We start from the raw sequence: 141,994 nt of genomic DNA, 5'->3' as shown, positions 1-141,994 counted from the left end.
ATTCCCGGCAGCGCTCAGTGCAAGCCGCTGCTTCCCCCAGCTAAGCAGGGCCCTAACCCGGTGCCAGGAGCCTGCCCTCCGCGGACCACCAGTCTCCACAGTGCAATCATCCCAGCCCCCAGGGCAGGCCCTGACACAAAGAAGCGGCTCTCTACAGTGTTTGGCGGTGTCCCGTGGGGAAGGATGGAGAATGCTGGGCAGGAAAGGCCAGGGACAGGCAGCTGGGGTGGCCGCCGACACTTCCAGCCTTGGTGGAGAGCGTGTGGGACCCGCCCACCTGGCCTCCCACTCCTCCCTCCACCTTGGGCCTTTCTTCCTCGGCTGCAGGGGTGCTTGAAGCTGCCCTGGGTCCCTGCTCTGAGACAGCCACACCCATGGTGGGAGGGGGTGGGGATACTTCCATGTGGATCAGACACTTTTCTATGTGGCAACTTTCCCATCTTAGGGACACCACTTCACAGGGATACATTGGCCACCGCCATGTCTTGAAAGGGGCTCCTGGGCTAGGAATGCTTATGTTACAAAACCCTAGGCCATAAATCACATCACTGATACAAGAGCCAGATATTTCTGCCTGGCAGAAAACATGTGATAAAGTAGGAAGGCAACTTTCAACTAAGAATAAAATAATGGGTCATCCCTAAAATGGAATTATCATGCAGTCATTAAATGAACAAAATATATTTATGTCTGAATATGAAAGCAGTATCATCTGCATAATAATATATGCAATTTATGTCACAAGTGTGGGACTGCTATAAATCAATACCAAAAAAAAAAACCCCAGGGACTGAATTGAAAAATGGATAGAAATCCCTCACAGAAAGGGAAAAGGCTTTTAAACCTTTGAAAAGAGGTTTAATCTCATGGTAAAAGAGATGCAGACTGAAACACCTGGAAACCTTACTCTAGACCTAAATCAGATTGGCCAAGCTCCAGAAACTTTGATAACCGCAATGCCAGAGGGACAGGACCTGGAAGGTTTGGGCCCTTATGTCAGAACCACTGGCCCAGCAAGTTCGCTCTCAAACTTTTTTCTGTGTGTGTTCTCAAGTGCCTCTGCAAGGATGTTGATCACAGGCTCATGGAGGCATTGCTTATGATTGTAAAAGGGTGGAAACACCTTGTTATGGTTCAGCCGCTAAGTCGTGTCCGACTCTTTATATCCCCATGGACTGCAGCACAGCAGGCTTCCCTGTCCTTCACTATCTCCCGGAATTTGTTCAAACTCATATCCATTGAGTTGGTGATGCTATCTAACTGTCTCATCCTCCTCATTTAGAAAATAACCTAAATACTAGCAATAGTAATATTAATGAAATTATGGCACATCCATAGTATGGAATTATCAGGATTTTTTTTTTTTTAAGGTGTGTATATAGACAGCATGCTGCTGTCTGTGGGGTCACAAAGTTAGACATGACTTAGTGACTAAATAACAGCAAATATATAGATCTGTGATATGGACCAGTCTTCAAAGCATATAAAAGTATACTCATGAAAAAGAGGAAGCTAGAGAGAGTGTGTGTAGAAGCATAGAAATTAATTCCTGGAAGGATACATAAAACATGGACACTGGCATCATGGGTTTCTCTGATGTCTTGGGCTAATCGTTTTTGCCCCACTCTCCCATTCATATACTGAAATCCTAACTCACCAGTGTGAAAGTGAAAGTGTTAGTCACTCAGTAGTGTCCAGCTCTTTGTGACCCCATGGACTGGAGCCCTCCAGGCTCCTCTGTCCGTGGGGATTATCCAGGCAAGAATACTGGAGTGGGTTGCCATGCTTTCCTCTAGGGAATCTTCCTGACCCAGGGATCAAACCCAAGTCTCCTGCATTGGCAGGCAGGTTCTTTACCACTGAGCCACCAGGGAACCTCCTGCCTTAGGAGGAGGGCATCACAACTAACAAATGCTTTTCTTCTACCAGCTGATGTAGGTTGAGTTTGTCTTTTCCTAAATTAGCCTCTGACAATGTCCAGGTCATCAAATGAATGACCTCAAAGCCTAATGACTTCCCTGAAATACACATGTGCACTGTGACCACATACTAAGGAACAAGACAAGCTTGTCCATGTGTCTGGCCAGGCCTCCGGATATCAAAGGTTCCAGGCAAGGCTTCCTGCCTCAACAGTCCTGGTAAGGGATGGGAGGCGGGCCAACCTGGGTCACAGGAGCAGACCCAACCTGAAACACCCTGTGTCACCACCCCCTAGTGCCTGTGCTCTGCCAGGAGCCTGCTGCAGCAGACAGGTTAGACCCCCACGGAACAGAACTAGAACTGCTCTGCGAGCTTGCCTCGCCCTGCAGGGGTGGGACACATATATTTCCCACTCTGGCAATCACTCTTCCTAAAGTCAGACACCATTTCGAAGGTGGGTGAAGGTAATTTGAGGAGTAGGTGGGTAGATGGCACAGAGCCGGCTCATCCTCTTTCAGACCGTCATTAGCCGTGCAGGTCTCAGCTGCCAGCTCATGTTCTTGTCATGGTGACTTTGCACTTGTGCACATTTCTGTCTGTGGGTGTGGAGGGAGGGGGCTGAAAGGAGGCTTTGGAAAGGCCGTGAAACAGCCAACACGGCGTCACTGGGTGGCACACTTGGCTGGGGGCCGGTCCTGCATGGATGGGTGGGGGTGGGGGCGCATGGAGGGGGCAGTTTCCCTGGCTCTGTGCTTCCCATGGTCCCTACATGTGATTCCTCTTCCTGGGCCTGTGTGGGAGAAACAGAGTGTGCACCAGGGACAGAGCTCACCCGAGGGGCTGCCATCATGGTCATGGTGTTTGTAGGAAGGGGAACCCCTTCCAGGGTCTGAGAGGGGGCTCTTGGCTTTCACTCAGAAATGAATTGTCCAAGGAGACACATGTGCTGACTAAGCAAGAGACTTTATTGGAAAGGGTGGAAAGCAGCAGGGTAAGAGAACCCAGGAGGACTGCTCTGCCATGTGGCCCACAGTTTCATTTTATGGTGATGGGGTGAGTTTCCAGGTTGTCTCTGGCCAGTCATCTGACTCATGGTCCTTGCTGGTGCTGCATGCGTCACTCAGCCAAGATGGATGCCAGCGAGGAGGATTCTGGGAGGTGGTAGGACATGTGGCATCTCCTTTTGACCTTCCTCAAATTCTTCCAGTTGGTGGTGGCCTGTTAGTTCCTCATTCTTTACCAGGACCTCCTGTTGTAAAATAACTCACGCAAACGGTTACTATGGTGCCTGGCCAGGGTGGGCTATTTCAGTCAGTGTGCTTCCCCTAACAATGGCACCATGGTGACCTCATTTCTGCCTTGCAACAGCATGGGAGAGGGAGCCACAGCTACCTCCTCTTTCCCCATGAGTAGGCTGAAATGTGAGCGGGTAGGATGGAGAGGAGGTAGGCTAAGATGTGAGAGGGTAGGATGGAGAAGAGGAAGCCAGGACCTAAGGCTCTGTAGGGGTGGGGTGGAATCCACTGCCAAGGATCAGGTCTGTCCACTCTGGAACCCAGGAGCCTGGAAAGTGGGTAGCAGCTGGCATCACAAGAGGCAGATGATGTAAGGGTGGTCAAGGCAAGAATAAAATGGAGGGGTTGATTCAGACTCTGTCCAGGAAGTGGGTGGGACCCCAGGTTTCCTCCTCTGCAGTCTCCAGACAAGCCTGAAGTTTTGCTCTTTGGAGAAAGTGGAGAAGGGGTGGCTCTGGTCTCAGGGACTCCAGGGACAGAAGGAGGTGGGGGTGGGATTCTGGACTGAGAAGGGCGAGGGTAGAAGAAGAAAGACTTCACACTAAGAGAACCCACAAAGCGCCTTCCCAACTCTGCACCCAGGAAGATGGCAGCAGGACCTCCATGCTTTAGGGAGAGCACATGTCCCTAGAGAAGAGACCTGGAAACACTCACCTATGAGGTTACCCCACAAGAAATCTGCTCTTCCCACCAGTGTAAAGCCCCCTCCCCCCAAGAAATCTTCAGAGAGCACTTTAGTGCTACTCTCTTGACTCTGAACAGATTACCCAGAATCCCTGACCATGTGAATGAATGTACCAGTGTGGAACCAAACAGAAAACAGGCATCAGAGGACTCAGAGAGAAAGGAGCAGAAGAGAAGCTCTTAATGAAACTGTCATTAATATTATCAGGGATGTGAGAGAGGATATTGGATCTAAGAGACAAGGAAGAGGTCATCCAAGCACTTGGATTCCTAATAGATGAGATAGAAGGCAGGGTGGAGGGAGTATCTAGAAAAAGAGATTGACAGAGAGAAAAGACAACTAGAAGTCTGGTCCAGACGATCCAGTATCCTACTCTTTGGAGCTGCAAAAGGAGAGAACAGAGAAAGGAGAGCTATTTGCTAAGAAATAAGACAAGAAAATTGCCGGCAGAAGAGTGGAAGCCTCCAACTGGAGAGGACTCATCAAGTGCCCACCAAGGAGCTCTGAAAATTCCACTCCAAGCTGTGTGCCCAGGGGCAGCCGTCCTGGCCTGGGCAGTCAGTGGGAGGTCTTCCCTTCTGTTTTCTGCAGGGACTCTCAGCAAATGATGGCAGTTGATGGTGGAATATAGCTTCCCAAGGAATACTGGTCTCTGGTGCTGGGACACAGGGAAGAGATCAGGACTGAACCAGGAAAGTGATGGTCCTCAGGCAGTTTGGAAAAGGAAGTGGCTGCTTGGCTCCTCTGCAGTGGGATAAGCAGGATGGAGGGAAAGAGATTTCAGTGTCGGGAAGAGTTAAGTAAGCCATGTGGGCAGACGGGAGAAGGTCAAGTTTTCTTCTCAGGCCAGGGGTCAGGACTTTGAGGTTCCCTGGTTTCCCTGAGCCTTGCCCTTCCTTCTGTTATGGTCAGTGCTGGCCCTTATTGGTGACTCTTGCTGAGCCAGGGCCAGGGGGCTGGAGGGAGGTGGAGGCTGATGAGGAGAAGAAAGTGGGAGTACCCTGCTGGGAGCGGACACAGCTCCCAGCTGACAGAACAGAGTCAGGAGTTAGAGGTGCAGTTAGCTGGTGTATGAATCACCATTGCTGTGTCACAAATGACCACATACCTGAACAGCATAAAGCAGCAAACATGCATCACGGCCCACCAGTTCTGGGGGTGAGGAATCTGGGAGCAACTTGCTGGGTGTTGCAGTTCAAGGACCTTTGTGAGGTTGCAGTTGAGCTGTTACCCTGGGCATCGGTCTCTGGAGGCTTGAGTGGGGCTGGAAGATCCACTTTCCAGGTTGCTCAGTCACGGGACTGTTGGCAGGAGACCTCAGCTCCTCACCTCGTGGGCATCTCCAGAGGCCTGTTCACAACCTGGCTTCTCCCAGAGTGAGTGATCTCAGAGAAAGACAGACAGAGACACAGAGACACAGAGGGACAGAGCTCAACCATGGAGGGAGCTGCAGTGGCTCTTGAAAATTTTTTTTATTGGAGTTTAGTTGCTTTACAATGTTAGTTTCTGCTGTACAGAAAAGTGAATCAGCTACACATATACATATTTTCCCTTTCTTTTGGATTTCTTTCTCATTTAGGTCACCACAGAGCATTGAGTAGAGTTCCCTGAGCTGTACAGTGGGTTCTCATTAGTTATCTGTTTTATTCATAGTAGTGTGTATATGTCAAACCCTATCTTCCAATTAGTCCCACCTCTCTACCCACCTTGGTATCCATACATTTGTTCTCTACATTTGGGTCTCTATTTCTGCTTTGAAAATAGGCTCATATCTACACCACTTTTCATATCTATACCAACAAAGGTCCGTCCAGTCAAGGCTATGGTTTTTCAAGTAAGTCATGTATGGATGTGAGAGTTGGACTATAAAGAAAGCTGAGTGCTGAAGAATTGATGCTTTTGAACTATGGTGTTGGAGAAGACTCTTGAGAGTCCCTTGGACTGCAAGGAGATCCAACCAGTCCATCCTAAAGGAAATCAGTCCTGAATATTCATTGGAAGGACTGATGTTGAAGCTGAAACTCCAATACTTTGGCTACCTGATGTGAAGAACTGATTCATTCGAAAAGACCCTGATACAGGGAAAGATTGAAGGCACGAGGAGGAGGGGATGACAGAGGATGAGATGGTTGGATAGCATCACTGACTCAGTGGACATGAGTCTGAGTAAACTCCGGGAGTTGGTGTTGGACAGGGAGGCCAGGTGTGCTGCAGTCCATGGGGTCGCAAACAGCTGGACACGGCTGAGTGACTGAACTGAACTGATACCACTTTTCTATATTCAACACATATGCACTAATATACAATATTTGTTTTTCTCTTTCTGACTTACTTTATTCTATGTGACAGACTCAAGGTCCATCCATATCTCTGCAAATGGTACAATTTCATCTTTTTCTTGATCGAGTAATATTCCATTGTATTCCATATGTGCCACATCTTTTTTATCCATTCCTCTGTCAATGGATATTTAGCACAGCGCCTTTTATTACCTTTTCTTGGAAATGTCATACCCTCACTTCTGCTGTGTTCTGTTGGTCCTGGCACAGTGCAAGTGGATCCCACACGAGGGTATGGCCACCAGGGAAAGGATCCTGAGGGCCATCTCAGAGGCTGCTCCCATGGGCAGTCATGGGCACCTACTGTACAGGAGACCCTGAGCTTCGGGCTGTGGTTATGACCAGGTCTTGAAGGGGACACCAGCTCCCAGGAAACTGACACTCTTAGTTTCTGATTCCCTCTCTCCTGTGCCCCAACCCTAGTTTCAATAGCAGGATCACTAGCTCATATCACCTTCTCCCTTTTCAGGCTTACCTCATTCACATCCCATGCTAAAGTCGCACGATGCTTCTGCCACAAGCTGGTTGGATTTGTAAATTGCTTGTCACTTCACAGAGAGGACTTCCCAGGTGGTGCTAGTGGTAAAGAACCCAACTTCCAATGCAGGAGACATAAGAGATGCAGGTTCAATCCCTAGGTCAGGAAGATCCCCTGGAGGAGATCATGGCAACCCACTCCAGTATTTGTGCCTGGTGGGTTACAGTCCTGGTGGGTTACAGTCCATAGGGTTGCAAAGTCAGACACGACTGAAGTGGCTTAGCACACACATATGCACTCACAGAGAAGTCCATGCAGTGAGCCTGTAGATGGGGGACAGCAGAGCTGGGGGCTGTGGGTTCCCCACATGCCTGACTCTGATGGTGGCATTTCACTGATGTCACCATCGTAGGCTCCGGGGACAGGACAGAGAGCTACAGTCCCTTCCAAGTGGAGCTTATGGTCCAGCAGAGGGACAGATGTTAGTCCAAGTGCTTCAGAGATAAATTTGAGGTCACAAATGACAAACACTGATACAAGAGAGACTTCAGGGTGGAAGGAGGTAAGGAGCCGGGCTTGGCTGGGGGCCCAGGAAGTACCTCTGAGGAGGAGGGCGGGCTGCAAGGGATAATTCCCGGTTGTCAGCAGGATCGCAGAACAAAAGAGGGCCCAACCCCTCTCATTTATGCTCCAGCTAATATTAGCTTGAGAAACAGGCAAATAATTTATTTTTTCTCAGAAATGCTGTGAATCCTTAAGGGTAAAGAGTAAAGGATGGAGCCCCCAGTTGAACAATAAAGACACCCCTCAGGGCTGCGTTTCTGCAGCAGGCGAGGTGTCTTCTCATGGGAAGAGCAGAATCACCCAGAAACAAGCGTCTAATTATAGCGGTGCCTTCTGCAGCACCAAAATAGGGGCGATCATCAACACTATCTTTCAGGGTTTTCACTAAGTCAGAACAATTTGCTAAAAATAATCCGTACTGTATCCGCAACGCCCCCAAACAGTGTGTGTTTTCCCATCACTGCAGCCGGCCCACTGCTCCCCAAGGGCCTGGGCCCAGGGAAGGGAGATGCTGCCGGCAGCCATGTACTTTGATTGGCTGGCTTTCACCCCAGGCGTGGCCACTGGGGCAGTGGATGATTGGGTGGATGGGGTGGACGGAAGTTAAGACTGGGTGGAAACCCAGTCTCCAGCAAGGGAGAGTCACTCAGACACTAGGATATCAGGAGGACTTGGCAGGAGGGAGCCGGTGCATCTCCCAAGGGCCTGCGGGGGCCTAGGGTCAGTCCTCAGTTCCTGGAATCTTACTGGGTTCAGGGAGGCCAACCCCCTCCCCCAACACACACACTTAAGGGTTACAAGTATAGTGAGTACTTGTCGTGTCCGACTCTTTGCCACCCCATAGACTGTAGCCTGCCAAGCTCCTCTGTCCATGGGATTCTCCAGGCAAGAATACTGCAGTGGGCTGCCATGTACTGCTCCAGGGGATCTTCCCAACCCAGGGATTGAATTCAGGTCTCCTGCACTGCAGGCAAACTCTTCACCATCTGAGCCACCAGGTAAGAACCCAAGGGATATAAGTCAGACAGCAATTCACTTTGTCCATGGGGAGGTTCCCTTCTAGGTCTCCATGCCTCTTCCCCAGATCTCCTTGCTCCTGGTCCTTCCAATCACACCTCCTACCACCAGCCCTGCCCACCCTTCTGATGACAGCCACCACCCAGCTTCTCAACTAGGCCAGTGCCTCCTCTCTTGCCATGAATTCCTTACCATCTTGGCAAGTATCCTCCAGACCTTCCGAGGAGCACTCAGATGCTGGGTTTTCCAGTCTTGTCGAGCAGAAATTCTTTTTTCTTTTTGCTTTTTATTAAAGCATAATTGATTTACAATGCTGTATTAGTTTCAGGCATACAGCAAAGTGATTCAGTCACACACATGCAAATATATATATATTCTTTTTCAGATTCTTTTTCATTATAGGTTATTAGAAGATATTGAATATAGTTCCCTGTGCTATAGAGTAGATCCTTGTTGTTTATCTGTTTTATATATAGTAGCATATATCTGTTAATCCAAAACTACCCCCCTCCCCACCCCCCTCCACCTCTGGTGACCGCAAGATTGTTTTCTGTGTCTATGAGTCCTACAGGCTGCTTCTCTGAGGCACTGATCTTTTCCTCCATAGTCTGCTTTGCAAGTTCCGGCATTCCTTTCCCATTGCCGTTCTCTTAAAAAACTAGGCCATTCACTGCTTTTTATCAAGCTTCCAAGAGCCACCTAAGAGGGAATCCTCCTAGGACATGTTCCAGGATGCTGCGTTCTGTGTGAGGAGAGAATACCCACATATCAACAGGTCTCTCTTACCTGCCTAAATGTCTGTCCCCATTGACTGGAGCCCCAGGTCTGTACTAGGCGGGTCCAACAGCAACTTGGGTGTGAAATTTCTCTCCTTCCCGCGCAGGCCGGCAAACTTCAAGGCCCAGATCAGGAAGGACAGTCTAGGATGGGGAGATTGGGACTTGAGAGCTTTGAGCCCCAGGACCCCTGAGCCCTTCCAGGGCTCCCTCAGGTTTCACTCCCTCTCATTGAAGACAGAGCCCCCATCCACTGCTTGAAGACTGCATGCACCTCGCAAATGCCTTCTAAGATTAGGGCGGCCTCCTGGAGACCAGCCCTGTCTCCCCTCCTGGGCATCAGACAAATAGAGAGCCTGGCAGCAGGCAACACAGAGCAGCTAGGATGACTCAGCAGAAAGGGCCTTAACTTGAAGGACACCAGGCAGCAGAGCCAAGCTTGGAAACCACCCAGGAGCCAAGAGAGTGCAGGGCAGGCACACGTGTGTGGCTGAACCTCCAGCACCTGCCAGTCAGGGAGCTGCCGCTGCTCTCAGTTCAGGGCACTCACTGCCCTCTTAGGTGGGAAATCTAGCCATCCCTTCTCACTGCCTCCTCACAGGAGCCCAGGAGCATCCGTCAGGTCACAGACCCATGCTGGGTGGGTGGACTGCTGAGGAAGGACAGTCTTGGTACTTTAGCTTCAAAAGCCATCTCCCACCAAACTCCCACCATGGGGGTTCCCTGCCAGTGCAGGAGATTTGGGTCATGGTTAGGTAAAGACAGATGTACCTTACCAAAGTTTAGGTATGCATCTTCCCGTACATAGAAAATCGATAAATTCCTTACTTGAACTATCTGGTTTTCTTTAATTAGTAGTAATCTTTTAATAAAGAAAATGAAAATCTGAGCTCTGAAGAATTGATGTTTTTGAACTGTGGTGTTGGAGAAGACTCTTGAGAGTCCCTTGGACTGCAAGGAGATCCAACCAGTCAATCCTAAAGGAAATCAGTCCTGAGTGTTCATTGGAAGGACTGATGTTGAAGCTGAAACTCCAATACTTTGGCCACCTGATGTGAAGAACTGACTCATTTGAAAAGACCCTGATGCTGGGAAAGATTGAAGGCGGGAGAAGGGGACGACAGAGGATGAGATGGTTAGATGGCATCACCAACTCTATGGTCATGAGTTTGAGTAAGCTCTGGGAGTTGGTAATGAACAGGAAGCCTGTCATGCTGCAGTCCATGGGGTTGCAAAAAGTCAGACATGACTGAGCAACTGGACTGAATTGACTGAATCTTTTGATGTTCTGACTACCTGATCTTTAAAATTTTTTTAAATTATTTTATTTTTGGCTACATTGGGTCTTCATTGCTATGTGAGAGCTCTCTCTAGTTGAAGAGAGCAGGGGCTACTCTTTGTGTCAGTGTGCGGGCTTTTCATTGCACTGGCTTCTCTTTTGTGGTGGGGCACAGGCTCTCTTCTAGGGAGCACAGGCTTCAGTAGTTTAGGCACACAGGCTCAGTAGTTGTAGCACATAGGAATGTGGAATCTTCCCAGACCAGGGATTAAACCTGTGTCCCCTGCATTGGCAGGCAGATTCTTATCCACTGTGCTACCAGGGAAGTCCCTGACTATGTTTGTTGCAAAAACTCTGCTATATCCTGGCTCCGCCCCCACCCCACCCTTGCATCTCTGAAGCGATCCCCTCAGAGCTGTCTGAGATGCTGTGTCCTAGGCTTAAATCCTCAGTTTTGTCTGCTGAATGACACTTTACTTTTAAGTCATGAATACAATTTTAGTCGACAACACTAAAGTCTTCTCAGCACCTGAAATCACCCCACAGTTGGTGGGAGGGGACTCCTTAGCCTCTTTGAGCTTGAGACTGGTCCCTTTGGACACCTTGCTATTGGGTTAGATGTAAGCAGACACACACCGCCCTTGGGGGCTCCTGCCGCTGGGGATTCAAGAACACTTCTATGTGGGGTGTCCAGATGCATCCCCTTTGCTTTTGGTGTCAGATGAAATCAGCCAGGTGTCAGTGACATGTGACACAGCCTCCTCTGCAGAGCCCATGGATGGGCTCCTGCATAACCTTGCCTTTAGGTCAGGTTTCCCCTCCAACCCTTTCCCTAATAAAGTGACTGAACGTGGCACCACTAGGCTGGCAGAAGGTAGACTGGTCCCAGAAGGCTGCCTGATGCCTGCTTTGTGGGAGCCAGGGGTGTGCTTGTTCAGTGAGTGTCTGGGGCACCCACTAAGGCTGCAGCTGGGAGGCAGGGGGTGTGCTTTGCTGGGGAAGTTGGCAAAGAGAGGTCTTCAGAGGAGAAATGAAAAGAGTGGAATGCAGGAGGCCGCTGTGCCCTGGGGGCACCCCCAGCTGTCCCCTCCTCATCTGCTGCTTAGTTGCTCTGCCAGATTTCTAAGGGAGGCCATTCTCCCCACTCCTTCATCACTACCTCTCCTTACCCTTGCCTGGTCCTACCCCAAGCACCCCAGCATGCATACTCAGACACTTCCAGTCGTGTCCAACTCTGTGTGACCCGGTGGACTGCGGCTCGCCAGGCTCCTCTGTCCATGGGATTCTCCAGGCAAGAATACTGGAGCAGGTTGCCATGCCCTCCTCCAGGGGCTCTTACCGACTCAGGGATCAAACTCTCATCTTTTGTGTCTCCTGCATTGGCAGGCAGCCTCTTTACCACTAGTGCCACCTGGGAAGTCCCTCCTCCCCTGAGCACTCCAAGCAAAGCACCAAACAGTGTGCTGAGTAGAGAAGCTTCTGGAATGCCTCACCTGCCCTTGACCATTCCAAACTGACCTTGCATGGCCAGGCAGAGGCACAGGCTGGCTGCACCTGGGCTGCTCTTGTGTAGCCCCTATAGTCTGTAAATTAGCTAAAAATCAGACATTTCCATATTTAAGAAAATTGACTTTCTAGGCTGTCTAGAAAAACTGGAAAATTTGGCGTTCCCTTGGGCAGCCACTGGCAGAAGCCCCAGAACAGAAGTCCCAGATTCATCAGCAGAGTAACTGGTATTTTGAATTTTATGTAGCTGTTTTGAGGTGGTTTATTATGTGGTGATAAATAAATGTTACAACCACCAAAGCTGTCTAGAACTATCTTCCCCCAATTTCTTGGCAGGTCAGGGGTGATCCCTCAAATTGCCCCATACGTGTTGGGGTCTGCCCAACTCCCCATGCAGCAAAGAAGCAAGGACAGCGTCTACGCTGTGATCTACCGGCTGAGACAGAAGGAGATTAGGGCATGAGGTCCCCAAGCAGAGTCCCGGCTACTGCTGGGCTTCTAACTGGTCATGGGTCCCTGCCCTCCCATGTGCGGGCTCTGGTGGTCAGTAACCCAGGACCACCCACACCCTTTCTCTCCCCCTCCCCCCAAGCCTGCTTTGCCAGTTCCAAACGGGGCTCCTGTGTTTGATCCAGTTCAGGGGCCAGCAGGCACTCTCCTGTCTCTCCTTCCCATCTGTAATCACTTCTCTAGCAGTACCATCAAGCCCTGCAACCCAAGCCGCTGGCAGTTTCCTGGCCCTAAATTGATCTTAGGAGGATTTGGTCCAAAGACTGGTCCACCTTTCGGCTTTGCTGTACTGCCCCCTGCTGGAGGGTCTTGCATGGCCAGCCCACCAACTGAAGGGACGTGGTGGTAAAAATCAGCAGAGCCCAGTGTGTGGGTCCTGAGGTCCAGATGCTGGACCCATTGGGCCTTATTTGGTCCGGTGCTTCTTTCCCTCTGATTCTAGCAAGCGCTGCACCTGCGGGACTCATGGGTCTGGTGTGCATCCAGTGAGACAGAGATTGTGCTTAGTCGCTCAGTCATGTCTGACTCTCTGCAACCCCACAGACTGTAGCCCACCAGGCTCCTCTGTCCATGGGATTTTCCCAGGCAAGAATACTGGAGTGGGTTGCCATTTCCTTCTCCAGAGACAGAGCTTAGAGGACACCAAGAAGTGAGCAGCAGTCGATGACCTTCACTTCCCTCTTTTCCGGCAATAACTGGAAGCAAATATTCTCCCCCAGCCCCAACTTCTCCCCCAGCCTCAGTTTCTCCTCCAGCCCATTGAGTTGAGTGAAGCCAGCTCCTACCTTAGAGTATAGCCTGCATACTATAGACTATAGCCTGAATATGAGGCCATACTCATATTCAAAATCAGTGAAGTTCTTTAGTAATGGTAGTTACTTTGGGGGGAGTGGGCCTCAGCAAAGTGTTTGGGTTGCTGGCCATGTTCTGTGTCTTTTCAAAAAATTAATTTTTATTGAAGTATAGTTGATTTAGAGTGTTGTTAGTTTCAGGTGTATGGCAAAATAATTCAATCATACATACAAATACATTCAAAATAGATCTATTTTCTCAGATTCTTTTCCTTTTGACAAGTTTTTATGAAATACTGAGTGTAGTTCCCTATGCTATACCATAGGTACTTGTTTATTTTATATATAGTAGTGTGTATCTGTTAGTCCTGAGCTCCAAATTCATCCTTTCCTACCATATTCTGTATCTTGATCTGGGTGTGGATGCACAGATGTCTTCACCTGTGTGCCTCTGGCTGTACACTTTGCATTTGTGTCCTTTTTGTGTTTCTGTTATAATTCAATAACAAGTTTATCAACATTTTTGAAATAGGGAAGGCAAGGGGGGAAATAGCCTATACATAGCAAATATTAATGAGAAAGAGTATGTGAGTAGATTTTCATTTCTATAACTAGTCCTGAGATCTGTGGCCAATTAGGACCACCCCCCAGGGCTCCAAAGCCACCCAGATCCACATGGCAGCTGATGGGGCCCTTCACCCAGGAAGGCTTATCTCCTGCTATGGTTGTTGTTGTACTTTCTCCCTGGCTCTGTGGTTGGACAGGAGGCCCTTAGAGGTGCCCCTCTCCCAGACCAGCCCTGCCCACCTCTGTGTGTAGAGCTCCCAGCCTCCCCTTGGTGATGGGAGTGGATGACCCCAGAGAGTAGCAAGTCCCCCTTCCTCCCATTGTCTCAGGAGCCTGAGGAATCCAACACAGTAGTTACTGTCAGTCTCCATTTCCACTCAAGAGGACTCTGGTCCTCCACCTTGGAGGGGGAGTCCCCTCACCCCCAGGGACCAAGACTATCAAACCAATGATGATTCAAGTTGCAGGGGTAGGCAGCAGACACTTGGGGTGGGTGTTTCTGGCATTACACTTTGAGGAGCCCCCCCCCACCCCATGCCCATTCCCACTCTGAGTCCTGGACTCAGAGGAGAAACAGGAGTATATTAATACACCAGTTGCAGGGCAACCTTAGGACAGACACGTGCTCCTGCTGGTGCCAAAACTATGTCTTTGGAAGGCTGTCACCATTCTTCCTGGCCAGCAGCTTCTAGAGTTTTCTCTGCATTTGCCTGGCACTTTCTTTCAGAAGTCATGACCCCTAGGAACCCCCTCAGTCCCAGCAGACCAGATGGACAGTCACCCCAGACACCTTCCAAGCCAGAGTCCCCCTGGGGTAGGACCAGATCTTGGCGGTCTCTATGTGCCCCTCAGCTGGCCCAGTGAAGGTGCCCAGGCTCCAGGCTGCAGCAGAGCAGCTCAGCTGCAGGCTCTGAAGAGTTTGGTGGACCCCCACTGATGTGACCCCAAGAAGTGGCAGCCATAACACATATCTTTGCAGGACTCACAAAGCTGGGCACCATCCATCTCTCAGGTTTCATTGTCATATTCTGTGCATTTTGTTAACTTGATTGGCTGCTCTAACAGGGCAGGCATGGGAGTGGGATGAATATTTGAAAGGTGATCTGCAGACTCGGCTCAGCGGTAGAGAATCTGCCTGCAATTCAGGAGACCTGGGTTCGATCCCTGGGTTGGGAAGATCCCCTGGAGGAGGGCATGACAACCCACTCTGGTATTCTTGCCTGGGATATCTCATGGACAGAGGAACCTGGCGGACTACAGTCCATGGGGTCACAAAGAGTCGGACATGACTGAAAGACAAACATTTCTTTTATAGACTTTTTAGGGCTTTCCTTGGCATTGTCTGGTTGGCTGTCACCCAGCTCTGTGAGACAAGCAGTGTTGAGGCCAAGAGGGGTGACTTAGTCTTCCCAAGGACCCTGAAGCCCCTGGTGTTGGAACATGCTCCACCCTCTTCTCCCAGCCTTGGCCCAGAGCTGTTCCCCACCTTTTGTGCCCCAGGGTCCTGCGCACAGACCTTCTAAATACCTTTCTGTGTACAAGTCCACCAGGGCTGCCATAACAAAGTGCCACAGGCTGGGTGGATTCACCAACAGAAATTTATTTTCTCACAATTTTGGAGGCCAGAATTTAAGGTTAAAGTGTCAGCAGGGCTGGTTTCCTTGGCTTCTCAGAGATGGCCCGTCATCTCCCTGCATCTTCACATGGTCATCCCGCTGCATGTGTCTGTGTCTTAATCTCTCCTCCTCATAAGGACACTAGTCAGAGTGGATAAGGCCCACTGCGTGACCTCATTTAACCTTAATTTCTGCTGATGGCTCAGTGGTAAAGAATCTGCCTGCCAATGCAGGAGATGCAGGAGACTCAAGTTCAATCCCTTGGGTCAGAAAGATCCCCTGGAGGAGGAAATGACAATTGACTCCAGTATTCTTGCCTAGGAAATCCCATGGACAGAGCTGGGCTACAGACCATAGGATTGCAGAGTCAGACACATCTGAATTACTGAGCAAACAAGTCCTGTTAAAAGTCCCCGTTCTCAAACACAATCATGTCCTGAGGTCCTGGGGGTTGGGACTTCAACTTAAACAGATGAATTGGGAGGGCACATAGTTCAGCCTAGCACAACTCGTTTGGCCTGTAACAGGCCTGGGTACCAGGCAAGCTCAGAGGAAGTAGGCACAGCTGGAGTGGCAGAGGGGCAAGGGCCTTCTGGGAAGAGGAGAGACCAGGCACTAGGGTCTTAAGGGGAGTTCATCTTGGGGTGGTGGGGAGGAATGAGCTCAGTTTAAGCGCGTATCCCGCGCAGAACTGACTCAGCTGTGAAGATAGTAGGTAGGCCCTTGACAAGCAGCACAGACATGGCATCCGGGACCCAGCCTCCCTGCCTAGGCATGTGGTGTTTTCGCACAGCACAAGGGCTCTTGTAGGATTCCCAAGATGGAGAGACATGGTTAGAATTGGCTAACCTGGAGGACTTGCTCAACTGTGAGAGCCTGGAAACCATGGATGAGACCCAGGGCTTGGATCTTCCACTGGCCACCCACAATTCATTCCGCTCTGGATGCAGTGCTGCAGAAACTGAGGGCATTAGAGTCTGTTTTGTTAAGTCACTAAGTTGTGTCCGACTCATTTGAGACCCCATGGACTATATGTAGCCCTGTCCATGGGATTTCCCAGGCAAGTATACTAGAGTGGGTTGCCATGCCCTCCTCCAGGGTATCTTCCCAACCCAGAGATCAAGCCCACATCTCCTGCATTGGCAGGTGGATTCCTTACCACTGAGCCACCAGGGAAACCTGTTAGAGTCTTGGGCATCTGGTTTAAATGTCCTGCCTAGCAGTCTACAGCTGTGTGACCTTGGGGACTTGACCAGCTCCAGGCTCTGGCCTCTTAGTTCATAAAGATGCTAATTATTATAGGGATTCTTTGGTTAATGTAAGTGAGCTGACACATACCAGAAGCACTGGTCCCATTTGCTTTCTTTTCCTTTTGCTTCTCTGTAAGTTGTTTCCTCAGTCAAACTGCTGGGACGTAAGAAGACCTGCATGGGCCAGAGGTGGTGCGAAACCAGGAGGACTGTGGTCTGTGCAGCTGCTCCAGGGAGGGGAGAGCTCTGGGCCCCCAACCTGCGTGGGTCCAGGCAGAAGGAGGCTTCTGGCAGGGGCAGGACTGGAGGTGCTGTGAGCTATCATGGTGAGCATGCCCTTGACCCCAGTCATCACCAGCCCCTCCATGTGCCTCCCAGAGCTGCCATTTCCAAGCTCCTGCTCCTGGTACTTAAGATCCTTGCAGACCCCAGGGAGGCTGGGGTGTCTCCTGGGACCCAGGAGACATGTGTTGTTGAGAAGAGGTGGTGGCAGCTGGGGCAGGAGGGAGGAAAAGCTCTCATGGGAACAGGAAGACCTGTTTATTTCTCAAACGGGCTCTGAAGGTTTATTCAGAATTCATGGAGGGAAGGAGGTGAGCATGGAGGACCCTGGACTCCCAGAGGCCATCTACCTGCTGTTTCCAAGGCTGCCCCTGGCATATTTAGAGTTTCAGGTTAGGATTTTGTTTCAGGGATGAAAATAGCTCTGCTGTGAAGACAGTAACATGCCCTACTATAAAGCACAGGGAACTATGCTCAATGTTATGCAGCAGCCTGGATGGGAAGGGAGTTCGGAGGAGAATGGATACATGTATATGTATGGCTGAGTCCCTTTGCTGTCCACCTGAAACTATCACAGCATTGTTAATTGGCTATACCCCAATACAAAATAAAAAGTTAGAACAAATATATATATATATAGTAATGTCTCCAGGGTGCCTTTGTCCCCACACCAGCCATACTGATTGGCCTGGGGACAGGTGCCGGACCCAAGCCAGGACCACCAAAGCCCCCTCCTTGGGAGGACAGAGCTGGCCTCAGGGGACCACAGCACAATTTGCAGAAATGTAGACTTGAAGGTGGTCATTTTCCATGGTGGGATGTGGGCAGACCACAACAATGCAAAGAGATCCCAGAAGGGGTGAGGGGACCCTGTACCATATAATGCTCCAGACCCCAGTCCAGAGCCCACCACACCCTGCCCTTGGGCTCTTAAAAACTCCAGTGCAGGTTTCCTGCTCTGAATTCCTCTTTTTTGTGTGTAAAGCCAGATAGAATTGGTTGTTTGCAAAAGACCTGCATCGAGCACAGACTTTTTTGCAGAATTTCTTTCTCTGGAAAACTTGGCCTAAGCACAAAGACCCCAGGGCTGCAGAAATGTTTACCCTGCAGCACGTTCTAGAGTGTCAGCTATATTTTTCACCCAGCAAGCGTGAAAGCCTGGGACTGCATCCTTACCTCTCTGTAAGCTGACTGTCCTTCCTGGATCTCTTCATGCAACTCCACAATGACTCCACTACTCAGAAGGGCCATGTGAATCCCCCTAAAAGGCAATCCCACCTTCAGCTCCTTGCTTCCATGTGCTGGCTATTGTAAACACTGCTGCAGTGAACATAGGGGTGCATGTTTCTGAGAGGGTCCCTTTGTACATAATGCTCTGACTCCTGCCCTGCACCCTCTGAGCTGCAGCCCTGCCTGCCCCACCCTCTGTGCTCTCCCCCATTCCCTCCCAAGGCCGTGGAAGCCTCGGCCCCCAGAACCTCCCTGTGCCCTCAGCCCCCAGCTGATGGGTGGCACACTGGGGATCCAGGGAACCATCACATCCCAGCAGCATCGGGCTTCTGTTCCTCTTGGCACCTCCCCAGGGTGAGCGCTGTCCTGGCACGGAGCCGGGGTTCCCTAAATGCTGGCTGAACTGAAACCCCACTGTGGTTGCTGGTTCCAACTCCCTGTCATGGGTAGGGGCGGAGGGTGTCCAGGCTCCCTTGATGGTGGCCCAGACAGAGTCCTCCCAGAGGGGTCCATCTGGGCAGCCCTCTCTTGGCCCACTCCTATGGCTGCCTTAGGAACTATGCATGCAGCCTGAAGCTGAAATTCTGTTGTGGGTTTAGGATCACAGGAAGAACCCTGAGAGGGAGGACCCAGAACACTTGGCTTTGAAAAGGAAGGTGGGCGTGGCTGTGAGGTCCTGAGCTTGGGGCCACCTAGGGAGGGGGTGGCGTGACTTCAGGAAGCCCCTTTCGGTGTCCCCAGCCTCCAGCAGGGGTGCCCCACCCTGTACGGAGCCTGAGAGATGCAATGCAGCGGGGAGAAGCCTCTGGGTGAGCCTGTGTGGCCCTGGGGGAGGGGAACCGTTCAGGAAGTGCCCTGCACCGTGCTGTGCTGTGCCTAGTCTCTCAGCCATGTCTGACTCTTCGCGACCCCATGCTCTGTAGCCCGCCAGGCTCCTCTGTCCATGGGATTCTCCAGGCAGAAATACTAGAGTGGATTGCCACGCCCTTCTCCAGGGCATCTTCCCTACCCAGAGACAAAACCCAGGTCTCCCGCATTGCAGGTGGATTCTTTACCAGCTGAGTTCCCAGGGAAGCCCACCCCATGCTGTGGCTGGTTACCAGTAACCAGTCCTGAAAACTCCAGCCCTGCTGACTGCTGCAGACCACCAGAAGCCCAGATCCTGCCTATTCTCTCCCTTACTTTGTAGACTCTGGGCCAGAGGGGTTGACAGGGTGTGGGTGGCAAAGGGGCTGTCAGAGGCCCGCACAGTCTCAGAGAAGACCCCACTCAGATCACAGCCGGTGGGCTGTTCACACCCTCAAAGGGAAGTGCATTCTTGAGGCCTTGGGTGCAGGGGAGCAGAGTCAGGGGACCTGGGCCCCCTAATTTGCTCCCTGGGCTCTGAGTAGTCAGCATAGCATCACCTGCAGGGACAGATGACCTGGCCAAGGCTGAGGGAAGCTGTTTACCTCGTAAAAGGAGGCAAAGGCAGGCACCATGGCGGTGGTCCAGGCTTCCAGTTTCTGAGCATCCCCGGGCCTTCCTCGCCCACCAGTGAGGGCTCCAGAACAGGCCCCCAGTTGAGGAGTAATGGAGGGGTCAGGGCTGGTCAGCTGCAGGGCTCTGGTTCTATCAGAAGAGCAAAAGACTGCAGAGTCTGGGCTTACGGTTCCAGGGCCACCCGCTTTGCGGAGGCTGGGAAACTGGAACCACTCTGAGCCTGGTTACCCCCAAACAATGCCTGGCCAAGGGCCAGGATGCTGGGGGTACAGCCAGGCAGGGAGGGGTCTGGTTGTGGAGCTGGAGGACCTAGAGAGCCCTAGGGACCTGCAGTGGGGGATTGAGGGGACTAGGGCAGCCTCAGGGAGCCTGTTTGAAGGCTGGGTCAAGGTCAGGAGAAGCCTCTCGGGCTAAGGGGCACACTCTCCTGGTGTTGGGGCCCCGAGGGCCAGCAGGGGTGCAGGAGTCCAGGGCCATCCTCAGACGATGCCAGGACGCTCATCAGTCCTGGGCAACGGTCCCTCTTCACAGCTTCCCATCGCCCTGCAGTGACCTCCTCAGTCTCAGAAATGAGTCCACAGGTTGGGGGAGCATTTGGCACCTGGAGGGCCTCCCTGAAGACCCTCAAGGAGGGGGTGGGGTAAAGGATGGGAAGAGGAATGGGGCGGGCCTGACTTCCAGGAAACCAGGATGGGGCCCCAGGCAACCCAGTCAGGCTTGAGGAGAGGGGCTGCCCGCTCTGAGCTGGGGGACCTGCTTTCATCAAGGTGCTGGTCTCTCCCAGGAGCGCTGGCACTGTGTTTGGTGTTTACTTTGTCCTAATCTTTCTAGAACACGCCCTCGGCAGCCTCTCCCTCTGCTCAGAGGCTTTGAAGGACACTGGGGTCTCTCGTTACCATCATCGTGAACAGGCTCAGAGAAGCCCAGAGACGCAAGGGCTGGTGCGGAGCCCCTCCCCCTTCCCCATCAGGCTGTGTTGATACTGCAGAGAGGCCCCAGTCGGTTGTTGTGCCGAGAAATGAAACATTGCTTAACCCCGAGGAGAAACCACAAGAAGAGAAAAACACAGCTCAGCTGCAGCTGGGCCTGAGGCTTCAGCCTTCATCTCACTTACTGCCTGCACAGCGGGTTTGTTTACATTACAGGCCAGGAGGGAAGGTTTGCCAGAGTGGGACTGCCTTGCAAGTCCCCAAAGACCCCTCTGACAGAGAGGAATGTGGTTTAGGGACCGTGGCTAGGCCGACACCTGCGCTGAAGCCAGAGGTGGGTGGGGGGCAGAGCAGCCCCCGGGGCGGGCTGCTGTCGCTTCACCACAGGGCTTATGGGTGCACTGGGAACCCGAGGCTGCTGTTCTGGAGGGTAGACCAGAGCTCCCAAGAGACAGGAGAGACCCCACTGGTAGGGAGGTGGGTGAGGTGACTGCAGAGGGAGCTCCAGAATTCAAGGGGTCTCAGTAGGAGCTGCTGGTACTTCCGCAGATGTACCTGTTTTGTGTTTGTCATTTGTTGTGGGGAGCCCCCATGACAAGTGCTCGTCACATTGTCTGAAACACTATCTACCATCAGTGATTAGTTCCTCTTATAAAATACTGTTCTCTTTCTCAAGGCATAGTGGTGGAGGCACATTCTGGGGCTGCTTGACACAGCAGGTCAAGGCAGCAAACACAGTACGGTGGACAAGCACTGACATGGGTAGGACCCTGCAGAATGCCAGTTTCTGAAATGGTCCCCAACATTCCTGACTCTTTCCTGCCTTTTACCCTGGAGGTCCATAGGTTTCCACTGTTGGGGTCAGTGGGCCAGGCCACCTATCACAGGCTCAGGTCTGGTTCACCTTCCTCTAGGAGGAGACCTTCTGGTCCACCCCCCTGCCCACTACCACCCTTCACCCCAGGTGTGGAACCACTCTTGTTCTCCGCAGGAGGCAACATTTCAGGAAGCAGGGCCACTGGTGGGGTGGGTGCTGCAGGTGTGCTGAGAGCCTGCCTCTGCCAGAACCAGGAGGTCAGCCCCAGCCTCCCAGGGAGGAGCAAGACCTCTAGAAGGCCCCTGCCCCCAGGGCTCCTAACATCCCCCTCCAATCTCTCAGGGATGCAGAGCAGCTGTCCCCATTCCCACGGCCCTGTCCGTGGGTACCTCTCCTCTCTCAGCCTCACCCAGATCCCTGAGACCAGCAGCCACCTGCCAGACAGAAGCTACCCAGCCCCCTACGTGAATGTCCGTGTAACTGCACACACAGGCGCCCACACACGCCAACATGTGTACACCCAATATGCACACACATGTCTCCATATACCCACACACCAGGGCTTTCCCTCCCCAGAGCTGTCTGTGCCCACCCCACAGGAGATGGGGTTGCATCCTTGCTTCCATAATGAGCATCTCATGTCCACAGTCACTTAAGCTCACAGTCCCTGAGAGTGGTGGCCACCAGGTTCCCACCCAAGTTTGATCGGATTGACCCACTGATCTCACCCCAGGTCCCATCTCCACTCGGCATCTTCAGGCTGAAGCCCAGGAAGTAGGGTTGGGGGCAGTGAGGACCTGTCTATTCAGGTCTTGGACATCCTGGCCCCAAGTCCAGCTGCCTTGCGTATATGAAGTTGGCCCTGGCCTAAACCCATGCCTTGAGCGACAGGCCTGGGAAAACCACACCAGTTCAGGAGAATCTGGTCAAAGGTCTGCTCCATGACCGTTTTGTGCCTAGAGGGGTAGAGTCCAGTCCTAAATAAGGTTTCCTTAGGCAAAAAAAAATGTCAAAGGAAAAGTATTTTAATTTCAGAAACATTTTGCAAGAGCACAAGGGTCCCATGGTCTGAGTTTCACTGCACTTCCTTGGGCTGTGCCGGGGAAGCTTTCAGTTCTGTGATCCACACCGATGACAAAGCAGAGTTCTATGTGTCACCAATGCATGTGCAGAGGTTCCTTAAAGATGAGCCCAAGGGATACCCTTAGGACAAGTGCAAGAAACAGTGTGAGCAAGACCCCAGGCCCACCATCCAGCAAAGATAAATGAAGCCAGAGACCAGTCAAAGTCTAGGCATGGATAGACTGTATTCAGGAGTAACTATTGCTAGAATTTCCCTGGTGGTCCAGTGGTTAAGGATTTGCACTTCCAATGCGGGGAGTGTAGGTTCAACCTCTGATTGGAGAACTAAGATCCCACTTGCCACACTGCAAGGCCCCCCCCCCAAAAAAAGGAACAACCGTTGCAGAAGACAAGAGGACTCAGTGCAAATTCAACTCAACTTTGAAGAGATACAGGCAGGAGACTGTGTAAAGGCCGGAGGGTGCTGGGGGGAGGGCTCAGGCCACTGGGTTTGTCAGTTGGTGCTTCTGTGAGCAGGAAAGGATCTCTTGTGTCTTCAGGAGGAAGAGGCAGTTAGAGCAAGGTGACCACCCACCGCCTTTACCCTCCCGGGGTGGGAGGCCTGGCTGGGCTAGGAGAGACTCCCAGAATGCTTGCATTTCCAAGAGACAGCTCGCAAGTCCTGGAGGGTACAGTCCTTGGTGGTGGGCGATGGACATCTCAAAGGGCAGAGGATGTTCTGAAGTAACTGGTCTCACAGAATTCAGGGCCTTTCTGCCTGTTGCCAGGGTTTGACCCAGAGAGACAGATTCTCCCAGGGATGCTGAGTGAGAAAGCTGGAACTTGAGACCTCATCTTAGGGTTGCAGCCTTGAGCTGTTAGGAACTAGCTGGGGTTTAGTCAAGACTCCTCTCTCTCTCTTTTAAAAACATATTTATTTATTTATTTATTTGGCTCTGCCAGGCCTTAGTTCCAGCACACGGGATATTAAATATTCAGTGCACCATGTGGGATCTTTAGCTGAGGCGTACAGAGTCTTGTGTTGGGACATGAACTTGGTGTGGACTGAAAGCTGGTTTAGCCCTCCCAGAAGACACTAAAACCGTTTAAGTCTTGGGAGTTGATCTTCAGAAATACAGCATATTTAAGAACTTAAAACTAAAGCTGAAGCTCCAATATTTTGGCCACCTGATGCCAACAGCCAACTCATTGGAAAAGACATTGGTGCTGGGAAAGATTGAAGGCAGAAGAGGGTGACAGAGGATGAGATGGTTGGATGGCATCACCAACTCAAAGGACATGAACTTGGGCAAACTCCAGGAGATTGTGAGGGAAGCCTGGCATGCTACAGTTCATGGGGTTGCAGATTTGGACATGACTGAGTGACTAAACGACAACAAAGAACTCTAAGGTTCTTAATTCTTGGTTGAGTAGGCTGCTGAGAAAATGAACAAGTGATCTGGGCAAGGCTGAGGCATGGCTCAGGTGGACAGTTCAGCACCACACAAGGCTGTCCCCAGATCAAAGGCAGCAGGCAGCTGTCCAGGGTGTCCTACTGGGCAGGGCTGGTGCTGACGCTGGCCTTAGGGTCCTGGGAAAGAAGCAGGCAAGCCAGTTCTAGATGGGACCAGATGCTTCATCCATGGGGGCTGTCCAGGGCTGAGGCTTGGATGCATTCCTCCTGTTGATGGTCTGATTCATGGGTATTAAAGCACTGCCGCTTGCCTGGCCCTGGCATCTGCCCTAAGGCAGGGGTGGGGGTGAAGGTACCCTCTCCAGAACACCTGGCTCTGGTCTGAAGGTCCAGATGTGACTGGGCTGGCCCAAGAACAAGGGGACAGTGGGCTGCTCACCTGCTCCACCCGCTCAGATTTCAACCCAGCTCTGGTGTTCCTGGTTTTTTGCTTCCGCTTTAGAAACCCCAATGGCAAAATGGAGCTACCAACAATGCCAAGGCCAGTTTGGAGGACAAAATGGCCTATGGGCCTTGATGGGGACTCCACAAAGGTGGCCAGGGCTTGAGGGGTTTGGGCCGCATCAGTGACCCCTATTCTCAGCAGAGGGTGGGAACAGGAGGGCCTCCCAGGGCAGAGACAGGCCAGCTCCAAGGCTGGGAAGGGAGCAGGAAGAAGGGAGCTCTGTCTGCCAGTTGCTGCAGCCCATTTAGTTTGGCAGAGCCAGGGAGGCCCAGTTTCTAGAAGGGACCTGGCTGCCAGGCCAAGGACTTTGTACGTGCAGCTATAAAGTACAGTCTTCAGGAGTATTCCACAGAGGGCTGCACTGTGACTAGCAATCGAAAGAAAAAATTAAACCCCAGTGCTGGAGAGGGTGTGGCTTTTGATAGAAGTCCAGGCAGGATCCAGACGGTGGGGCCGCCCACCAGGTGTGTCCAGGCAACAAGAGTCTGGTGCATCCGGCCCCAGGGCCTCCTCCCTCCCTCCCAGACCCTGGACTCCAACTCAGAGGTTTCCAGCGATGCCCCACGGCCCCCGAGGGAGCCCTGCCTGCCCTGGTAGAGGAGCTCAGAGCCCCATGTGGCTCTGTCTAGGAACCGGTGGGCACATGGAGGGGCCTCAATGCTGCTCTCCTCCAAGGGAATGACACCCTCTGGGGTTCAGAACCAGTCTGGGGGAGCCTCTGCAGCCACCCTGGAGCTCCGTCTGCTCCAGGAGGCCCTGCAGGCCCCGCCCTGCCTCCTATTGCCCAGTCAGATGGTCCCTAGAGCCCAAGCATTGGCTGGGGAGGCCTCCTGGGCAGCCCTCGGGCTCCCAGGCCAGTGCTCTACCCAGACGGAGCTCTCCTCCTGGGCTAGGAGCCTTGGTTTTGTTATCCTGCCTCCTCCTTACAAAGACTTCTCTGGTATCTCAGATGGTAAAGAATCTGCCTGCAACTCAGGAGACCCGAATCTGATCCCTGGGTCAGGGAGATCCCCTGGAGAAGGAAATGGCAATCCACTCTGCTATTCTTATCTGGGAAATCCCATAGACAGAGGAGACTGGTGTGCTACAGTCCATGGGGTCGCAAAGAGTCGGACCCAACTGAGAGACTTTCACTTCACTTTCCTCCTTACAAAACCCTGGGGTGTACATACGGGTTTTTATCCCATTTCCTAAATCAGGAAGCTTCAGTGTGCAGAGCTTACCCCACTGCCCCAGCTCATGGAGCTAGTTAGGCAACATATGAGGATCTGGAGCCCGGCCTCTCTACCCAGACCCTCCCATCCTCAGCTTCCAGCATAAGAACTGCCTCCCAGGCCTGATGGAATCCAGGACACCTAAGGAGAAATGAGCAGGCAGACCCAAAGCCCCAAGCAGGTGCTCACAGAGCAGGTAGAGAACCCTCCTCCAACGCCCTGACCACTGGGCCCAGGACCCATGCTGGTCACCCTCCTCTGCTGTGGGTCCTGCCTGCCTCGACATCTGTGAGCTGTGAATCTGTCCTTAGTGCATGTGCAAAGGCTCTGTGATGCCCCCAGAGACCCTAATTCTGTCCTCAGGGCCACTCCAGCCAGGGCGCCCTCCCTCAAAAACCTGGGGTGTGTGAGGCTCCCTCCTGCCCGGGGCTCTTCCTCCATCCCTCCATCCCTCCAGCTGCTCAGGCCACGTGGGCTTGTTCACCCCATGACCTGGGATATTCTTTCCAGGATGTGGCTACTCTGAGCCTTAAGTGGCCAGAACACTGTGAAGAAAATGCTCAGTAGAGCCTCCTGAAGCTTTTGGACAAAATGTACTTAACACTGATGTGTAAAAGAGTAAGAGCTGGAAGTTCCCTGGTGGCCTATTGGTTAGGATTCAGTGCTTTCACTGCCACAGTCCGGATTCAGTTCCTGGTTGAGGAACTGAGATCTCCCAAGCAGCTAAAATACAATTAAATAAAGTAATTTTTTTTTTTTAAAGAGTAAAAGCTGACATTAAGGGAACATGCATCAATTCATTCTCTTAATGTATACTCTTAATTTCAGAAGATCACCTTCTAAAACATACAACAGAAAGGTATCCTGGGTTGGGCCTGCTCCAGGGGTCCTGGGGCCTGGAACCTCCCCTTGCTTCTCCCCTTGCTGAGCCACTGAAGGTTCCAGAACCACCCTGGGTTGACCCCTGACTCCCTGGTGTCTCCTGGTCCCTGGCGGCCAGAGGCTCCGCAGACTGCAGTAGAGCACTGAGACAGGAGGTCAGTGCCCTCTGGGGCCAAGGTTGAGAGGACTAGATGCTTTCCACACCTCACTCTCATGGCACCATATGAGGTGAGTGACAGTCAGAGACCTGGCAGGAAGCTGGGGGCTTGGGGGGCACACTGGAGACTGGAGAGGGGGTCCAGAGAACATCCGCAGGTGGGGTGAGGGGACCAACGTCCATGCAGCTGCCAGTCAGAGATGATGTGATTGCATGAGACCCCTCCTCCCTTGGCACCTCCTATGGGGGGGGGGGCATTGAGGGGGGAGGAGGTTCCAGAGCAAGTAGAGGAGGAACTCCTCTGCCGTGAGCCTCATTACCTCTCCCCTCCCACTTTTCAGAGCCACCATGAGGCCTGGAGGCTGGTACAGGGCCATGGGTTCCCCAAAGGACCGGCTACTTCACTGTCTCTTGCTCTGTTCCCAAAAGAAAGAGGTAGAAACACATTTATTATCCTAATACCTGGCTCTGGAATTCCCCACTGGAAGATGCAAAGGCTGGATGAGCCCCAGGCTGCAAGGTGGGGGCTGGGCCAGCCTCCTGGCTGCTCTGAGCCACCTGCAGAGTGCTTGTGTTGGAAAGGGTGGGTGAAGGAGAGGCTGTCCCCCGACCCTGTCCCAAAGGCCCATGACACAGACAGGTGGGGCTAGGAGGCTGGGAGCCTGGGCAGGGGTGGGGCAGAAGTGCTGGGCAGGTCTATTACACCCACCCCACCTGGGGCTGGTCACATGAGCACTTGCAGAACAGAGGGGCTGCAGTGACAAGACAGCAGAGACAAGGCTGGGCTGTAGGCAGAGGCCCCTCAGAACAGGGCCCAAGAACCTCAGGAATACCTCAGAGTCAGCAGCGAGCTCTAGGCTGCTCTAGCCCCCCCCCCTTGTTGGGGGGCTCCTGGCATGGATCCTGGGAGCCACTGTACTAGTTGCATCCTACAGGGACTCTGCCTATGGGGTCTGTGCTCTGAGATCAGGCTCTGGGCACAGGGCTCCGTCCAGGTGTCATGTTCAAGGCTTCCCCACCCAGACCTGTCTGCAGATCCCCCAGACTCTGCCCGGCGGGTGTCCAAAGTGATCCCACCTGTGCCTAGGCCTGGACCAGCGCCTGCCTGCTCCCTAGCCCTGCCCACCATGGGTGCCTGTCTTCAGACCTTTGCCTAGGGATCCTCTCCAGTCCCGCCATCAACCCACCCCCCCAACCCATGTCCTTTCTCCCAACCTAGGGCTGCTTTCTGGTCGCTGCCTCCAGCAAGCAGGTCACTTGGACCCCCTCCCCCTTTCTGCAGTCCCAGCATGCCTTCCCCTTCTGCCAGCTCCCACCCACCTCGGAGCATGAGAGATTCTTATCCGTTTTTTAGATTAGCCAAGAACGACCAAGTCTGTAACCAACCTGGAGGACAAGTCGTTTGCAGGAAGAACTTAATGTCTATGGATTGTCTGTTTATGACCAGACAGTCCAGGCCTCTTTGAATAAATGTTTGATGCTATGGTGGAGCTAATGGTAAAGAACCTGCCAAAGCAGGAGACATAAGAGACTCGGGTTCAATCCCTGGGTTGGAAAGATCCCCTGGATGAGGGCATGGAGATCCACTCTAGTATTCTTGCCTGGAGAATCTGATGGACAGAGGAGCCTGGCACGCTACAGTCCATGTGATCGCAAAGAGTCAGACACATCTGAAGTGACTGAGCACACATACACACACACTGTCCACCCGACACGAATGCAAACTGCTTCTAAGCCCCCTCATGCAGGGATGAAAAGGACCACCTTCCAGGTACTTGAACCATGTCAGTCTGCTCTGTATGAGACGGGGCGTCTGACCTTCCACTGCGTAAAGAAGTTGGTGTGGTACACTACTCCAGTTGCCCTAACAGAATGGCACAGACTCTTGGCTTAAACAAGAGCAATGTGTGGTCTCACATTCCGGAGGCTGGAAGTCCAAGATCAGGGTGCTGCCGGGTTGGTTTCCCCCGAGGCTCTTGGGCTTGCAGGTGGCTTATGGCATCATTGACTCAATGCAGGAGTCTGAGCAAACTCCGGTAGATAGTGGAGGACAGGGAAGTGTGGCCGTACTGTAGTCCATAGGGTCGCAAAGAGTCGGACCCAATAGAGCCACTGAACAACAGCAACATCCCTTGTCACTGGGCCTTCCCAAGTGGTGAAGTGATAAAGAACCCGCCTACCAGTGCAGGTTCCATCCCTGGGTCGGGAAGATACCCTGGAAGAGGGCATGTAAACCCACTCCGGTAGTCTTGCCTGGAGAATCCCATGGACAGAGGAGCCTGGAAGGCTACAGTCCATGGGGTCACAAGAGTCAGACACGAATGAGCGACTGAACATACACAGATGTGCACCTTCTCACTCAGTCCCACAAGGTCCTGCTCTGAGCACAGGCAGAGACAGAGAAACCATTGTTGTTTCCTATAAAAATACCAGCCCTCGTTCACCCTCAACACCCTTCTTAAAGGGCCCTCTCCAAGCAGTCACATGGGTGGTTAGGGCTTCTATGTATGAAGCTGGATGGGGGGACACAATTAAGTCCTTAATATGGCAATAATCTGCCATCAGATCTAGTTTTCCTAGGCTCAAGATCTATGAGCTAATGGGGATATGACGGGACCCCCACCCCTGGGTTACTGGATGACTCATCTCTGCCATCCCCTCAGGATGGGGTGTTGTTTTTGATCTCGTATCCTGACCAGGGAAGGGCAAGGGCCAGATGCTTCCCCTTGGCCCTCTCCTCTCCCGTAGCTCTTTCCCGAGAGGTTAAACAGTCCCTGTGGAGGTTCTGCTGATGGCCAAGAGGCTCCATCCCAATGACCCTGCTGGAAAGTGGGACACGGGTCACTGACACAAGAGCCGGACCTGAGCCCTGATCCCACCTGCTCCTCCCCATTAGGGGGCTATGGTGACCCCTGGATTCCACGTATTAGTATCAATTCAGAGACTGTGTCCAGTAGTCCCGAAAAGTCTCCGTGTTCCCCTCCCCTGTATGGAGTCCCCCAGTGAAAGGCCGAGCTTCCTTCCAGGAGACCTACACCCACCATGGGGTGGCCAGGCCTCCCACTCAGAGCTGGTTTCTGAGTCTGACCGCTGGCTCAGTTATCATGATGTGGCTACTCCCAGCCTCTTGATCTTCAGCCCCCAGTGTTATTTACTCTAGAAATGATCAGGACCCTTGCTGACTGTCCTTCTTGCTGGCCTCAGTGGATCCAGGTCCCAGGAGCCATCTACTTGACAGACAGGCCCCCAGCTGCCACTCTGATCTTGGAATCACTGAGATCACTGCCTTCCCCCTGCTCTGACCCCACCATCTGTCCTCAGTTACACAGAGACCCTGCTGTTCCCATCACTATAGGGTCCCATAGCAGCTCCACCGCCAACCCTGACCTGCCGGGAACACGCACAGAAATGCACTGTGCCCCTTACCAGTGTCATGTGGGTAAGCAGGGCTCCGTCAGCCCTTCCTGGGTTTTCCAGCCTCTATCTGAGCCTTTGATCCCTCGGTCGTCTTCCCTCCCTCCCCGCCTTCTAAAAGCCAGACCGAGGCCACAATGTAGCTCTAGTCTTCTGGATGGTCCCCCCAGGGCGTGAAATGTGAATCACAGACAGTATGCCCGCGTGGACGGCTCTCCTTATCCGAGTTCCGCCCTCCTCACTCCCACATCCTCAGGGCCCAGTCCTGCCAGGTCCCACCTGAGCCCAACTTTGGCAGAAAGCCCCTTCCGCCTGTTCTGACACCTGCTCCAAAACAGGTGAATCTGGAAGACCTCATGCTTAGCAGAGATAAGTCAGGCACGAAAGGACAAACAGCGGCTGCTTCCACTTTATGCGAGGTCCCTAGAGCAGTCGAATTTATAGCAAAGAGTAGGGTGGTTTCCAGGGGCAGAGGGCGGGGGCGGGGAACTGGTGTTTGATGGGGGCAGGGTTTTTGGTTTTGCAAGATGAAAAGTGTTCTGGAGAGGGCGGTGGTGACGGTTTCACAACAATGTGAACCTACATCACACGGCTGAATTACACGCTTAAGGATTGTTCAGATGGTAACTTTGTGCTGTGTGTGTTTTACCACAATAAAAAACAACAATTTAAAAGCTCTCCCCTCCCTCAGTGGGTCCACGCCTCCCCAGCCGGCTGTGCTGGGATTTAACGCCAGTCAGGCTGCCAGAGGGAGGGAGGGAGGGTGGAGGTGGGTCCCCAGGGAGCCACTGTCTGGTTAGACACCTGCCACAGTGTGAGCCTCAAGCAGGATGCAGGTGGGGGACCACTAGAGCCTGTAAGGGGAGCAGTCATCCACGCAGTCCTTCAAGTTCACGGGATCTGAAGTTCCAAGTTCTCATCTGCATCTACCCAGACCTCCCCCACGCCCCTCACCAGCGTCTCACCCTTTCAGGGCCCTGACCTTATGGAAGTCTCCCTCCAAGGTCGAGAGCGCCACCGCTCCTAGGAAAAAAAACCCAGCCTCATTTACCCCTCCTTTATCCTCCAAACCTCACCACCCTCCAGACATCAGGGTTCCTGAGATGCTCCAGGGAGGCCTGCTGGCCTTCACGTCTTGGGCTGAATTTGTTTGTCGTGTCTCTCTTCTACAACCAGCAATCTCAAAGCAGCCAGCCCCGACCCCAATCCTAGGTCCCTGACACCTCCCCCAGGCAGTCGCCAGATCCCTGTCTATCTGCTGTGTCTGGGCTCAACCTTGGTGAAAAGGCTGAGTCCCCCTTGGCTATGTCACATTCCACCCACTGCCTGTGCTCAGACCCTCTGTGCCAGCCAGTGGCAAGCGATTCCATGCAGGGGATGCACCCCAAAAGTGTCAGGAAGCGAAGAGGGCAGAACAGGGCAGAGGAGGGAGGGACCCAGGATGTCACTGCCTCTGAGGCCTCGGCTGGCCCTATAGGCGTCCCAGGGCCTCTGGAGCCACCCTAGAACAGAAGGGTGCCAGCTTCTGTACCCATGTGACAGCGGGTCTTTGGTGGGGGCGGGGGGCGCACATGGTCTTGGGTGGTCTTTTTCACAGGGGGTGGGTGGAGTTGGGGGCTCTCCAGAAGGGATCTGAATAGAACTCTCTGCTGTCCGTTTCCAGGTCAGCACAGCTTTCCCTCTGCCTTGAACTTGACTCTCCCTGCTGGTGTGGCTGCCTCGGACTGCCTGGAGTGAAGGCCTGACCCAGACCCCCCCAGTTCTGCAATGGTTCCCCAGGCAGGGCGCCCAGCACTCTTAGTCTTAGAAAGGCCCCAGTAGACATAGCCAGTTGGGTGTGTGCCACCCCTGCATGGGCCCAGAGCTCAGAAGGGACCACGCTTGGGGTGCAAGTTTCTGCAGTCATCTTCTTGAAATTCTTAACAGTTTTATTCTTGAATTTGTGTTTTGTGAGTGAAGTCAGTGGAGGATGTCAGGTGCTCACGCCCTGTGGGGCCCAGGCGGGGTGTGCGGAGGGTGAGGCACACACCCACCACACACAGATGTACAGAGTCGGGGCGCCTATGAGGGTCTGCACTCCCCTGCCAAGTGCAAGGTCCGAGGGAGACAAATATTAAAGAGAAAATGCTTAACCATGACAGGTTGACAGAGAGACCGTGGAAGAAAGGAAAACACATTTCCACCACTTTTTGAACAAAGGGCCTGCACTTGGTGGTGGTGGTGGTGATTTTCTGTGTATTTTGTTCTTTTTTTTAACGTCTCCACCTAGGTACCAATTACTTATTAGGTCGATACATTTTTGTTTTTAATTGGAGTAGAGTTGCTTTACAATGTCGTGTTGGTTTCTGTTGTACAAGGAAGTGAGTCAGTTGTACATATACGTATCTCCCCTCCCTCGCTCCCATCCGCCCAGCCCACCCTCTAGGTCATCACAGAGCACCGAGCTGAGCTACCTGTTACACAGCAGCTTCCCCCAGCCATCTGTTTTATACACAGTAGTGCAGGCATATCAGTCCTAATCTCCCGATTCATCCCGCTCTCACCTACCCGCACCATATCCACACGTCCATTCTCAGGGCCTGCACTTTGATTTCTCGCTGGCCCCTGCTCTGAGCTCTGCACCCACATCTGGAAGCCCACACAGCCTTCCTCACCACCCAGGCTCGGTCTGCAAGCTACCAGAGGCAGCCAGCACAGCCCCTATACGTGGCCGGAGAACCTCACCTTCTTTCCAGGATGTTCTCTTCTTCATGCAGAAAACATATGGAGCATGTTTATCCTCTGAGCCCCAAACTTACAAAAATGATTCCAGGACCCCATGCTCTTCACCTGGGGAGAGTGGGGCTTAACTTGGGCTCACCAAGGATTTCTGCGCTTTTCTGATATTAATAGTACAGATGACTGATCTGGGAAAAGTTGCAGGGAAACCAGCCACATCCCACCCCACCAGTCCTGTTCCTGCAGCTTCAACAGTGACCAGATCATCGATGATGCACACGGGTACATCAACACCCACGTGCAAACCCCACCCCCACCCCAGCCCAGACTTTTGCGAGTGCCAGCTCAGAAAAGGTCTATCACTGGCTCCCTGTTCTTGGAATGGTGTGTTTGGAGTTCACTGACTGTAGGTTTTCCTCCGGGGTATGACAAATGAGATGTAGCCCCCAGTACCAGAAGTCCAAACAGGGTTGGATTGGGGGCTCAGGGGGTCCTGAGGATGCCCGACCCTCTTCCCCATGTACTCAGAGCCCCTAGGGCCCCGTGTTTGTTTGGGTGAGAGTTCTGTGTTTGTCGGGCGGTGCAACAGCTCTGAGCAGAGAAGGCGGTGCCAAGAGGGTAGCCAGCAACAGCTGGGCACACGCTCCAGATGACACATGCCAGGCGGGGGTGGGGGCGGGAAGCCCTCCCCCGCTGCCGTCCTGTCCTGGGGGAGCCGCCTCCCTGATAATCCCTCCCGCGGCTCCCCTGGGAGGTGGGAGAACACAGGACGATTGTCACAGATCATGTGCTGGGGAGAGAGCCACGCAGACCTGAGGCGGGGGAAAGGGGGTGATGAAAACAGTCTTTGTCCTGCGCCCGTTCCCTGCACACTGGGCTTGTGTTTCTTGCTTTATGACAATTGGGTGAAACATTAGACCCAGGCATCAATTATTCAGATTTCACCGCGAGGTCAGAACAGCAGCCCTGTCCTGCCCCCTACTCAGCGCGATGGGATGGGAAAGCACAGGCGATTGGTTTCAGGAGGGAGGCTGTGGGGCTTCAGATAGACTGAGGGCCTGAGCCCCTGCACCCCCAGGCCTATCCTCTCTAACCCTCTTCTGCCGACTCCAGTGAAACCGCCGGTCAGGCTTTTCTAGGCATTTGGGGGGCAGTGAACTCCAGAAAGCATGACTCCATTCTCATATGCCAAGGGCTCAGGCCCCACCCCCTCCCCCACCCCTGCCCACCACCAGGCACCAGCTCACCTCTCTGGCTCCTCTATTTGCTCAGGACCCTCCGTGTTGAACCCCTCACTCTGCCCAACCTGTGTCATTCTTACCCTCTCCCAAAGTTTCAGGAATACAGGTGTCACCCACCCATCTCCCTTCTTTTTTTTTTTTATTTTTTAATTTAATTTTTTTTGGCTGTGCCATTTGGCAAGTGGGATCTTAGTTACCCAACCAGAGACTGAACCCTTTCCCCCTGCAGTGGAGGCGTGGAGTCTTAACCACTGGACCACCAGGGAAGTCCCCACCTGTCTCCTCTCTAATACAAGTCTTTAAAGCCCTCAGTTTCCCTCAAAACACTATTTATCTGTCTCTTAAGATTTTTGATAGGTTGTGTTTTCACTATCATGCTATCCAAATGACTTTTTAATCCTCTTATTTCTTCTTTTTCCGGTGGAAATTTTAGGAGTGTCCTGTGAAACTTTCAAATTTGGGAACTATCCAGACACTTTCAAGTCATTGATTTCTAGTTAAATTCCACTGTGGTCAGAGTACTGTAGTACTGCCTTACTATTTCCAGCTTTTTTAAATGTACTGAGATCTGGTTCATGACCCAAAACACCATCTCTTATGGTGAGTGTCCCATGCACACACGAAAATAATGTGCCTTCTCCAGTTGAATGATTAAATGTCAATTAGGTCAAAAGTGTTGTTCAGGTGTTCTGTATCTTTAATGCTTTTCTGTGCAGGTGGTGATGAAATCTCCCATGAATAAGAGATTTGTCTGTCTCTCTTTTCAGTTCTATTTGTGTTTGCCTAGTATAGTTTGAGTCACTCAGTGTGTGCATATGCATTGAAGTCTGCCTTAGTCTGCTGGGGCTGCATCACAAAAAGCACAAACTTGGTGCCTTAAACAACAGACATTAAATCTGGAGGCTGGAAAGGCCAAGATCAAACTTCATCAGGGTTTGGTTTCTGGCAAAGACTCTCTCTGCTCAGTCGTGTCCAACTCCTTGTGACCCCATGGTCTGTAGCCCTCCAGGCTCCTCTGTCCATGGGATTTCCCAGGCAGGAATCTGGAGTGGGTTGTCATTCCCCTTCTCCAGGCTATCTTCCTGACCCAGGAATCGAACCCATGTCTCCTGCAAGTCTCTTGCATTGCAGGAGGATTCTTTACTGCTGAACTACTGGGGAAGCCCAAAGACTCTATCCTAGCTAGTCTTCCCTCTGGGCACATGAAGATAGAGAAAGAGAGACAGTCCTGATCTCCTCCCCTTCTTACAAGGTCCTAGGGGATTAGGGCCCCATGATTATGACCTCACTGAAACTTTTTTTAAAGGATTTTTTTGATGTCAACAATTTTTAAGATCTTTATTAAATTTATATTATTGCTTTTGCTTTATATTTTGATTTTTTGGCCACAAGGCATATGAAATCTTAACTCCCCAATCAGGGATTGAACCCTCAGTCCCTGCATTGGAAGGAGAAGTTTTAACCACTGGACTGCCAGAGAAGTCCCATGACCTCACTGAAATTTAATTGCCTCCTAAAGATCATCTCCAGATACAGTCATACTGGGGGTTAAGGCTTCGATTTATCCATAGTAGATGATTACATCTTTTTTGGTGAATGGATATTTTTATTAACATGAAATGCTCTTCCTTACTTCTAGTACTAATTTTTTGTATTCCACTTTATCTCATATTAAGGAAGCAATTCAAATTATCTATGATCAGTGTTTGCATAATATATATCTTCCCATGCTTTAACTCTTTGCCTTTCTGGGATTTATATTAAAAGTCTATCTCTTATAGATAACACATTACTTGGGTGTTTTAAAAAATTCGATACAATGTTCTCTGCCTTTTAACTTAGTTCATTTATTTTTTTTAATTACTGAAATGGCTGGCTTTAAATTTTTCATCTTGCTATTTGCTTCCCTTTTGTCTACCTGTTCAGGGTTTTTTTTCTCCTTTTTTAGATTTGTATTTCTAAATATTCTATTTAATCTCCTGTGTTGGCTCATTGTTGTGGTGGTTTTATTGTTGTTTAATTGTATGACTCTTTTACAACCCCATGGACTGTAGCTCACCAGGCTCCTCTGTCCACAGGATTTCCCAGGCAACAATATTGGAGTGGGTTGCCATTTTCTTCTCCAGGGGATCTCCCCAACTCAGGGATGGAACCTGTGTCTCCTGCATTGCAGGCAGATTCTTTACCACTGAGCCACCAGGAAGCCCTTGTTGGCTCATTAGCTATGCCTATTATCTTTATCCTTTTACAAGTTGCTCTAGATTTACAGTGTCCATTGCTAACTTTCAAGTAACATTCTACTTGCTCAAATAAGATGTAAACCTTAAGGACTTTCCTGGTGGTCCAGTAGTTAAGACTCCATCCTTCCAATGCAGGAGAAGCAGGTTTGATCTCTGGTCAGGAAACTAAGATCCCATGTGCCATGAGGCTCAGCAAAAAGTAAAAAGAGAGAGAGAGAAAACTAAAAATCACAGACTTTCATCTCCCTCTTCCACCCTTTGTTATCAGATATATTACATTTCCATCAGTAACAAACCCCATAATACATTGATATTATTGTTGAAATTGTCAACTTCTTCTGAAGAAACGTTTTCTATGTTCCCTGGCCCCCAGCACTTTAAAGACCTTCATTTGACTGTCCTCTGTGCCTTTATTCTGATGAGCATTGTTAACTTTGTTCTCCATACATAGTGTGTCTTTTATTCCTTGTTGATTTTAAGATTTTCTCATTACAGGTTTTTAGTGATTTGAATAAAATGACCTTTGCTGTGACTTTCTTTGCACTGACTCTTCTCAGTTTTCATTGCACTCTTTAGATTTGTGTGTTTATATTTTCCCTTCAGCGTCCTCCTGTTGTCTTGGTCCTGCCCATCCTCCTTCATACAGGTAACGCCCATCCACAGATGAACAGAGACCATGTGCAGGTTTCCAAGTTTCTTTTCTGCCTGGATCCCTCCTACTCAGATCTCTACCCAACAAATTCCAGCTTCCTCAGCCTCCCCAAACTCCAACCTTTGTCTCCTCAGTTCAATGGGACTGCTGTTCTCTGCTAGGGTCCCCTTTCTGCCCTAGTGTCCAGTAAATGCCTATAGGCAAGAAGCCAGGTAGATTATGTGACTCGTTTTATTTGTTTAGCTTCTCGGAGGGATCATATTTCCTCTCTGCTTGTTGTCCAATGTCTGCAAACACTGGTTTTATATGTTTTTTTCCTCCAGTTTTCACCTTGTTTATAGCAGGAGGGCTAGCCTGCTACCACATGCTCTGTCATATCTAGAAGTGAAAGTCTATTTATTTCTAGTGGAATGATGGAATTATCTCACTGCTTTGATGCCACGTAGACAAAGCTCTCAACAGTTGTTTTTTTTTAATATTTTATTTATTTTTGGCTGTGCTGGGTCTTTATCGCTGTGCATAGACTTTCTCTAGCTGCAGAGATCTGGGCCTACTCTTCACTAACTACACCAAAACCTTTGACTGTGTGGATCACAACAAACTGTAGAGAATTCTTAAAGAGATGGGAGTACCAGACCACCTTTTCTGCCTCCTGAGAAATCTATATGCAGGTCAAGAAGCAACAGTTAGAACCGGTCATGGAACAACAAACGGACTGGTTCTAAATTGGGAAAGGAGTACGACAAGGTTGTATATTTAACTTGCTTATTTAACTTATATGGAGAGTACATCACATGAAATGCCAGACTGGATGAAGCACAAACAGGAATCAAGATTGCTGAGAAATATCAATAACCTCAGATATGCAGATAATACCACCCTTATGGCAGAAAGTGAAGAGGAACGAAAGAGCCTCTTGATGAAAGTGGAAGAGGAGAGTGAAAAAGCTGGCTTAAAACTCAACAGTCAAAAAACTAAGATCATGGCATCCAGTCCCATCACTTCACTGCTCCAAAATCACTGCAGATGGTGACTGCAGCCATGAAATTAAAAGACACTTGCTCCTTGGAAGGAAAGCTATGACAAACCTAGACAGTCTATTAAAAAGCAGAGACATTACTTTGCCAACAAAGGTCCGTCTAGTCAAAGTTATGGTTTTTCCAGTAGTCATGTATGGATGTGAGAGTTGGACTATAAAGAAAGCTGAGTGCCGAAGAATTGATGCTTTTGAACTGTGGTACTGGAGAAGACTCTTGAGAGTCCCTTGGACTGCAAGGAGATCAAACCAATCAATCCAAAAGGAAATCAATCCTGAATATTTATTGGAAGAACTGATTCTGAAGCTGAAACTCCAATACTTTGGCCACCTGATGCAAAGAGCTGACTCATTAGAAAAGACCCTGATGCTGGGCAAGATTGAAGGCAGGAGGAGAAGGAGATGACAGAGGATGAGATGGTTGGATGGCATTACCAACTCGATGAACATGAGTTTGAGCAAGTTCTGGGAGTGGGACAGGGAAGCCTGGTGTGCTGCAGTCCGTGGGGTCGCAAAGAGTTTGACATGACTGAGTGACTGAATTAGAACTGAACTGAGGGTTACTCTCTAGTTGTGGTGCATGGGCTTCTCATTGTGGTGACTTCTCTTGTTGAGGAGCAGTGGCTCTAGGCACAGGGGCTCAGTAGTTGTGACATGCGGGCTTACTTCCCCCGTGGCATGAGGGATATTCCTGGATCAGGAATCAAACCCATGTCTCTTGCATTGCAAGGTGGATTCTCAACTACTGGGATACCAGGGGAGCCCCCTCAACAGCTCTCTTAAATGTTACCCAATGAAGGAGACAGTATTGGAAATTTAACTGAAGTAATTTTTGTGCAGTTGGGTTCCACATAAGAGAAATTTCTGGCTTATCCACATGGAAGTGCCTTATGAAGACCCAGTGAAGCTCTTGGTTAGAAAAAGTTTGCCATGCCCTAAGCAACTGCTCTGTAATAATATTTGCAAAGGGGATGAAGAAAAAACTTGTATTCCTTATTGTTATTACAAAAGTAATACTTATTCATCTCAGAAAATTTAATGGTAATCAAAAAATGAAAGAATCAGGACTTCTCTGACGGTGGGATAAGAATCAACCTGCCCATGCAGGGGACGTGGGTTCGATCCCTGGTCTGGGAAGATTCCATATGCCTAGGAACAACAAAGCCTGTGTGCCACAACTACTGAGTCCACACTCTAGAGCCGAGGGCTGAAGCCCACTGCTGAAGCCATGTGCCCTAGAGCCCATGATCCCCAACAAGAGAAGCCACCACAATGAGACGCTCAAAACTGGAGAGTAGTCCCTGCTCTCTGCAACTAGAGAAAAGCCCATGTGCAGCAAGAAAGACCCCACACAGGCAAAAATAAATACAATTTTAAAAATAACAAAAGAATCAGTCATAGTCCTCATCATTTAGCAACTGTCACCTTATTGTAACAAACAAGCATGTGTACTCTATCATCTATATACCCATACAAATAGGTTTGGTGTGTTTTTTTTTTTTTTGGCCACACTGTACATCATGTGGGATCTAGTCCCTGAGCAGAGATCAAACCTGCTCCCGCTTGCACTGGAAGGCAGAGTCTTAACTGGACCACCAGGGAAATCCCATCCACACAAATAGTTTTATATTAAAGCTGACTTCCTTTGTATGAATTGTACAGATATTTTTGAGGTTTTCTAGCAAGATGGATCTGATGGAAGAACTGGGGAGAAGTTTGTCAGCAATGCCAATTTGCCAGCAAGGTATCAACAATGCAAATTTGCCAGCAAGTTATCGCACTGACTTGAAGCAGGCTGTGCCTGCATCTGGGTGGTGGCTGGATGCTTGTCAAGAGTGGATGAATTGACTGAAAAGCCACTAGGACTGAGGTCACCGGGGTGGCAGGGGAGTGTCTCTCCTGGGCGTGCAGCAAGGCACAGAGACACAATCCTTAATCATGTCAGCCCCACCCCCGTCCCCACCCGCCAGGAAGCAGGAGGGCAGGCGGGGACACTTAGGGACCATCTGTCCCAGCAGTCTCTAGAACCCTCTGGATTCACTCATTTGTGATAAGTTTATACTCATTTTGCCTAAATAACAATGATGTTAAGCAGGTGAAATTCAAATCATAGACACAAATTCAAGAAAGCTGTAGGGCACAGATAATTTTTTAAAGGCAAGTTGTAAGAAGACATAGGAAATACCAACTCACTCGTGTCCTTGCCTGGGAAATCCCATGGACAGAGGAGCCTGGCGGGCTACAGTCCATGAGGTTACAAAAGAATCACACACTGACTGAGCAATTGAGCATATGCACGTAAGAAGACAGGATAATTCTACTTGGAAGCTTTACACAAAGACTAGCTGCTGTGAATAAGTATAATCACTTAAACCTGACCTTTTTGGCAACCAGGGCAAACAAGAAGGAAAATAAAGCATATTACAAAGTTCCTGCTGTTTATCACAGTTCCACTGCTGCTTATCAGAAGGCTTGGGGCAGAAGACTTTTCTGAATTCAGAACATGTGAATTTTAGACCGGGAATAACATGCATATGCTCTATGTTAAGTTATACCCTTACAAGATTTAAGACAGCAACCCTTTATGAAGTGCATTTCTATATCTGTGGTGAAATGGGTAAACTCTCACTCTAAGACATTAACAGACCTTACACCTGACCAGGGCAGGTTTTCCCACCAAATGAGTTGGCCACTAATTTATGAGGAAAGTCTTGATTTTTCAGAAGTATTTAGACTTTGGAACAGTGCATGAGAGACTATGGGCCTGTGATAGAAGCTGTTAATTAATCTCTAGAGAGAGAGAGGAATGTTTTCCTAGGTCAGAATTCTAATTACGCATGGATCTCAAGGATGTTACCTAACAAAACAGGCAGGTTTGCCCATGGGTGTTTTACAAGAAATGCATCCTTCCAGCAAACTCTACTGAACACCTTGGAGGTGTTTGGCCTGCAGCCTGCACTTGGAGGGCAGGGGTGGGGGAAAGCAGGGCATGGAATAGATAAGAGATGACCTTCGCCCTAAGGGATGCATTGGGGAGGGGCTTGGGGCTGATCCTGGGAGGGGGCAGAGCTACCTGCTGAGTGTGCCCGGGTTGCAAGTGAACAAGACCCAGGCTCAAGCTGGACAAAGCGGCCGGAGGCGGACCATTTCATGGCAGGAAGTACAGGGAGAGGGAGGGGTAGCAATGAACACCTTATGCCAAGCCCGGTCCTCCTCCGGGTGTGACTTCAGCCTCAGCTGGTAAGAGATGTGACATCCTGACATGCAAGTTCTGTGAGGCTATTTTAGCAGAGAAGAAGCCTTCCCTGAGGACTCCCAGGAGACCAGCACTCCTATCTTGCTGGCAGGACAGAAAGGGGCTGAGGGTAGGACGGCTGCCATGAACCTCAGGGCTGACCCCCAGGTCACCAGGGAGAGGAGGGGGACCCAGGTCAAAACTGGCCTCAACTGGATGGTAGGCAATCCCTGTGCACTCAAGGGTTGGGGAGGACCAAGAAGGAGGTCACTTCTAAAACTTGAGGACAGTGTGCAAAGGCCTGGGGTTAATGTGCCTGGAGGGCATGAGGCAGGTGCAGGGGCTGGCACCAGGCCCTGGGACTCCAGGCTGGAGCTGCTCCTTCCAAGTGCAGAAGGAGCCTGGTCTGGCCTCAGCGTCAGCACCAGAGAAGGAGGGCTGGGGAGTGCAGCCCACAGCTCAGGCAGCAATGCCCAGGGAGAGGATGGGCTTGCCAGGCAGAGATCCTAGCTAAGCCTGCCTGCTCTGCATCCTAACGTGGAGCATGACCAGTCAAGCTGGATACACTTTTTTTTGGTGCAGGTGGGGATTATTTTTTAATTATTTGGCCGCTGGAATCTTAGTTGCATGACCAGGGATAGAACCTGTGCCCCCTGCCATGGAAGCTCAGTTTTAACCACTGGACCACCAGGGAAGTCCCCAGACACACTGTTGATGAAACACCTTCTAACCACTCACCTTGACATAAAACTGCCTGGATGGTCAGGCCCCAAGGGAGCACCCTGGACACCCCGCTCAGCCCAGGGAAGCAGCCTGGCCTGACCACACCTGCTTCTGATGGCCTGGGACGCAGGCGGGGATGTCTGGCAGGGAATTTGAAGGTCCCTGGTGCTGATTTCAAGGGGTGCAGGCTCTGGGTGGGTGTGTCCACCACAGAGAGGGGCTCAGCTGGAGAAGAACTCAGGAACAGTGTCCTCCTGGGGTTTGGGGGGTGTGGGGCACTGACCTCCATAGAGTGTGTGACAGAGCAAAGAACAAGAAGAGGAAGGGTGGGGGGCAGAGGAGGATGCACCAGGCCAGAAGGAAGGCAGTAGCCTCTTCACCAAGACGGGGTCTTCAGAGACATAGCTGGGGGTGTATGCTTTTCACATTGGTTTGTATTTGTTTGTAAGTGCTTTTTCAACAGTGTAGTACTCCATGGTGAGAAGAGGTTTCAATACACCAACTGTCCCCTCGTCATTCCAGAGTCTGGAAAGGGAAGGGCTGCTATGGCGGGTGTATACACCCTGGGCTCTGGAGGAGCCTCTGCCTTTTGGTTGGGGTATTTGGGGTCGGCTTGCTTTGCAGATGGTGACCACCCCAAGCAGATCTGGGGGCTCCCTGCAGGGGTTAGCAGACACAAGTAGAACTGTCTTGCTCTTTTCTGTTGTGTGGAAATTGCATTCCTGGGGGGTGTCACCTCTGAGGGGGCCCCAAGTTCAGGGGCTCTGTTTCCTTCCTGTCTGCTGAACATGGTGCAGGCTGGAGGCCCCGGGTCAGAACCCCTGTGCCCTGGGAATGGGCAGGCTTGTGCCCACAATAGACCCTTGGTGATCCCCAGCCCCGCTCTGTGCCTCAGGTCAAGGCTCTGAGGGTGCTAGATTCAGAGTCCCTCTCATGGAGAAGGCGTCAGGGTCAGAGGTCAAAGGACAAGGCCCAGATGAAGTCCAGGTCTTGGTGCTGGCACCGCAGGAAGAACCCCCGTTCAAAGACTCTGGACAGAAGCCCTCCCATGGACACAACCCTGGGTTTTCTCCTGTCCTCATGGCCCGCGGCCAGGGCTCCTGCCTCGTGGGGTCAGATGCAAGGAATCAGGGCCCGGACCTGGAGGAAGGCCATGGGGCACAGCCGCCCACCCTCCACCGTCACGTGCTCGCCCACCAGGCAGAGGCCCACAATGCGGCTTTGTGTGTCAGCTGGCTCAGTGCACAGGCCGCGTGTCTAGGGCAGCCCTGGCCAGCAGGCGGTGCCAGCCTGAAGGCCAGAAATGCCAGGCTGGGGAGGGAGGGTGTCTCCTGCTCAGTCCTCCAGGGTCCCAGGCCAGGTGCCGCCCAGAAAACACCTGGGCTGGCCTTGCTGCTTCCCCGGACCCTTGGGATCCTGGGACCCCAGGGCGGTGGGGCAGGGGTTGAGGCTGCATCCAGGGAGTGGGCAACCGCAGCAGAAGCCTGGTCATCAGTCCCACTACTGGCAGGGCCTGCAGGGCGCCCTGGCACCACTAGGCCAGCTCAGCCTGCCTTGTGGGCTTCCGACAGAGCTTCCTGGTCTTAGGGGAAGAGAAAACCAGGGCAGCCTGGTCAATTTTTATAAAGCTAAATGTATCTATTAAAAAAAAATTTTTTTGTTGTTGTTAGATGTAAGAACATTCTTTAAAAAAAAAAAATCATCATGGTAGGTAGAGGCTGTTTTTGTCACAATAACTTTAATTGACAACATAAGAATTTGGCAAGGACTTCCCTAGCGGTCCAGTGGTTAAGACTGCACTTCACTGCTGAGGCATGTTCGAACCCTGGTCAGGGAACTAAGATCCCACATGCTGTGCAACGCAGCCTAAAAGAAGAAGAAGAAACTGGTGACTATTTTCATGCCTTAAAAAAATAATTTGGTTCACAGAGGCCCCAAATACTGACCCCACAGCACTGGCCAGACCTGGGTCTCCAGAACTGGTACTGGGGCAGGGGAGGGGGGTCTCCTGGGGCCCCCACTTTTCTCCCCTCTTTACCAGGGAGAGGGTTGACTGTTGGGGTTCCTCAGTGACGACTGAATCTCTGAGCAGGGCCGGGTGTAGATAAAATGTGTGCCCAGGGGAGACGGTGCCAACTCTGCTCCCGTCCCTGCCCTCACCGGCCTCCATCCTGTGTGGGGCAAGTCTGGGAGCCGGTCAGAGCCAGGGCTCAGATGTCCAGCCAGCCCAGCTCTCAGGAACACCCTGGCCAGTGGGACCCCTTCTCAGTTCTCCCCTTAGAGGACAAAGGCAGTGCTGGTGGGCTGCTCACATTGTTCCCCCTCCCTGACTTGCCTGGCTTCCTCTTTAAGTGGAGCAGGGTTGGGGGGGTTGCGGGGCAATAGGGAGATGCCTTGAGGCTGAGGAACAGCCTGGCTCTGAGAAAAACAGCTGTCCCCCTGCCTGCTGGGTCTGAATCTGCAGGGACTTAGTAGGATCAAACCTACCTTATCAGAGCCAGAGAGGGTCCCACCGGAGCAGGCCCTCAGGAGGGATAGTCAAGAGTGCAGGGTTCTCAGTAGAAGGTCTGGCAGAAAAATGGCTTTTCATTCACTGAAATGTTCAGGAAAGAAATGCAGGGGCACGTCTGTTCTGGTTAACACCTCTCATATGACATACTCATACGTCAAACTTCATCTAAGAATGAATACCCTCAGATGTTATTGGATTGGATTTGCAGCAAGCTTTTTAAAAAATGCAAAAAAGGCCTTTCCACCTGGGCCTGAGTCTCCCAAAGATCTGAACTTATTTCAGTTCTGTGGATGCTTAGGATGGGACTGGCTACTGAGATAGACTTCCCCAGCCCTGAGGGCCCCTCTCCCTAACATACACACACAGCACAGCATAGCAACCCCCCTAGTCAGGGTGAGGTAAGTGGAGAGGTGCCTCTGAGTTTGAGGCACCCCCACCCATTCCAGACTGTTCTGTGTGCCTGGCGAGGGGGTGGGGGCACTGTGGGGCTGAGGGAGCTGCCATGAGCCCTGAACTGGGACCCCATGCCCAGCCCAGATCCCAGGAAGTCACAGCCTGGGAGGAAACCAGGGGAGCAAATGAACAGAAGACATCCCAGCTTGAAAGTTGCGGTGAGAGGAGTGTGCATAGTAGGCCCCAGAGCAAAAAAATAAGCCCAGGTGTGCCTTCCAGGCCTGGAGGAGGGTCCCTCATCCCTCACTGACCCAGTCAGGCTCCAACCCCCAGAGACTAGTCTCTGCAGAACGAGGTTCGCTGGCTCCTCCCCGAGTGTGGAGAACCTGGGGGCCAAGAGAAGGGGGTGTAGCCAGCAGGTCAGAAGTAGCCAGGGACCCCCTCTCTGAGCCAGTGTTCTCCTCTGTGCCATGGAGACCCCTGGAAGCAGTCATTGGGGTCTCCATTGGGAGGGAGGGGAGAGGTGTCATGCCCTCAGGACCTGGGTGGGAGGTGGGGGGCAGTGGAGAAGAGAAGGAAGAAATGGAGATTCCCCTAGCCGTGGGTGGAGGAGATGGACCTCCAGTGCCTAGCTGAGCTGGGGTCTAAGCCCACTCTCTGGAATCTCAGATAGGGACTGGTGTGGCCCAGAGAGACGGAACACTCTTCCCAAAGCTGTGTAGGGTCACACTGCCCGGTGGCATTTAGAATGAAAGGAATATAATCTTTAAACAGGTTCAACTTAAAATAGAATCTTATCTCTAAATGACAGATGCTTCAGTACATAGTGTCTCTGTCATTCGCTTGCAGCAGATAGTCTCCATTTGTTCAAGACCACAGGGATGTTTTATGATTGTACAGTGTAAAGGAAATCAATCCTGAATATTCACTGGAGGGACTGATGCTGAGGCTGAAACTCCAATGCTTTGGCCATCTCATGCAAAGAGCCAACTCATTGGAAAAGACTCTGATGCTGAGAAAGATTGAAGGCAGAAGAAGGAGGTGACAGAGGATGAGATGGTTGGATGGCATCACTGATTCAACGGACATGAGTTTGAGCAAACTCCAGGAGATGGTGAAGGAGACAAGGAAGCCTGGCATGCTGCAGTCCTTGGGGGTCACAAAGAGTCAAACACAATTGACAGACTGAACAACAGTATAAAGGGACCACACCTGAAATGTGACTGTGGGCAGCCCTGGCCCAAAGCCAAGCCCATGGGAATCACCCTCACTCCAGGAGTGTGTTATGCCAACATCCCAGAGCCCTGTGCCTCACCAGGGCCCACCTGGCTGAGAGAGGGGCTTTGGGGTCTGACTCCACCTGGAGGAGGGTGCAGATTGGGGGACCTCAGGCTGCCCCAAAGCCTGGTCATTCAAACCACTCTCCAGGCCAGAAACCCCCTTGAGAAGATAAAACTTTTCCTGCACTGATTGGGGATCATGCACTAGTACAGGTGTCTGTGAAAGACAGATAAGCATCATATCCCACTTTGGAGGCGGGGGTGGGGAGGGGCAGCAGGGAGACTGTTATTCAAACCCATCCGCCGCCAAGGGCATCCTGCGAAGCCACCCACACAAGGTGACACTTGACCTAGAACGTAGTGTGAATTTTCCCCATTTCTCATAATCACTGTAGGAGCTGTTGCACACCAGCTGTGACCCACTGTCCCACTACCCTGAAATAGAGCTGGAGATCTAAGCCCCCACCTAATTCCAGCCCTGGTGCCTGTGTGAGTGAAGCACGGTGGGGAGGAGGGTGGGCACAGGGTGTGGTGGGGGAGATGAAGGCAGACAGTCTTGATAGGCTGTAGGGTGAGACAGCCATGAAGAAAAGGGACTGGGAGGCGATGTCTGCAGCCAGCCTGCTCCAACCAGGCAGGGGTGGAGGGGATAAGGCACCCCTGCCCCCAGAGACAGAAAAGCTGCATTAGGAGGGAAGTAGACAGGATATCCCCTAAATTCTTGCCTGCTCCTGCCTGCTGTGTCGACCTACAGGGCTTCTCCATGGGGAAAGAACCCTGTGTGTCCTGGAGACAAAGGAAAGGCTACCCACTGGACTGGGGTCACCATGCCCAGGGGTCAGAGATCCCCTGCAGCTCTTCCCAGCAGGGTCAGGCCTGGGAGATGTTGAAAACCAGAATCAGACCCCCATCCTCACCCCCCATATGGCTCGTGATGTACCAGGGGAGGTTAACTTCAGGCCATGAAGCTAGACAAGAGTGGGGGTGGGGGAAGGGTCACCTCCTGGGGAGCCAGGGTCGGGGAGGGGGGTGAGGTGGTAGGATGGCTTTGCAAATAGGTTCAAAACTGAAAGGACTAGGGTGGGGGTGGAGGCAAGGGGCTTGGGTTCAGGCAGCAGCCCCTGTGGGCGGCAGGGCCAGGAAGCCCCTGTCCAAAGCCGTTTGCCTTCTTCCTCTCTAGTCCTTATTTATCTGGAAGAGGCTCTGGGGACAGGAACTCAGGGCTGCACGCAGTCCTCTTTCACGAGGGCAGTGGGGGACAGAGCATGGCTGAGCCTTCCCTCTGGGCCTGCAGTGGGAGGCTGACAGCCCTTGCATCCATGGAGCCCGCATCTGCTCTCATGCCCACTCCCAGCATTTCCTGAGGTGGCAGAGGCCACACGGGTCAGATCCTCATTTTACAGATGGGGAGTCACACCGCTGTGGCCACATGCACATCCAGGGTAACCCAGAGGCAGCCCTGCTGGGGCCTGCAGCCTCTTCCTGAGCTCAGGGCCTGCCCGCCTTCTGAAAATTACAACTGCCCACTGTTGCCATGGTGACTGGCTGCATCAGCCTAGCACTGCAGAGCTGGGTGCGCCACCTTGCCCCCAAAACAGTCTGTTTCTGCAGGAGAGACTCTCAACCTCTGGGTGGGTGTGTGTGTGTGTATGTGTGTGCACGCGCGCCTGTGTGTTCACTGTCCTAGCCCTACACGCCACCCTTTCCCGGCTCAGCCGCCCAGCTCCCTGGGCCGGTGGACCCTGGACCCCTGTGATGCTGGGCCCCCTCTATTCCTAGGGCACTGACTTTGCTGTGCAGGGCGAGTGCTCCTACCAGCACACAAACGCATCCTGGTTCTTATTTCAACTGAAATAAAGTGAAAGTGAAAGTCACCTAGTCGCGTCCAACTCTTTGCGACCCCATGGAATATAGTCCATGGAACTCTTCAGGCCAGAATACTGGAGTGGATAGCCTTTTCCTTCTCCAGGGGGTCTTCCCAACCCAGGGATTGAACCCAGGTCTCCCACATTGCAGGTGGATTCTTTACCAGCTGAGCTACAAGGGAAGCCCAAGAATACTGGAACTGAAGGGAACTCTTACAGGACTTCCCTGGTGACCCACTGGTTAGGACTCGCCACTTTCACTGCCCAAGCCTAGGTTCAATCCATGATGGGAAACTAAGATCCGATAGCCATACCCTGGCCCATCCCCACCAAAAGAGGACGGTTACGTGAGTGGACAGATCATAATCCATGTGACCGACCCCTGGAGGTGGACACTTGCGTAGTTTCTGTTCTCTGACTGCTGCAGACAAATCTGCAAAGAACACTCTTGAATGTGGGTCATTTTGTACACATGAGGACAATTGCAGGATAAATTCCTAGAAGTAGTATTACAGGAAAATGGGTGTTTGCACCTCTAAGTTTGATAAATATTGCCACATGTCTGTCCATCATTATCAGCCACTGCATGCCTGTTGTGTGCTGGGCAATGAACTCAATATTTTATCTGGATTGTCCAATTTCATTTCACCAGGATCCTGTGATAGAAGCTATTCCTATCCTCATACGACAGGCTCAGAGAGATTTGGAAATTTGTGAACTCACCTTCCAGGCAAGTGTGCAATGGGGCCAGAGGGTCCCCTGACTGTGTCGACCTGGGATTCAGGCCCCTCCCTACGGGCATGCAACTCCAGGGGTAGGGAACCAGCCCTCCTACCACCAGCTGTCTCCTCCTAGGACTGGCCGTCCCACATCAGGACCTTGTCACATGCGGTACCTCTGCCCACAAGGCCATCCACTCCAGATGCTGTCCGAAGGCTGGCCAGTGTGGCCTGAGCCCTGCCCGCACAGAGGAGCCTGGCTTAGTATTTTTGGCCAGTTGTGCAGTTCCCCTGCCTCTACTTCTTTTCTCTGGTCCTGGCACCTCCTGACTGAACCCAGAGTCCCTGAGAGTCAGGGCCCGGGTGGCTCAGGGCTGCGCTGGACAGTGGTCACTAAGCCTGGCCAGCGGGGGTGGGGGGGTGGGAAGGGCAGGAACAACCTGCCTAGCACGGGAGGCCTTGTTCCATCTGCATCACAAAGGGGCAAGTGTGGGGGAGGAGAGGGACTGTGTGCTTCCCCCCCACCACCACCACATCTGCATCACAAAAGTGGGGCCCAAAGTGCCCAGCGGCTTTGTTGAGAGCCCACGGCCGAGCCTGGGAGATTGTTCCCCAGCCCAGGTTGTCCTGAGCCTCGCAGCCACCCTGGCTGACAAAAGCCACATTGTGGGGTGAGCGGCAGCTGCCAGCATCTGCTCCCCGCGCCACCACCCAGGGGCCTCCCAGCTTCTCCGTGGGGCGAACACGGCCCGTGCGAGGGACACAGCCAGGGTCAGACCTCAGGCCCAGGGTCGGGGGAGGGGCTGACCTTGCCTGATGAAGTGAGGTCCGGGTCGTCTGGTGACTCACAGTAACCTTAGACTCAAAGGAGGGAGGAACACTGCTCTGAGACATGCACCTGCCACACCCAGGCTGGAGCACAGAAGTATCTGGAGCCCCACTCAAAGCAGCCTTTTCAGATGGGGAAGCAGGTTCAGAGAGGTTCGCTAGCCAGCCTAGCGTCACACAGCAGAGCCGGGGACCCAGTCCCTCAGTGGATGGTCCTCTCAGCTGCCCCCAAGTCTCCATGCCCCACCTCCTCCTTTCCTGTCCTGACCTCTCAACCTTTTCTCTCCCTCGCTCACCCCTCCCTCCCGAGGGAGTCAGCTGCCTGGGCCAGCCTGTGGACTCCCCTCGGAGCCCCCTCCTGCCCCGACCCCTGCCTGTGTGGACCCCCTAGCACATGCCTCTCTGCCCTTGCCAAGCTCTCTAGTGCCCTGCCGCCGTCAGCAGGCATCCCCTGCCTCCTGGAGTGCTGTTCTCCAGCCAGGCTGAACTTCCTGGCCCCTCAAGTTCCTCTCTCTGGTCCTCAGCTGCCTCTGCCGTCACCCGCCAACCTTCTTTCCTTGGTGGACCCACCCGGCCCCTGGACACATCTCTACTTCCCTGGGGGTCCTCTGGAGCCCTGGAGCTCGGCTGCCTTCTCCCACTCAGGGCCTCCTCGCCTGGCTGTGAGCCTCTGTGCTTTGGCGCCCTTGGTGCTGAGTCCGGAAGCCACACCTCAGTGCCTACCCTCAGCCAACATTCGTGGAACTACATCCGCTTTGCAACTGTATCCAAAGGAGAACATTGCAGCTACTCTGTGGGCGGCTCCAGCTAATCCGGAGGGTCGAGGGGTGGGCTGACCACTGAGGCAAATGCACCCACATGCCCGGAAGAGTGCACGTGGCCTTGACAAGGACATGGGGCAGGGCATCCCCTCGGGGAAGTAAGAGCAGGCAAGGTCCTCCTGGGGCGTGGACAGTGCCTGGAACCAGGAAACAGCAGAGTGGAAGAAAGGGCCTCCCTCAAAGCCCTGTTGGGGTCTGGCCAGTCTGCATAGACTCCAGGGGAGGGCTCCTCCTCTTCTCTCCCTCTCATTTCCTTCTGGGGATCATCCCCATAGTCCCAAACTGACCAGAAGCACAAGGAAGGTGGAGGGGGCCTGGGATCCTGGGGCGGGGGGGGGGGGGGGAAGTGGGGGACCCACTGGAGGAGTCCCAGAACAGGGCCCCCTGTGGAGGCCTGAGCCCAGCACAGCCGACTGAATGACAAAAAGACACGGCCACAAGGGAGATAATACCCATTGGTTGGGGAAATCAGGGCTGAGCCTGGGTCTCAGGAGGAGAAATGGGGGCCAGAGAGGAGCAGAGGCAAGAAAGGAGGTGGGGGCGGGGAGGCTGCACGCAGAGGCTGCAGGTGGGTTGGGCATGGGAGAGGGCTAGTGGGCTGGGGAGCAGTGGGAGGGACCTGGTCACCCCAAACCTCAGTGTCACAGTGGAAAGGCAGAGTTTTGAGCAGCCTAGTCCCTGGGCCAAGAACTGAACTCTCACCAGGGTGATCCCGTGTAACATCATTCAACTTAGCAGGAGAAGGCAGACCGTGATGCATAACTGAAGGAAGAAAGACCAGAGAGTCCCCCATCCCACCCACGAGGAGGCCCTGAGGGGTTCCAGCCACCTTGGCCAAGTCCATTGAGAGCTTGAAAAACCCTCCAACAAGCCAGCAGCTCTCACCATGAAAACCCTGGAACATCTAGAGGCAGGTCAGAGGTATGGAATGAAAAACCCTCATCCTCTGTTCCCTTCCCACTAGGAAAACAAGCATCACACATCAAAGCAGGCTCATTTGTTAGAGATCCAATTAAACCTTACAGGCACTGTGAATTTCAGTGACTTCCTGGACTGTCCCACCTGGTAAACACCCTAAGTCAGAAAGCAAGGTCTAAACAGGTGCTGGGAAGGCGGTGATAGCGACACAGGTGCCCCAGAGAATTGCTTCCTCAGTCTACCTAGAACTGGCATGGCTGGCTAAGGTGAAGCAGAAATCCTACAGATCCTGAGGTTCTGCCTTCTTCTCCAGCCCCTTGCCCAACTTCTAGCTCCAACTGTAGACCTAGAGCTGTGGCCAGTGCCTCTACAACAGAAGGCCAGCATTTAAGGATGGCGAAGGGGTGGGGAGAAGGCACAGGGTACCCATGGGCACCCTGAGCCACTTCTCCAGCCCTGTCATCTTTTCATGGGATACCCCTGTTTATTTAAGTGACAATTGCCTGGGTTCTGTTGCTTATAACTCAAAGCATCTCTAACTGATCAGTTGGGCTTGGAATCCCGACAGGGCCCTGGGTGTTCCTGAGCCTCTGTGCCTCTCTGGGTGGGCTTCCCTGTGCAGCAGAAAGTTACCCTGCCTCCAGGTGTCTGCAGCCATGAAATTAAAAGACTGTTGCTCCTTGGAAGAAAAGGAATTGATGTGTTCAAATTGTAGTGCTAGAAAAGACTCTTGAGAGTCCTTTGGACGGTAATGAGATCAAACCAGTCAATCTTAAAGGAAATCAGACCTGAATATTCACTGGAAGAACTGATGCTGAAGCTGAAGCTCCAATACTTTGGCCACCTTATGTGAAGAGCCTACTCATTGGAAAAGACCATGATGCAGGGAAAGATTGAAAACAAGAGGAGAAGGGGACAATAGAGGATAAAATGGTTGGATGGCATGATCAACTCAATGGAAATGAGTTTGAGCAAGCTCCGGGAGATGGTGACAGACAGGAAAGCCTGGGATACTGCAGTCCATGGGGTTGCAGAGTTGGACACCACTCAGCAACTGAACAACAACAGGCTGTTTCAGTCAACTCCAACTGCTATAACAAAATACTGTAGGTTAGGTGATTCAGACAACAAATATGAATTTCTCAAAGTTCTGGAGGCTGGATTTCCTAGGTGGCACAGATTCAAGATCTGGTGGGAATTCTCTTTTTGGTTTGCTGTGTCTTTATGTGGTTGGGGAGAAAGAGATCTCTTATGTCTCCTCCTCTTCTTTTAAGGGCAGTAATCCCATCTTGGGAGCCCCACCCATGATCTCCTCTAAACCCAATTACCTCCTACCTCTTAATACATTGAGGTTGGAGCTCCAACAGATGAATGTGGAGGAGACAGAAATACTCAGGCCATACAATGGAGCCATTTCAGGGACTAGATACAAGTGCATGGTGTTATCCATGAGTGGACAAATACGGACCATTTGCTAGTGATCACTGCTCTCTTCCATGCATGATCCCCTTTCTTCTGAAGGGGATGCGTATTCTCTTCTGTCTTTATGCATGCCTGTGTGTTTAGTCTCTTCGTCATGTCTGACTCTTTTGTGACCCCATGGACTGTAGCCTGCCAGGCTCCTTAGTCCATGAGATTTCCCAGACAAGAATACTAGAGTGGGTTGCCATTTCCTTCCCCAAGTGATCTTCCTGACCCAGCAATCAAACCCATATCTCTTGTGTCTCCTGCATTGGCAGACAAATTCTTTACCACTGTGCCATCTGGGGAGCTCATGTCTTTATGAGAAGAAATGAGATAGTGACCAGCTGGGGACAGGGGTACAGATGACTAGGGGCTGAGGGCAGCCCTGTAGCTTGAGATAGATGAGGGCAAAGTCCCAGGGCTTGAGATCAAGCCAATTAAAGGCAGAAAACCCCACACCTTTATCCAGACTCAACTCCATCCCTTTAGGGCCGGATGAGGATGGCAGGGGGACAATGAGATATCCTGGTCCCTGGTGACTCCCTCACAGCGCCCCCCACCCAATGGGCAGGTTCCATAGAAACACCTGCAGTAGGGTGTGTTTGGGAGGGAGTGCAGCTTTCTCAGTTTGGTAGATAAAGAAGAGTTATGTGGCCAGAAAAGAGATTAAAATCCACTATAAACAATTTAAATATGGTTTGTATATTATGTAATCATCATTAAAGGATGATGAACATTTTGTGTGCAACTATGGCTTCTTGGCTTCTCAAAGCCAAGAAATATTTGGGAGTAAAGTGTCAACACTGTACTTTCAAATGATTCAGGGAAAAATAGATACAGAAAGATATACAGAGAGAGAAAGAGAGGAAAGGATGGCAAAAACTCAACCACTGGTGAGCTTGCATAAAAAATGCTCATTTCACTTCTCTTTCAGGAAGAAAACTTTCAAAGTTAAGTGTTAGAGAGGAAAGCAAAAGGCATTTGGTCTTCTGCAGTGCCCCCTGAGTTAGAGGAAGCCTGGGACACCTTGCCCTTTTGCCCTTCCTGCTACCACCAGGGACGTCTCTCATAGGCCAAGCATCACCCAGAGCCCTTCCTAATACTGAGGTGTTTATAGTGTGATGGAGAAGGATGCTTAGGATTTTAGGATGAGGATGCCAGGTGGTAGAGGTGTTCCAGCTGGGACTCCAACCCAGACAGACCCCACTCCCCTCTGCTGGCTGCATGTTCCCGCTAAGACATGATGGGGCTAAGACTCCCTGGCTCCAGCTGCACGCTTCTCCCCATCCTCCCCCTGCAGCAGGCAGGTCTCAGATACTCACCTAGGGCAGCTGCTCTGCTGGCCAGGGCCCTGGGGACACCTGCTGTGTGAACCACCCACCAGCAGGGCTGTCCCTCTGTCCATTGGGCCTCCTCCTGTTGGATCTGTCCCTGGAGCCTCAGAGGGGCAGCAGAGGGTGCTGAAGCCAAGTCGCCTGGAGACAGCTGAGAGAGGAAGCCAAGGTGCAGGAGCTGATGTGCACAGCACGTGGAGAGAGGCGGCCACAGTGCCTTCAGAAGGAAGAACCCAAAGGATGGACAGATGGCAGCTCTCTTGTCCAAAGATCCTGCTGCCGTGCTTCTCTGGGCCTGGTCCCCTCCAGGCCAATCCTACAGAGAGCACCCAGGGCCCAGTGGGCTCTGCTTAGGCATCCTCTCCTGGCTGAGGGACCATGCCCGCTCCAAGCTTTGCGGGAGAGAGGCCATGAGCGGAGAGGCAGGCTGACTACACAGGAGAAAGCCCAGCCTGGCCTGATTCCTCCCCAGGGAAGCAGCCCAGAGGTTGGGGCAGGACCGGCATGGCTGTCCCAGAGCACTAGATTCCAGGCAGTGGTACACTGGGAGTGGAAGGCAACAAGTGTCCACATCTCCCCATCCTGGAGTTTCCAGGACACCGTATCTCTGTGGTCCCCTTAGATCCCGTTGGTCCAGATGGAGTCAGAGGCGTGCCCAGGTCCAAGGGAGGCCGGGAAGACCAGAGACTTCATTTTCCCCTCTAATGCAGAGGCCCTGAGGAGACCCATCCGGGGCACAGTGGGTCTCTGCCAGAGTCACTCTCAGCACCGACCCTCTGGGAAGTGGCCTTGGAACCATCTCTCGAACTGCTGGAATCTCTCTCCCTCTCCCGCTGAACTCAGATTCCACAGGGACCACAGGTTGTCGTGGAGACCTACCTCTCCTTGACAGTGATAAAATGAGAGTTTATCTTTAAAGGGAAATAACACCTCTTTTTCTTGAAAAAAACTTTGGTTTCCTGGAAGGAAGGAAGGGAAATTGGACTGCTTTTCAGGCCTCTGCCATGTCCTTCCCAGAGAAGGCAATGGCAACCCACTCCAGTACTCTTGCCTGGAGAATCCCATGGATGGAGGAGCCTGGTAGGCTGCAGTCCATGGGGTCTGAAGAGTTGGATACAACTGAGTGACTTCACTTTCACTTTTCACTTTCATGCATTGGAGAAGGAAATGGCAACCCACTCCAGTGTTCTTGCCTGGAGAATCCCAGGGACAGCGGAGCCTTGATGGGCTACCGTCTGTGGGTCGCACAGAGTCAGACACAACTGAAACAACTTAGCAGCAGCCATGTCCTTATGAGCTGCAGAAGAATGAGACACCATCCCACTTCAGAGTGGAAATGCCCCCACTCTTGTTCCCAGTGGCAGGTTTCATTTCCGGAAGAATGCCAGAGCAATACCTTTCACCCCGTATGCTCTTGGAGAACCTTGCCATTCACCCACCAAGAGCTGTCCTCCCCTTGAAGCAGGGAGGCCTTGTGACTGGCCTGGTGCAGAGAGTCCTGTGGAAACACTGCTGTGTGACTTCTGGGTGCCAAGTTTGTTGTTGTTGTTGTTGTTTTGAGTGGGAGTTGCTCTGCCAGGTATTAGTTGTGGCATATGGGAACTATTTCCCTGACCCAGGATTGAACTCAGGTCCCCTGCATTGGGGCTTCCCTGGTGGCTCAGCAGTAAAGAATCTGCCTGCAATGCAGGAGCCACAGGAGATGCAAGTTCGATCCCTGGGTCTGGAAGATCCCTTGGAGGAGGGCATGGCAACACACTCCAGTGTTCTTGCCTGGAGAATCCCATGGACAGAGGAGCCTGGGCAGGCTACAGTCCACAGGATCCCAAAGAGTTGGACACGACTGAAGCGACTTAGCATGCATGCATGCACATATCCCTGCTTTGGGAGCGTGGAGTCTTAACCACTGGACCACCAAGAAAGTCCCAACAATAAATGTTTATTACTATCTCGAACAACTGAGTTGTGAGGCATTTTGTTATGCAGCAGTCGATAAGACAGTAAACAATTATCAATGACTGTCACAATGAGTATGTAGAGAAAACTGGTCTGTCATTGGAAAAGATGGCAGAAAGGAGCGAAGAAGTGATTCTTTTCATGGAGAGAATGGAGATTATTGGCAATGTTTACTTTTTAAGCTTTTGAATATTTTTCAAATTTAATAGTGTTACAATAAGGATGCTACTGAAGCCTGGAATTTTAGAGTGTGTGTCAGAGGAGCCAGGCTTGGGACAGTCATAGCTCTGGTCACCTTCCGGAGGAGGAGGTTGGGCTGCAAAGACCCCCAGATGGGTCAGGTGCCAGACAGAGGTGTGGCATGGATGGGGGTTCACACAATCACCTCCACCTGGCTTGTCAGAGGAGGGTCTGAGGAGGCTGGGAGCTCGCCACTGGGGTCTCTACCTGACCTATGAGGGGAGTTTCAAGTCAGTCACTAAGTCAAACACAGAAGAGGTCAAGTCCCTTGAAAATCCCATAGCTCACACATAGAATTCAGACCTCAGACCCAAGCCCACTATCTTGGCTTTTCCCTCACCAAGATGGAAAGAAAACCTTTTCCTTCCTTCTTTCCTCCCTCCCTTCCTTTCTCTTTACTGTACAACACAGGGAATACAACCAACATTTTATAATACTATAAATGGAGTATCTTCAAAAATTGTCAATCACTATGGTGTGCACTTGTAACTTACATAATATTATACATCAACTCTACCTCAGTTAAAAAAAAAGAATGCAATTTACCTTGAGAATAAAAAAGTAACCAGATCAGCAAACATAGAGAAATACTTAAATGAATTTGATTTTTCTCATTATGGAATATTATGTTGCTTAAAGGATCAAATTTTTATAAAATTTACAACAATAAGAACAACAAAAACCTTTTCTTTGAATGAGCACTAGGTCAGACATTTCTTGATTTATAGGGACCGTGTTTATTTCAGCTAACTTATTTTAGTTTCCCTGGTGGCTCAGATGGTAAAGAATCAGCCTGCAATGCAGGAGAATCGGGTTTGATCCCTGGGTTGGGGAGATCCTCTGGAGAAGGGAATGGCAACCCACTCTAGTATTTTTGCCTGGAGAATTCATGGACAGGCCATGGGGTTGAAAAGAGTCCGACACAACTGAGCGACTAACACACTTTGCTCCATAACAAATAACCTGAATGTAATAGCTTACAGTAACAACCCTTGATTCCATGGATCAGGAATTTCAAAAGGGCTCAGAAGAGATGGTTTGTTTCTGCACCACTGATACTTGGGCCTCATGGCTGCTAAGACCCTTCTACACTCACACGCTGGCTTCCAGGTCAGGGAGGTAGGACATCTTACATGGAAGCTCAGGGAAGTCACACCACCTCCCTTTCATCGGGCTTCCTGGACTGAAGCAGTCACCAGTGTCAAAATGTTCATGGCCTTTTTTTAAAACTGTGACAACACTGCAACAATATTTTAAAGGGCCTTGCTATCTTGCAACAATTTCTCCCTTGAAGAGAGCTCCCGCAGGCAGCCGGGGTAAAGCTACTGTAAGTAGAACTGTGTCTATCACTGGGATGGTTCAGATGATGAGCCTGGCTCCCTCCCCTTCAACCCACCCACGAGTCTGGGCTGCAGTCTCTGAATCGGGCCCTCCCACCCCAGGAGTTACTGCTTCATAATGATGCGTGGGCTGATAAAGGTCTCTAAGGTGAGACTTCATGGACACAGCAGAACCCGTCCCCATTCACTGAGGACTCGTCTGGGAGGGGCTGCACACCCTGAGGCACTGCATATGGCATAGCACTGTCCAGTGGCTGGCCGCTGGTGGAGAGGTGGGCATCCGTGTCCCCTTGTAAAGGAATCTTTGGAGGGCCTGCCTCCCAGTGACCTGCCAGAGCCAACACAGACCACTCAAAGGGCCTCCGTCAGTCGTTCCTAGTGGGAACTATTTCTGCTCTTTGAGGAACCGACTTCTGGTTGGAGATGGCAAACTCTTGGATTTACCTGAAATGTAATTAAAACGAATTTATGGGACTTTCCTGGTGGTCCAATGGTTAAGACTCTACACTCCCAAGGCAGAGGGCCCAGGTTCAATCTCTGGTAGGGGAATTAGATCCTGCATGCTGCAACTAAGATCCAGTATGGCCAAATAGATAAAAATCAATACATTAAAAAAAAAAAAAGAAAAACAAATTCATTTTCAACTTCTCCTTTCCTTTTCGTTGGGGGAAAATATTTCTTTTTTTGTCACCCTGAAACATCAATATCCCTGGTTGTGCAGTTCTCTGCTTTACGCACAAAAGAAGTTTCTTACTAAAGACCAAATCCAAATCCCAAACCAGAAAACTCTGGTTCAAAGACCCTCGAATATAAACAACCAGCCCATACTACATTTGGAATATTTTAAATCAATCAGTTTAACTATAAAATCAGGTCTGATTGCTACTGACTCTCTCAATGTATGGCTTCCCTGATGGCTCAGTGATCAAGAATCCGCCTGGCAATGCAGGAGATGCAGGTTGGATCCCTGGTATGGGAAGATCCCTTGGAGAAGGAAATGGCAACCCACTCGGATATTCTTGCCTGAAGAACCCCACAGGCAGAGGATCCTGGTGGACTACATTCCATGGGGTTGCAAAAGAGTCAGACATGACTGATAGACTGAACAACTACTCTAGATGTACTGTCCTACATAGGAAGCCCACAGTCCAGGAGACTAGATATGCATGTGAGGATGTGAATGATGGATGGATATTAAAGGTGACCACACAACCCTGGTCCCCATACTAAAGAGGCCACCTGACTGAGCATGACCCCACCCCACTTTCTAACTGCCTTCTGCACTAACAAAAAAAAAAATACTGCTTCCCTGTATCCTGTCAACCATCCTTCAGTCCTTCCCTAAGACCTACAAGCAAACAGCCAAGAATTAAGAAGTCTTTATCCTATATTGTTCATGGCAAATCCGCCCAACCCTGTTAACAGGAATACTCATTAGGCAGGATTCCCCTGAGAGCCCAGAATGGGCTAACCTGGCTCTTATTTAATTGATCTGATAAATTCTCACATTAATTAGCTAGCTTCCCAGAGGCTGGGGATGCAGGCACCAGGACAAGGCCAGAGAACCTGGGCTCTGCCTTTCGCTAGATGTGGCCTCAGGGAAGTCTCTGAACCTGACTGAGGCTTGGTTTTCTTACCTGTAGGGTGGGAAGGCGTGGCGCCTTTCTTGTGCCATCTCCAAGCGAATCAATAAGTCAACATGTCAGCGGAGCTCTGAAGCATTCCCTGGAGGCTACTGACCTTGACAGGTGCTGAGCAAGAACCTCAGAATCAACTCAAAAGGATTAAACGCAGCATTTGGCCCAGAACATCCACCAGGGAGGGGACTGCTGCTGCTGCTGCTAAGTCGCTTCAGTCGTGTCCAACTCTGTGCAACCCCATAGACGGCAGCCCACCAGGCTCCTCTGTCCACGGGATTCTCTAGGCAAGAATACTGGGGTGGGTTGCCATTTCCTTCTTCTGGGGGAGGGGATTACAAGTTATGAATGGCCATTTGGGTATGTGTGTTGGGGGTAGGGGTGGACAGTCCCTGAAAAAACAGACAATCCCCACTGAGACCAGAGACCCTCCCAGATCATCGTGGAGGAGGGCAGGTCCCATGTCCCTTGTGCTCAGGCATGGAAGCCATCTGCTTCAGGAGCCTGGAAGAGACCATCCATCATTTTAATGTGCCTTTCTCACACATTGCTGCTGACCCTGTAGATATCTCTTAAGAAATCTTTGGATAGCGGAGTCTCAGAAGCATTTCCGGTTTTCATCTCTCCCCCGTGTAAACCTGTACCAGATGTGAGGCTAGCTCTTATTGGATTATTCTGCCCTCCGGCACCACTGGGAGACTGGATGTGAAGACAGTTTTCTGCTCCACCCCCATGTCACACAGCAGAGAATGGTTTGTTCCCCTACTAGCACGGCAAGCCATCAGTGACTCCCTGGTAAAGAGGAAGGACGATGCCCAGAGTTGTCATCCCACAGCCTGGCTGCCACCAGGAAGCCAGCCCCAGAGGAGACTGCTATAGAACAAAGCACAGACCTCACTCCACCTGCCACCAAGCTCCTCTCTACAAACCATGTTCTGTTGTTCCCCTTCGGTCACCTCCTCCCACTTTTGTATTCATGAAGGTGGACTAAGTTACAGTAATAGGTAGGCCCTGGATGATTATGGCTCAAACACAGTGACCATCTGCGAGCACCCTTGGCTAGATTTCTGGGTTCCAGGCTGCTCTATTTTGTGACTCCATCATCCCCCATCCCCTAGCGCTTTGTTGACATAAGTATCCACTGGGCAGAGGAAGAAGAGAAAATACAGGAGGAGAGATCACTGTCTAAAAGCCCACAGCCCCTCTGCTCACAGTCCCACCCTAGGGACTTAGTCACCTGGTCACACCTCACTGCACAGGTATGTGGGAAGTATGGTTGCTCAGTGCTGTAGAAAGGAGGGATGGATTTTGTGGATATCTTAAGCCAGTTGGGCTGCTGAAACACAATATCTGGTGTCTTATAAACAACAAATATTTATTTCTCATAGTTCTGGAGGCTGCAAGTCCAAGATCAAGGTTATCAGCATATTCAATGTCTATTAACTAGATTTTTGAGGAACTAATAGGACCAAAGAAACCATGTCCAAGTGTTAATAGAGTTTGTGTCTGGAACTTAAGATAACCCTTCATCTCTAACCTCCTACAGGCTGGAAGCAGGATGGGGAAAGTGCTCAACCCCCTAAGGGAGGCAGATTCCTGTTGCCCACCACCACCGCCCCCTACTCCCAGGGCAGCCAAGGAGGATGATGGTGGAGGGGGAGCCCCTCGAAGTGGAGGAGCACCCCATGGTGACCTGGCCTCCCAGGGAGCGGGGCTAGATTGTTCACACACTCACTCCAGGATGAAGGGCAAAATTTGCCCAGCAGTGTTCAGAATCACTGTGAACACTGTCTGCTGGGGTTGCCCCCTCCTCCCCTTTCTGAATTGGTCTGTTTGTTGTGTATTCTGTCCCTTCCCATCACTGCACACTGGGGTTGTGCAGTGTCCAATGGGCTGGGGGTGGGGTGCAGCAGCCTACAGAGGTAATGGATCTCCAGCAGATGCTTGAATCTCTGTCTTCCTGCCTGTCTCTGATCTCTGGGTCAGGATTTATAAGGTTTCCCACCAGGGGAGGGGGACAGTGTATTTTGTGTATGGAAAAGAAGGCATGAGGGACACTCTGGGTCCCTCTGCCATGGCAACCAGCATGTTCTAGACAGAGGCTGCTCCGTCAACTTGGGTGTCCCCAGGCAACTCACGAAGGAAGTGTAGCATTGCCAGAAATTAACATTTGAGATTTATAAGCAGTCTTTCCTGCAGCATGGGCCAGCTTCTCCTGACAGGTACATGGATCTTGTCTACCTCACCTCCTGAAGAAGTGTCCATGGAGCTTCTGCCCTGCTCCAGCCTGGCCTGGTGCCTCTATGCTCCTCCCTTTCCTCCTGTGTTGAATGCCTCTTTCCTGTATCACACGCCTCCTTCTTCTTTCTCGGTTGGCTTCTTTATTTTGGTGAAAGAAAAATTTGAGACCTCATTCATCTCAAAGAACTTGATTTATACTTTTGCTGGGTGATGACTGGAGAATAATTTTTCTTTAGATCCCCAAGGCTTTGCCCCTCACCTTCTGACTCCTGACCATCTATCTGTGACCTGCTTCTAACGTCAGGACACTTTTGTCCCCATTATCCTGCACTTCAACAGTGATAAGCCTTTGGGAAGAACAATTTTTTCCCTGTTGAGCTTCTTGTGGGTCTTTCAACACATGCTCTTGAGTTTGGGAGATTTTTTTAAAAGACGAATTCATTGATGATTTCCTCCCTTCCACCCCCGCCCCTGTGTTTCTCTGATCACTCTTTTGGGATTCCTATTATTTCATTAATGGACTTTCTGGATGGTCTGCCTTTGTTTTTTCTCTCCTGTTTCCCATTTTGGAGGTTTCTTTTTGTTTTGCTTTCACAGAGATTTCCTCAACTTTATCTTCCAATCCCTCCTGGCAGTATTTTTTTTTTAATTTTGCATGTTCAGTCGCTAAGTCATGTCTGACTCTTTTGAGACCTCACAGACTGTAGCCCACCAGACTCCTCTGTCCATAGGCTTCTCCAGGCAAGAATACTGGAGTGGGTTACCATTTCTTCCTCCAGGGAATCTTCCTGATCCAGGGATGAAACCTGTGTCTCCTGCACTGGCAGGCAGATTCTTTATCACTGAGCCACCTGGGAAGCACTTTATTTCCACTACTTCAAATTTCCATGAACACTTTTTGTTTGTTCACCAAAAATTTCTTTATACATGGCCTCCCTTCATGGGTTGCCATATTTTCTTTAATTACTCTGATGACATGACTTCGATTGATGATTACATTGCCGTGTACTTCTCTCTGCACAGTCTCTGTTTCCTCCAAGATGCTGTTAAAAAATCTATTGGGGCTTTAGATTTCATGACACAGGATTTCCTGAGATGCTAGATCAGCTCTGGCCACCTGTGAAAGCTGGATTAGAGACTCTTTATCTGTGGGGGCTCGGGAAGGGCAGCCTTCCGTGGAGTGTGGTCTGGTGGGTGGTTCCACTGGGCAGCTGCAGATGTAAGGAAACTAAGGTGTTCCCCTTGGCCTATTTTAATGCCCCAGGAAAGATCCTTCTAGTCTCTCGGCTGCCTGCATTCTGAAAACCCAGAAGGGAAGCTGGAACATGGTCTCAGCATCTAATATCTACAGGTTCATTTAACTCCTCTGTTCCTATTATAGCACCTCTGCCCTTCACTGTGCATGGTATCTCTCAGCCCAAGATGCTTCCATTTACCTTATTTATATTATTATTATTATTTCTAATTTGATCATGCCGGGCAGCATGTGGAATCTTAGTTCCCTGAACAGGGATTGAACCCATGACCTCCGTATTGGAAGCACAGAATTTTAACTGCTGTACCACCAGGGAAGTCCCCTTTAACCTTCTTTAGATGACAGACATCCCATCTTTGGTCAGGATGGGGAAGGCAGCACAGATCTGCTGAGACAGTCTGGATGCTTCTTAAGCAGTTCAGTTCAGTTCAATCACTCAGTCGTGTCCGACTCGTTGCAACCCCATGAACTGCATCAAGCCAGGCCTCCCTGTCCATCACCAACTCCCGCAGACTTTCAGCCAATTATTATCTTAGCCCTCATTTAAACCCTCATCCAGAGGTGCCTAGTGCCATCCATTGGTGGACCTATTGGGGACTCCAGAGTTTTTTTTCTTGGCTCCCCACACCCTATCCCACCCCTATACCATTTCAAGACTTAATTGTCTCAGGTCTGTATAGTATTCCAGCTACAACAACTGTGTTGCAGTTACTTTTTCCCTTGCTTGCCCAATTCTTGCCAATTTCTTTCTGACAACAGGCAAACACTGCTATGAAAGGAGGTTCCACAAGTCAGAGTCAACACACACCATCCATCCACCATCTCCAGTGGAAATCTCAACCCTCTTTCCAGCCCAGCCTCTCCACTCTCCAGACATATCCCCATTCACTTGCTCTGGGCTGATCTTTCCCACCCTGAACTGTGTGCTCAGTCCTGTCTGACTCTTTGCGACCCCATGGACCATATACCCCACCAGGCTCCTCTGTCCATGAGATTTTCCAGGCAAGAATACTGGAGTGGGTTGCCATTTCCTCCTGCAGGGGATCTTCCCAACCCAGAGATTGAACCTGGGTCTCCTGCAGCTCCTGTTTTTGTTTATTCCATTCCTTCCATCTGACACTTGATCCCCACCCACCCTCAGACATACAGAAGCCACATCTGTCAAAATCTGATGAAGCAAGAATAACACAGGCCAGGGGTTATGGTAAGATTTTCCTCTGAGGAAGAGAATGTATGTATCTGGAAGACACTCCCACGTGGGGCTGGGATGAGGGTTGCTGGGCCCCAGGACCTCCTTCTATGAACAACCGTTAAAGGCCTGAGAAGCAGGCCAAGGGTGTGAGTTTTGCACCCAGGATGCCCTGAGAGTGCAGCCAAAACACTCAGGGAGGCTGCATCCATGCAGAGACCTGGGGACTGGTCTGGGCTGTGGATGGGGGTGGGATGTGTGTGCCTGCCGAGGACCCTTGACCCAGGCCTACCTTCCTCACCCAGAGCAGAGGATGGTCAGTTGTAGCCCAATGCATAGAAGAGTGCCTACTCCTAAGAGGCCTGCCAGGGTGTTCCCAGGCTGGGGTGTGTCAAGTGGGGTCATGGAGCTAGTGGTACCTTGTAGATTTAGCAGAATCCTGCTTGTTGGACAGAGTGGGGAGGGGGGTGGATGGCTGGTTAGTTAGCACAGGGCCAGCTCCATCCTTAATGAAGTGACTGAGTGTGACATGTGGTGAGACTGCAGGAACATTCTGAACCATTATTTGGTCAGAACACAAATCTCTTAAATGTCATCAACACAATTTGGCTGGGAGAAGAGAGATTACTTCCTGCCAGGAGGAGACCCTCTTAGAGGAGGAGTCTGACCCGGTGGCCCAGTACAGAGCCCCACCCCTACAGAGCACACTGTGTGGTCTTCGCAAGGAGCCCCGACTCCACCAGGGAGCTGGAACTTTAGGGTTTTAATCACAGATTCCCAGGGTGCCCAGACGTACACACCAGTTTACAGGTCACCACAACATGCAACCCAAAACGCGTTCGTCCTTGGTGACCTGTAAAGTCTTTTCCACCCAGGCCCCAAGATAATTTGGTGTGAAATGGCTGCTCTTAATTTTGTGCGCAGAACGACTCTGTCTCACCCACCCCTCTTCTCTGGTCCGAGGGATCCAGTGCCTGGGCTGCCTTCCTTCCACTCTCTCCGCGCGGGCAGCTAACACATTTGAATGCCATTAAAGGCTGCAAACCACGGCCGGTCTTTCCGGCCCAGGGGCTTGCTGCGCTCGGCTTCAGCCTCTAACCTCTACGCTGATGGCCTAGGCCTGGAGAAGGGCGGTGGGGTGGCCTCGGAGACAGTGAGGGTGAGCGCGCCGGGGAGAACCAAGGGCAAGTGGGCGGGGCAGGGCAGGGAGCGTTTCCTCAGCGAGGCCAGGCAGTGGGTGGGCGGGGCGCTGTGGGCGGGGCCCGCGCAGTCGGTGGCGTCGGAAGCCTTCCCGGCCGGGTGGGAGAGGAGCAGCCTGGAGAAGTTGGCAGCGGGCCTGGGGAGGGGAGGCGGAGGAAGGGGCCCCGCGTTCCATGAGCAGCGGCGCCGGCGCCCCGGCACGTAGTTCACTCCTGCGAGCATGGGATGCGGTGGGCACGTCACCCGCGCTCCCAGGCTAACCACCAGCCTGGTGCCAGTCCGCCTCCGGTTGACCCAGGTTCAAGGGCAGTGAGGCCGGGCCCAGTTCCCGGCTGCCCGGGACGATCGGGAGCTCTGGGTCCCTCCCGTCAGTGCAGCCCCTGCCCCACCCGAGACCCTGCTGGGCCGCGCCGAGCACCGGGCTCGGCAGGGGAGGAGTTTGCAGCGGGCGAGCGGCCTGAGTCTCGGGGCGCTGCCGCCCAGGAACCCAGCTTCGGCGGGGTGAGGCGGGTTTGTTCCGAGCTGGCCGGAGCGGACACGCCTCCTCGCTGGGCACCTCGCTCGGGAGGGGAAAGGGAGAAGCGGAGGCGAGCCCCGCAGGGCGCGCCCACCCGGCGCACAGCAGAGGTGGGGCGGGAGGGACAAAGGGGCGCCCTCCTGAGCGCTCCGCGCCGGGGTTCAAGGCTGTCACGGTACAAAAGCTCCAGCAGGAAAATACCCCGCGGGGTCCCAGCCGCGAAGAGGTGGGGGAGAGACCCGCGCGGCCACGCCCCGGCCTGCCGCCCTCGGACGTGGTGCGTCAGCGTGCCCGGCTCCCGGCTCTAATTTCCGCCCCTCCTCCCGCCCTCCAAGGGGACACGCCCATTGGCACGCGCAGGCCCCAGGCCGAGTGGGAGTCTCTCACTGTGAGGATTGGCCGGGCCGCGTACCCGCGAACCAATGGCGCCTGTCTTTGTCCTCGGCCACGCCCCTTCCCCAGAGGCGGGCGCGCGACCGCTCCATCCCGCCGGTGCGCGCTCTGGGATCCCCGCCCCCTCCGCGTGCGCGGCTCCCCGCGGCCGCCGCCGCCGCCCGTAACCTGCGCCGCCAGGATGTGGCTGGGGGCTGACGTCGGGTCCAGATGTGGCCCCGGCCCCGCCCACCCCCGGGGCCGGGCCGCCCACACCGAGCCGCGGCGCGCACGGCTGCTGTCCCGCCTGCCACAATGCGCGGCGAGGCTGCGGCCGCGACTTGGCGCGGTCGTCCCTAACGTCGCCGCTCGACATCCTTAGGACAGGCCGCCCCTGACGTCGCGCGGGGATCCCACTCGCCCGCGCCCCCCATGCGTTCACTCTTCGGAGCCCAGCCGGGCGGGCGCCTAGCAGACGCGGAGCCGCGCGGGTGACGGCAGAGGCGGCTGCGCGCCCAGCCCAGCCCGCGGAGAGGGCGCGCCTCGCCCCCGCCCCCCGCCCGCTCTCCGGAGGCCGTGGGTGCGGATGCGCCGCTGACGACTCGCAGCGACCAGCAGTGCCGCCCGTCCGCCGGCTGGATCCCGCAGCATGGCAGCCGCCGCCTATGTGGACCACTTCGCCGCCGAGTGCCTCGTGTCCATGTCGAACCGCGCGGTCGTGCACGGGCCGCGGGAGGGGCCGGAGCCCGGACCCGAGGGCGCGGCCGCTGTGGCCGCCACGCTGCCCCGCGTCGAAGAACGCCGCGACGGCAAGGACAGTGCCTCGCTCTTCGTAGTGGCGCGGATCCTAGCGGACCTTAACCAGCAAGCGCCGGCGCCCGCCCCAGCGGAGCGCAGAGAAGGCGCCGCGGCCCGGAAGGCGAGGACCCCCTGCCGCCTGCCGCCCGCGCCGCCACCCGCCCCCGAGCCCGCCTCCCCCGGCGCCAGTGGCGCGGCGGCCGCGCCCCTCAGCCCGGCGTGGAGCGAGCCCGAGCCCGAACCCGAGGCTGGGCTGGAGCCCGAGCGAGAGCCGGGGCCCGCGGGGAGCGGCGAGCCCGGCCTCAGACAAAGGGGCCGGCGGGGCCGAAGTCGCACCGACCTCGAGTCCCCGCAGAGAAAGCACAAGTGCCACTACGCGGGCTGCGAGAAAGTTTACGGGAAATCCTCGCACCTCAAGGCGCACCTGAGAACTCACACAGGTCAGTGGGGCGGCCCGGGAGCCCCGAGCAAGCGACCCGGGGTCAGTGCTAGTCTCCCGGCCACGCCCCCAGAGCCGCCAGCTGGGTGCGAGGGCGATCGGGCCGGGAACGGTCGGGGCCTCGCCCCTTTCCCCGCGGCTCCGGACTGCGGGCTACCCTGCGCGCCGCGCTAGGCGGGTCCGGGCGCTGGGAGCCGGCGCCCGCCCGGCGACCGCGCCCCCGCCGGGCACGCCCCCTCCTCCGGCGCGCCCGGGCGGGGCCGCGGGGGCGAGTGTCGTCATCGGGGGCGGGGACCCCGCCCAGGCCCGGGGGCGCGCGGGCAGGTGCGGGCGAGCTGGGTGGGGGTCGCGGGTGGCACCCGGGGAGATTGGCGGCCCGGACGCCCGGGAGCCGTGGGGAACGAGTGTCCTCGCCCGGCCCCTCCCCCGCCGGTCGGGCGCGCGCTCAGCAGGGGCGGGCCCGGCCCGGGTGCGCGGCGGGCGAAGTTCACGCGGGGACAGGGCTTTCTCCAGCCACTCGGCACATTCTTCGCTCTCCTCTTCCTGTAATTTTTCCAGCGCTCTAAGGTTTAATTTGTCGAAACCGGAGCCAGCGGCTGCCGACGTGGGGGGGGGGGGGTGGGCGGTCCCGGGTCCTCGCCCGGGGCTCTTTGTGGGAGCCCCGCCCATCCGGCCGGCGGGGGCGCGCCGGACCCGAGGGGCTCCTTGGGGCCTCGGCGCTTTCTCCCGAAAGGAGCGCCCTGCCTTCTGGCCGCGGATCTGCGCCGCCTTCCTCCCGGCCTCGCTCTCACCTGCCGGGGCCGGATGCGGGCGGGCAGCACCTGCACGGGGGCGGGCGGCGGGAGTCGACATTCTGGGAGCCCCGGACCGCCGCCCGCCCCCCACCCCAAGGCAGCATTTTCCTCTCGCGGGCCCAGGACTTTGTCGTAGATTTCTCTGTGGTTGTTTTTTGTCTTTAAACACAAAAGTAGAAACAGTCTTTCAATGGATGGCATGCTTTCTCTCCCAGTTTGGTTAAAGAATTGTGTATTTCCTCCGAGCCCACGCGAACTCTTATGGACACAAGTCTTCCACTTTGGGGACCGGTTCAAAACTCTCATACCGTTAACTTTGTTTCAAAAGTTGAGGCGTCTCATTTGTCAAAGAGTTCACAAGCTGATTAAATGACTGATTTAAAAGCCGCAGTTTTCAAGAACCTAGAACTGAAAAGCTTTTTATCCCGAAAAATTTGCAAATGAAACGCCACACGGTCTGCAGGTGTCAGGAACTGCGGATCTCACGAACTGCACCCCCGACGCCGGCCCCGCATTTCTGGTCCCGCGCTGTGGCCGCTCAAACCGCTTGGCAGGTGGTGGGGTCGCGGGTGAAGGCGGGGCCATTTCTAGGCTGAGTCAGAATTCGGGCTGTGTGGACTGGGGGCGGGGGGGTGGGTGGGGACGTTGCTGCAAGAGTGGGTGTGGTCGTGGGGGAGGGGGCACGCTGGATTCTGAGCGAGGTGTACCCCGTCCCCCAATAGCGGGGCCGCGTTTGGTTTGTGGCTGGAGTTGAGCACTCGGTTGAGAGCCAGGCCAGTACCGAGCAGGGGACTGTATTGGAAAAGCTTTTTGAATCCTGTGTTACTGTGGCCTCTCAACCCGGTAAAGAGTCTGCCTGCAGTGCGGGAGACCCGGGTTCGATCCCTGGATCGGGAAGATCCCCTGGAGAAGGAAATGGCACCCCACTCCAGTATTCTTGTCTGGGAAATCCCATGGACGGAGGAGCCTGATTAGCTACAGTCCATGGGGTCGCAAACAATCGGATGCGACTGAGCGACTTCTCTTTCTTTCTTTCCTAACCCGGCAGCACCGGGTCGCAAGATTCGCGAATTGCGGAGGGACCAGCCCCGGGGCGGGGCTCGCCCGGGCCTCCGGCTGGGGCTGCCTTCCGGATTGCCTCAACTCCCCTGCTCCAGGCTGTCTGTGCCCTGAGCGGCACGGGGCAAGATGGCTAGATGTTTAGGGCAGGGGCGCTGGGAACCCGCGCCTTCGCAGTGGGGCGGAAGCCAGTTTCTCCCGGGTGCCTGGAAGCCAGAACAGGATGAATCCATTCTTTGGCCTGCAGTGTACTAGTCTGTTCATTCTTAGAGCAGGGAGCTGGCCCCGCCTTCCAAGTGTGTAGAAACTCGAATCTCTGCCTCCAGAGCAGATCTCCAGGTCTGGAGTGCACAGGGTCCCTTGGGGCCCTTGGAAATGTAGGTTCCCAGGTCCCAGAGGCTGACTGCAGTTTAAGGGGTCCCTTCAGGTGCATCTGCTTATGAACTAAGGATCTACCTGTGGCCCAGGGCACCTTAGGAAGCCTGAACCCAGGTGTGCAGAGGATAAGTAACTGGTGATCATAGAAGGTATAGGGGTAGCCCGCAGAAGGGAGAGGCTAGGCAAGCGCTGGCTGCAAGGGCTGACCCAGAGGCGATTTGCGAAGACCCGGGAGGCAGACCCTGTTTGTGGGCTCCCAGAGTGTTCTGGTGGGGAGGGTCTCTGCATGCAGTGACTCAGGTCATGCCAGGCCTTTCAAACTGTTAGGGACACCCCCCCCCGCCCCCCCCGCACAGTGATTGTATGGTGGGGGGCGTGAATACTAATATGATTTTAGCCAAGGAGGCAGTTGGAAGCTTGCTTTGCCTAGCTCTGTGACCAGGGACTGATTCCCATGCCTCCCTTGACCACCTGGAAGGTCTGCAGGAAATGGGTGTGCATATGTGAAAATCCTTTGGGAGGTCCTGAGGTCAGCTTTGACTTCGATCTCCCACCACCACCCCTCCCCCCACCCTCACCAACTGCATGCAAAGAGCCACCTGTCCTGGTTAGCTGTGTAGCAGTGTGGTCCCCTGTTACATCCCCCACTGGTCATCCTTGGGACTGATGACCCTCTGTCACCTTTAGGTAACTGATGTTAGAGCACGTGTATGATAGAATAAAACACAGGTCATGTTTGCAACTGAATCCCCTTACTGTTTGGTTGATCATAACTTCCCAGCCCAGACCTGGGAAGTTTGCTTAACCTCGCTCTGGGGACTCCCTAGACCAGGAGCAGATTTTCTTGGAGACTGAAGAGCTTTGATTTGAAAATTCAAGGACTTGGAGGAGGGAAGCATTGGATCCCTCTGAGGACACTCCCAAGCCCCCTACCTGGCAAAATCCCACATGTAAGGGTTCCTGCCTGCTGGGCTTGGTGGAGCTCTGGCAGAGTGGGCCCAGGCTTTCTTGGCAGACACATCCCGGATCCATTCTTCCCTGTGGGTTCTCACAAACAATTGTTTTCAGATCACCTTTGTACCCTATTCGCCCTCCAGCTCCAGCAGCCAGAACCTCTCCTTGCACCCTGGGCTGGGCCGTCTCAGCAGGTCTAGGGGCCTGGCTGGAAAGGTGGATCCAGCCCCGCCTCCTGCGGTCCAGGAGTTAATTGCTCCTGCGCACCTGCCCTGTGTGGGGTGGAAAATAGAGAAGGTTGCATTGTCTCAGCCATTTCCTGTGATCACTTGGGGCAGGGTTTGTTTAAAATTTATCTTGACCCCTGAACAAGGGATTTGATCCCCAGGGTGGTTATGGGGGCCAGGATTTATTCCTAACTCTCCCCCGACTCGAGCTCTGGCATTAGAACCTGATGTTCCAAGCACACTGCCCGCCTAGACCCCTGGCAGGTGCTCCCCAGGCAGCTGTGTTGGGAAGGCAGCCTTCAGTGTGGAGGATGGCTGCCAGGATCTCCTTCACCCAGAGCAAGCCGCGCTGGCAGAGGGCCAGCACTTTGTCTGGGCCACAGCCAGGCCAGAGTCTCCCGCCCCTGCTCCCCCACAGTCCTAGCCTGCCAGTCGGCCTGGTTGTGAAACTCTTCAAACAATGCAGAAGTGTGCAGGCTGAATTCACAAGCCCTCCCCTCCCCCAGCTAGCCACTGTTACTCTATGTTATAGATACATCTCTTTCTAGACTCTTTTAATGCATTTTTGTGTGTATACACATGCATGTTTATCCACGGAGTAGGTGATTTAAAAACACACATGTAGGATCCACAGAACACATCCAGTCAAGGCTTTTGTCCTGTGTGTTTGCTTAGGGAGGCAGCTTCATTCTTTTTCCTGGCTGCCTCATACTCCAGGGTGCAGCTCTGTGGCGGTACTGTCAGTCACCCAGCCTCTTACCTGCTGCAGGCTCAGCTGTGCTGCTTTTCTCATTTGTTTGCTGTTGGAAACCTTGTAGCAGGGGACTCCGGTGTGTGTCTTGGTGTCCACCTGGCATTTGTGGGGGATCGAGACCTAGTGGTATTAGTGATGGCATAGGTGGCGCATGTGTGGTGGAGCTACTCTGTTGACCTAAAGGACAGGTTGTGTCTTGAAAGGAAACAGACCAAAAGATATTGGTCTCCCCAGGGCTAAGGGTCCTGCTATATTGCTGACTGCCCTTTCTTTTTTTTTCTAAAAACAAACTCCTTCCAGTTCTCCTTTGTACGTGTGAAAGCATCACATCGAGAACATTTTTTGAAGCAACCTCAACAAAGCCATGTTAGCCATGCCTCACAGCCAGCCGTTCTGCCATCCTGACATGGCTTACCCACTGGTGTTCAGCCCCCGCTGCAGTGAGGTATGCCCCGTGGGCCGCCCGGCACACAGCCTGCACTGGTGGGGGAGTGTCATGTGAGCTATTTGCTCCCCATTCCCCTGCCTGAAAGCAGACTGGAACCATACCCCCGCCTCGCTGCCAACACACACACACCCGCTTCCATGTGAGCGGCTGGTAGGACCAGGTTTCACTTAATCAGAGGCCCTGTCTGTGTGTGGCCTCTGGAACCAACAGGGTTGGGGGAGTTCCAACCCTGAGCAGGTGCTGTTGCCAGGTTCACTCATTGAAGGGGGCTCATGGGGACCCCTGGCTCTCAGGGCCTGTCTGCCCCAACATGACTTCGAATGCCGGTGGTTGTCTAACTCCTGGATGTAGTGCATCAGAAGGGCAAGGGTAGATGCACTGCTGGTAGCTAAAAGCCTGGGAGAGAGGAAACCAAAGGCTTATTCACATGTAGTAGTAATGTGTTTAAATGCATAACTTGAGAAACCCCACAAACCCCACAGCACTAGAGCAGACAGACCCGGGGTGTCTGCAGAAGCCATGCCATCCTCCCCACCATCCCCAGGGCCTGCGCCCCGTAACACCTGATCTTCCCAACAGAGGTCTGGAGCTTTCAGGTCATAGTTAAGGTGTGTCTGATTTGGGCTGAAAGAAGGCAACGAAAAGAGGTTTTAAAATAAAAAACCTGTAGAATGACACACTCAGCTCTGAGGTCGTGTCCAGCATATCCACACTGCTCGCCAGGGGCCAGGCCTTCCATTTGCAATAGGACCCTATGGAACAGGCACTGCCATTGCTACTCCTTTTTAAAGGACAGCCAGGCTCAAACTGCTTAAGAAATATGCTGGAGGGAATTCCCTGGTATTCCAGTGGCTAAGACTCCTTGCTTCTGATACAGGGGGCTGGGTTCGATCCCTGGTGAGGGAACTAGATCCCACGTGTCACAACTAAGACTCGATGCAGCCAAATAAATACAAATAAATTTAAAAAAAGAAATATGCCGGAGGTTGCAGAGCAGGTGAGGGTAGAGCTGGGACCTATGCCAGGCAGCCCCGCTCCAGAGTGTGGGTGTGTCTGCATGTGTGACAGCTGCACCCATGTGAACCCGGGGATGGCGGGTGAGCAGGGCCTCAGGATGTCAGAAGCCCATGTGCCCCTTGCACACTGCTTCCCCCGCAAGTCCTTATTACTTCTGAAACATTAAGAGGTGGTACAGTGTACTTGCATATATTCTCCTAGTTGGTAGTTAATATTCTCTCCCAGTTTACAAAAAAGTCTTCCTTCCCTCCTTCCCGCCTCCTCTCTCTAAATATTATATTTTCTGCCTTCTTTGCCTCTCAAAATACTATTTACTATGTAACATACAGTCCATATTCAGTTTCCCTGATAACTGCCCCCCCCCCCAGGTGGCCCACACAAGAGCCAGGATGTGGTTAATCACACATTGCATTTGGTTATCCTCATTCTTCAGCATCCCTCAGTCTGAAAGCACCCCGCCTCCCCGCATCATTGGGTCTTTAGTTCATTGGCATTTTAGGACCCAGGCCAGTTGCCTTGCAGAAAAATCCCTCCATCTGCACTTGTCTCATCGTTTTTCTCATGATCAGATCCCATGTAAACCATCTTTGATCAAAACTATAGCACAGGTAGTGCTGGTGCCCCAGAGGGGGACATGCAGTGCTGTATCTCGAATGAAGGGGTGTTTGCCAGGCTGCCCCACTCTACAGGAATGTCCTGCTGTCAACAATAAGTACCACTCTGAGACCGTGGCTTGCCAGAGGGTCCCGCTGGTCCTGCGTAGAGCCAGGTGCCATGCTGGGGCGCCATCTGCTCGCCTGCACTCAGCCCCTGCTGCCCAGTCCACCTGCCTGGCTTCTGTGCATCCCCCAGCCTCCTTGCCTGGACCAGTGCTGGTTTTTCAGGTTTGTTGTTGGAAGTCTTTTTTAAAGTCAGAGGACAACTCAAGAGTCTTAGGAGCTCCCTTCCCCAAACAGACCAGATCCCTTAATGTTAGGTTGAATCAGATGTTCCTGGATAGTCTTCATCATGGTTTAGGAGGTGGTCATGGATGTGTTCTTCACGGTCGGCACACCCACACCGAGCTGTGTGCCCACAGTGACCCGTCTCCCAGACCGGGGTAGGTGGGTCCTGCAGCCCGTGGTACCCTTAATGCCCTAGTAGATCTCGACATACTTTCCAGAAAAAAACCAAATCTGGATCTAAGTCCACACTCCTAAGCCTGCTTTCTGTTCCTTTCACAGCCCCAAGTTGGAAGTCAATGTCCTGTCAAGATGGGAATAACCTTGTTAGTTAAGTCAGGAGCACCTGCTCCTGTGTGACTGGAAGCCAGTGGAGAGGACAGAGTCCCCTGGAGCCAAGCACTGGGCTCAGAGGCCTCGGTCCCTGCTCTGGGCCAAGACAATGGAGGCTGGACCTCTGAGTTTTTACTCTGAGGGCAGTGATCTAACATGAGGCACTTAGGACAGGAGAACCCCTCACCCAACCCCGAGTTCTGCCATTTACAACGTATTCTGTCCCTTGTAGCTGGCCTGAGTATCCCAGCCTGCAGCATGTTTCCATGGAACCTGTTTCTATGGAATCCATGACTTCTGGTCCTGGTCGTCTGTTTTACACGTTGGGGCCCACACCCGCCCTCAGCCCTTTTCCAGCAAGGAGGCTCTGCAGTGGGTGAGTGGGCCCTGGAGGGAAAACTGGTCCTCCAGTGGCCTGGCTGTCCCGTGTCCTCCACCTGCTCCCTGTCCCCACTGAGTCGGGTGGGGCAGGGCATCCTCCCCATTCACTGTGGGCCTTGTGTGTGCAGTGAGGGCAACCTGGCCCAGTGTGGCATCTGCATGACATCATTCTGAACCTGCAGCATGGATTGAGGAGCCATACTCCAGGTTTTTACTATATGCAGAGGGGGTGGGGGTGGGAGTGATCTGTTGATTGTTCTCCTTTTCTCAAGTTCATCACGCAAAAACACTTGCTAACCAGGAACTTGGCTGCCCTCCGTGGCCATCGGCCAGTCTGTCCCAAGGTGACCTGTTTGGAAAAGTGCTGAGACTTGAGGCCTTGGATTAAACGTCCCTAAAAAAAAAAAGTCCCTGTGCCATGGCCTGTCCTGCACAGGTGGGTGGCCCATGGTCCCTGAGCACAGGCCTGCCTCCTGGAGCCCGAGAAAGAGCTTTGCAAGAAATAGTTTGGGGCCCAAATTGGCGGTCACTCACCAGGGGGTAGGAGGCTTGGCCTGTGCCAGGTCCTGTCTCGGAAGGAGCTTCTGGCAAGGCCCGTGTCTTGCAGACGCAGCCAGCTGGAAGGAAGCACAGGTGTGGGAGAGGGAGGGGGCTTAGGAGTTCGGGGGGCTTTCTGGCCCCCACCTGGGGCCCCAGCAGGGTGACAGCTAGGCAGCTTGGCAGGGGATCTGGGGCCCAGGACAGGGCTCCTTACACCCTTGGGTTAAGTTGGAGGTCGTCCTCCGATGGGAGCAGGACAGGAACTTCCTTCCCCTGTACATTTCTTCTCTGAGCTCTTCATTTGTTTTAACTCTTTTAGTATGTTAACACTCACTAAAAAATGGAGAAGGAAATGGAAGCCCACTCCAGTTATTCTAGCCTGGGAAATACCATGGACAGACGAGCCTGGTGGGCTACAGTCCATGGGGTTGCAGAGTTGGACACAACTGAGCAACTAACACTCTTTCACTAAATAAAAAAGGATAAAGTGTTTGGGGTCTAGAGGAAGAAGCTAAAATTAATGGCAGATCAAGAGTGGAGGTTTTTGCAAGAAAGTGTTGGGAAACAGAGAGGAACCATAAAAGGCGCACATAAACCTCAGTACTCAGCCGCCAGGAGGGGCCAGCTGGGGCCTGGGAGGCCCAGGCATGTCCTTGGCGGACAGTGGTATTTTGCCTAGGCCTTTGGCTGGCTGAGCTGTTCGTCTGAGATGGGGGGAGGGTCTGGGAGCTGGGGGGTTAGTATCTCATAGTAACAAACCTTACAGGTTTTCACTAGGGGGAGAGATAATAAATGTGGATTAATTACACAGTTGCCACTGATACTAATCTGAGCTGTATGGTGAGTGATAGGCAGTCTGGCCACTTAGGGGCCCTGCCTGCTTCCCTGACTTCTGCCGTTTGTCCTCCTTCCCCCTTTGGGCCACTCTGGTTTGTCCACTGTTCATGGGTAATCCTCTCCCACTGGGCATGAGCATGGTGGGGCAGGCAGGTGGGGCTCAGGCAGGTCTCCATCCATCACTGAGGTCTCACCCAATTCCCATTCTGGAAGGACTTCCCCATGTTTTTTCATCAGTTGTCATTTTTGTCCCCGAGGACAGGGAGTGGAGGGTCAGGAGGACCTGTTGGGACTCCCGCTCCTGCAGCCGTGGATGCTCAGGGCCGTTACCCCCGTTTCCTTGTCTTTTCTAGAGAACCCCTTTGGGCCACTTGCCTGCAAATCCTGTGGCCTTTGGAATTCCCTGGCAGCCCAGTGGTTATGGCTGTGCACTTCCACTGCAAGGGTTGCAGGTTCAATCCCAGATCAGGGAACTAAGATCCCACAGGCCTCATGGAGCAGCTAAAAAATAAAAAATAATAATGTTGCTTTGTTGTTTGGCCTAACGCACCAGGGTATTCCTTGGGATAGTCTGAGGGACTTTGCAGGATGCCACCTTTTATGATCATGAAATGTCATTCAGTGTTTTCTCTGAGCCCTCTTCCGTGTGGGGCCTGAGCATTCGCTGCATAGGCGTCGTGCTGTTGTGTTGGTGATCGCTGTTGTGTTGGTGATCGAGGTGGTTGCCCTGAGTTACCATCAGGCCTCTTGGGGTTTGCAGGAAATTCAGCCTTGTCTTCTTTGTTGTTGTTCAGTTGCTAAGTCGTGTCTTACTCTCTGCGACCCCATGGACTGCAGCACGCCAGGCTTCCCTGTCCTTCACCATCTCCCAGAGTTTGCTTAAACTCATGTTCATTGAATCGATGATTCCATCCAGCCATCTCATCCTCTGGTCCCCTTCTCCTTCTGCCTTCAGTCTTTTCCAGCATCAGGGTCAACTCTTCACATCAGGTGGCCGAAGTATTAGAGCTTCAGCTTTCAGCATCAGTCCTTCCAATGAGTATCCAGGGTTGATTTCCTTGATATGCTCTCCTTCCTGAACACTGGACTGGGTGTTACCTGCTCACATCCTGCTTTGGACAGGTGACATCAACCTTCAGTTCACTCACTTGAGCCTTTGAGAAATGTCAGTCTTGATCTCCCTTCCCCTGATCATCTCCCTAACTTGTGACCTAGTTGTCTTAACTTCTTCCATGTTCAGCTCCTCCCATCATGTGTTCAGCTCTGCACAGGGCCTTGGGAGATAGACACTGACACGCATGTGTGCACGTGCTGTGCATGCTTATGTGTGTGAATGTGGTCAGCCTCCTGCCAAAGCTCAGGGCAGTTGTTTCTTTGGAAGGAAGCCTGTCAGGAGGCCTCTGGCCAGGTGGCTCCGGCTGCAGCAGGTGTGTCATCACGCCCAGCGTCACCCTGCAGGAGTCTGGGGAAGGCACAGTGTGTCCAGAGTGGCTGCAGGGGCAGCAGGGATCCTGGAGCTGTGCTGGAGGGTGTGACTCCCTGAGCGGCAGTAGGTCACTTGTTCTGGGCTGTTCTGCCCTGATCTGGGCCAGCAGCCTGGTATGGGGGTCTGGCTGTGGCTGACCTGAGCTAAGCAGCAAGTCCAGCCTGGTCCTCACGTTTCCTCCTACTTTCTCTCCTCCCTTTCCTTCACCTCCTCCAACCCTTCCTTTCCCCCAACCTGGGATCTACACACACTGCCAAGCATTCCAGTCCTGGGCAGAGGCGGGTGGGTGCACTGGGGAGCAGGCCCAGGACGCTGGAGAAGCCCTTCCTTTGTGCTGTGGCCTGGCTCAGCCTGGGAGAGTGGCAGAGGGCTGGGGTGGGGCTGTAGCTTCCTCCTCGGTCTTCTGGGCCCCTGGGGACACCCAGGCGGCCTTTCCTGTGAGGTGTTGGAGGTGGCAGCCTAGCTGTTCCCAGTCAATGGTCAGCATCCTCCTACACAGGGGAGGGAGAGGTAAACACTGGGTTGCCTTGGCAACCGGCTGAGCCAGGGCTCAGAGTGCTTGTGGTGAGAGAAGCTCTCATTGTCTCAAGTTTCTGGGATGGGCTTCTATTTTGATTTTTTTTTTTTTTTTCCCTTAGCTGGAGTGACTAAGATACCAAGATGCCTGACCTGGTTCCTAGAATTTCTTAATAAACATTTATATTCCTTTTATAGGAGGCATGTTTCTTCCCATGATTCATAGGCTTTTTGTTTTAAACCGTGGAGAGGCCCTGTCATGGCCAGGGAAGGGGCGGGGGTGTGCTATGGCCAGGTCCTGGCCCGCGAGTGCTTACTTCAGCACTGCCCAAGGACTGTGTTGACTTTGGGGTTGATGAAGCTCCCTGGAGAGATTCGGGGAGATACCTCTCTCATCTCAGGGTGTTCAGAGCCCCATAACATGCGTCCAGAAGTCTGTCTAAGCCCAAACAGTGCCTTTCCCCCCACCCCCCAGATGCCAGGCTCTCCTGGGAGGCCAAGATAGGAGCTCATGTATACCTTGATACAGGGTGTACTTTGGTGTTTGCTCTTAAACCTTGCTGCTCTCAGAGGTGGCTGGGCTGGGTATCCCTGGGCTCGAGAGAGTCTGGCCAGGAGGGGGCACCTCGCCGGTGACACTCAGTGACAGGCTCTCCTACGGGCCTCTCCCTTGACCTGGCACTGCCCTGCTCCATCCACCCCCACTGAGGAGGTGCCAGGTGAATCTGCAAGGAGCCTGACCTTGTTGGTTTTATCATGCATAGAGCAGACCCACGTGGCCGTCTACAGAGTCGGGCCAGGCCTGTGTCCAGGGCCAGTCTTTGTAGTGGGTATGCAGGCCTCTTGGCTCCCTTCCCTCAGCACAAGACAGGGCTGCCTCGTGGGCCCCCCACCCCTAGCTTTCCTGCATGAGAAGCAGCTCCCTACAGAGGCGGCTCTTGGGGTTGCAGGGACAGTGTGTTGGGGGTCCTGCCATCTGTAAGTCCTGACCATCTGGGCTGTGGACTTGGAGCCACGTTGTTGCTATATCTCTGGTTCCAGCCCCACAGAAGCGTCACTGCACACGTGTTGTGTCTTAGTAACCTTGGTCAAGAGCCTCTCAACGCTTTGTTTTCATCAGAGGAAAGGTTTTTTGTCTGATTATGTGCTGTCGTTTTAACGGACGCAAAGTGTGGTGCGATGTTGGCCTGGGAGGGAGAACAGATGGAGCTTGGCTCCAGGTTCTCAACTGGGCAGCAGGTTGGGCCGTGCTGACCACTGACCCCTGAGAGCGTGCACAAGGCACGTGGTGTAGGGGGTGTGTGTGTGTGTCTGTGAGTGTGTGTGTCTATGAGCTCATGTGTGTGCAAGTGTGTGTATGAGTGCAGGTATGTCTACGAGTGTCTGCTAGTGTGTGTGTGTCTACGAGTGTGTATGTGTCCACAAGTACATGTGTGTCTATAAGTGTGTGTGTGTGTCTACCCCATGAGAGCAGGATTCCCCTCACTGCTGCATTGCTTTTGGGTACCTGAATTAACAGACGTTTTTGCTAACTTCTCTTTTGAGGAGAGACGGATGACTTAGAATGACTTTTTGAAGTAGGTTCCAGCTCGTGCGTCGCAGCCTCCCAGAACCACCCCAGGGCTCGTCGTGTGGGTGAGCTGTGTCCCAACCTCAGCTTGGGTCTGTCAAGGGCCCCTCCATCCATTCCGGGCCACAGAAAGGCGGTGGAGATCCTGTTGCTATGGAGATGTGCTACCCAGAGTCTGTGCTCAGGCTGAGGAGTGGCACCCCCGCAGGTGAGCCTCACTGGTTACTGGTTACCAGGCACTCAGCCCTGACCACACACTGTAGGACAGGAGCCGCCAAACTGGAGCCTTGAGGTAGAAGCCCAGGTCCCCATCCCCAGAGCAGCTCTGAACACGCCTGGGCCAGGGGTGGGAGCAGGGGTGGCATCTTCCGCCTCCCTGCTGCTGGGTATCACTGGTCTTGACCATCTCAAGGTGATGAGTAGCAGTGCCAGTCCTGCCAGGGCACTCCACCTGGATGGACAGGCCCTCTGGGTGGGACTTCCAGAAGCTGGCCATGTTGGGAGAGGGGCTCGCCTTGGGGAGGCCCCCCTGTAAACCGCAGCCTCTTCAGTTGGAAGGACAGAGGTCTCGTTGGCAGTGGCCGTGGCCCCTTCAGGTGGAGGGCTCTGTCCCCACAGCCAGGGGAGCCCCTCAGGACCACGGACTTCCTGAGCCCTGGGTCTGAGCAGCACCCGGGGTGTTTTCCGCAGTGACTGTTCTCATGGACTCTGGCAATCTGGGGATTTTCTCCACTTTCTTCTCTCTTTTGGGGCTGCAGTTCTCTGTTTGCAGATTCAAGAGTTGTGTCCTAGAGGGAAGTGTGGGAACTTGTTGAGGCCAGCTCATCAGCTGCAGAACCACAGCAGCTGTCCTTCTGTCCTTCTCCTCGAGGCTCTCGCCCTCGCATCAGTGTGTTTGGCATCGAGGTGCTTCCTGTGCGGTCTGAGGGGCCACGTGGAAGGAGCACCTCTGTGCCGAGTGACACCTGGGCACCTGTGTGGCCGTCCTTTCTCTAGGACGTCCTGCATCTAGTTGTTTCAGAGAACATTTGTGGGCATCCAGGTGGGGCAGGGGCTGTTCCACGGGGTCGCTGGACAGAGGAGGATGCTGAGTGACCAGGCCGTCGGTGTGTGAGGTCCCCGAGCCAGATGCCTCCAGCAGCCCTGTACCTGCACGGCCCCGCCCCTTCCTCCGCCCTCGGGATGCTTGCCTGCTTGGAGGTGGTGAGGAGGCCAAGTGGGGTCCAACCTTCTGCGGGCCCAAAGCGGGAAGCTCCTTGCGTCAGCAGCACCCTGGGCCACAGTGATGCCAACCGGGTTTCTTGTGTTAGGGTACGATTTCTCAGCACAGGAAACAACTGGGAACCATTTACTGCTCACACAGTTCAGAGCTTCTGGGAGCTGGCCAGCCGGGTCCTGGGACACACTCTGGTTTGCAGGCTCAGATGGTAGCCCCGTGAACCCCATGGAGGATGGAGTCTTGCAAACCCTGGGTCAGGTGGCCAGAGGGCGCCTTGGCTCCCAGGCTGGGTCTGCTGTCTCCTGGTCCCAGTTCCTGAATCACTTGGGGAGGGGAGAGGTGTCTGCTTCTCCATCTTCCTGGAGGCTGGAGTCATCCATCCCTCAGGGGCCCCCATCCACTGTGCTTGGAGCCTATCACTTCTGTCTGGAGGCTGGCCTCACCCCCTCCCTCCTCTGCATACGGGACCAGTCTGTGCTGACCTCTGGTCCCCCCTTTCATATGGGCGGCAGGGCTGGGGGTCAGCAAAATGGTCTCCTGAGCGTCTTCATCACCGCCCTCACCCCTGTTATCAGGCCAGAGTCAAAACGTGTCCCTGAGTCCAGCCAGGGGTGCTGGGGCGCTGGGAACTGGGAACAGCCGGGCGCTCGGCTGTTCGGGTGGCCTACCCCTGCCCCACCGACATGGGCCTAGCTTGTAGGGAGTCATCCCGCACTCAGGAGCCTAGGCTGGGGGGCCTGTTTCCAGAGGTCGACAGGGAGAGCTCAGGGAGGCCTGGGCTGTCCTTCCACCCCTCCCTGGGGCCAAACCCGGTCATCACAGGATCTGTCGTAAGAATGTGGAGAACGAATCCTGGTTTAGAGGTTTATGGATTTTTTTTTTTTCCCCTAAAAGCAGTAGAACCTTTCTGTCAACAATATCTCAGTGGATTCCAGGACAGAAAAGAGCCTAAAGGACAGCTGGCAGGGCAGGGGTTGGGGGTGGTGAGAGGGGCTGTGGCCCGGAGCTTTCCACACCCCTGGAGGACAGTGCTAGCCTCCCCAAGGCTGGGCAGGCTCCTGCCTCCACACAGCGGACACCCAGATGACAGGCTTCAACCCCCGAGGCCATGAGTGGGGTGCACCGATCCTTGGGGCCAGGCCGGGGGTTGGGGCCTGTGGTCTTGGGAAGATGCTTCTGGGCTGGGGATCTGCGTCCTCCCAGGCCTTCACAGACTTGGCTAGGGTGACGGGTCTGGAGGAGGCAGCGCTGAGAACCCAACCACACCAAGGGGCAGAGTGGGCCGGTCAGAAGTCATGTGAGGTCCCACGTCCTCAGGCAGTGGGGTCCCAGCCACACTGTAGCCAAGGTCAAGGCAACAGGGCTGAAGCTAGGGGCTGGCCTGGCCAGTGGCACAACGGACCCAAGTATAAAGCCACCTGTGTGGGGTGTGCCCCACGGGACAGTGCCAGGGCAGGGGGGTCTTTGCTGTCTTGAGTGCCGCGAAGGCTCGGGCTCCTGCTGGTGAGGGAGGCCTGCACCCCCCCAACATCCTCCCTCCCTGACCGTGGGGCCCTGTGCACGTGCGTGGTGACGGGACCCTTGGGGGTGAAAGGAGGCACTGGGGGAGGGTGAGGAGCAGATGGAGTCTGGAAAATGGGGAAGCTGAGCGGGGCTGATGTCCCTGCTGGGCAGCACCTGCCTGGCTGGGGGTGTCACCGCCATGAGGCCATACTGAGACCCTGGGCGGGGATGGGTTGGCGCCTCCCGTCACGGACACTGCTGACCTGGGGCATCTGTGACAGGCTCCGTGCTCAGTAGGTATGATTACTTGGAGGCTGAGAAACCGGCCAGGGAGGCATGGAGCTGGGGTTTGGTGTCCCCCTCCCCCAGCATCACAGGCACCCCCCTGGAGCTCCGCTGGCGGCACCAAGGCTCCTGAGGAGAAGGCTCCTGCGGCCCACTCTGGGGTCCACCTGGGAGGCCAGGGTCATGGGCACTGGCCCCTGTGCCTAGACCTTGCTGGGCTGATGGCGGTTTGGGAAGTGCACTTCCTGGCACTTGTGGGTTGGGAGAGGGGAAAGGCGGGTCTTTCCAAAGCTGTGAACCAGTCTCCTGTAAGGCGGGGGTAGGGGGCTTGAGTTTGGACTGTGGGGTTGTGGGAGCAGAGAGGCACTGCCCCGTCTCTGGGGGGTAGTCCAGAGGCAAGTCTGGGCCGGAGGGGCGTTGCCTTGGTGATGAGAGCCAGGCTCAGGGTGTGGGCATCCAGGAGCCAAGAAGGGGTGGTGGGAAGGGGGAGTCTTGTGGGGGTCTTCATCAGCAGAGTGGATGGGGGCCCTGAGGGAAGGGCTGGGTGACTCTGGAGGCAAGGGAAGAAGAAAGGAGAAGTGGGTGTCACAATGCCCTTCATGTCCCCCAGGGCTGGGCCCCAGGGCTGTATGCATACCCCTCCCTTCCAAGGTTATCTTTGGAAGAATGCACAGGAGGAGGGAAGGCTCTGGCAGCTTCTTCCTGCTCTTTCTGGGTGCCCCTCGTCTATTTCTGAAGACAGGACCCAAACCCTAGGTTTCCTGCTGGTGGAGGAAAGTGGAAAATGCACAGGACGTGGCGGGATGTCAGGCTGCCCACGGAAGGATCCAGTTGAGAAAAGAGACAAGGACACGATGGACATATATGGGAGCAGCTGGCAGCCCCTTCTTTCACCTCTGACTTGGCTTTGTGCTCAAGTGACAGCCCAGCCTGGTGCTCTCTGAGAAGAGGAGGGCCACACGTGGCATGTGCACATGCGTGTGCACACACATGTTTTTATTGAAAATGATACATTAACTGCAAACAATTTTGGAAAATATAGAAAAACTCAAAAAAGAGATTATGTGATACCCAATTTTACGTCTTCAGAGCAGTTGTCTGGCTCTGTCCTCACCTTTAGGTCTCTTTTCCAAGACTGGGGATGATGGACAGCCAAGCGGAGAAACTCCACAGCATCTCCCAGAAAGACGTGTCTTTTCAGATGACCCAGGCCCACCATCTGTGAACCCGAGGGCAGCTTCTGAGTCGGGTCCCGTCGACAGTTGGAGAATGTGTGCTCCATCCACTTATGACTTGCTGCTGGTGCTCTGGGACTGGGTCAGATGTGTTCCTGTTTCTTGTAAGAAGTAGCTTTACTGGAAACTGTGATTTCAGTGCATTGCACTTGTTTTTATTTCTGATTATAAAAGCCAAGTGTGTTCATGAAAGAGGATTTGGGAAATGGAAAAGCATTAAGAGAAAAAGAGGAAAAGCAGTAACTTTAATCCCACCTCCCACGAGACACTGTGTTAACACGTCTGCCTGTATCTATTTTAACATGAAACGTGGGATCGTCCCATACAGTCATTTTACGTTCGGCCCTTTCCCACTGTGACATTCTGTGGTGGTCACGTCTCCGAAGTGCCAGCAGGCCCCTGGACCTGGCTTCTCATGGTTGCCCTGCGCATCCTCGTCTCTTCGTCCCTCGTGTCCTTACTAGGCCCTGGGTTGCGGGCTGTGATACCTCCAGTGACTTGCTTTCCTGGAAAGCCTGTGACTGACTGTCACCCATGGTGGGCTTGTCCTTGTTATCATCCTGGGAGCAAGCACAGGAATGCGCTCTTAGGGGCAGATTGCCTTCTAGAAAGGAAGAATGAGTGACCCTACCAGTGATGCATGAGAGCACCCAGCCCAGCACCCTGGCAGGAAGAAGGGTGCTCTTAGATGTCCAAGGACTTTGCAGTGAGTTGAGCTGGCTGGTAGGGAAGGCCCCAGACTTGCTCTTTGCCCCAGGCCCCTCAGACTGCTCTGCTGTACACCCCACCTCTGGGCCCTCAGGGCTGGAGGGCATGTGGTTTGACCTCGGACGCCGAGATCTCCTGGCCCTGGGAAGCGGCCATGGAAGCTGTGTTCATCATTGACTCAGGCCACACCCACAACTCTCTATCTCTTCTCAGCACTGGTCTCCACAGGAGACCCTCCACCTGGACTCCAGTTCCACCCCTCGAATTACCCGGGCTCCCTGCTCTGTACATGTAGACCTGGTGGCCTAGGTGGCAGCCAGCCGAGCCCTGGTCAGTTTCCGGAGATGTAAATGGCGCTTAGGTCAGTGCTGGGCGAGCGTGGGTCTAGGCCAGCCTGGCTAGGTGTGGGCCAGCACTCACCCTGTGGCGGCTTCAAGGACTGAAATGTGCACACGTGTGGTGGTGGAGTCACCTGTGGTGCCTCAAGCTCATGGCCCTGAGATGGCCCCGGGGAAGGGCCTCCAGCAGCCACTCTGACTTGGGAATGGGCGCCCTATCCTTGGGGCCACAGCCACCCCATGGCCTCTGTGTTCCAGGCCAAGCCAAGCACTGTTAGGAGCAAAGGGGGGCTTTACTTCCCCCTTCCTAGGAGTGCTGGGCATGATTCCTAGGGGAGCAGACCTCCCTGTCCACCAAGCGGCAACAAAGCCGGGCCCCCTCCCTTGTCTGTCTGCAGCCACTGTGCAGCCGGCCCCTCTCAGGGCAGTCAGGAGTCACAGCGCCCTCCTCCCAGCCATGCCTGTGTGCTGAGGGCCTCTGCCTGCCCAACTGTGTGACCCAGCATGTCACAGACCCTTGGGCCTGGTTTCCTCGTGTGTCACCAGCATTCCCCATGGAACCAGGGCAGGGGCTAGTAGGCCTGGCTTCAGGGCATAGTCACAGGGGTTTATGCCAGCCCTCCCTGGAGCAGAAGTCAGCCAGGCTAGTGCCAGGGAGGCCATCCCTGCGGCCGTGAGAGAAAAGGCCGGCTCGCAGGGCGGCGGCAGCAGGAAGTCCCTGTGGGCGGGAGGAGGGGAGCCCCAGGAGGGGCCAGGCTGGGCACTGTCATCTGGCCGCCCACCCCCGGGTGCCCCCTGTCTGGCTGGTCCCAGCAGGGCTTGGGTGGCGTCCAGATTTGTTTTCATTTTCAATTCCCTTTATTGCTCAAACCACCTCAGGGACACAGAAAACAAAACCGTTATCCTCAGCCGACCTCAGTTCCCTGGCCTCAATTGTTTGCCGTTTGCTAATTTTAGCTTCTGATCATTTCCACCCTCATCCTCCCCCCCAAAGGGAGACACACACCAAGAATAGCGCCTGGATGGGGGGCGGTGTCTGCGGCCAGAGTTCCCACAGCCATCTGGCCGCAAGCGGGGGTGGCCGGGGCCTGCAGTAGGACCCTCAGGTCCTTTTGGTGGGGATCCTGCATCCACAGGGCTTGGATGTGAGGAAGAGGAGGAGGACTCTTCTGAGTCTGTTTCTCCTTTTAAACAGAAACCAGGCTCTTTCTGGGAAGTCCCCCTCCCTTATGACCTCACCTGGCTCTTGGACCCCTGGAGACAGCAACTCCATAGCACTCCCCACTTCCGGACCGAGGGGGCTCGCACAATCCAGGGGCCCATGTGGCACTTGGCAGGGAAGGCTCAACCCCCGCCCCAGCACCAGGGCTCCCGCCCAGCCTGTAGGCCGCCACCCTGGCCTCCATAGGGCGGAGCTGGAGCCGCTAACCAAAGCCCAAGCCTAGGGTGCGGCAAGTAGGCCTCAGGCACTGGAGGAAGGACAGGGTCCAGTGAGCAGGTTGGCCTCTGAGCCAGGCCTGCTGGAGGAGAGAGCAGAGCCTTCAGCCTTTGATTCTCTGCAGGGTCTCCAGGCACCCCTAACATGTCAGGGCCCCGACTTGGAGACCAGAGTCTGGCATGTCTTGGGCTAGAGTAGTGCTCAGTAAGATGGAATAAAGACGCAGAAGCCCAAAGCCCCCCATCCTCCGGTGACCACAGAGCTGGGGAGTGGGGAGCCCCCCACCCCGCACCCACTGACAGAGCTGCATGGGGAGAGCAAGCAGCTCCCAAGACAAGCACACTGTCAGAGCTGCTCTGGACACAGAGTTTTACAGAAATCAGGAGCAATGACTGAAACAGCTGAGAGCTCGTGGGGTGATGCGGGCTGGCAGGGATATTTTCTGGTGGGGCGGGGCAGGCACCGCGTCCACCCACTTGGTGTCCTCTGTGACTTTTGCAGACGGGTGATGAGGCCAGCACAGCAACTCTCCGAGGAAAGGCTGGGCTGCCAGGAATGCTGAACCTGTCCCTCCAGTATTATCAGAGTCACTCGGAGGGGGCAGCAGGCAGGACCCAAGGCCTGCATCCATGTCTTGGCTGTGACCCGTCCAGAGGCAGCCATGTGGCCTCTTTGGTGGTGACCACCTTGCCCCACTTCCAGGTCACAGTTTGGGGTGTTATCCCGCTCACCTTCAGAGGTGTTCAGGACTAAGAGATGCAGGCTGCAGGTATTGCTCACGTTTCTTTTCCTGAGAACTAAAGTTGCCCTTCTGGGAAAGAAGGTAAAAAAATAAAAAATAATAAAGTTGCCCTTCTGCCTGGTTTTCTCAGCGCTGCTATTACTGCCGCGTCCCCTTGCCCCCTCGTCCCCTCGTGGCTCTCCCCACAGGGTGGGACATGCAGCCTGTCCTCTGGGGGCCTCTTCAGCTCCCTGAGGCTCTGGACTGGTGGTGCTGCTGTCCTGGGATCTGCTGCCATCTAGGCCCTGTTTCTTGGAGCCTCTGCTCCTCAGTGGAGCCTAGAAAGGCTCAGGAGGCTGTTTCTGTAGACCTGTGTGTCTGCAGTGTTTTGCTCCTGGCCTCGCACCTGAGTCCTCTGGGCTGGATGTCTGGTCCTGGGTCTCCTAGTCAGCTTGGGATTTGGGGGGGGCCTTGCTTTGCAGTCTTGGGCCTTTGCTGTGGTTTCTGGCAAGGTCGAGGCCACTCGACTCCTGGTACCTGACACACTCCCCTGTCCTTGGAACTGTGGGTGTGGTTTTTGTCAGGGGTCTCTACTGGGGGGGAGAGTGCACCTAGCGCACCCCCCCATCCCCCCCAGTAGGCTCTCTTCCTGAACTTGGCCTCACTCTTGCCCACCCCGGGTGACAGCCCACCCCTCTGTCCTCCAGCTGTCTGGGCTCCATAACTGGATCTTTCCTTTTCTTACCTTTGCCTTCTTGTCATCCATTTTCTCATCTTTTGCTCTTTGTCTGTGGTGCTGTCTCCATGTTCTCTGACAACTCTGAGATTGGATTTTAATCTCTGCCATATCCCCGTATTATGTGTCTTTGCTTTCAGACTCAGTTTCTGGGTCTCTTCTCTTTAAGGAACATCCTGTTTTTGCTTCACAGATGTCATATCTTACCTCTGAGCACCAGTGACAGCTCTGGGAGTTGCTTCTCCTCACCTCTGCATCCACCAGGCTGCCTTTTTCCTCTGGCCTGCCTGCCCACGCACATCAGAGGTTCTTCTCATGTGTCTGGTGGCCAGTGGTGATTCTGCCCAGAGGCTGGGAGCTGCCTGGGGGTGTACCTGCCACACCACTGGGCAGGACAACCCCTTCCCCTCACAGGCGCCACTGCTGCCTTGGGCCGCAGTGTCCAGCTGGTCAGCTAGGGCCCTCGTTCTTCTCTTGTCCAGAGATGTTATCCAGGAGGGACAGCTAGAGCCCCAGCCAGAAGTCTTCTCAGGGTGCATAAGGAGGCAGCCATTCAGGGAGAGGAGAGTGCTGCCCCTGAGGCCAGTGACGGTGTGACTCTGGTGGTCCTGCAATGTTGGAACCGACATTGTGGGTGAGGAGGACTCAGTCCATGTAGGGAGGACATGGTCCAGCCAAGTATGAAAGGCAGAGTGCATATAGCCACCTCTATCATGAAAATGCACCCAGTGGTTTAATTAGAACTCAATCACTAGAAATCAACCCTGAATATTCATTGAAAGGACTGATGCCAAAGCTGAAGCGCCAATACTTTGGCCACCTGATGCAAAGAGCCAACTCACTGGAAAAGACCCTGATGCTGGGAAAGATTGAGGGCAGGAGGAGAAGGGGGTGACAGAAAATGAAATGGTTGAATGGCATGACTAACTCAATGGACATGAGTTTGACCAAACTCAGGGAGATAGTGAAGGACAGGGAAGCCTGGCCTGCTGCAGTCCATGGGGTCACAAAGAGTTGGACATGACTTAAAGTGACTTAACAACTACAGCAAATTGGGCAGAATCAGTTCCCAAAGCCCATTGTAGCTGCAAGGGAGTCGGGCAGGAAGCATTTTCCCCTGGTGCATTGTTGCTACAGAAGCTAAAGTCATGTCATCTAGAAAAAAAAAAGACCCAGGTGGCAGGTGCTGGGTTATTGGGCACTTGGCTGTTTCTGCTGCAGTCACCACTGGACAGTTCCTGCACATTCATCCCTGGAATGGGCACGCATTCAGCAGGGAAGTATCTGGCTGGCAAAGGCAGCCACTGTCTGAGCCAGTCCTCCTCACACATCTGAGGAACCTTGGAAATCTCTCACTTTCACCAGCATTTATTTTTTTCCCCAATAAATGGGGCTGTGTTAGCCCTTTGCACTATCTAAGAAGAACTGACTGACTTCTCAGAAATAAGCCAGGTAGCCTGGATGAGAGGGGAATTTGGGTGAGAATGCATACATGTATATGTTACGGCTGAGTCCCTTTGCTGTCCACCTGAAACTATCACAACGTTGTTAATCAGCCATAGTCTAATACAGAATAAAAAGTTAGAAAGAAGCCGCATGGTCAGTGCTGTCATGATCCCACAATGTGACTGCAGAGTTTTCTGTAATTCACTGTCTGACTACTATAGTAGTCAGCTCTCCTGGGCTTCTCTCGACTGGGACAGGTTCCCAGACTTTCCTTGTTTCCCTTGACCTTGACCATTGTGAGGGGTGGTGGCCAGGGATTGTGTAGAATGTCCCTCAGTTTGCATTTGTCTGATGTTTTTCTTGGAGTGAGACTGGGTTTATGGCTTTGGGGGAAAAACCCCATAGAGGAGAAGTGCTCTTCTGTGCTTAGTCACTCATGTCTGACTCTTTGCAACCCCATGGACTGTAGCCCTCCAGGCTCAGACTCTGTCCATGGGATTTCCCAGGCAAGAATACCGGAGTGGGCTGCCGTTTCCTAGAGGGGTTCTTCTAGTCACTTTAATCAGTAGGAGAGCGACAGCTGGTATATACTTTGTTACTCAAACATTCCAGCCTTGGCCAGGGCCAGGTCAGGTTGGTTTCTGGGTCCCTTGCCCCTGTCATGCTGACTTCTGTGCACTTCTTCACTGTCTGGCATTACAAGCTGCTTCTGGCTCATCTTGTATGTTTACCACTCCAGTCCCAGAGTGAGCCATGTCTCCAAGGATCCCCATTTATGTTTGTTGTAAAGTGGTATTTAGAGACCAAGATCTAGGTGCTGCAGGTGTTCTTGTTCCTGGAGGTGTCACTGCTTCTTGCTCTTCCTGGTGGACAGAGCCAGGATGTGTCCTCGCCCACAGTCTTCACTCACTTAGCTCTCTGTGTGAACACAGGACAGAGCATGAGTTCACACCATCTCAGATTTGGAGGCATCCCTCCCCCACCCCCACCCCCAGGAAGGACTCACTGCCTCCCCTGGTCCAGAGGCTGTTGCCTCTCTGACAGCAAGACCTAGGCTCCCTCCCCCTGCCTTGCATCCACTTGTTTGTTCAGCCCTAGAGCACATGTGAAGCACTTTGGGATGGTCTGCCCTGGATTCTCCTCTAAGAAGCTGGAGCTCTGTTGAGGTGCAGGCTTCTTCCCTGTCCCTGTCTCCCCACCCACCCAGATACCATGTCATGTGTTTGTAATATGGCTGGTGTCTACTGTCCCAGCCAGCCCCCATCCTGGGATCTGCAGCCTTCTCTCCAGGCTAAGCATTTGCAAACATTCCAGTACATTTCTTGGTGAAGTCCAGTCTATAGGTTTTGGCAAAGCAGAGAGTCTGTAACCACCCTCCCAGTACCAGGCAGAAGAGTTTCATCACCCTAAAAATTAAGCTCTGTGGTCAGCCACAGCCCTCCAACCCCTGGTGCATTTTCTGTCCTTACAGTTTTGCCTTTGACAGAATGTCACATGAGTAGTCATACAAAGTATAGACTTAGGGGTCTAGCTTCTTCTTCGTAGCAAGATGCATTTCAGATGCATTCACTTGGGTGTGCGGGAACCAGTAGTTCCTTCTGTTTTGTGGCTGAATTGTGCTCCACTGTGTGGACGTAGCTCATGTTCACCCCCTCACCCACAGAAAGTGCTGACTGCCAGTGTTGGCTGATGGTGAATTCCCTTGATGAATGCCTAGGAGTGGGACTGCTGCCTTGTCTAGTGAGTCTGTGTTTAACTTCTTAAGAAACTTCCCAGCCATCTTGTAAAATGACCATCCCACGTTGCATTGTCACCAGCAGCAAACAAGAGTTTCAGCTGCTCCACCAGCAGGGTCAGTTTTTTTGGATTTTAGCTGCTCTCACTTGTGTATGGGCTTCCCAGGTGGGGCTAGTGGTCAAGAACCCACCTGCCAATGCAGAAGACATAAGAGATGCAGGAAGATCCCCTGGAGAAGGGCATGGCAACCCACTCCAGTATTCTTGCTTGGAGAATTGCCATGGACAGAGGAGCCTGGAGGGCTACGGTCCGTGGGGGTTGCAAAGAGTCGGACACGACTAAACACACACACACTTGTGTAGGGTGCCATCCTCTTGTTTTACTTTCGTTTCCTTGATGACAAATGATATTGAGCACTTTTCACATAGCATTTGCCATCTGTGCATCTTTGATAGTTGAGTTTGGGTCTCTCATCGGTATTATTATACAATCAAGTGTTTGCTTATTGTTGAGATTTTAAAATTCTTTATATATTTTGGATATGAGTTCCCTTTACTCACTTTTAATTTTTATTTACTTTCGGGGGTGCACTAGGGTCTTCATTGCTGCGAGTGGGTTTTCTCTAGTTGCGGCAAGCGGAGGCTTCTCTTGTTATGGAGCACAGGCTCTAGGCACACAGGCTCAGTAACTGTGAGTCACGGGCTTAGGTGAGCCACAGCATGTGGGATCTTCCTGGACCCGGGATTGAGCACGTGTCCCCTGTATTGTCAGGCGGACTCTTAACCACTGGACCACCAGGGAAGCCCCAGTCCCACTTTGTTTTTGATTAGTCTTACATGAAGAATATTTTTATCAAATGAGTAAAGCTGGGTCTTTACTTGTGGATCCTAAACTCGTGTCCTCACCTTTCTGGAGTGTTTGAGAAGATCTCCAATGAAACTGACTGAAATGTGATTCCCGGGCTGTCTGGGTTGGGGTGCCACCAATCACAGACTCCCACACAGGCTGTTGACGGCACAGTGCTCCTGAGGTGGGAGGATTCTCCTGAGATGGCCGGGAGAGGGCCGGGCCTTAACGGGGCTGCTCCCCTCAGCTCAGGGAAGACACTGGTGGGTTCCCTTTGGAGGCAGTTAGTGATGTGACCACCAGAACAGAGAGCAAAGAGATGGAATCATCTGTTCTTGGGGTTCAGCTCACATGAGTTGTTCATGGCATTACGTCCCCTGGAGGAGATCCCCTGTGTGGAGCAGTCTGGGGTCTGGAAGCATTTGGGGGAGCGGGGGAGGCGACACACCTCACCTCGCCTGTCCCTTCAGGAAAAGTAGGGGGATGTGAGTCGACTGTGTGTGTGTGACAGAGATGGCCTCAAACCCTTGTTTGGAGTGGCTGCTGGCCGCCTGCTGGCAGGAACCATTGGTATTTTATTCTCGCTGTTAGAAAGGGGACCTTGGGTACAGAAATTTTCAAATTAGCAAAAGCAGGAAAAAGACCTTTCCGAAATGCTTGGTGTGTAGTCCTTCTGACCGCCACAGGCATGTGCACCCATGCGTGTCGGTGAGCAGTGCTCCCTCAGCAGAGACCTGGGTGCTGGCTTCCACGGAGACAGGCCCAAGTCTGAAATATCTCTAAGTCTGTTGATCCCCTGTGGTTCAGTGGGTTAAGAATCTGCCTGCAATACTGGAAATGGAGAAGACCTGGTTTGGATCTCTGGGTTAGGAAGATCCCCTGGAGGAGGAAATGGCAACCCACTCCAGTATTCTAGCCTGGAGAATTTCATGGACAGAGGAGCCTGGCTGGCTACAGTCCATACAGTGGCAAAGAGTCAGACACGACTGAGTGGCTGAGCACGCAAACACATGTAGATAAGTGTAAATGTGTGTGTACATCACCATCGTGTTGCGTTCTGACTGTAGAAAGCAATGCAGCTGAAAACAGTAGGGATGGCAGGATGAGGTCACCCCAGATAGCTGTGGGTCCTCCCTGCAATGGCAGCTCTGGGGCACGTGCGTCTCCCCCACACACGGGACAGTGGGGCTGACTGCTCAGGGGTCTGTGTTCCTGGTTGGCCAGTGGGGACAAAAGTGTGTGAGTGGATCACCTCTGTGGTTTGTGAGAGCATCAGAGAGACAGCCAGGCTTGCCCCACACCTACCTGCCCCACCCAACACATGAATCCTGCTTGTGGTGACCTTGGGGGGTGACTCCAAGGAGTGCCACCTTGAGGCAGTTCTCACTGGCCATCCTCAGCGTCAGTCCCCTGCTAAGCCATAGGGGAAGGGGACACCCCAGCCCAAGGCTTCTGGGGACAGTGCCGGGAGTGGGGGCTGCAGAGTGGCTTCTGCCCTCCTTCCTGGCCCAGGTCCCTTGGAAACCTGCTCCAGGCTGGGCCAGAGAAAGGCAGAGGGCCAGGCAGGGTGTGTGGAGAAGGGCCAGCCTTTGTCCCTGGATCTGGAAGGCTCCCAGGAGGGCACTTCTCCCCAGACAGCATGGATATCTTCAGGGAGGGAGAAGCCCAGGGGAGTGGGGGCGGGGCAGCGGGTGGCCTCCCACTCCGTGTGTGCAGCCTGATGTGCTGACTAGCACCCAGGCTTGTGGCAGGGCGATGCTAGAGTCTGCTCCAACAAACAGAATCGGGTGTAACTACCCCATGTGGCCCAGGCCAGCCAGACACTGGCGAGTCTGGTGACCTGGGCTCCTTCCTGAGCATCTTGGGTAGGTCCTCTGTGTCTCCCAACTGTTGTAGCAGAAGTAGGTCAGTGACAGGACTTTTTTTTTTTTGCTCCCTCAAAAACCAAAAGCATTTTCAGACGATAGTGAAATAAATGGCTTACTTGTTTTTATTCTGATTTACTTGTTTTATGAAATCAGCTCTGAAAAGTCCACCGTTTGGCTTTGTTCTGTTCGAGCCTCATGACTTTTTTTCTCTAAGGGAAATGGCCTACTTCTTGTCCCTGGAATAGGCCGGCTGTAGGCACCAGGCCTGGAGGCAGAGCCCAGGCTCAGGTTTTGAGGGTGCAGCCTCTGGGTGCTCAGGCCTTGAAGACAGACAGGCCAGCCTCTCAGGGAAGAGAGCGGCCTGGCTCCTTCCGCATGGTGGGTGCCGACAGGGACGCCCTTGCCGGGGGTTGGGGGTCTGCCAGCCCTACCCTGAGGAGCCGAGAGGGGCCTTGTGACTCTGTACTGGGGCAGGTGTGGCTCCCCAGGCTGTCTGGATGATGGGCGGTAGCTTCCAGGGTTCCTCTCCTGCTGTCACCCCAGATGTTAGTGGCCAAGGTCAGCATGGGAGGCTGGCCATAGTCGAGCCTGATCCATAGTAGGGAGGGAGGAATTCCTGACACGCCATCCCCTCGTGTGAGCTGGGTGAGGCCATTCTGAATTTGACCTCAGGTCCCATCTTACAGATGGTTCATACTGCACCCACCTGCCTCTTGGGGTGGGTGCAGTCCTGAATAGCGCACCCACGCCCATGCACCATAGGGACTGGTTCCCTGCCTGCGAGGCCCACCCGGGAGGCACAGGGGGAGGAACCTGAGGGCTGGGGGAGGGGACACAGGAAGAGGAAGTAGGGCCAGAGTGCTTGCATAGCCTCTGCCTGAGAGGAGGGGGTGGCGTGCCCTGCCCCCTGGGCCAGGCCCTCTCCCGGGGGCCCTGGTGGCCCTGCTGACCACATAGAGCTGGCTTTTTGGGGGCGGGGGTAGTGTGGGGCCCCAGCTTGGCCAAGGACTCATCTGTATCAAGGAGCAGTCTGGCCCCCGTGGGAGTCTCCAAGGACTTCTTTGCAGCTACTGGTGACTATCGTCACCCCAAGGTCTCCCCCACCTAGCCTCAGGCTTTTCCATGCCATTCCTGCCCTCATCCTGTCTTTTTTGGTCCAGGAGGAAAGCCTTTCCCAGGAGCCTGCACAGGACACCCAGTCCCTCCCTCTTTCCTGGCCCTGGCAGAGGACTCCTGTTCTCCTGCCTTGAACTTGGGGTTTTCATCCTTGCAGTGGGATGAACTCTCCTGGGTTGCAACAGGAGGATGGGTGGCAGCCGGTGCTTGCCGCATCCACCCACGCTGGTGCTAAATGGTCCATCGTAGGAGAGTGAACAGAGCGACTTTTATGGCAGGAACCTGGGGGGCCTCCAGGCATGATTACAGCCCCAGGTCTGCTGCTGTTGGAATGCGTCTCTGCTGTCTTTTAAGCCATACCAGGTTTGTCACACTGTTTATCAGGGAGAGGCCTCCATCCAGCCGTTTGCAGTGTGAGTGGGGCTGTGGAGTCTGGGTAGAGTCCCAGTCCTGCCCTGGGAACTTGTAGAAAGGTAGAATTTGTGGCTGCCATTTCCGAGTTTGCTTCGGATTTGTGTTTTTAATTTTTAGGTAAACACATTGTATGTTTCAAAATCCAGGGCATTTAAGTCCCTTTCCAAGGAAGGTTCTCCGAGTCCTTGTCCTCCAGGGGCCTAGCTCTCTGCCCCCACCGACTACGGGTCCTGTGTCCTCAGGTGCCCACCCGGAGCATCTCAGATCCAGGGAGATCTGCACGCACATGAAACTTGGCCTCCAGACTGAGCGTCCTGCTTGGGAGCTCGCTTTTCTCTCAGCGCCATCCCCCAGAGATCTTTCCATCTCAGTTCAGAAAGAAACTGTTCAGCTCCTTCTTCATAGGAGTCTGTGGTGTGAGGGTCTGTTAAGTGTATGTAACAAAGCCTAGAAGAGCATGAGTTGTTTTGAGGCATTTGCCACACTGCCACTCACATCCCATTTTGTAGGTGTGCGGGTATAGTCTGCAGGATAGCTCCCCCAGGTTGCATTGTGAGTTCAAAGGATTCACAGGTCTGTCATTTGAGTAGTCATTGCCAGGCTGTCCTCTGCAGAGCTGGTGGCAGTATGTACTTCCATCAGTAAAGAGTGGGCGTGCCAGCTCTCAGCATCTCAGCTCCCTGATAGGTAAGAAGGGGAGTGTCTGTGGGGTTTTGCTTCTGTCTGTTTCCTGATGGGCAGTATTGAGCATCTTTTTGGATGTTCAAGAGTCACTGTACCTCCCGTTTATGAACTGTCAGTTAGAGCCCTCGCCCATTTTTCTAATGGGTGTTATGTTTTCCTTTTAATTTCTGTCATCTCTTCCGGTATTGGAAATTAGTCCTTTGTAACAAGAGCTATGGATATATTTTCCTCAGTTTGTTACTTATTTTTTGCCTTTCCTTGTGACTTTGTTTATGGGGATGTATTTTATACATTTGTAATCAAATTTATCAGTCTTTTATGGCATCTAGATTTTGATTCATAGAAAGAACTTCTAGCATTTAAAAGGAATGTTCTCTCATGTTTTCCCCTAAAACATCTGTGGTTTTACTTTTCCCATTTAAATCTTTGACCCTTTCCGAGTTTATCCTGGTTTACGGTATGAAGCTAAAGGCAATTGTTACTTAGTTGTCCTGACATTTTTGGACCCTATCCCTTGAACCCGTCCTTTTCTGCTTCATAATTTCCATGGTCCTAGAATCTGGTCCAGGCATTTCTGCTGTGCTCAACTGCCAGTCAGCAGCCTGTGCAATGAATGGCATGGCAGACCTGGTGGTCAGTCCCCCCACTTCAATATTATTTTTCAGAGGGTTTTTTTTTTTGCTATTTCTATTTATTTTTCTACATGAATTTTAGGACCAAATTACCCTATTCCAAAACAAAGCAAGGCAAAGCAACAACCCAGAACACCTACTTTAAAAATACACCTGCATCAGGAGTTCCTTGGGAGTCTAGTGGTTAAGAATCCACTGTCCAATGCAAGGGGGACAGGTTCAATCCCTGGTCTGGGAACTAAGATCCCACATGCCAAGCCCTCGGGCTGCAGCTAAGACCCAACACAGCCAAATACATATTTTTTTAAAAATACATCTGCACCCACTGTACAAACATGGAGATACACGGGTCTCCAGAAGGCAGATTTGCTTATTTAACTCGAGCCCCCAGGCTGTGTGTAGCAGTCTCCAGCCAGGTACCTCCTCCCTTCATGTGCTGCCAGCCCTGGCATGTGCAAGAGTGCACAGGAGCTTGTGATGAGCCACATGCGTGCACCACAGCACTGCTGAAGGAGAGCACCCCGGGCAGGGCCAGGCAGTTTCAGCAGAAATGAACACTGGCTGGTGTCTAGCCAGGGACGCTCCCAGGAGCTCCGCCCGTGATAACCACCTATCTCCTCTGAACACCTGTGTGTTCTCACACTAAACGTTCACAGTTACTGTGAGATGCAGCCAAGACAAATGAGCAGGAGTGCAGGTGTGGGAGAGGGGCAGGCTGTGACCTCTGCAGGGGCGGCTTCCAGGCAGAAATCACTGCTTCTGCCCGCTGAGTCCCAGGGCAAGGGGGATCCCACCGGGTGGCAGGTCTCTCTCCAGGGCCTCACCTCCCTCACCTGTACAGTGGTGGGTAAGAGCTTCCAGCCTGGACTCCCCAGGACACAGGCATCCAAGTGTCAGCTCCATGTGGGTTTGTAAGTCACCAGCAGAGGAGTCAAATGGTCTCCTAAAGAAAATAGAAAAGTCAGCTTCCCCCTCAGAAAACAGGCGTTTCTGTTGACCCTGAGGCTGCCGGTCTGGCTTTCTTTGGCGGCTGGCAATTGATCGGCCTCAGTGGTCAGCCATCTGCCGAGATGCGCGGAGTGGGAGGGAAAGCAGGCCTCCAGGGAGTGAAGAACGTGGCCGTTTTGAGGTTAGGAACTGGAAGCGGACGCATGCCGGAGACCACAGATTGGAGCGATCTATTGATGAATGGCAGGCCGCTTGCTGGCAGCCAGTAACTGGAGCCTGGGAGCAGCTGTTTCTCTATGAAGGCCTCTGCCTGTGCCTCCCTCTGACTGGACCAGCCTTGCCCCTCCCCCATCATCCTCCACACACCCGCACGGATGCCGTGTGCTCACCGAGGTGTGCTCTTGTGGTTCTGGGCACCCCTGGACCACTGCTTTTCTGTCCCGGGGCCCCAGGTCAGACTTCTCCCTTCTCCCTTCCCCAGGCTTCCCGGAGCTGGGGCCGGTAGAGCCCAGCACTCACTGCCCAGGTCTGCAGGCGCAGCGCCAGTCCTGGCTCAGGGCACCACCACTGCCTCAACTGCCCACCAGGGGCTCACACACAGAAAAGAACCACGACGTAGTTGCTCTTGGAGCCAGTACCTCCCTCACGCTGCGGAAGCTGGCAAGTTTGGCGGAGGCTGGATGGGCCGAGTCAGGTCACGCGGAGCACACGCCCTTGACGGAGGGCAAACGAGAGGCGGTCTCTGGACCCGTCCGAGCGGAGCATGCGCACTAGTGAGCGCGGCTGCACCTGCGCGAGGCGGGCCCCGGGCGGGGCGCCGTTGCGGGGGTTGGGCGAGGAGAGCCCTGGGCTCCCGCCCGGTCTCTTGTGGCTTCTCAGAAAGAACACGCTGTCCCCGCCCAGGCCTGCGGCTTGGGCAAGAGTGTGGGACGCCCTGTTCCCTGATAAGATGAGGCAACCGCTCTCGGCTGCCTCGCAGGGCGCCAGGGAACATTTATGTAACCCCCGCCCCGCGTGCCCCTACCCCACCCCCACGGCCCACTCCCTGCGGGACCGTGTTCCCCGCAACTGTACACCGCCAGGCCCGGCCCCCCACCTCGTCCCCACACTACATCCCCAAGGATCAGCACCCGTAGGTCCTCAACCTGCCTCCACCGTTAACCTCATCCCTCAGTCCTGGCTCCTTGGGGCCTAGCATTCACTGGCGGGTACCCACTCCTCCAGCGTGGCAGGCCCCTACCCCAGTCCTTGGGTCTCCAAGGCCCGTCACTGTGACCCTGGCCCTCCTCCAGTTTACCTCCCTCCCCCCTGAGCATCCAGTCCCTTTGCTGTCACCCTGCCTCTCTTCACAAGGTCTCATCATCCTGTCCTATGGCCCCCCTCGGCCCACACACCTGCCGCCCTCCTGGCTTCTGAAGTCGGGGGCGGTGGGCAGGGAGGCTGTAGGAGACCTGGACTCCCTTCAGGGGTCTGGGGTCTGAGTCCTTTCTGCGCTAGGCCGAGCGCCCTCCGGTGGTAGCTCGTGGTACCGCTCCTGTGTCTTGATTACATCCTAGGAAGAGGCAGGTGCAGAACTTGAGCTTGGTTTCCTCTCGGCTTTACTTAGTGCATGGGTGGACCCCTCCCGCCCGACCTAGGCCTGCTGGCCTCCCGCCCGACTCTGGGTACACCACATACACACACACACACCCCTCACACACACACCCCTCACACACACACACACACACACACCCCTCTCAGCCACCATGCCACCTGGGGCCAGTCTCTGGAGCCCCACCCTCCAGAGGTTTTCAAAGTGAGGCCCAGAGACACCTGCAGGTACGGCTGGCCCTTCCAGGGAGCCGTAAGGTCAGCACTATTTTCCTAACAGTAACATTATTTGTTCTTTATTCTCTCAAAAGAATACAGTGGAATATCCCAGAGGCTGTGTGATGTATGGTGACATCACCCCTCTGACAGCTACTGGAATGTGTGCTTGAGTTTAAATTTTTTGTTTTAATTTCTGTGATAAATGTTGATGGACATAACTCAGGTGAACAAAAGCTCCCTCCCACCCTTCCTAAAAGGGTGAGCAGCGCTGTTGGGGAGGACAACCCTGTTGGGGAGGACTCCCGTCCACGCTGCCTTTGCCCCATGCTTCTGGTTCACCTCCTGGGTACCACTTGAATGTCACCACTCAGAGGCCAGCTGAGCCAGACCCAGTGCCGCTCGTTGCCAGCATGAATCATAACTTCTGAATGGTTTATCCGTCTGTCTATGGACCGACCGGCTTATTGGCCGCTGGGAACAGGCTGCTGGAGGAATAGAGAAGGGAGCAGGGAGAGCTCTGTTTGCCGGCATCACACCCACGTCCCCAGAGCCAAGCATTATGTTTGTACCCCATAAAAGAGTCATGCTGCTGATGCCTGGGCAGGCTGAGGGCTGCTGGCTGGCTGAGTGGTGATGCTGGACCCTCCCACCTGCTGCCACCAAGCTGCCAGGCACCAGCACTCTGTCCTGTTGAATGTCACCCCTCCCTGCTGCCCTGGGATCATGCAACCCTCTCTAATTATATCCACCTAAGGAGCCTCCCAGAGTTGCAAGCGGAAGGACCCTGAAAAGGACAAGCTCCCAGTGACGACACGGGCTTATTAGGAAGCAAGGCTGAGTGTGACTTTGGATTGGTTCTGTGCCCCCCACCCCTGGCTCCTCCAAGCAGGCCAAATCTGAGAAGACTAGTTGATAAGAATAATAGATAAAAGTGACAACAGCATCTCAGGAGTCATCACTGGGCATGAACCAGACCCAGTGCCAAGGGCTGCTTGAGTGCAGTCCTGTAGAATCACCACCTCACTATGAAGATGGGGCACTGTGTTCATTTCCTGTGGCTGTTGTAACCAGTTACCACAAACTGGGTAGCTTGAACACCCACAACAGAAGTGTGCTCTCTCACTGTGGAGAGCAGCAGTCTGAAATCAAGGTGTTGGCAGTGTCAGTTCTCTCCCTCTGTGTCTGGTGGCCACCCCAGATACCGACTCCCTTGGCTTATGGGCCCATCATTCTCTGGAGTCCTTTTCCTTCTCTTCTAGTCTTTGTGATCTCTTCCCATGATCTGTACCTTATCATATCTGGAAAGACATTTTTCCAAAATAAGGTCACATTGCCATCTTCCAGGGATAAGGACTTGGATATATCTTTGGTGGGGCCACTCTTTACCCCATGGCGGGCAGTGAGGCACTTGTCTGAGGCCTTAAGTCAGTACACAGTGGAAAGGGGAGCTGAGCCTCACCTTGAGGCTCAGCACTGGTCCTGTGAAAGGACACCACCATATCCTGTTCTGGACCTTTCCAAGTACTTTATAACAACTGTGTGCTGTAATTCTGCTAGGATGAAATTTGAACTTTTTTTTTTTTTTTAAGTTAAAAACATTTTCGCTATGTGTCATGTGGGATTTTAGTTCCCTGACCAGGGATCAAACCTGCATTCCCTGCAGTGGAAGCACTGAGTCTTAACCACTAGACCACCAGGAAAGTCCCCTTGTTTGGCATTTTAGTTTACTTCTAATTTAGACAATTTTCTTGCATGCCTTCTGTTTTTCCTGGAGTTTCTAATTGCCTCTTTTTTCTTTTAACCAAAGAATACTATGTGCTTTCACTGCATCCTGAAATTCATTCAGCCTCTTGACTATACTCTGGTGTATGGAACTCCCTTTCTTGTAAAGCTCCCTGTGTGATTCCTGGTCCACAGCTCCAGTGCCCCATCAGGTCTCTTCCCTCACTCCTGTCCAGAGATGACCCTTCATTGTTCACTCACTTCCCTGGCTTCTCCTTTTCTTCTTATTTCTGCTAGTGTGTGAGAGGTACTCTTGGGAGGATCTGTTGCTCTGTCATCTAGTGTGGCTTAGAAGACGGCTGCTGTCAGTTCCAGACTCTTTCCCTCTTGGATGACCTGCTTCTCCCCTTTCTCTCAAGTAAGTTCTGCAGTCTCTTCTAGTGTTCTAACATTGCAGATACTCTTGGCAGGAGCCTTTATTCACTACTCCGCCCACCTCTATGCTAACCCTTTCCATGTTAGTTTCCTGTCTCCTTTTTTTACTGTAAGAGATTGCTGTGGTTATTCAGTCGCTCATTAGTGCCCGACACTTTACAGCCCCATGAACTGCAGCACAGTAGGCTTCCCTGTCCTTCACCATCTCCCGGAGTTTGCTCAAACTCACATCTGTTGAGTTGATGATGCCATCCAACCATCTCATCCTCTGTTGCCCCGTTTTCCTCCTGCCCTCAGTCTTTCCCAGCATCAGGGTCTTTTCCAGTGAGTTGGCTCTTCGCATCAGCTGACAGATCCTACTCTGTTGTTTCTTTGGTAATTTCCTCTCCTCCATTTTTTTCTGTTCTTTTACTCAGTAGTGTCTTCTGTTAGATGTTGCACCCACAGGATCAATTCCCTGTGACTCTGAACTGTGACCTCCTGCTGTTTGTAACTATCAGATGGGAAGTGGTTTGCTTGCCTGCTTGATTGTGAACCCCCCTTCTACCCAAAACAAAGTCAGTAAGGAGAGCATACAGAGCTCTTAACTTAAGCATTGCTAGGAGACAGAGAACAGCACAACATTCACATATTTTTTAGAGCTGTTTCTGTTTTTCTGTTTTCCTGGGATATTTCCTTGAGTATGTTTTTAGTTTTTCTATGGGAGTTTTGTTTGGGCAACAATACTCTCAATTTTTAAACACTTATTCTCTGTACTCTGAACTTCCTTTTTATGGTATCCTGTTTACACATAAAATTTTGTCTGAAATTTCTTGAGAATGCTAGTCAGAATTTTTAGGTTAATATTTTCTTCTGTTTCCTGGCTTCACTCTTTTTCTCTGGAGTCAGTGGTTTTGTTGCTCTTGGCCTTGCCCTTTTGTGCCACTGGTTTTCCTTGGCTGCCTGACCATCTTTGGGTGTCTGTTTGTATTTAAGGTTGATGGCCTCATTGGGGGTGGGCAGCATCGATTTCCTCTGCTGGGCCCTGATGGACAGGCTTCAAAGACCAGCTCTCAGCTTGAGGGCCAGAGTCTGGGAGGGAGGGGGAGAAATGCGGCAGGAAGGGGAACTCTGGCCACCCCCAGTGCCAGAGGCTGCCCTCTAGGGTGCAGGAATTCCCTGCTGGTTCTCCCCGTGCAGCTAATGTCTTTTTTGTGTATGGTTCAGAGTTTGCCTGGGTGAAGGCTGGCCTGCCTCTTGCTCTAAGCTGTCCTCACCTTCCTCTCTTGGGTGTCACCCCCAGTCTTCTCTGCTGTTAGCCATGTTGGAACTTCTCAGAGAGGAACAGCAGCAACGCTAGTTGGAGCTGCAGTCAAACAGACTCTTGGCCAGTGCCTGCATGCTCAGCCATGTCCGACTCTGCAGCCTCATGGACTGTAGCCTACCAGGCTCCTCTGTCCATGGAATGTTCCAGGCAAGAGTACTGGAGTGGGTTGTCATTTCCTCCTTCAAGGGATCTTCCTGATCCAGGGATCTAACCTGCATCTCTTGCATCTCCTGCATTGGCAGGCAGACTCTTTACCACTGCACCACCTGGGAAGCCCATAAACAGACTCTTAGTCCCAGAAAATTGTCTGTCCTGACCTGTTCATAATACAGATGAGGAGACTGCAGAGGGTCTGAATGGCTGGGTGCTGGGGTCGGCAAACTGTCTGCAGATCCTGCAGGATTTGAGGCTCTGGAGTTAGGGCTTCCGTGGGGTTAGGGTTATCTGTGGGGTCAGGGTGATGTGGCCAAACTTGCTGGCTTGCGAGCTCTTCCGGCGCCTTCCCCGATCCCATCTCCCATTCTTAGAGCCCAGGGACCAGCCTGTGCTTCCCGCCGCTCAGGCACAGCTGACCCAACACAGGCTGCTGGGTGGCACACACTTGAGGGGGCCGCAGCACCTGGGATCTTGTCATTTCCTCCCGGGAGGGGTCGGATGGAAGCAGATGAGAAGTGACAGGAGGGTGCTGGCGCCCACCCGGAGGTTGGCGGAGATGGGGCGCCAACGAAGGGGCGCAGGGAGGGCGGGGCAGGCTAGGGTGTGCGCTGAGACTGACCCTAAGCCCTCTCGCCCACAGGAGAGCGCCCCTTCGCCTGCAGCTGGCAGGACTGCAACAAGAAGTTCGCGCGCTCTGACGAGTTGGCGCGGCACTACCGCACACACACGGGGGAAAAGAAGTTCAGCTGCCCCATCTGCGACAAGCGCTTCATGCGCAGCGACCACCTGACCAAGCACGCGCGCCGCCACGCCAATTTCCACCCCGGGATGCTGCAGCGGCGCGGCGGGGGTTCGCGAACCGGCTCGCTTAGCGACTACAGCCGCTCGGACGCCAGCAGCCCCACCATCAGCCCAGCCAGCTCGCCCTGAGCGCCTGCGCGCGGGGCGGGGCCTGTGGCAAGCCACGCCCCACCCAGGCCATGCCACGCCCTGATGCCCCGCCTCCTTACCACAGCCATGAGCAGATGCTCTCACTTCTCGTGATTCTGTGTCTTTACCTTTTGTAACAAGAAGAGAGAAGAAAAAAAGAGAGAACTTTATGAAGTCGACGACAACAACAACAAAAAAAAAACCAATTTTATTCACCTCAGGTGTCAAATTTGTAAAACACAAAAAAAACAAAAAAAACCACAATGAAAAAAAATTCCAAAAAACACCATCCACAATTGCACAAGAGACATACCCACGCAGGTGAGATTCAGTGGTGTTGAGCCTTCCCCCCCTTTCTCAGGGATGGACATGTTCCATGAAGTCAGTGAGGACACCCCCTTCCTGCCGCCTTATTCTGTACATAGATTTCCACTCTGGAGTTTCCTTTAAGGTTTGGGCACACACTGGGGGCGGAGCAGTGCAGGTGGAGCTCCCCGCGGGCGGCAGATGGAGCGGTAGTCACCAGCCTTGTGCTTTTAGGGCAGACCCCTGAGCAGGGCCCATGGCTCCCTCTTCCTGCCCCCTGCCCAGCCTCAGGCTCGCCCCAGCGGCAGTGGGCTAAGAATGCAGAGGGCTATGAGGGACACCTCAAGCCGTGATGGGCAAGGGGAACAGTCCTCACCTCGGGGACCCTGCCCAGGTCCCTCTCAAGCGCTGGAAGCAGAGATGCAATCCTGGGTTGGGCAGACCGATGCACCGTCTGATGTCCACACGGCTGTGCGATGCTGTGTCCCCGCAGAAGGCGCCAGGACCTTCCACTATTATACCACATCCTCTGACTGGCCTCCTACAAGGATGTCCAAAGGTGTCACCGGTGCATCCAGTTCCTACATTTTCCCCGACTGACCCTGCTCGTGAGACGCCTTTGTTTGACACGGTGGGTAAAGCGGGGCTCTGTGCGTGTGGCCTGCAGTGGCCCTGCGTAGCACTCCATGGAGACTGTTCGGTAGCAAGAGACCGGAACATTGTGACTTGGAACTTTGGGGGGTAGCAAGGCGGATGCTATGGGAAATGCAGTTGGAGAACATACATTCTCTTTCCTCCCCGGGGAGCACCGGACAGAAGTTGTGGGAAGTGCTTTTTTTCAGACCCACCGTGTCCCCAGCTGAGACTCAGCGAACGCTCAGCTTCTCCGTGAGCTGTGTCCCCTGGACTCCTCCCTCCCTGGTCTCCCCCTCCCACCTGGGAGGCCCCAGCCCACCCCCAGCCTTGGGGCACTGGGGTGTAGGGTCCCCATTGCCAGCCTTCCCGAGCAGAGAGCTGGGGTCATCTCTCCGGGAGCCCCGACCCGGGCAGGTGGGTCAGGCAGGCTCCAGCATGCTCCGCTGTGGAGAGCTGGGGCAGCCCCCGCCCAAGCACCTCCCTGGCCTTCCTCCAGGGAGTCAGGGCCTGTAAATACAAGTCCCCAGGACAGTGTGTGTATGTGTGTGTGTGTGTGTATGTGTGTGTGTGTTGGGGCAGGGGTGTGGGTTTGGGAAGGACTTGGGGTATCTTGCAGAGACCTCTGTTCATTTCGATGAGGAGGAATGACCCTTGGGACCTCAGAGGGCCGTAGAGGGGCTTCCCTGAGCCCAGAGTGCCTTGGTTGTGGCCATCTTGCTTCTGCCCCCACCCGATCACAATGAGGGTTACAGTACGGAGGAGGTCCGGAGACCCAGCCCCAGCTGGTGCTCATGGGCCCTGGGCGGCTCCAGAGCACATGGGCGCCCCCATGTCCTTAGCAACTGCCATCCTCTGTGCTCCGGGTGCCCATTTCTAACTCTGCTGTGTCAGCTGGGGTCAGCCAGTGGTGTGATGGTGGCTTCTGAGAGCATGGCAGGTACGAGGTGGGCAGGTGCATTGCTCTTGCTGTGCATGGGAACCGGGCAGAAGCGGCATGGGGGTGAGGCCTCGCCCTGGCCTCTGTTGGGGCTCGGTGGCAGCCCTGCTCGCATTTGGTCCAGGACAGAGAACAGAATGTGCTGGACACCTGGACAGAGCAGTGCCCTGAGCACCAGGGGTGAGAGCTTTTCATGCCCAGTCCCCAAGTGAGGCCGGCAGGGCCCTCGGAGCTCCCTCCCAAGGCCGTTTCTGTGTGGGGCCGAGAAAGCCACACTCCGAATACATTTCATGTCTCAGGAACTCACATTCCAGGTTCAGGAATTTTATTCCAAAGTCCTTTGGTGCGCTCACTGCCCACGTGGTCCCCAAAGTCAGGGAGGGGGGCCACGTGCCCCGCGGGAGCCTGGTGTCTCCTTGCGACCTGGCTGTGGCATTGCCGAGGAAAGAGGGTTTCAGAGCCCACGTCTCTCTGCACATAGGAAGAGGGGAAAGGACTCTAAACCCAGTCATCTTGGAATAAAAGAAGAGCTGGTTTGTTTTTTTTGGGGGGGGGGGTGGGGAGGGAGGGAAAGCGGGCGTTTGCTGTTCCCAAAGAGAGCACTTAATTTAATTTTTCCTCTAAGTGACCCAGGGCTGTTCCGTCTGCTAGATGGAAGGGTAACATTGCCTTAAAACAGAAATATGCAGGCGCGGGCTATTTTTGGCAGATGAGTGTGTCCTCGTTCCCAAAGCAGTTTTGGTCTAATGGCAGGGTGCGGACCTTCTGAAGTGGGCCTGGCCCAGGACACAGGCTTCTCCTTCTCTGCCTTTGGGCATCTGGAGAGAACTGGCTGGCACCCGGAGCACTCGGCCTGGAGCTCCAGCCAGCAGGCCATCCTGGCTCATCTGAGGCTAAAATTCATCTCACTTGAAGGGTGGGGGAAATCCATGCATCTCAGGCTAGGTTCAAGTGGGCTTTTGCTAGCATCTCATCATCACGACATATGGAAGGAGGGAGTGCAGGCCCTCCCTCACTCAGACCCCCATGGGAGGTGGTTGCATGGTGGTGGGGGTGGGCGGAGGACCCTGCTGAACAGCCTGCATCTTTTTTCTAAGTAGAATGTCTTCCCGGCCCAGGTCTGTTTCAGGGTCTTTCATTTTTCTGGTTTATGGCCATGCTTGCTGGCTTCAGTGTGACAACTCCTAGAAACAGTAGTGAAAACTCCAACCTTTATTGTGTGCTGACTAGTTCTTGTAGGCCAAGGGGGCAGAGATCTCAAAATGAAGGTTGCCTGAGTGAAGGGAGAGGTTCCCCTCCAAGAAGGCCTACAGGTGACCCTGGGCTCAACCTGGGGGCTGGTGTTTGGCCCTTGTCCCAAACAAGGAAGCCCTCAGCGTCAGCCATATTAGGGTTGTCAGCACCCCAAACGCCTACCCTGTTCTATAGCTATGAGGAAAGATGAGCCCCTTCCACAGCAGGCCATGGGGTGCTGTGTGGGGATGGGCAGTGATGCCCTTGATGGGGATGTGACCCTGCGGGTGCCCGCCTTGCACCCTGCTGCAGCCCATGCACCGCACTGAAGGTGCAGGGTGACCACTTTACTGAGGCCAGGCATCCCGGCAGGTGCAGGATTTGCCAGGGTGCAGCCTCCAGGTGCACACTTCAGCAGCTGCACGGGGCTCCCCAGACCTCCCCATGCTCTTGGTCACAGCTTAGACCAGGGTGGCGGGGTGGGAGGCAACTTAGAGGCAGGGACAGACAGCAGGCCATCAGTGCCCCCCAGCCCATTTGTTGGGACATAAGGACAGGGCTGGCGGCTTTCTGGGGTCCAAGTGAAGTGCGGCAGGAGCGGGGTCTCCATTCAAGTCTCCTGCCCTCCATCCCACTGTCCCCAGAAAATATGGCCGCTTTTCTTGCCAGAAGCAGGGCTAAGGTGGCTGCAGGGTCAGAGCGCCCCAAGGGACTCGCTCCTTGAGCTCAGCGAGCGAAGGACCACCCAGCAGGGAAGCATGACCTGAGCAATAGCGTCCCCTTGATGCTCATCTCCTGGTTTCAGCTATGTTTACAAGGCTACCTGATATTTTTTTTCTTCTAACAGCTGTCACTTTCTTTTTTTTTTGTTTTTTAATTTTCTTAACCCGTTTACAAAGTCATTCAAAGACTCAGTGCTGAAGGGTTTGAAGACTGATGGGTTGATCACACTGCAGCCAGTAAGAAATGCTCTACAGGTCACCCACATCTTTGCTGTCCAAAGATCCCACATTCAATTCTGGTGACCGTTTATCTTCCAAAGCTAAAACCAAGGGTGTGGGCCGAGACGTTTCTTGAATTCAGGATTGCCCTGCGGAAAGCCAGGTCCTGTAACTTATTCTCCTGACTCCAAGACTTGAGCTTCAAAGGTTTGTCCCAGACACATTCCAGAGAATTTTGTATCAGAACTCAGATGCACCGTCCAGCTTACTACTGATAAATGCCTGAACACTGTTCAGGGAGAAGCCCTTCCTCCCGCCCGCTACTCTGTCTCATCAGTTAGAAGAGTTGGATGTGGTGGGAGGCAGTAGCCCAGGGCTGTACTTGGTTTCTACTGAACCCTTCTTGCCATTTGGGACTTGCAGTGTGCCCCCTGGCCCCGCCCAGCCTCTCCCCTTCTCGTGCAGCTTTAAATTTACTTTTATTTAAAGAGGAACGGATGAGAGCAAGTTGCTTCCCCTGCCCTGAACACCTTGCATTCCCTGTGGGGGACACAGAAGACATGGGAGGCGGGGGAGGGGTGCATGAGCAGCCTTCTCCCAGGGCTGTCTTCCTGGTGATATGATGACAGGCTGCTGCACATGTTTGTTTGGAAACCAAGCCAAATGCCTGCCAGGCAACCAGAGGTCTGGGTGAAGGTTGTCTCCCCTACTCAGCCCAGGAGCGCCTGTCCCAGGCCAGCCTGCCATCCCTGGAGCAGGGGGCCACCTCCCAGGGTCCATTCCTGGGTCAGGATGCCTGGCTCTGGGCATGTGGGCAGGAGGCTCACCTTGGAACATCCCTGTGGCAAGCACCAAGGACCCTGAGGGCTGGAGGGTAGCTGAGCAGCTGTGCATTGTTGGGGGCAGGGCCATTATGGCTCCCACAGGCCAGGAATCTGCCCAGGAATCTCTGTGCTGGGTGCACTAGGGGTCTCAGCCACCCTGGACTTCACAGACTGCCCCTCTTCCCAAAGCCATTGATGGAGCTTCTCTGGGATTGTTTGCCAAACCCCACGGTAGACTCCAAGGGTCCAAGACCATTTCCATCGAGCACACTTTTCTTTTCTGTAGGAACTTTTGGTTTTGTTTTGTTTTGTTTTTTTAACCAGCACCACACCATGCTTCCGAAGGCCACGTCTCGTCTTTCCCGGATCACTACAGTGAAGTATTACAGTTGTACAGTTCCCAATCTGGCCTTGGCTTGCTCGGATAAAACTTTGTATGTATTTTGTAAGGCATAGATTCTATATTGTAATGACGTCCTATGCAAAAAGAAAAAAAAAATTAACGAAACTGTAAATTTTATTGTTTTAACGTGTATGCATGTTTAGTGACGTTTACATTTTGAAATAAAATTTATGATTCATTATTTGCCAGAACTGCTTCTTTGATGGGCGAAGCCCTGGAAGGGGAGGGAACCGAAATGGCCCAGTTTAAGAAGTTGGCCCAAGGGGTAGACACCAGTTCAGAACTGGCAGGCTTTACATAGGGGAGGGGGAGACGGCTTTGCAGGGGATGAGTACTTTGGTTACCTGATGTGAAGAGCCAACTCATTGGGAAAGACTCTAACACTAGGAAAGATTGAAACTAAGAGGAGAAGGGGGCAACAGAGGATGAGATGGTTGAATGGCATCATCAACTCAATGGACATTAATTTGAGCAAACTCCGGGAGATGGTCAAAGACAGGGAAGGCTGGTGTGCTGCAATCCATGGTGTCACAGAGTCAGACACAACTGAGTGACTGAACAACAAGCACAGATTGTTGTTCAGTCACTGATGCCCTGATGCCCAGGGCATCACTGATGCCCTGATGCCCTTGGCTCATCACCTTCCTCACACCCCAGAAAGCTCAGCCTCACCAATTCAGTCCCCAGGAGCTCTGAGAAGGCAGGTTCCTGTTGCAGGGTGTAGTGCTTGTTCCAGAAAATGCTCTGTATGCAGCCAGCTCGACCCCTAGGTCAGCCTGGAAGCCGACCCTGAAGTACACAGAGGGGGCCAGCCTAGGACCATGGGGACAGGGCCAGGGATCCTGGAATATGGGGTGCAGGGTGATGTCTGTTGATGCCAGTGAAAGTCGCTTAGTCGTGTCCAATTCTTGGCGACCCCAGGGAATTCTCCATGCCAGAATACTGGAGGGAGTAGCCTATCCCTTCTCCAGGGGATCTTCGTGACCCAGGAATCGAACCAGGGTCCCCTGCATTGCAAGTGAATTCTTCACTAACTGAGCTATCAGGGAAGCCCTGATGCCCAGGTGATGCCAGAGCCCACTTGAATCTGCAGTCATGAACTGCCCAGCTGCTCCCTGCAGCAGGGCTGGTCTGTGCCAGGCAGGAGCGGGGTAGGGTCCTGGACCACAGTTGTGCTTCCAACCCACAGTCACAGCCCACCAGGCGCAGACCCAGAACTGGGGCTCTTCCGTGATCACCTCTTGTTCTCCATAGGCTACATGCAAACCATGAACAAAGGTAAAGTAGCAATAACAAAGGAAGGCCTTGCAGGTGACCAAAGATGCCTTTTCCTAAAGCTCCATCCACACTCGCCAGGCGTTTCCTGATGACAGCTTGTTTTCTGTGTCATAGAGGAGGAGGAGGGGTGGGGAGGGAAGCTCCCCCCCCCCAACCCCCGCCATACACTGAACTGTTAGGAAAACATGTACACATTTTCAGACAAAAGTCTTTCTGGAGCCCAGTCTCTGTGGGAGGGAACATGTTCCCTGGATGGCTGTGGTTGTGCCTTATGGAGACAGTTCCTGGTTGCTCACAACTCCCCAGACAGCAGCAAGCAAGATGGAGCCACTTCCGTAAATAATCGTGTCCTAAGAGCCTGAAAGCTTCAAAAATATCGATGGGAAAAAAGCAGCCATAGGTTGTGACATCAGTCCTTTCCAAACAGGGCCTGGCATTCAGATGACCCCCATCTCAGGAACCTGGGATCCCTGCAGACCCCCAAGAGGTCTCCAGTGGTGAAGAAGGGGGAAAAAAAGAAAAACCAAATAGGTTTTCCCAGTTGCTTGAAAAGCAAATGTAGTAGTAGCCTGTGGCCACAAACACAGCACATCAACCATCAGGGAAGGGGCTGTACAGATGGGACCTCAGCACTGGGTCCCGCTCCCTCTGCACTTTTATCAGGTGAAAAGATCAAACTGAAGGCAGTCAGGTGCAGTGCTGAGGGTGTGGGGGAAGTGTGCACATCGGTGTGCACTGGGCAATGACTTGGTTACCAGAGTGAGAATTCTAGCACCAGCAGGCCAACAGGATGTCAGCGAGAATGTGACCGCAGCTGAGCCTACTGCATGTGCCACTCCAGACTGGGACAGACCCATCTCACCCAACCAAATACTGGGGGAACCCAGCCTGGCCTGCAGCGGATCTCTGGTGCAGGGGGTTGACCAGAGAGCTGTCTTTGAGCAGGTGGGGGGTGTGTCTGGTGGAGGGAGTGTTGACGGGGAGAACAGAGGCTGGCCAAACATTTCCCATCTCCTGGCACTGGCCTGCAGTAGCACCCCACTGGCAGGGGGAAGGGGTTTCCCACCATAGGCAGAGCCTGCCAGGACTGCCAGGTAGGGATCTGCATTCTGCAGGGGAGTCTGATCGGGAGGCAAAATGAGGACACAGTGTATTTCGGGGAAAATCTGAAACTATCTCCTTGTGGCCTTGGCAATCCTGATCGGGTGTGGACTGGCCTTTGCTGAGCTGGGCTCAAGGCAGAGGGCCTTGAGGTGCAGGCTAGACTGTGCAACTTATTCCAGGCACATGGGTAGCTCAAGCAGCCCCCCAAGTCAAGCCTCTTCTGTCCTCTGGGGAACTTTCTGCCATTAGCACCACTCCTAGGGCCTTCCAGGAGGAAAGCATATTGACCTGGTAACAGCTAGGATTGGAGATCCTGCAGTAGCGGCCCCCAGATCAGCAGGTGTTGACCGAGGGGCATGGGGACCACTGTAGTTTCACATCATGGTCACCCTCATTTAGGAATGCAGCTCCATAGGAGTGAGTGGCCCCTGGGGTGAGTCCTCTACCCCTGTCCCCATCAGGGTGTCTTCCATTCCCAACATCTATTAATACAATGGGGCAACGAGCTATCTGTGAATTCCACAGAAGTCCTGCGTGAGTACCAGCAATAATTATCAATATGGTTTACACAGTCAATAGACGTCTCCTTGGACCTCCCAGGAAGAGTCATCAGCACACACACCAGCCACACAAGGGCTGCTGCTTGGTGATCCATTATTGCTCTGGGAAAATGAGTACCAAACTCTGGCCCTGATGAATGTAAGCCACTCCCCTCTCTCTGTCTCCTGCTCTTCCTTTCTTTCCCTTATACTAACTTTTTATTGGTGTATAGTTATTTTACAATGTTGTTAGTTTCTGCTGTACCGCAAAGTGATTCAATTATACATACACGTCTATCCACTCTTTTTTAGATTCTTTTCCATGTAGGTCATTACAGAGTATTGAGTATAGTTCCCTGTGCTATGCAGTATGTCCTTGTTGGTTATCTGTTTTATATATAATGCATGGGTCCTCAGTCATGTCCGACTCTTTGCAACCCCATGGACTGTAGCCCTCCAGGCTCTTCTGTCCATGGAATTCTGCAGGCCAGAATAGTAGAGTGGGTTGTCATTTCCTATTCCAGGGGATCTTCCCGACCCAGGGATCGAACCCAAGTGTCCTACATCTTCTGCATTGGCAGGCGTATTCTTTACCTGCTGAACCAGCTGGGATGCCCCATCTTATGTATAGTACTATATATATGTCAATCCCAATCTCCTAATTTATCCCTCCCCCCTTTGATAACCATGTTTGTTTTTTACATCTGTGACTCTATTTCTGTTTTATAAATAAGTTCGTTTGATCTACTTAAACATCTACGCATGTTTAAGATTCCACATACAAATGATAGCATATATTTGTCTTTCTCTGTCTGACTTACTGAACACTTGATGACAATCTCTAGGTCCATCCATGATGCTGCAAATGGCATTATTTAATTATTTTTATGGCTGAGTAATATTCCATGGTATATGTACCACATCTTCTTTATCCATTCCTCTGTTGATGGACATTTAGGTTGCTTCCATGTCCTGGGCTATTATAAACAATGCTGCAATAAACATTGGGGTATGTGTATCCTTTTGAATTATGGTTTTCTCCAGTTATATACCCACGAGTGGGATTCCTGAGACATAGGGGCTCTATTTCTAGTTTTTTGAGGAACCTCCATACTTCTCTACATAGTGGCTATACCAATTTACATTCCCACCAACAGTGTAGGAGGGTTCCCTTTCCTCCACACAGCCTCCAGCATTTATTATTTGTAGATTTTTTAGCTGGCCATTCATCTCCTGCTCTTTGCAACTGTAAGCACATTCCAGAGGGTTAACTGCCTGGACCCAGAGCTGGGAGGGTGGCTCATCCAGGACTCCGCAGCTCTCTCCCAGCCACAGTCTGGGAGATTTCTTCTGTGAACTTTCCATTCGGGAACACAGCTGCTAGTGTTCCACTTTGACTGCAGTGGAAGCGCACACCCCAAATCCTCTGTGGTGGGGGACATGGGGTAGGGAGGAGCACACAGCAAGTGTCAGAGATGAGATCTCGCTGGGGTGGGGGTCGAAACTTCCATTATATATATATATTCCTTCTTTTTTGGCTGTGATAAGTCTTCATTGCTACATGGGCTTTCTCTAGTTGCGGTGAGCAGGAGCTACCCTCTAGCTGTGATGCTCAGGCTTCTCATTGCCGTGACTTCGATTCTCTTGTTGTGGAGGACGGGCTCTAGAGCACAGGCTCAGTAGTTGTGGCACACAGGCTTAGTTGCTCCAAGACGTGTGGGATCTTCCCGGACTAGGGATCAAACCGATATCCCTTGCATTGGCGGGCAGATTCTTAACCACTGGACTGCCAGGAAAGTCCCCTCTATTACACATACTTTTATGAATGCAGCAAATGTTAAATAATAAAAAAGTTTAAGTTATTTGTTAAAATCACCAAAATGTTTTAAATAGCATAAATAAGAATGGGGGTTAGTTAAAAGAACCATGTAACATCCAGTATGTTCCATATCTTATATTATTATTAAGTGAAAAGGCAAGTTATAAAGCAACATGCAAAGTATAATCACATTTTTCTTTTTGGCCATGCCATGTAGCTTGTGGATCTTAGTTCCCCAACCAGGGACTGAACCTAGACCCCAGCAGTGAAAGTATAATCTTAGCTCCTGGACCACCAGGGAAGTCCCCACATTTTATTTTTTAAAAATGTTCTCTATAGCTATGTAATTGTGATTATATATTTATAAGCACAGGAAAAAATACTGCTAAAAGACAAAGCTCAAGCACTTGCTATCTTTAAGTAGTGGAAAGCATAGGTTACTTTTGCTTACTTATTTTGGCTAATTCTCTAAATTTCAAAACTACTCAGGTATAATGTTTGAAATGAAAGACATATAAACACCGATGGCTGATTCGTGTTGATGTATGGCAGAAACTAACAGGATATTATAAAGCAATTATCCTCCAATTAAAATCATAATTAAAAATATTTCAATAGCAGTTTTGTGAGGCTAAAAACTTGCCCAAGCTAACTTGGGGGCACCTACCCCATCCCCAGGAGATGTCCACCAGCTTTCATAGAAGTGCCTTCTAGGAGAGCAAAACCTGGACACACCCAAAAGCCCCCTCATGCATCCACATAAGGAGGGACACGTCCAGTGGCTGTCTGCGCATCTGTGCAGTGACCAATGCAGAATCGAGGACATTAACCTTATGATATCCAAAAACATTGCTGCACAAAGAAGGCGAGCTGCAAACAGGAAGACTGCTGTAGCGGCCGGCTTGTGAAATCGGAAAGCACCTGAAGCCATGATCCTGTTCCTCGAGCATCAACATTGGTACCCATATCCTGGAGTCCAGAGGACGTGGGGAGGGCAGGCTCAGGTGGCTTAGAAGGGCCCAAGGGGCTTTCATAGATACCTTCAACACAGCATTTATTTAGGATTCGACCTGGGTGGTGAGAGTTTTGGGGTTGTCTCCTTCTCCATATTTGCTTCAGGTGTGAAATGTTGGACAATTTTGCATTGTCCATAGATGGGGCCCGTGTGTGTCATTTGGGCTCCTCCAGCAGGTCAGCAGGCTATGCCTGTCCCAGGAGGAGCTCTGCTCCTGAAATACGGGTGCTGCCAGGGGGTCTGGCACCCGGAGCACAATCACTGGCTGGGACACAAGCCATATGCAGTGACCAAAAATAAAAATAGAACCATGAGGAGAGGAGGCAAGCACTGGGATCCTCAGAAACAAGAGAAAGATTCATTGATATGAAACTATAGAGGATGCGGCCCACGGGCAGGAAGGGGTCCTGTTACCTGCTCTGGTACCTTGAAGCATCCACCTGGGGGATGGGGGGAGCTGTTATACCTATCATTATTCTTATTCTTCATCCACCCCACCCCCAGCCCCACTGTGCCCTTAGGTAAATATTTGAAACTGGTCTTTTTTCCCCTTCTGATATACAATAGGGTATACAAGATGCATGCTCCTTACACACAGGCTGTAAAACTAATTGCAAAAGTGCCAGTGAAAAAGCTTTACAAAGTAAAACAGCAAACTGTATTTACTCTGTGGATCGTGACGCTGTGAACTTTGGAAGTCATGGGATCATAACTTTCCTGTTTAACAGTTATGAATTTTAATAAAAGTAATACATATGAACAAGATTAAACATCCAAATGTGCATGTGTGTGTGTGCATGTGTGTGCATGCATGATATCATGTCTGACACTTGGTGAGCCCATGGACTCTGGCCCTCCAGTTTCCTCTGTCCATGCGATTTCCCAGGCAAGAATACTGGAGTGGGTTGCCATTCCCTTTTCTAGGGGATTTTCTCAACCAATCAAATCTAACATCTCCTGTGTCTCCTGCATTGGCAGGAGGATTCTTTACCACTGAACCACCTAAACAACCAAATAATACCCTCCCAAAGCAGTGATAAAATGTTTCTCTCTTCCCCACTCACCCCTGACCCTCCCCCTGAAAGTTCCACCACTCCAGGGATAAGCCTTTTATATCATTTCTGTTTTTAAATATCTTGTTGGTTATTCCCTAAAGCCTCAGGGGAACACTTATCTGTCCTTGGGTTTTGTGATTAACGGGTTTCCTGATATGAAGGCAGAGTCTTCTCTGTGAACCTATGGTCATCCTCATCTTGGACCATTCCAGGAAGATATTTTTAGCATCCAGGGCAAATTGGGTGAGCACATTTTACACACCAACAGTGGTTAAAAATCATATCTCGTTTTAGTTTGTCTTGTATCTGGAACTTAATTTTGTAGTTTACCTGTTTTTCTCTGTAGTTTTTTGTTTTTTTTTTAATTAACTTATTTACTTAATTTTTGGCTGTGCTGGTTCTTTGTTGCTCATGCAGTCTCACTCTCTGTTGCTGAAAGCGGGAGCTACTGTTTGTGGCAGAGCTCAGGCTCTAGAGCTCGGGCTCAGTAATCATGGTGCACAGGCTTCGTTGCTCTGTGGCTTGTGGAATCTACCTGAACCAGGGATCAAACCCGTATCCCCTGCATTGACAGGCAGGTGCTTAACCACTGGACCACCAGGGAAGTCCCTCTCTGTAGTGTTTAATGCCTTTCTTCCTTCTTGTTAGCAAACTAATAAGGTGCCTCGGCCTGAGCCTCGGTTTCTTTCCTGCCCCAGAACAGTAATTTTGGAGTCCAAATACCATGTGTTTCTGTTTTCTTTATCACTTTGCTGAAAAACATCCTCTAGTAACTGTCTAAGAAAGGATGTGTGGGAGGCTTGTTTTTGAATCCTCGAAGGTGTGACAATACTGACGTTCTGCCGCATACGTGACTGGTAATTTGGCCGAGTACAAGCAGACCTCGTTTTATTGCATCTCAAAGACATTTTGATTTTCACAAGTTGAAGGTCTGTGGCAATGCTGCATTGTCAGATGACAGCATTTTTTTTTAGCAATAAAGTATTTTTAATTATGGAAGAGGAAATGTCAACCCACTGCAGTATTCTTATTGGGAAAATCCCATGGACAGAGAGAGGATCCTGGCAGGCTACAGTCTGTTCATAGGGTTGCACAGAGTTGGACACGATTGAGCAACTAAACAACAATTTTTAATTAATGTGTGTACAATTTTAGACAACACTACTGCACACTTCCTAAAGTATAAACATAAATTTTATATACACCGGGAAATCCCCAAATTCATGTGACTCATTTAATTGCAGTATTTACTGTGGTGGTTGGGTCTGAGCGCTCAGCCTTTCCGAGGTCTGCCTATATGGAAAACTGGGTTCAAAATACTTGCTATCTTCTTACACCCAGTGCTTCTGATGGGAAGTCTGGTCCCTCTGTGATTCTTGCTCCTTTGCAGCCAACATTTTACTTTTACCCTCTGGAATCCCACTCAAATCATGTTCATTATGTCCCAGACACTGTTCTACACCCCTGACCTGTGCCGACAAGCTTGATTCCCACAATAGCCGGTTTACAGATGAGAAGATAGAGTTGTCTTTGAACAGTCAAACACCATCTGCGAGGCTGAAAGGAGAGCAAGCCTGTTCTGTGGCCACAGTGGAGAAAGCACACTCAGATCAGGGCACCTTCCCTGGGGAATCAAGCCACAGGCAGGCCTGGGTGTTCACCCCCACCAGGGAGTACTGTACACCCATCAAAAAGCAGGGCACAGGGACTTCCCCAGTGGTCCAGTGGTTAAGACGCTGCCTTCCAATGCAGGGGGGCGAAGGTTCAATCCCTGGTCAGGGAACTAAGATCCCATATGCCTTGCGGTGCGGCCAAAAATATAAACAATTAAAAAAAAAAAAAGCAGGGCACAGATGGAAACAGCCAGCATTAGAGGGTCCTAAGTTTTGTGTTTTTTTTTTTAAAGGTAAAATGTCAAATAGTACCTATAAGATACTACCACTTGTGTAAGAAAGTAGGGGATATTAAAAATTATTTTGTATATCAGTTTTTGCAAAAAGAAGTCATGTGGCTGTGGGCAGAGGGGATTCGAGTGGTAGCAAGATTTCTCTAGGTGTACTTTTTTTCCTATAACAACTTTATTGAAATATAATCTATATATCATACAATTCACCTGTTTGATGTACACAATTCACTGGATTTTAGTACATTCCCAGACACATGCAACCATCACTACAAGGTTAGATCATTTTCATTCAGTCAGAAGGTGACCCTTAATCTACTTTTCCTTCTCTCCTCACTGCCATTGCCCTTCTCTTTTCTCTCTTTGATGTTCCCTGCCTCCACCATTGGGCTTCCCTGGTAGCTCAGCTGGTAAAGAATCCGCCTGCAATGCAGGAGACCCTGGTTCAATTCCTGGGTTGGGAAGATTCAGGAAGGGATAGGATACCCACTCCAGTATTCCTGGGCTTCCCTCTGGCTCAGACAGTAAAGAATCCTCCCACAATCCAGGAGACCTGGGTTTGATCTCTGGGTTGGGAAGATCCCCTGGAGGAGGGCATGGTAACCCACTCCAGTATTCTTGACTTAAAAACTCCATGGACAGAGGACCTTGGTGTGCTACAGTCCATGGGGTCTCAAAGACACAAAGGAGTGACCAAGCGCAGCCCAGCCTCCTGCCGAGTGTCTGCAGATGGCCTCTGGGTGTCTGGGGCAGCGTCTGATACAGGAGTAAGTTGTTAATGTTGCTCAGTCGCTAAGTCGAGTTCGACTCTTTGCAACCCCATGGATTACAGAACGCCAGGCTTCCCTGTCCTCCACTATCTCCCAGAGTTTGCTGAAACTATGGGAGTAAGTGCCTAATACAAATTCACCCAAGTTCACCGAGTGCGCGTATGAATTAAGGACAGTGTTGGAAGCATCGTTTGACACGTGAGAAAACAGGCTCCTGAGCTCACTTGGCCAGTGTCACCCTCCCCCCACCCCCCACCCCTACCTTGTGAACCCACTGCGCCTCCTCCTTCCTCCAGTCCGTGTCTTGCCTTTGACCCTGCCGCCCAGACAGCCCGGGGTCATTTCCCACGGAGTCGAAATTGAGAAGTTGCCTGGGGTGGGGGAGGGTGTTGAGGGAGGCCAGGGCCTGGAGGTCAGGTTAGGGCAGTGGTGTGCTTGGCGGACAGGTAGGTCACCTGGCGCTGGGCCCAGGCCACGCCCGGCGTAATTACGTAATTACCGTAATTACCAGACAGGAGCCAAGCGAGCTGCTGCTGGACCGCGCCCACGGGGACTCGATGAGAAAGGCCTGGGGCGCGGCGCCTCCGCTCCCCCCGGGACGCCGCGTTGGCTTCGGGGCTGAGAAGTCCAGCAGGCCGGAAGCCTGGCGGCTCGGCCCTCCAGGGAGGGGCACTGGGGCGGCCCCAAGGCCACATCCCACATCCCACTCACTTGTCTGTTCTGGTTCTGGCAGGTTCTTGGGCCTGGCTCCCTTTCCCGGCAGGCGCTGCTTCTGGGTTCCCGGCTCTGACAGCTAACTAGGCAGTCGACCTCCCCAGGGCTGGGACTCCTCATCTTTATGGGTTCGTTGCCAGGATTAAATGAACTGATCTGTGTGCAGCTGGAAGCCAGTCTTCTTAGTAACATTATTAGGGACCAAACTCGGTTCTTTTGGCACCTCATACACGCAGAGGGATGAACTTGACAGATGAGGAAGGGGGGGCAGAATATGGGGATCAGTGTGGGGTCTGCAGACTCCTCGACTCTTCCTGGAGTCCCCACCCCCTCTTCCGTCTGTCTCCCTCCTGCCTTTGGCAAGACTCCTCCCAAGGCAAACACCACCTTAGATCTGCCATCCTGGCTAGCACCGAGATTGTCTTCGTTTCGTGCCGTAGGGGGCCGCATAGCCGTAATTAGCCTAATAAGGAGCCTGCTGCACGCACGTCTGCGCTTGGGCTCCGCTCCGACAGCTACCCGGTAATTTGCCAGACCGCTCGACCAAGGCCTTTGCCTGGACAGGTCCCGCCACTAACCAGGCCAGGTTCGGGCGGGGCGGTAATGATGTTATTTTCCAGGCTTCCCGCCCCCACCCGTGTGAGAGCCCAGCCCCAGGTGCAGGGCCGTTTCCGCCAGGGCATAAGCTTCAGGGCACGCGGCTGCGAGGACCTATGACAAGCTGAGGGGAGAAACCGCCCCCCTAACGCGGAGCCAGCTGCTGGCTTTGGTCTGCTCAGGTGGGGAGGTGGGATGGATAGTGGGGAGGCGCCCGGTGTGGGGGCCAGCCCTTCAGCCAGCACCCGGACTCCCATCCAGTGCTTGTTCTGGGCACGTGCTCAGGGTGGCTTCCCCTCTTCCCACAATGGTGCAGGAATGGCCTTGGAGGAAGTGGCCAGTGCCTCTGGGGGCTGCTCACATCCCCACGGCCCACCCAGGACCCTCTGAGTCACCTTTGCCCTGGGGTCACAGTGTCAGGTAAGTTGCCCGCAGTCTCCAGACACTGGAGAGACCAAGCAGAAAGCCCAAGTTTTAGAAGCCACGAGTCAGGGGGTAGAGAACTCACCATGGCACCCATCTCCCCACCTGCCCAGGGCAGCCACACATGCCCCCGTGGGCAGAAGGGCCCTGTAGCCAAGCCTGGGAAGCACAGGGCGAGCCCAGACGCCTACAAAATGCTCCCTCTCTCGGCTCTCTGATCTGCCCCACTGGGCGGGCCTGCTTCAGCAGAGAGGTTTCCTTGGAGACGGTGCAGAGGGAGACAGCCCCACCCCCACCCCCAGCCCTACCCGGAGCATCCTATGTGTCCCGGGCAGAGCCCTGCTCCCTCCCCTGCGCAGCCTTCCTGGAGGAGGTGGCGGCACACCCCCACCCCCCTCACCCTGGCCTGGCTTACCCAATCCCCCTCCAACGGGGCAGGGCTCCCTTTGGAAATGGAAGGGGTCCCTCAGCCCAGCCCCTCCAGTGAAGGAAAGCGCACCAGGCTGGGTATCTGCTCCCCTGCATTTTCTGGAGTCCTTGAGCCAAACCATCAGAGAAGCAGCCCACGCAGGTGCCGGGCTGGCCCCAGGAGGTCCTGGACGCCTGCTGCTCCAGGTCCAGGCCCAGACCTGCTGCCTTTATACCCAGACCTGGCCCAAGGTGCTGAAAACTAACTGCCGTCCACGGGCTGGGTGCCAGACAGGGGTGAGCTCTGAGTCAGAGTGGCTCGCCTGTGTGTGTGTGCGGGGTGTGCCTGCTGCATGGCCCAGGGGCACCGGCCACTGGACGGGGAGGGTCCTGTGGCCCAGGCAATCGTCGGGCCTCAGGCCTGGCCTGTCCCAGCACACCAGGCAGGGAGGAGCTGAGAGCCTGGCTCTGAGCCCCGTACCTTCCTGCCTGGTCCTCTCAAGGGGCCTTTTCCTGGATGACCTTCACAGCTTTCATGATCCCTTTGTTCTACTGTGCTACTGAGCATCCATCAGTGTGTCCTGGACCCACAGGCCACTCAAGTGGTTCTCAGTACCTACCAGGGGTGGTCCTACTCCCAGGCCACCCTCCCTTCCCTCTTCCTGCGGTTTCTCACTGGGAAAGGGATGTCTTCACAGTCATTCTCTTCCAGCATCGCTGGAGTGAGGGCCACCTTCACTTTTTAAAAAATTGTTCCCATTACTTTTTTTCTTAAGATTTAAAAAAAAAATATGAACCTTTTTAAAGGTTTTATTGAATTCATTACAGTATTGCTTCTGTTTTATGGTTTTTGTTTGTTTTGTTTTTGGTCACAAGGCATGTAGGATCTTTGCTCCCGCCAGGGATTGAAACCCCACCCCCTGCCTTGGAAGGTAAAAAGTTTTTAACCACTAGACCACTGGGAAAGTCCCCCACCTCCACTTTCATGCTTGTATTTTAATTGGGGAAGGGGCAGTAAGCCTCTAAGCCCACATGTCAGGTGGTGATTAGGATGAAAAGAAAACAATAATGAAGAGAAGGGGACCCGAGTGGAGGGGGCTCAGCAGCCATAAAGGGGTTGATCAGGAAGGCCTCCATCAACAGGTGATGTTTAAATAAGGACCTGGACCAGGTGAGCTAAGGAGCCTAGCAGATACCTGGGCAGAGTTTCCAAATAGAGAAGGGCAAAGGCAAGCTGCAGAGGTTGATGAGGCTGGTGAGAGGAGGGCAGAGGGTGACAAGGCCCATGGGCTAAGAAGAAATGTATCTGGTCTTAGGGTTAGGGAATGGATAAAGAAGATGTGGTGCATACATACAATGAACTGTTACTTAACCATAAAAAAGGATCAAAACTGGGTCATTTGTAGAGACTTGTGACTTAGTCTCTGTGGATGGACCTAGAGACTATCATACGGAGTGAAGTTAAGTCAGAAAGAGAAAAACAAATAATGTATATTTAACCCATATATGTGGAATCTGGAAAAATGGTACTGATGAACCTATTTGTAAAACAGAGATAGAGATGCAGACATAGAAAATAGACATGTGAACATGGGCAGGGAGGTGACTGTCGGATAAACTGGGAGAATAGCATTGACATATATACATCACCATGTGTAAAATTAGTAGTGGGAAGCTGCTATATAACACAGAGAGCTCAGCTCAGTGCTCTCCAATGACCTAGAGGGATGGGATGATGGGGGGTGGGGAGTAGGAAGAAGGTTGGAAACAACATTATCATCTATATGTGTTGTTGTTATTTAGTTACTAAGTCGTATCCAACTCTTTTGTGACCCTGTGGACAAAGGCATGCCAGGCTCCTCTGTCCATGGGATTTCCCAGGTAAGAATACTGGAGTGGGTTGCCATTTCCTTCTCCAGGGGATCTTCCTGACTCAGAGATAGAACCCATGTCTCCTGCATTGGCAGGTGGATTCTTTACCACTGGGCCACCAGGGGAGTGGGAGGGAGGCTCAAGAGGGAGGGCATGTATGTATACATATAGCTGACTCATGTTGTACAGAAACTAACACCACATGGTAAAGCAATTTTACTCCAATGATAATAATCATAAGAATAATGAAAAAAGGAGAAGACATGTATGTAATCTCGCCCAGGGCCCGGCAGAGCTCCTAAACCTCTGGAATGTCCTGAGTGGTGAGTATCTTCCATTCTTCATCATAAGCCCTTGGAGTCCAGCTGAATTTATGCTAATGGGGTGACTGAAGATGGGGTCAGCATCAAAACCAAAAATAACCTCTTGGTTACTTGGAACTTGCAGCCCCACCCGCTGACTCCTGGGAAGGGGTTTAGTGAAAGTCACTCAGTAGTGTCTGACTCCTTGCGACCCCATAGACTATACATACAGTCCATGTAATTGTCCAGGCCAGAATACTGGGGTGGGTAGCCGTTCCCTTCTCCAGGGGATCTTCCCACCAGGGATCGAACCCAGGTCTCCCTTATTGAATGCAGATTCTTTATGAGCTGAGCCACAAGGAAAGCCCAAGGATACTGGAGTGGGTAGCCTGTTCCTTCTCCAGAGGATCTTCCCAACCCAGGAATCGAATCAGGGTCTCCTGCATTGCAGGTGGATTCTTTACCAACTGAGCTATCAGGAAAGCCTGGGAAGGGGGTTTGGGCTACAGATTAAGCTCTATAAAAACTCTTTAAGGAGGAGATGGGATGAGCTTCAGGGTAAGTAAGCATGTCCACCTGTCGGGGTGTGACACAGCTCAGCTCCACAGGGAGAGAAACACTGGCTCTTGGACCCCTCCAGACCTCTCCCTCACCTGTGTACCTTTAAACACCATTTACATTAAACTGGTGCTTGTAAGTCAGTGTTCCTCTGAATTCTGTGAGCAGCTGTAGCAAATTAATTGAACCTGAAGAACAGGTTTCGAGACCCTCCAGTTTATAGCTAGTTGGTCAGAAGCACAGGTGACAACCTGGGCTTGGGACTGTCTGAAGTAGGGGCTGTCTTGCAGGACTGAACCCCTAACCTGTGGCATCTGGTGCTCTCTCCTGGTAGATGATGTCAGGAGGGAATTAAATTTGTTGTGGGAAGGGGGACCCCTTCCAGGGTCCAAGAGTAGGCTGTTGTCTAACACTCGGAAATGAATTGTCTGAGGAGATACGCATGCTGACAACGCAAGAGACTTTATTGGGAAGAGGCTCCTGGGCAGAAAGAAGGAGGTTAAGAGAACCCAGGAGGACTGCTCTGCCATGTGGCTCCCAGTCTTAAGTTTTATGGTGATGGGATTAGGGTCTGGGTTGTCTCTGGCTAATCATCTTACTTGGCACATGGGAGGGGACCTTGGGCTTGGGACTGAGTCTTCTGAAGAGTTGACTGCCTCACATGCCTCTGGGACAGTCCTGTGCATGTGTGCTAAGTCGTTTCAGTCATGTCCAACTGTTTGTGACCCCATGAACTGTAGCCCGTCAGGCTCCCCTGTCCATGGGATTCTCCAGGCGAGAATACTGGAGTGGGCTGCCATTTCCTTCCCCAGGGGATCTTCCCAACCCAGGGATCAAGCCTGGGTCTCCTGCATTGCAGGCGGATTCTTTACTGTCTGAGCCACCAGGGAAGTGGAACAGACAGAGATGCTGGGCAGACAATGTGGGCCCAGGTTCCCCAGGTAGCCACAGATAACAAAGGCCCTGGAAAGGCAGCTTCAGTCAGGGGAGGCGGAAAGGCTCAATGGGGGGTGGGGGGTAGTGCGGGATGGAGGGGGCTGAGCACAAAGCCAGCAGGACCCAGTGCTTCCCTCCCCCAGCCAGCAAGCACTTGTTCCAGACAACCAGCCTGGGATGGGAGCTGTACCCCCCACGGCAGGAAGCTCAGGGTGGAGCTGGGGAAGCAGATACCAGACAGCTTGTTATCTGGAATTCTCTGCAGGGCAGGCCTCCCAGGGAAGGAAGAAATGCTCTGGCCCAGCCCACAGCATTGACAGGGCCTCATCCAAACAGGGGACGGGAAGTGTGGGGAAGTTGCTGTGGAAAAAGCTTGGACTGGGGGGTCAGGCCAGCGTCCCCGTGACCCATCCCTCCTTTCTTGGGGGCCCTTGCAAGCCCAGCTCCTTCCACCAGAACCAAGGCACAGGGCCCAGGACCCAAGGAAGGGAGGAAGGGTGGCTGTGTGTGGTTTTCTGTTTACTTTCTCTGCATAGCACTGTCGTCAGCTCCAGGGGACAGCCTCCCCCAGCCACCGTGATGTCTGGGGACACAGAAGTCCCTGATCCCCTTAGGGCTTCTTCTGCTGGGAAACACCGTAGGGGAGAGCCTCCACTCCAGGCTTGGTAATGTCTTCAAAGCTTCAAAGGCTGCTATGAAACCTGGTGCCTGGCAAGTGATGGCTCATTAACTCTGGCCCCATAATAATTATTATTTTTTAATTAACTTATTTATTTTGGTTGGACTGGGTCTTCATTGCTGTGCAGGCTTTTTTCTAATTGCTGAGATCTAGGGCTACTCTCTGGTTGTGGTGCATGGGCTTCTCATTGTGGTGGCTTCTCTTGTTGCAGAGCATGGGTTCTAGGTCACACGGGCCTCAGTAGTTGTGGTTCCTGGGCTCTAGAGCACAGGCTCAGCAGCTATGGCACCCGGGCTTACTTGCTCTTCATCGTGTGTGATCTTCCTGGATCCAGGATTGAACACACCCATGTCTCCTGAACTGGCAGGTGGATTCTTTACCACTGAGCCACCAGGGAAGACCCTGGCCCCAGAATTCTTGTCTCCAGACAGAGAATGACAGGCCCAGAAAGGGTGTCATCATGCTTTCCAACTGCTATAACAAAGCAGCACAGACGGGATGGTTTATGAACAATAGAAATATACTTCTCACTGTCTGGAGGCTGGAAGTCTGAGATTGAGATGCCTATAGAGTTGGGTGAGGGCCCTCTTCTGGGTGGCAGACTTCTCATGTGTCCTCACAAAGGAAGAAGGGACAGTCTAAGGAGCTCCACATCTCTTATAATCTCTAATGAATAATCTCTAAACCCATTGATAAGGTCTTCACGACCCACCAATAAACCATCACACTGAGTGTATAGATTCCAACATGTGAATCTGAGGCGGGGACACGATGCTCAGACCATAGCAAAGGAGGTGGGGAGTGACTGGGCCACCTGAGCTACGGACAGTGAACTGGCTGTCTTCCCAAGTGCCTGGGGCATGCAGGCCACTGGGAGAGTAAACTCAGGGTGGTGATGTGTTGCCTGCCTGGGTTCCCTCAGTGGGCCCCACTATATCTACTCTTTCCTTAATAATGGAACCCTTGATTTTGATAGTGGCACATGGCTATCTGAACCAATTCTGACCAATGGGGTATGAGTGGCATCACCAAGAATAACTTCCATTCCAGGAATTAGGTGTTTTTTCTTTTAAATTTAACTCAATTTTATTTTCCAGGAAATAGTTTTAAAAGGATAGGGCAAGTCCTTCCTCCCTTTTTATCCTTCTGCTGCTAGCATGTCAACATGATGGCTGGACCTGAAGCAGTCACCTTGGGCCATGAGGTAATCCTAGGAATGGAACCTGCACATAGGTGAGCATGGGAGGGGTGGAGCCAGAGCCTCAATATGCTGCAGCCTCCTTAACAGACCTTCCTCCTCACACATGGAGAAACTGGTGTCTTGTTTAAGTCACTGTTGTTTTAGGATATCTTTCACTCACAGCTGAAGACAGTCCTAGCTGCTATACCACTCTCAGAGGTTTTAGAGTGAATTACATTTCTCATGAAAAAAGTCAGCCAGTGATTACAAGTGGTCTCACTGCACAGGAGCACCGTAGCTAAGCTCAGGCAATTTACTTAGGGATGACCCTGGTCTTGTCAGGGACGAGGCCTCCTACATGTGGCCATGTTACCATGACTGTGGTGACAATGGTGTGTGTCTGTGACTTGTTCAGTCACTCAGTCGTATCTGACTCTTTGTGACCCCGTGGACTGCAGCACCCCAGGCTTCCCTGTCCTTCACTATCTCCCAGAGTTTGTTCAAACTCTTGTCCATGGAATCGATGATGCCATCCAACCCTCTTGTCCTCTGTCACCTGCTTCTCCTCCTGCCCTCAATCTTTGTCAGCATCAGGGTCTTTTCCAATGAGTTGGCTCTTCGCATCAGGTGGCCAAAGTATTGGAGCTTCAGCTTCAGCATCAGTCTTTCCAATGAATATTCAAGACTGATTTCCTTTAGGATTGACTGGTTTGATCTCCTTGCAGTCCAAGGGACTCTCAAGAGTATTCTCCAGCACCACAGTTCAAAAGCATCGATTCTTTGGCACCCAGCCTTCTTTACGGTCCAACTCTGGGACTTACAGGCGTGCAAGAGAAGGAAACCAGCTCAGGTGTCCAGGGGCAGACGGAACACCCTTTTACTCTCCTCCCTGCTCTAACCCCCCTGGAAATGGCAACTGAGCACCATCCCAAGCAGACCTGAGGGATGGACGAGGGGCACAGGTGAGTAACAGTGGGCTCCTGCCTGACATACTTCCAGAAAATAAAAACAGGCATGACTGTATAGATTTGTAAGCCAAGGCAGAAGAGGCTGCAGCTCAGCCTGTGTGCAGGAGACAGCCTGGGTAGAGGTGCTAGGCTCCCCAGCACCCGGGGAGGCTGCGAGCTCAGAGTCTGCAGTTGACGAACAGGACCGGCTGGGAGCTTTCCTGCAGGGAAGGGGAGTGATGGTGGAGGGACTGTCTGCAGAGCCTTGGGGTGAGCACTCTGCTTGCTTAGAAGCTCCACCAGAAGGCTGGCATTGTCCGGTTTGGGCTTGGAAGTGACCCTGGGAGTATCACTGGCCAGGTCTCTGGGGTGAAGAGGCCCCGCCCCTTCCACTGAAGGCTATGGATAACGTATTACCAATGAGTCACTCTTTGGACGGAGCTGGAGTCAGCCTTCTCGGGGAGGTGCGAGGCCTGCTGAGGAAACAGCCCCAGACCACAGAGGGAGCCTTGCTGGTTGTCCAAATGCCTCAGTTTCAGATGTGCAAACTGGCAACTGAGAGAAATAGTCACCACAAGAGAGAAGGACCCGGATTAACCAAGTAAGATCCGTCCCAGGAAGACAGATAATAAAGGCGATGAGCAGAACTTAGAAATCATGGTTAACATCTCAGAGGTGTTTGAGGAGGTACTGCATTCACAAAACAAGAACAGGTAGCCAGAAAAAGGAAAAGTCAGGGAACAAGAAAAAGTTCAGAGAGATTAAAAATGTGTTTGTCATACAAAAAATCAGGAAAAGGACTGGAAAACAGAGTCAAGGAAACTTCCCAGGGCAAAAAGATGAAAAATATGAGAGACAGTTAAGAGTTGTGTGGTGTCAGTCCAGGATGTCCAAAATATATCTAATAGACGTTCAGAAACTAATAAGATTCAGCTTAAGCAGTGCTTAGGGAGAAATTTATAGCTTTAAATGCCTACATTAAGAAAGAGAGGGATTTCCCTGGTGGTACAGTGGTTAAGATTTTGTGCTTCCAATGCAGGAGGCACAGGTTCTGTCCCTGGTTGGAGAATTAGATCCCACATGCCATGAGGCCAAAAAAAAACAGAAAGAAAGAGGAAAACCCTCCAAATCAATAATCTAACATCTAATCTTCCAGCTAAAAACACTGGGGGAAGAAAGGAGCAAAATAAATCTTAACAAGGCAGAAGGAAAAAAATAATAAAAATTACAACAGAAATTAGTGAAACAGAGAATCTAAAAACAATAGAAAATTCAGTGAAACCAAAAGCTGGTTCTTTGAAAAGTTCAACAAAATGATAAACCTTTAACTAGATTGACTAAAAGAAGAAGAGAAGATTCAAATTACTAGAATCAGAAAGGAAAGAGAGGACATTACTACCAACTTTATGGAAATAAAAAGGATCATAAAGGAATACTATGAACAGTGCTATGTCAGCAAGTTAGAAAATGTAGATGAAATCAGCCAACTCCTAGAAAGATACCAATTACCAAAACTGACTTAAAAAGAAATAGATGGGGCTTCCCTGAGGGCTCAGTGGTTAAGAATCTGCCTGTCAATGCAGGGTACACAGGTCCGATCACTGGTCTGGGAAGATCCCACATGCCTCAGGGCAAGTAAGGTGCCCACAACTACTGAGCCTGTGCTCTGAAACAAGAGAAGCCACCATAATGAGAAGCCCCAGCACAGCAACAAAGAGTAGTCCTGGCTCGCCACAACTAGAGAAAAGCCCTCACAGCAATGAAGACCTAGCACAGCCAAAAAATAAACAAATAAAATTATTAAAAAATCATTTGCCAAAATCCAACACCCCTTCATGATAAAAATTACTCAAAAAGCTAAGAAACAGAAGGAAACATCCTCCACCCAATTAAGGCATCTGTGAATCACCCACAGGTAGCATTGTACTTGGTGAAAGACTGGACCCTTCCTCCTCAGATCAGGACCAAGACTGCTTTTGCCATGTTTATTCAAAGTGTGCTGGAGACTAAGCTGTCATCACTGGATGTGAGAATGCCTGGTCAACCATAAAACCACTTCAGGAAGTGCTTCCTGGGAATGCCAGGGGCAGAAATCCAGGGAACCGGGGCCAGAAATCCGGGGAGGGAGGAGCGACTGCTGGGATGCATCTGACTGGTGTTGAAAGCTAATTGTTTTTTGTTTGTTTTGTTTTGGGGTTATTTTTTGGCCATGTGGCATGTGGGATCTTAGTTAGCCAACCAGAGATTGAATATGTGCCCCCTGCAGTGGAAGACTTTAGTCTTAATCACTGGATCACCAGGGAAGTCCTTGAGCACTTAAGTTTTAAGCGTTTTTCTGGATGTTATATTATATTCACAATAAAGAGGGAAAATAGGAGGAGAGAGATGAGAGCAAGTGTGAAACCCTTCCTTGCCATGCTATTGGAGGCAGATGTGGAGTTGAGACTTTTTTCCCTGGTTCATCGTCATATTTGAAGACCTCTTCCCCACCCTGCCCCCTTCATCATCCCCCAGGAGGGGGGACCCTCTTGAGCATTGCTCCTACATTGCTGCTACCCAGGCAGACACAGCCTCTGACCCAAACAAGACGTTCTGTGCTGGCCAGCCAACCATGCCCAGCTGTCCTCCTTAGACATATGTCTTCCTGCCTCTTCTTCTCAGGCAAAGTCATCCTATTTTTTGTTTGTTTGTTTTTAACTTTTTTCCCTTGGTTTTTAAAATTGAAAAAAATTTTTCTTCAAGTTCATCTTAATTGGATGTTAGGTAGTGTGGATTTTACCAGATTGGAGGCTTGATATTTTTGTATTTTGGGAAATATTCTTGAGGTTTTTATTCTAAGATGCAATTAAGTTACTCAGAAGCTTTTTGATCTTTTGTGGTCTTGCTTTTGTGATTTGTCAGGTGAGTTTGGAGCTGAGCTCAGTCTAGACCAGAGAGTCTGGTTTAACCCTGAGTACCCCCCACGCCCGCTACTCAGTGAATCCGTTACTCAGTGAATGTGAGGTTCCAGTCTGGCTGGTGGAGGTGGAGCCCCATGTGAACACCCGGCACTGGTCTCTTCTCCCTACAGTGCTCTTCACAGGCATGTGCGAGTGCCCCCAGGGAGCCCTCTGCACACCCCCACAACTCTGTCTCAGCAGCAGTCCCCTTGGGGTCCTCTGTCCTAAAAACTCTAGCTGCCTTTATCTCCTTGGACGTCCAGCTCCATCTTCTGAATTTGGGGAGCCCTCTCTATTCATCCAGGAGGCCCCTTGTGTGCTCCACAGCCCATAAACCTCTCAGGCAGTGAGTGGGGCCACCATGGGGCTCACCCATCCATTTCCCATCTCCCAGGGACCACCGTCCTTCCTTGACCAATGTCCTGTTGTTCACGAGCTTGTCTGGTTGTGTTGGTAGTTTTGGGAGGGAGGGTAAATCTGGCCCCTGCAACTCCATCCTAGGTGCATCTCTGGGGGGTGGGCTGTACCACCAGTGGGACAGGAGAGAAGGTTCTGAGCACAGGGCATGCAGGGGTCTCAGAGTTTCTCTCTGCTGCCTTTTTTCACAGGCAGGAGCTGGGGAGGGAGAAGCCCTGAGGAGAGAAGAGAGTGCAGGGGAGCGAGGAGAGCCAGAGGACCAGGGGACCCTACGTGATGTCAGCAGCACAGAGGCCCAGAAGCCCCTTGACCAGAGGGCCCGGTGAGCCCCAGCACAGCTCTGGCATTCAGGCTGTGGTTCATGCCTAGGTGGGGTGACCAGGTCCTCACTTTTGATCGCCAGGGAAACATGATTCCCTTGGTCCACCCCACTGAGATTTCCCTCCATAACCCTTCTTTCAAAGGCACCCCTCTTCTCAGGCCCCAGTGCTGGGTCAATCCATCCAAGGCCAACCTCTTGGCCTTGGTCCTGCCGGCCTCTCTAGTTCACAAGCCTGAGAACAGTCCGTTTGTTTGGGTAAAGCCAGGAACCCTCAACAATTCTCTGTCCTGAAATTCTCAAGAACAACTTGTTTGTTTTTAACTTGAGCCTCTGCCTGGAAAATCTGAGTGACTTCAGCAACGAAACCCTCGACACCAGTGCGTGTGTGCATGCTAAGTCACTTCAGTTGTGTCCAACTCTTTGTGATCCCATGGACTGTAGCCTGCCAGGCTCCTCTGTCCCTGGGATTCTCCAGGCAAGGATACTGGAGTGGGCAACCGTTCCCTTCTCTGGAGGAATCTTTCCTACCCAGGGATCAAACTTGGGTCTCTTACGTCTCCTGCATTGCAGGTAGGTTCTTTACCACTAGGGAAGCCCCCCAGCACCAGTAGGATATTCAAATGAACCACACAGACTACTGGCCCTCATGTTTCTCTGAACTTCATCAGGACATGCAGGGCTGTCTGTGCTGAGGCAGAAGACTGGCCCACAGGAAAGTCCAGCCTCTGCTGGTGGTGGCCTGGCTTCTTGTCCTAGTGCTTCCACAACATGGGACAGGGCCCAGCCCCTATTCTCCCTGGATGGGTGTGTCTGGCTGTTGGTCTCCTTAGACCACATGGCAGGCCCAGTCACCCCACGCCAGGCCGAGACTGCCTCCCTCTTGGGGTCTCCCTCGGCTGGAGCATACTGCAGGGCCCAGGAATGCCGGCCTTCCATCCTCCTTCCTTCGCTGGCCTCCAGAGGACGAAGACAAGCATCCAGGCTCCTCTGCCAATGGTGGCCACCCCGTGTTCATTGGACTGTGACAGCCCCATGCCCCGTTTAGCACTGGCCTCTGCAGGTGAGTGTGCTCGGTTTCTCCCTGCTGGTGGGGATGCTTGGATTCCAGAGTCCTTGAGGGCCCCAGGGATCATCAACTAAGACACACCCACACTGGACGCTCAGCCTTCGAGGTCTTCCCAAGCCCTCAGTCTGGACGCAGGCTGGCCTGGCTGGAGGAGGGCCGACACTGATTGCCATCTTTGGCCCTGAGCCAGTCTCTCAAGGACACAGCCACCCCAGCTGCTCCTGCCCATTCTGTAGGGGGTGCTGTTCACCATGATCTGTCTCTCAGCTGCCCTCCACCCTGCAAGGTCCCCAGGCCCCAGAGAGCTGGGAGACACAGCTCCTCTCCTTTCTCTTTTGAGTGGCTGCTGCATGCAAGGAAGATGCTATAGGCACTAAGGGAAGATGGAATGAGGATCAGTGAGTCCTACTGCAGGAGATTATGCCTGTTGGAAGATGGAAGACCAGCATTCTCCTGATGGCTGGTACTGGAGCATGTACCATGCATCGGCTCAGTGCCTTGCAGCCATGATCTTGTCCCAGCTGGCATTTTGATCATCCCCGTTCTGCAGATGGGGAAGGAGGCTCAAAGGGTTTGTCTGCTTGCTCAGACTCACACAGCCAGACAGGTGCTGGCCGACTCGGTAAAATGCCAGATCAGTCCCAGCAAGAGACAGGCAGAGTACACAGAGGAGGTAGCCTTGACCTAGGCTCCGGGGATGGGCTTGCGGACAGAGAACAGAGAGGAAGGGCAGAGAACAAAGGGCATAGACAAATTAGGGTGCTGGCCATCCACTGAGCCTGGCCCTGGGGTGTGTGGCAGCGGTAGGAAAGGCTCAGATCTGGGTATCCCCCCCACCCCAGGTCACAGGGCTGTGGAAGGTATTCTGCTAGGTAGTGACTCCCTCCATAGGGCTAGACCTGCCAGGGCCTGAAGCTGGATATGAAGAGAAATCAAAAACAGGTTTGTGGGTGAGTCAGTAGCTGGGAGCACACAGAGAAACAAGCCTCTTGGAGGTCTTCCCTCAGCCCCTGCAGACCGGGTGGCTGCCCACGCCTGCTTGCTGGACGGCCAGGACCACAGTGACCCAAGGACCAGCAGGAACAGGTTTGCTGGGCTGCAGGGTGCCTTCCTGCAAGACCTGGCCTCACTGTTTTGTCTACAGTGCTGGAGGGGGTGGGGGAAGGAACGCTGGCCAAGGCTACATCTGAGACCTTGTTCCCAACCACAGACGGGGCGGGTTGGTCGGAAAATATTCCTTTCCTGAGACATCGAAGCTCAGCCACTTTGAATCACTCGGCCACTTCCTTCCTGTGTGTGTCTTACGCATACTGGCTGGGGGACCGGGCGGGTTCAGGGTGTGTTGTTGTTGCTTGTTTTTAAGTTTATGTCTACCGTCTTGTTCCTTTTCGAGTTGCACGCGAGAGGGGTGGGGTTGGCCTAAGAGGCCTTTGTCACTGAAGCGGATGTCGGAGATGACTTGGGTTTTCTCTGCAAGTGAAAAACCTCTGCTTGTAAGAATGAAAAGGAAGGAGGGTCTCCTTAGGGCCACAGGTAAGGACCTTCACAGGTGACATCATGCTTAGTCTCAAATCGGCTTCAAGATGCAGGTAAGACAGGTAAAGAATGTGAGAACCAGGGAAGCTGTGGCCGCATCTTGGAGCCACTGTTTCCTGCATCTTAAGTCCAAGCTGTTCCTGGACATCCATGGGCCATGTCAACATTCCCTCCAGTGTCTGGGCCACCGGGCACCCAGTCTTCTCCCACCCCTTGGCCCCGCTCCGCTAAATGTGTCTGCTAATGGTTTCCTGAGATCAAGGGAACTTTGGCTTGCTAGTGTTCCTTTCTCTTTAGATAAACAGAATACAAAGGAGTTTCTCCAATATCCTTGGCTGTGACTCACAGGAGATGACCCAATTCACGTGGCAACCCCATACACGCACATACACACACACACACACGATTGTACACATGTACATATGCATGTGTGTATGAATGTGTGTACATGTGTAGACAAATGTTTATCTATAACGGAGACAATTTTCACAAGAAACACTGGCTGTATGTGCCCCGCACTCACCCTGTCTGTGATACATGCACATTTTCTGTATAGTTGCACACACACAAACATAAATGTGAATCTGTAACTGATGCAAAATTTAGGCAACATCAACTCACCCTGTGTGTGAACCACTTGATGTGCGATCCACCCCATTTTCTGCCAGCTGTCTCCCACTGAACTGTGTCCATGCATCAGTGATCACAATTGATGTGTCGATGATTGGCAAGCATTGAAAGGGAAGGGGTAGTGTTGGTGGGCCTCAGAGTCCCGCACCCGATCCCCTGGCACCTGCACTCCATGCAGTCAGGCATACCTCCTTGCCAACACTTGTTGTAATTTGATTTTTATTCTAGTTGGCTCTAGTTTAGTGAGTGTGAACTAATATCCAATTGTGGATTTGATTTGTACTTCCCTGTCAGTTAATGATGTTGAACATCTTATGACTTCTTTGTTGAAATATCTATTCAGATCCTTTGCCCATTTTAAATTGGGTTATTTGAGTTTTTGTTGTGGAGATGTCATGGTTCTTTGTACATTCTGAATGCAAATTCCTTATCAGACACACGATTTGCAGTTTTTTCCCTCCCATTCTGTGGGTTGTCTTCTTACTTTTGTGGCCTTTGCTTTTAGTGCTGTATCTAGTCTAACCCAAGGTAATGAAGATTTATTTCTGTTTCCTTCTAAGAGTTTTATAGTCTTAGGTATTTCATTTGGATTTATGTTTCATTTGGAGTTAATTTTTGTATACCCTGTGACACTTCAACAGCCAAAGGGCCTTCAACTGATTGGGTGAGCCCCACCTGTTTTCCAGAGGATAATCTGCTTTACTCAAAGTGTCCTGATTCAAATGTTAATCACATCTAAACAATATATTCACATATATATCCATATATACATGTGTGTGTGTGCTTAGTCGCTCAGTAGTGTCCAGCTCTTTGCAACCCTTTGGACTGTAGCCTGCCGGGCTCCTCTATCCATGGGATTCTCCAGGCAAGAATACTGGAATGAGTTGCCATGCCCTCCTCCAGGGGATCTTCACAACCCAGGGATCAAACCATGTCTACTATGTCTGTTGCCTTGCAGGTGGATTTTTTACCCATTGAGCCATCAGGGAAGCCTATATATATATATATATATATATATATATATATATATATATATATATATATCAAGCCCCCATACATATATATATATATATATATACACACACACATATGCATCAGTTCAGTTCAGTCGCTCAGTCGTGTCCGATTCTTTGCGACCCCATGAATCGCAGCACGCCAGGCCTCCCTGTCCATCACCAGCTCCTGGAGTTTATTCAAACTCATGCCCATAGAGTTGGCAATGCCATCCAGCCACCTCATCCTCTGTCCTCCCCTTCTCCTTCTGCCCCCAACCCCTCCCAGCATCAGGGTCTTTTCCAATAAGTCAACTCTTCGCATGAGGTGGCCAAAGTACTGGAGTTTCAGCTTCAGCATCAGTCCTTCCAATGAACACCCAGGACTTATCTCCGTCAGGATGGACTGGTTGGATCTCCTTGCAGTCCAAGGGACTCTCAAGAGTCTTCTCCAACACCATAGTTCAAAAGCATCAATTTTTCGGCGCTCAGCTTTCTTCACAGTCCAACTCTCACATCCATACATGACCACTGGAAAAACCATAGCCTTGACCAGACAGGACCTTTGTTGGCAAAGTAATGTCTCTGCTTTTTAATATGCTATCTAGGTTGTTCATAACTTTCCTTCCAAGGAATAAGTGTCTTTTAATTTTATGGCTGCAGTCACCATCTGCAGTGATTTTGGAGCCCCAAAAAATAAAGTCTGACACTGTTTCCACTGTCTCCCCATCTATTTCCCATCTATGAGGTGATGGGACCAGATGCCATGATCTTAGTTTTCTGAATGATCTTAGTTTTCTTAGTTTTCTTTCACTTTCATCAAGAGGCTTTTTAGTTCCTCTTCACTCTCTGCCATAAGGGTGGTATCATCTGCCTATCTGAGGTTATTGATATTTCTCCCAGCAATCTTGATTCCAGCTTGTGCTTCTTCCAGCCCAGCGTTTCTCATGATGTACTCTGCATATGTTTAAATAAGCAGGGTGACAATATACAGCCTTGACGTACTCCTTTTCCTATTTAGAACCAGTCTGTTGTTCCATGTCCAGTTCTAACTGTTGCTTCCTGACCTGCATACAGGTTTCTCAAGAGGCAGGTCAAGTGGTCTGGTATTCCCATTTCCTTCAGAATTTTCCACAGTTTATTGTGATCCACACAGTCGAAGGCTTTGGTGTAGTCAATAAAGCAAAAATAGATATTTTTCTGGAACTCTCTTGCTTTTTTGATGATCCAGCAGATATTGGCAATTTGATCTCTTGTTCCTCTGCCTTTTCTAAAACCAGCTTGAACATCTGGAAGTTCATGGTTCACATATTGCTGAAGCCTGGCTTGGAGAATTTTGAGCATTACTTTACTAGCGTGTGAGATGAGTGCAATTGTGCGATAGTTTGAGCATTCTTTGGGATCGCCTTTCTTTGGGATTGGAATGAAAACGGATCTTTTGCAGTCCTGTGGCCACTGCTGAGTTTTCCCAATTTGCTGGCATATTGAGTGCAGCACTTTCACAGCATCATCTTTCAGGATTTGAAATAGCTCAACTGGAATTCCATCACCTCCACTAGCTTTGTTCGTAGTGATACTTTCTAAGGCCCACTTGACTTCACATTCCAGGATGTCTGGCTCTAGGTGAGTGATCACACCATTGTGATTATCTGGGTCTTGAAGACATATGCATACATACACATATACTGTGTGCCTGAGCAGTTGGGGCAAATTATGGACAACAGATAAGATAGAAAAAACAAAAAAGCCCAACTGCCACTTCTGAAGAGCCTGGAGCAAAGCAGGGTACTGCACACGCCCCCTGCACACACAGCACCACTCCAGCCCCACCCCTGGACCCACCCTGACCCTCACCCCATATAAGAAACCAGTTCACCACCATCCACACCTCAGGGAGCAAGTAAGGGAACCTGTTGTCTATTCTCACTGCCCCCCCACCCCCCCGCCGCTGTAGCAGAGACCCCAATAAAGCCTTGCCTAAATTTCTTGTCTGGCCTCTAATCAATTTCTGTTGATTAAGGAGGCCAAGATCCCTGGTCGGTAGTTGGGAGGAGTCCACCCATAGGTCCCGAGGCAGCAGAAGGCACTCTGGTCCTGGCTGGAGGCCTCCGCAACCTTCTAGGTCTGCAGGTGGGTCCCATACCCTGATGGCCTAGGACCCCCACTCATGGCCACCCCTGTCCTGGGTGTCTTGGCCCAGGCATAGGTATGGAACATGAGACAGGGTTGGTTTTGGGCTCACTTTGGGAGGGATGAAGCAGAGCTCAAGGGGAAAAAAGACAGAGGCTGAAGAATCACACTTGAACCAGGCCCCACATTGACTCTGATCGGCTTCTAAGTGCAGGGAAACGCTGCTTTTCCCACCCTAAGCAGCTGCATCCTTCTGGGGCCGGTGGGTCAGCATGGAGATGAGACCCAGTTCCTTTCAAGTCCTTTCAGCCTAGTCCCAGCTGAGCAGAGCCCAGTGGGCACCAACATGACCTCATCCAGATGCCGAGTGCCTCTCCAGCCCCCACCCCTCAGCCTCCAGAGGTATGGGGACACTTGTCACTTCTCAGGGCACACTGGCCCTTCTCCTCTGGTCCCCGCTGGAGCATGTGGCTGAGGTCAGCGGCTGTGTGGCTGGTGTCCAGCCACTCTTGGCTCTGCCCACCTCCACGTCCTGCGGCACCAGCAGCACCACTCAACAGCTGTTTGTGCACACCTGATGCAGTGCTTCTTTCCTGAGGATGTGATCCTGCAAAGGGACTCAAAACAGTGAAGGCAAGTGACGAAGGAGGGCTTGTGACCAAAGAAACACCTACTGCTCATCAAGAAGCACAATTTCAGGCTAGGGCTGTCCACTCACACAGTGGGCTATGTCTGCTGCCGGAAAGCAGGATTCTGCTTCATTTTCTTAATGATATACATATATATTTTTTTTTATGTAGACCATTTTAGAAGTTTTTGTTGAACTTGTTGCAATATTTTCTGCATGTGGGACTTTAGTTCCCTGACCATGGATCAAATCTGCACCCCATCCATGCATTGAAAGGTGAAGTCTTTTTAAATTTTATTTATTTTTTATTTTTGGCTGCGCTCGGTCTTCATTGCTATTCAGGCTTTTCTCTAGTTGCAGAAAGGAGGGGCTACTCTCTAGTTGTGGTGCATGGGCTTCTCTTGTTGCAGAGCTCAGGCTCTGGAGCACAGGCTTAGTTGTGGCACACAGGTCTAGTTGCTCTGCTGCATATGGGATCTTCCTGTACCAGGGATTAAACCCATATTCCCTGAATGGCAGGCGAATTCGTTACTACTGAGCCACCAGGGACACCCAGAAGGCAGTCTTAACCAATGAACCCCCAGGGAGTTCCCAGAATTCTGCTTTTGATGTTGTATTTGATATGCACACAGTCAACTCGCATGGGTGCAGAAGTTCTCACCCGGCATCTTCATCCAGACTCACACCAGCCAGGACACCCAAACAACACACACACTCCGCAGGCGAGAGGATGCTGCCTTGGAGTGTGGGTGACCAGACCCCAATTCCCTGCCTCACTGTTCCCTTTATCTAAATCTGGTTTCCACCCCTTTTCAGATTGCTTTCCACGTCCTTCTATTATGCATGTGTAAAATCTATTCACAACTTTATCAAAACATCTCTTTGGGAAAAAGTGAGCTGGGGAAGAAAGTGTGAACGTTGAGTCCTGTTTTTCCAAGAGACTCTCCATCTGCACCCCCACTGGACGCAGAGTCATTTTCATGAGCTGCTTGGGAATTTCCTGTTTATTTACCGGGGCTTCCAGACAAACCAGGACTCCGGACCCGCCTCCCCCCACGGCAGTCAACTTGGCGCAAGGAGATGTCTGGGCCGGGGAGCTAAGAGTGACTCACCTCAAACCTTCCCACCCAGCGGCCCCTGCCTACCATGGATTGCAGCAGATGGAGGCTCCGAGCACCTGGGACCAGAGAGAAACCCCCGCAGGACACCTTCCAGCAAGAGAGAGGAGACAACCAGATCTCAGCCTGGAACGGAGTAGGCTTGTCGCCCGTCTATCCTCCCTCCAGCAGAATTGGGGAGTAGCTGTGGAGGAAGGACTGTGCCCTCCTTTCAATAGCTAAGTCGGAGGTCTCTCTTGGTAACAGTCACATTGCACTTGAAAATATGTGGGTTATTTTCAAATATCTTTTGGTATTAATTTCTAATATAATTCCACTGTGATAAGAGAACAGACTGTATGATTTCATCACCTTCAGACCAGGAAATTTTTGCACCTTGTTTTACCCCTGGATATGTTCCAGTGTCTCCTGATTTATAGTCTATGGGAACTTGAATAGAATTTGTATCCTGCTGTTGTGTGAAAATTGTATAGATCTTTATTATATTGACTTGGTTCATGGTGCTTTTCAGATATAACTATATACTTCTACTTCTCTGTCTATTCTTTCTATTAATTTTTTGTGACTCTGATATTGAAACTCCAGTTAAAAATCTTAATTTATTTACTTAAAAAATAATTGTAATATGTAATGGAACTATATGTGACTTTGTTCTGTATTCTCCAAGTTTCCTGTAAATGTTATCATACTTTCATAAATTAAAAAAGAAAAAAAAGAGAAATGTGCCCCTGAGATGGGCATAATGTGTACACAGGAGATCCCCAGAGAAACCAGAGACACCTCCCTGGGCAGACATGCTACCAGGCATGGACATGCACATGCACATGTGCACACACATGCGCACACACACACATGTGCACTCACGCACACACACACAGAAGCACTCATTCGCCTCAGCCACGGCCTCCTGTACACTCACTTCCTCTTCCTTCTGTGAAGGCCACATCACAGCCAGGCTTGTGGCTGCCCTGCCAGGCCTGACACTGGGAGTCTTGTCTCTCGGAGGCTTGCAGGCAAGACCATCAGACATGCCAGCCTCACCCCTACATCCACCCTGGGGGCAGGGAGAGGGTTGCAGGGAGGGTTGGTCCCTTCTCTGCTGCTGCCCCTCCCCTTGCCTGTGGCCTCTGAGCCCATTTTGAGCCCCGGCTGCTCTGCTGTGCTATTTCTCAGACTTCAGCAGGTAATTCCACAGTCAGGAGGGAGCAGCCTCCATGGTCCAGGGCTGCAGAGGCCAGGAGGTAGATGGTCCCTCGGAGCAGGGAGCCACAGGGCCCTCAGCCAGCGTGTCCTGGGTCCCCCATGCCCCCAGCCCCACCAAACTCATCCCGCCCATAGGCCTGTGGCCGGCCGAACAGTCCAGTGACAGGTGATCAGCAGTGGCAGGTTCTCTTCAATTCTTTCCTTTCTACCAGGTTGATTTCCATCTCAAGAGAAATCCTAAGATTCAGAGGATTCAGACAGGAAGAGAGATGAATTCTAGGAATGGAGTTTTCATGATGGTTTAATGTCAACGTAAGTGGAAATGGTCCTTCTCCCACCTCTGTGCCTGGGTAGTTGAAGGGACACGTGTCCCTCAGGTCACTAAGCTGTGCTTGCCAAAGAAAATCCTGATGCCCGCATGCTCTGGACTCAGTTTCTATGTGACAACCCTGCACCCACAATTCCTACCTTAAGCCCTAATCTCCTAGGTTATGGGATGAAGAGGGGGCCTTTGGGAGGTCATGAGGCTGGGGTCTTCATGAATGGGATTGGTGTCCTTTAAGGACAGCCCAGAGGAACTTCCTTGGTGGTCCAGTGGCTAAGAGTCTGGCTCCCAGTGCAGAGACTGTGGGTTTGATCCAACATGACACGTGTCATGTGGCATGGCCAAGAATAAATAAATAAATAAAATACTAGGAAGTGGGCTCTCACCACACATGAACCTGCTAGCATGTTGATCGTGGGACTTCCCAGTCTCCAAAACAATGAGAAACAAATCTCTGCTGCTTATAAGCTGTTCAGGCTCTCAAATTCTGTTCTAGCAGCCCCAACAGACTCCTACACCAGCTAAATTTGAGTGGAAAGTCAACGGAAAGTTGTTGTTAGTATAAGTATGTTCTAAATATTGTCTTCATCATTGATCAGAAATTCAGATTCAACTGGGTATCCTACATTTTATTTTTTCTTTCTAATCTGGCCACCCTACCCAGACCTTCTGTTTGCGGCTCATTTCTCCTCCAAGAAGCAGCTGACTGGGGGATGCGTGCAGGTCTCTTCCCGCAGGCCCTCTACCCTGCCAGGGGCCGCTCCTGGTGGGCCCTCCCACTTCGTCAGTCCTCCCAGCCCTGCTGTTCTTCATTCTGCCCAGCTGACCCTCCCCACCCCCTCCCGCCCTGAGCCTCCGGGGACTGGCCTCCAGTGCTCCTGAAAGGTGTGCACCCTAGCCATCCCTCTGTCCCCGCTGTCCCCTGGCCTTGCCTCCAGCTCCTCCACCCTCTCTGGACCTCTCCTCCAGCAGAGGTTCACCAAGCACTTTCTCACCTCCAGGCCAGGTGGAGCCGGGAACAGTAGGGGGAAGCAGATGGCCCAGGCCATCTACAGGGTTTGCAGAGGGCCTTCTCTTTGCTGTGTTCTCACATGGGGGAGGGGGGAGGTGGAGGGAGGTGGAAGGAGAGAGAGAAGCAGCTCTGGCCTCTTATAAGGACATTAATCCCACCACAAGCTCCCCACCCCCATGACCTAATCACCCCAGAGGTCCCACCTCCAAATGCCACCATATTGGGGCATAGAATTTCCACATATGAATTTTGATGGGGACCCAAATATTCTGTTCATCACCATCTGTAACAGAAAGCAAAGACAAAGGAGCATCGCAACTATTACCCAACCACTTTCAGGGGACAGGGATACCCAGCAAGCGTTCTTCACAGCCAGTATCTGCCCAGGGACCCGCTGCCCTCTCCTGAGGCATGATTTTCACCATCCACCCTTGGGCATCTGGGAGCCCAGGGCATCCACAGGAGATGAAACCCAATGGGTTTCATCCATGGTCACAAAGCACCTGCCATATAGCTGCCAGAATCACAATACCTGCAGCAGGAAATAAGCACAAGCATTGACCAAGTGGGAAGGGGCCCTAGGGGTTTTTTGGAGGGTGGAAGTGGTGGAGAGGAGCCTTCAAAAAATATTCAAAGGTTAAATCTACTTTTAAAATATTTTTCCTTTAGAGGCAGTGATTTGTGAT

General features: G+C 52.4%; 1 protein-coding gene and 2 long non-coding RNA genes across 3 annotated transcripts; 1 reads left to right on the top strand and 2 right to left on the bottom strand.

Annotated features, from left to right (window-relative positions):
• Positions 1 to 3,130: 3,130 nt before the first annotated feature.
• Positions 3,131 to 9,439, bottom strand: LOC122455202. Its single transcript, XR_006273612.1, has 3 exons — positions 9,085 to 9,439; positions 8,491 to 8,580; positions 3,131 to 5,285 (listed from the first exon to the last, which is right to left on the bottom strand). It is a non-coding gene; the product is annotated as an uncharacterized LOC122455202 (long non-coding RNA).
• A 57,117-nt stretch (positions 9,440 to 66,556) lies between these two features.
• On the top strand, positions 66,557 to 109,072 carry KLF13 (Kruppel like factor 13). The gene is made up of 2 exons (XM_043489436.1): positions 66,557 to 67,145; positions 103,322 to 109,072. Exons 1-2 carry the CDS (start codon positions 66,557 to 66,559, stop codon positions 103,609 to 103,611), a joined length of 879 nt encoding a protein of 292 aa, XP_043345371.1. The 3' UTR covers positions 103,612 to 109,072.
• Positions 89,248 to 97,778, bottom strand: LOC122454814. The gene is made up of 3 exons (XR_006273526.1): positions 97,643 to 97,778; positions 97,139 to 97,248; positions 89,248 to 89,926 (listed from the first exon to the last, which is right to left on the bottom strand). It is a non-coding gene; the product is annotated as an uncharacterized LOC122454814 (long non-coding RNA).
• Positions 109,073 to 141,994: the final 32,922 nt, after the last annotated feature.

Source organism: Cervus canadensis, chromosome 17 (assembly GCF_019320065.1).
Source record: "Cervus canadensis isolate Bull #8, Minnesota chromosome 17, ASM1932006v1, whole genome shotgun sequence".
NCBI lineage: Eukaryota > Metazoa > Chordata > Mammalia > Artiodactyla > Cervidae > Cervus > Cervus canadensis.
This window is presented reverse-complemented; position numbering and strand designations above follow the sequence as displayed.

What these genes read in the sequence shown, in the direction of transcription:
- KLF13 (XM_043489436.1), top strand. Translation starts at nt 66,557, where the DNA reads ATGGCAGCCGCCGCCTATGTGGACCACTTCGCCGCCGAGTGCCTCGTG. An exon ending in GCACCTGAGAACTCACACAG is followed by an intron (nt 67,146 to 103,321) that starts GTCAGTGGGGCG and finishes TCTCGCCCACAG; the next exon opens with GAGAGCGCCCCTTCGCCTGC.